This window comes from Schistocerca nitens, chromosome 1, assembly GCF_023898315.1.
Source record: "Schistocerca nitens isolate TAMUIC-IGC-003100 chromosome 1, iqSchNite1.1, whole genome shotgun sequence".
Lineage (NCBI taxonomy): Eukaryota > Metazoa > Arthropoda > Insecta > Orthoptera > Acrididae > Schistocerca > Schistocerca nitens.
The window spans coordinates 397,417,457-397,561,635 of NC_064614.1; the positions used below are offsets into that span (position 1 = coordinate 397,417,457).

At 42.3% G+C, this 144,179-nt stretch overlaps 1 protein-coding gene and 1 non-coding gene across 2 annotated transcripts; both read left to right on the forward strand.

The window, feature by feature from the left end:
• The first annotated feature begins 14,171 nt into the window (after positions 1-14,171).
• Positions 14,172-108,313, forward strand: LOC126235839 (prostaglandin reductase 1-like). Its single transcript, XM_049944700.1, has 3 exons — positions 14,172-14,397; positions 76,796-77,119; positions 107,742-108,313. The coding sequence occupies exons 1-3, from the start codon at positions 14,197-14,199 to the stop codon at positions 108,222-108,224; spliced, it is 1,008 nt and encodes a 335-aa protein (XP_049800657.1). The 5' UTR covers positions 14,172-14,196; the 3' UTR covers positions 108,225-108,313.
• A 25,370-nt stretch (positions 108,314-133,683) lies between these two features.
• On the forward strand, positions 133,684-133,758 carry Trnas-cga (transfer RNA serine (anticodon CGA)). The gene has a single exon. It is a non-coding gene; the product is annotated as a tRNA-Ser (tRNA).
• The last annotated feature ends 10,421 nt before the right edge of the window (positions 133,759-144,179 follow it).

A 144,179-nucleotide genomic window follows, 5' to 3' on the forward strand; every position in this document is an offset into this window, starting at 1 on the left:
TAACGTCTAGGAAACAGATCATGGAAATATTGCACCCCTCTTATATGTATATGTAGACTGGTGACCCGTCCCGACTTCACACGGGTAGCCCTAAGTATCTACAGCTGGACAACTTGTCTATCATAGTGGTGGTAAATTATATACAGAAACCTTCCTTGTGAATCAGCCTATGTACAATTGAAAACGATATCAAAAGCCATGCAGTAGTTCCTTCATACAGACAGAGAAACGCGATGGGGGACTTTAATTTATAATATGTATAGAGCGTCAGTGTGTGCGGGTTTTCTGTAAATACTCTGACCTTGACACACGTCCATTCTTTGACGAAAGACGGGTGACCCTCTTTACCAGATTACATTGTGAATATTGTTTGGGGATGAATAGAGTTCAAATTTTTCAGCAATTCTTCTAGTTTTTTGGTTTCATGTGCCCTCACCACTAACATGTCATCCACGTTTCAATAGAAATATGTTGTCTTGAACTTGAAACGTTTTAGCATGCTGGTCGTTGTACAGGTGATAACAGGCTATCCATAGCCATTTTCTGCAGCCAGAAAGTAAGATGACATGAGGACGTGCCCAAAGAGTTCAGTGAAAGAATCATCAAACATTTCTGTGATTATTTCCAAGGACTCGTAAAGAGAGAGGATACATTTATACTGAGTGGAATATCCATATGCTACAGCTGTGATTGACTGCGGCAGTGTAGAAAGTGAGCAGATTTGTGAAGTAGTGTTTGCACTTCCCTTAATATGCAGAGATCCAAGGGGGAAGAGGAGGGCTCATAACATCCCCACCCCCCCCACCCACCCACCACCAAAAAGCATGTTACTGAAAGCATGCACTTTTTTACAGTATCAATTTCCAATTTTTACATTATCAATTTCCAAGTTTATCAATTAATGTTTGGAAAAAATTACCACGAAAACCGGCTAAAAAGGCAAGGAATTTTAGTAAATTACAAACTACACTGCCTGAAAAAAGAAAGTGAAGCACCCAAAAGACATTGACAGATGTCAATGTAATTTTGTAAACGAAATGATTTGAGTTGCAATTCTCTGTCACAGGTTGAAGGGCCATCAGAAATCGTTGGCTTTGTTCTTGTTTAGTGCTGACCCAGACCTGGTAAGGTATATAAGTAACATGAACAGCGTCAGGTTTCAAGTGATCACTGTGGAGGACATGGAGATGCCACGTGCTCATGTGGAACAGTGTTATCAGCACCTGACAGAGTTTGAAAGGGGCCTGACCTTTGGTCAGCTGGTTGAATCGTGGGACATTTGGATGTTACAGTGATCCAATGTTGGGGGGCAGGCATACATGTCATTATGGTTCAGGTCGGCAACGTCTGACCACCAAAATCGAGGATCACTGTATTGTACACCAAGCATATCATAACCCGTTCACAACGGTGCTTCTCACCCTAGAACAAGTAACGGTCTTCCTGCTACATTGTGTCATCCTGCACCATTGGTTCGAAACTAGCAGCAGCCAGAGTGTGGAATTGCTGTCCCATGTGTAGGCTGGTGTGAATATAACAAGACAAGTGGCTCTGTTTGGAATGGTGTTGTGATTGAGAAGCATGTACTGCTGATGAATGGCATCACATTGTCTTCAGCAATGAATCACAGTTCTGCACTAACCTGAACGACCATTGTCGGTGTGTATGGTGGCGACCTGAGGAGAGATCCCATTCTTCCTATATTTTGGAGAGGCACAGTGGTATAACTCCTGGCGTCATGGTGTGGGGAGCCATCGAGCCTGACTTCAGATGACGACTGGTAGTAATTGGGGGAACTAAGAATATGGTACATCATGTACATCCTGACTCCTCGTGTGTTACCTCTTATGCGACATTGTTGTGCCAGTTTTCAATGAGTCAATGCTCATTCACACATGGCACGTGTGTCTATGATCTGTCTGTGTGATGTTGAGGTGCTCCAGCGACCAGGAAGATCTCCAGATCTGTCTCCAACAGACGAGCTCGGTGGGACGAGCTCGGTCGTCAACTCTTTCTCTGCTGCAGTGTCCAAGATCAGTTACAACAGTTGTAAGTAAGCTTGTCTCAGGATAGAACACAAAGACTTAATGTCACTCACTTCATGAAACCACATCACAGAGGGGTGCAACGTCATATTGATAAGTAGGTTCATATGTCAAGTTATTTGTGAATTTGATTCGACTTTGTGATCACGGAAATAACGTCACACATCCTCTCAACTGATGAAGTTTCATTTCATTTACTCCCCCCACCCCACCCCCCACCCCTTGTGGGTGCTTTACATTTTCTGTCAGGCAGTGTTTGTTTAATATGGGTAATTTTAGTTACTTGCCTGAGGGCCTGCCGATACGGATGCGCTTGCAGTGTGACCGCATGGAGAAAACACTCCGGTCAGTAAAAGGCGCCCATTCATTGTCTGGCCACACCTGCTGCAACAAAAAATCCGACACGGTTTGTGAGTCCACACGTAGAACAGGAATATCACAGGAAGTGGAGTAAATCAAGGTAGGAAGGAAAAGACACTGCCTTAAGAAATAGCACAGACTGTGGTTCTTGAAGAGAAGCGAAAAGACTGAAACAAAGAGCGTACCCCCTATTTACACGCTTACATGGCCGTAATATGCAGACATGTGACCACAACAATAGCGCTAAATTAAAATGCTGATGATGGCTAATGCAAATTCCGGTTTGATGTTGTGTACATTATGATGTTACTTACTAAAGTTACGCTAAAGCGATGTGCTAACCTATGTACGAGGGGTCTTAAATAGGTAATGAAACAAACCTTTTCCTCGACTAATTTCGGTTGGAAAAATAGGGAATTTTCTTGTGGGACATCGTGGAATATTCTCACTTCAGCCTCTATAGTTCCATGTAGTTCAGATTGGTGGCAGCACTATACGTAGGCTTCAGAATGGGTCTGTAATGGTGGTGCGTTTCAAACAGAGAGCTGTCAGAGAGTTTCTTTTGGGCGGAAAACCAGAGCATTGCAGATATTCATAGGTGCTTGAGCAATGTCTACGGAAATCCAAAGTGAAAAAAAGTACGGTGAGTCGTTGGACGAGGCATCTGTCATCATCGATTCAAGGTTGTGTAAACCTCCTACATGCCAGCCTGCCGCACACAGCTGTGACTCCTGCAATGTTGGGACGTGAGGACACTCTCATTCGAGGTGGTGGACGTATCACAATCACACATCACGCTGCATAACTGGACTTCTCTGTTGGTAGTGCTGACAGACTTGTCCACCAGTTGGAGTACTCAAAGGAGTGTACCTGCTGGGTTCCCCACCACCTAACGGATGGCAACAAAGAGCAACGAAAGGCCATCTGTGCGGAATTGTTTGCGTGTTACGAGGCTGATAGCGACAGTTTTTCGTCGAACATCGTCACAGGCGACGAAACATGGGTTCATAACTTTGAATGGGAAACGAAATGACAATCCATGGAGTGTTGGCGCACCACTTCGCCTCTGAAGAAGAAAAAGCCGCGCCCCCCGCCGGTAAAGTCATGGCAACTGTCTTCTCGGACTCTGGAGCGGTTGTTCTGTTTGATGTCCTCCTTCGTGGTGCAATCAACTTTGGAATATATAGTGCTACCCTCAGGAAATTCAGGAAATTACAGACAAGTCTGCACACCCGAGGGAAGGTCCGACTATTCTTGCTCACCTATCCTACAGCTGGGATCTCACACCTTCCGACTTCCATCTGGTTGGCCCAAAGAAGGTAGCAGTATATGGATGATGGGGAGGTTATTGATACAGCGAGGTGTCGGCTCCGACGTTGACAAGTAGAGCGGTATCATGCAGACATACAGGCCATCCCAGTAAGGTGGCGTAAGACCGTGGCAGTGAACAGAGATGTCTGCCCATTTAGCTGGATGGCAACATGCTTGTCTCCCATGCAGTGGGCCCAGGTTCGATTGCTGGCCGGGTTGGAGATTTTCTCCGCTCGTGGACTGGGCATTGTGTTATCCTCATCATCATTTCATCCTCATCACCGGCAAGCAAGTCGCCCAATGTGGCGTCGACTGAAGTAAGACTTGCACTTGGCGCCCGAACTTCCCCAGACGGGGCCTCCCGGCCAACAATGCCATACTCTCATTTCATTTCATTTTTTCATTGAACGGAGATTATGTTCAAAAACAGGGTTTTGTGCCAAAAGAGTGGCGAATAATACGATGTATTGGAAAGTTGAATAAAACCAACGTGCTTTCAGAAGGAAAAAAAAAGTATTGCATTACCTGTTAAACGCCCCTCATAAAGAAGTTATTATCATAATCTTAAATTTATTATATATATTATTGTTATTAATATTATTATTAAAATCTTAGGCAGTCATGGTATGTTAAAGGCAAAAATGACAGCAAATTAGATTACCTGATCGAAAGTATCTGGATACATATTAGCGGATATTGATATGGGGTGTGAGCACCCTTCGCTTGATGACGGCATGGACTCTGCCGGGGACACATTCAGTTAGATGTTTGAGGAATTCAGTCCCAAGAGCCGAAACCAGCGAGTGATTTGGATTTTGGGGTCTGGAGCGAAGTCGACTTTCTAACTCATCCCAAAGGAGCTACGGGGTTCAATTCGGAACTCTGGGCAGGCTAGTCCATTTTAAGAATTTTACTATCAGCAAACCATTGCCTCACAGATGTTGCTTTGTGACAGGGTGCATTGTCATGCACCGTCGTCGCCAAATTGTTCCTCTTTTTATGCAGTACACAATGTTCTAAAATGCGTTCATCTTCTTACCTACCTAACGATTTTTTTAAACGCAATAAGGGGACTACTCCATAACCACGAAATACCCCATATTGTAACACAACCCTCTTAGTAATTCACTGTTGTCGCAACACACAATGATGGGAAACGTTCTCCAAGAATCAGCCAAATCCAACTTCTTCCATCGGACATCGGATTGCCACAGGGTACAGACTGATTCCTCACTCCAAATGACTCGTTTACTGTCTTCCACTGTACAGTGGCGTCGCTGTTTGCACCACCTCAAGTGTCACGTAGCGTGACTACAGAAATGTGTGGCTTGTGAGGAGCTGCTCGAACACTGTACCCCATTGTTTTTAACTCCCTGTGCACACTGTGCTAGCTGGACAGCTGCTTGCACTTCTGAAGTCAAAGTGATTCCTTGTGCTGATTGCGTGGGATCTTTAGGGTTCCGTACCTCAATCGAAAAAAAGGAACCTTTACAGGATCACATGAAGGGCTTATTTCAATAGTGGTACAAGTCCATTTTTGTTCATTCTGAGATACAGAGTCCTAAAGTTAAATGAGCGCTGAAAAATCTGCAGTTGAGATACCAGAAATATTCAAATATAAATACTTGAGTAGTATAGTCAAGTATAAATACTTGAGTATTTCTGGTATCTCAACTGCAGATTTTTCAGCGCTTATTTAACTTTAGGACTCTGTATCTCAGAATGAACAAAAATGGACTTGTACCACTATTGAAATAAGCCCTTCACATGTTATCCATCCGTCTGTCCGACTTCTCAACAGGCTTTTGCTCAGGACTGGGTAGACGTATCAAACTGAAATTGGTGTCACAAACTAAGGTCTATGGTACCTTGGCGGTATAGTAAACGTTAGCTTCTAAGTAACTACAGTCGAAAGATACGGTGTTTATGTCACATGTTGTGATAATTGCTGACTCACTCATCAAAACCTACAGGCTGCTTCCCGTTGACCTAGAATCATGAAATTTGCCAAGAAGCAAGGTTTCACACTACAACCACAGAAAAAAATCCGAAAATTGTTTTTTTTTAATTATATCACATTTAAAAAAATTTTCTTGTCGTCTCCAATCAGACTATCTGTCTGTTCATCTGTTGAGAACCCTATTTCTCAGGAACCATTAGACATATCAAGCTGAAAGTTGTCCTAGACTATGGTCAACTGTACCTTGGCGATATAATAAACGTTAGCTTCTACGTCAGCACAATAAAAAATACGGCCAATTATGTCACACACTTTGATGCTCACAAACTCACTCATCAAAACCTTCCCATTAGTCTAGAATCATGAACTATGGCAAGAAACAAAGTTTCACTGTGCAAATAAAGGAATAAATCCTAAAACTGTTAATTTTTAATTATATCACGTGAAAAAAATATTTTGCAATTGTTATCTGTCTGTCCGTCCATCTGTTAAGCTGTCTTTTTTCTCAGGAACTGACAGACATTTCAAGTTGAAACTTATGTCACATGTTAAGGCCTTGGCGATGTACAAAAGCGAAGGTTCTAATTCTATGCAATTAAAAGATTCGACCGCTTATGTCACATATTCTAATCAAGTAAACTGACTCACGTAAACCCATAAAATTTGGGAAGAAGAAAGGTTTCACAGAACAAGTAAAGATGAAAAATCAGAAATTTTTTAATTTGTAATTATATCACACAAAAATATTTCTTTTGTTATTAGGTTCCCGGATTCAAACATTCTCGAAAGTCTTGGTATCCCAGGGATCTATATCTTGCCAGTACCAATGCCGATAACAGGCAAAAATCGTCGAGATTCTCGATTCACATACTGTATACATAATTAAATTTGTACGGAATCCTCGATATACTAGTCGTACTCGCGCCTGGGCCTTTTTTTATTTTTATTTTTTTTTTATTTTATACAACAATGCTCGACGGTTTCTGCCCATCGGTACGTGACATGTGCCTGATCTTTGTTTGGCTGTGGTTGTTCCTTCGCGTTTCCACTACACAGTGACGTCACAAAAAGTCGACTCATGCAGCTTTAGAAGGGTTGAAATGTGCGTGATGTATTTGCTGCTCAAGGGACATACAATGACTAGTCGACGTTCGAAGTCACCGAGCCGTGCTGCCCGACCCACTTTGTTGTTACTGTTTCTCTACCGACAACACTGTGCTGCCTCCTCTCATACTGGCGGGTCCGCCTCTGCTGACGTCTAGACAACGGTAGCTTGTACAAATGTACAATGTGGTGACCTATAGCTTGCTGAATTACACTCGTAACTAAATTGAATGCGTTATTGCAGTTTCCCATGTTGAGATATGAGAAGAAGCTATCTGTATGTAGCTTTGAACGCGATCTTGGCTATAAAAATTTCTTTAATGAATACATTAATTTTATACATATAAGTTGAACTGCTTAAATATATTCAGGTTTTGTAATTTATCGATTAACAATGCTAGAAATAAAAGAAATAAAAAATGGAACTAGTGGTAATTCGACGCCAGCCACCAATTTGCGAGCCTCTGGTCTTAACCATTTTTTTCGATCTCTCGGATTCTAGGCGCGCACTTTACCACTTTATCAGGCTAGATTAAAGACAGACTAAAATTTTACGTTCTCATGTCAGGATTGGACCCTGCGACTTCTGAGTTTCCAAGCACTCGTTTTACCGCTTTTTTCCTCTTTATTGTCTTTTTTTAATTTCATACAGAAAATGCTTGTGTCGGTAGGAAAATACGGACACAGACAGCTTCAAGCTGGATGGAGACATTTCGCTACTCGAAAAAGAATGAAACAAAATCGTAGGTAGTCCTGCATGATTTCAGACACATAACAAAGAACAAAACATTCATTTCCAGTCGTTGCCTGCAACAATTTTTATTTATTCTCCTTTTATTAATTAAAAATAGACAAGACAAAAAGGATCACAAAGAGGAAAGAAACTGCAACAATACGACTGATAAGGGAGCGTGACAAGACTGTTTGGCTGCCACAACTTTACGAAATTCAGTCCTCAACATGTCCTCATACTCTTCGCGTAAATCTTTGGAGAACGTTTTACCTTTTCCTCTGGACCACTCAGGCGAAATATTCTGGGAACTTGAAAGGGGCACCTACCTGCTTGTATTCACATAGTCTGAGGCAGGTCGGTGAAACTTGTCCCACGCCCTCCTGTTAGATTTACATTGGAAGAAGATCTACCTGATTCCTTATATCTTACTTTCTGCTTCAAACATCTACTGGGAAAAGGCCTCTTTAGCAGATCACCACTTTCGTATTAAAAGAAGGCGGCATTCTCCATTGAGGCAGCGCTACAAAACATGTTTTCCTCCGTTGTATTTGCATACCGACACGCATCTGAAGAGGAATGGCGTAATTTTGGTGCAATTTCCGGCTCACATTCGAAGAGAAATGGCGTAATTTTAGTGCTTCTTCCGATTCGCTTTCGGAGAGTCAGGGCTTAATTTTAGTGCGACGTTTCCAGTGTTCTGTAGGACATTGGTGAGTGATAACCGGCCACCACTGTATCAAGCGGTCAATTACGCGTTATGTAGGAGTGTCCGGATAGTTTTGATTAGGTATTTGGGGGGAAGGGGAGGGGTGGAGCAGAAAAGTAAGGAACTGTAACACTCCCAAGAACCCAATCATGTAGCCGCGCCGCCTCACATATTCGCTGAGAATGCGTTTCTCTTAGTTTACTTCTTACTTTTCGTGTCCGGAGCTGTCAATTTTTCGGTCCATTACTGGACTATGTTAAAAGCTTCAAAATGGTTCAAATGGCTCTGAGCACTATGGGACTTAACAGCTGAGGTCATAAGTCACCTATAACTCAGAAATACTTAAAACTAACTAACCTAAGGACATCACACACATCCATGCCCGAGCAGGATTGGAACCTGCGACCGTAGCGGTCGCGCGGTCCCAGACTGAGACGCCTAGAACCGCTCGGCCACTCCTGCCGGCTAAAAGCTTCAGGCTTGCTTATCCAGAGAGCCACAAGCAGGACACTTTCAGCATGTTAGAATGTTCCATGTTTTGTTCTTCTCCACGGTCGCACTTGTTCTAATAGCCCCATTTTATCAGGTTGATTTTTTTACGGGGGCTACACCAATTCTGATGCGATTTAGTATTTTCCAGGAGTTGTACATTAATTCAGAACCAATTGGTGGATTTTCTGAAATAAGTTAGGCGACAGGGAGTTCATTCATTGTGTAACTGAGGCACCAATTGATTTTAGTCTTTTTAATCGATAAAGGCTACAACGTTGTGGATGACTCTCATCAAATGTGTTTTGAACCGTGGCTTATGTTCATGAGCTACCCTGCGAGATGTAGGACTGCTGAAACCTGAAGCTTGGTAGAGCTTTCCCAGTGGAGTGAGCTTAATGCATCCTGTGGCTAGCCTACAGGTGTCATTAAGGCTTATGTCGATCTTCTTCTCGTGTGCCGATCTAGACCAGACAGGGCACGCTTACGCAGCTGCGGAAAAGCAAAGTGCTAAAGCGATGTTTCGAAGCACAGTGGATTTGGCGCCCCACTTACTGTTGTTTCTTGCAGCTATGCAGCTGCCTCATTTCGTTTTTTTAATTTTTTCACAGAGATGTTTGTATGTGATGGACCTGTCAAGCGTCACTCCGAGGTGTGTCGGCGGTCTGTGTGCTCAGAGACAGACCCAGTCCAGTTAACGAGGACCTTTCAATTTACTAGGCGTGAATGCAGGTGAAAGGCACAAACTTTCGTTTTAGTGGGATTTCGTTCGGGAGTTGTCACCGTAGTATGTTGACATAGCTTCTAGGGTATTCTCCTACTTCCTGAAATATTCTTCCTTGCGCTGTGATACGCAAATCGTCAGCTTAGAGAAAGTGACTCGTATCTTTGGGTATTGGCTGATCGTTCCTATATACACTGAAGAGTCAAACAAATTGGTACACCTGCCTAACATCGCGTAGGCCCCCGCGAGCAAAAACGTGGTATGGACTCGACTAATGTCTGAAGTAGTACTGGAAGGAACTGACACCATGAATCCTGCAGGGTTGTCCATAAATTCGTAAGAGTACGAGAAAGTGGAGATCTCTTCTGAACAGCACGTTGCAAGGCATCCCAGATGTGGTCAATAATGTTCATGTCTGGGGAGTTTGGTGGCCAGCGGAACTCCTTAAACTCAGCAGAGTGTTCCTGGAGCCACTCTGTAGCGATTCTGGGATTGTGGGATGTCGCATTGTCCTGCTGGAGTTGCCCAAGTCCGTCAGAATACAGTGGACATGAATGGAAGCAGGTGATCAGACAGGATGTTTACATATATGTTACCTGTCACATTCGTACAGGGTGTTTCAAAAATGACCGGTATATTTGAAACGGCAATAAAACCTAAACGAGCAGCGATAGAAATACACCGTTTGTTGCAATATGCTTGGGACAACAGTACATTTTCAGGCGGACAAACTTTCGAAATTACAGTAGTTACAATTTTCAACAACAGATGGCGCTGCAAGTGATGTGAAAGATATAGAAGACAACGCAGTCTGTGGGTGCGCCATTCTGTACGTCGTCTTTCTGCTGTAAGCGTGTGCTGTTCACAACGTGCACGTGTGCTGTAGACAACATGGTTTATTCCTTAGAACAGAGGATTTTTCTGGTGTTGGAATTCCACCGCCTAGAACACAGTGTTGTTGCAACAAGACGAAGTTTTCAACGGAGGTTTAATGTAACCAAAGGACCGAAAAGCGATACAATAAAGGATCTGTTTGAAAAATTTCAATGGACTGGGAACGTGACAGATGAACGTGCTGGAAAGGTAGGGCGACCGCGTACGGCAACCACAGAGGGCAACGCGCAGCTAGTGCAGCAGGTGATCCAACAGCGGCCTCGGGTTTCCGTTCGCCGTGTTGCAGCTGCGGTCCAAATGACGCCAACGTCCACGTATCGTCTCATGCGCCAGAGTTTACACATCTATCCATACAAAATTCAAACGCGGCAACCCCTCAGCGCCGCTACCATTGCTGCACGAGAGACATTCGCTAACGATATAGTGCACAGGATTGATGACGGCGATATGCATGTGGGCAGCATTTGGTTTACTGACGAAGCTTATTTTTACCTGGACGGCTTCGTCAATAAACAGAACTGGCGCATATGGGGAACCGAAAAGCCCCATGTTGCAGTCCCATCGTCCCTGCATCCTCAAAAAGTACTGGTCTGGGCCGCCATTTCTTCCAAAGGAATCATTGGCCCATTTTTCAGATCCGAAACGATTACTGCATCACGCTATCTGGACATTCTTCGTGAATTTGTGGCGGTACAAACTGCATTAGACGACACTGCGAACACCTCGTGGTTTATGCAAGATGGTGCCCGGCCACATCGCACGGCCGACGTCTTTAATTTCCTGAATGAATATTTCGATGATCGTGTGATTGCTTTGGGCTATCCGAAACATACAGGAGGCGGCGTGGATTGGCCTTCCTATTCGCCAGACATAAACCCCTGTGACTTCTTTCTGTGGGGACACTTGAAAGACCAGGTGTACCGCCAGAATCCAGAAACAATTGAACAGCTGAAGCAGTACATCTCATCTGCATGTGAAGCCATTCCGCCAGACACGTTGTCAAAGGTTTCGGGTAATTTCATTCAGAGACTACGCCATATTATTGCTACGCATGGTGGATATGTGGAAAATATCGTACTATAGAGTTTCCCAGACCGCAGCGCCATCTGTTGTTGAAAATTGTAACTACTGTAATTTCGAAAGTTTGTCTGCCTGAAAATGTACTGTTGTCGCAAGCATATTGCAACAAACGGTGTATTTCTATCGCTGCTCGTTTAGTTTTTATTGCCGTTTCAAATATACCGGTCATTTTTGAAACACCCTGTATATATACCGCTCCAACTGCACGCTCCCCACGCCGTTACAGAACCTCCACGAGCTTTAACAGTCCCCTGGTGACATGCAGGGTCCATGGGTTCATGGTGTTGTCGCCATACCCGTACATCTACATCTACATCTACATCTATACTCCGCGAGCCACCTTACGGTGTGTGGCGGAGGGTACTTATTGTACCACTATCTGATCCCCCCTTCCCTGTTCCATTCACGAATTGTGCGTGGGAAGAACGACTGCTTGTAAGTCTCCGTATTTGCTCTAATTTCTCGGATCTTTTCGTTGTGATCATTACGCGAGATATATGTGGGCGGTAGTAATATGTTGCCCATCTCTTCCCGGAATGTGCTCTCTCGTAATTTCGATAATAAACCTCTCCGTATTGCGTAACGCCTTTCTTGAAGTGTCCGCCACTGGAGCTTGTTCAGCATCTCCGTAACGCTCTCGCGCTGACTAAATGTCCCCATGACGAATCGCGCTGCTTTTCGCTGGATCATGTCTATCTCTTCTATTAATCCAACCTGGTAAGGGTCCCATACTGATGAGCAATACTCAAGAATCGGACGAACAAGCGTTTTGTAAGCTACTTCTTTCGTCGATGAGTCACATTTTCTTAGAATTCTTCCTATGAATCTCAACCTGGCGCCTGCTTTTCCCACTATTTGTTTTATGTGATCATTCCACTTCAGATCGCTCCGGATAGTAACTCCTAAGTATTTTACGGTCGTTACCGCTTCCAATGATTTACCACCTATGGCATAATCGTACTGGAATGGATTTCTGCCCCTATGTATGCGCATTATATTACATTTATCTACGTTTAGGGAAAGCTGCCAGCTGTCGCACCATTCATTAATCCTCTGCAGGTCTTCCTGGAGTACGTACGAGTCTTCTGATGTTGCTACTTTCTTGTAGACAACCGTGTCATCTGCAAATAGCCTCACGGAGCTACCGATGTTGTCAACTAAGTCATTTATGTATATTGTAAACAATAAAGGTCCTATCACGCTTCCTTGCGGTACTCCCGAAATTACCTCTACATCTGCAGATTTTGAACCGTTAAGAATGACATGTTGTGTTCTTTCTTCTAGGAAATCCTGAATCCAATCACAAACCTGGTCCGATATTCCGTAAGCACGTATTTTTTTCACTAAACGTAAGTGCGGAACCGTATCAAATGCCTTCCTGAAGTCCAGGAATACGGCATCAATCTGCTCGCCAGTGTCTACGGCACTGTGAATTTCTTGGGCAAATAGGGCGAGCTGGGTTTCACATGATCTCTGTTTGCGGAATCCATGTTGGTTATGATGAAGGAGATTTGTATTATCTAAGAACGTCATAATACGAGAACACAAAACATGTTCCATTATTCTACAACAGATTGACGTAAGTGAAATAGGCCTATAATTATTCGCTCGGTACAATTTGAAACGAGACTCGTCCGACTAGAGAACGTGTTTCCAGTCATCAACAGTCCAATGTCGGTGTTGGCGGGCCCAGTCGAGGCATAATGCTTTGTGTCGTGCGTCATCAAGGTTCACATGGTTCAAATGGCTCTGAGCACTATGGGACTTAACTGCTGAGGTCATCAGTCCCCTAGAACTTAGAACTACTTAAAGCTAACTAACCCAAGGACATCACACACATCCATGCCCGAGGCAGGATTCGAACCTGCGACCGTAGCGGTCGCACGATTTCAGACTGTAGCGCCTAGAACCGCTCGGCCACTTCGGCCGGCCGTCATCAAGGGTACACGATTATGCTTTCGGCTCCGATAGCCCATATCGACTACGTTTGGTTGAATGGTTCGTACGCTGACACTTGTTGATGGCCCAGCATTGACATTTGCAGCAATTTGCGGAAGGGTTGCACTTCTCTCACGTTGAACGAATCTCTTCAGTCGTCGTTGGTCCCGTTCTTGCAGGATCTTTTTCCGGCCACAGCGATGTCGGATATTTGATGTTTTATCGGATTCCTGATATTCACGGTACACTTGTGAAATGATCGTACGGGAAAATCCCCATTTTATCGCTACCTCGGAGATGCTGTGCTCCATCGCTCGTGCGCCGACTATAATACCACGTTCAAACTAAGTTAAATCTTGATAACCTGCCATTGTAGCAGCAGTAACCGATTCTAACAACTACCGCAGACACTTGCTGTCTTATATAGGCGTTGCCGACCGCAGCGCCGTATTCAGTCTGTTTACATATCGCTGTATTTGAATACTCATGCCTATACCAGTTTCTCTGGCGCTTCACTGTATGTCGAACAGGATGGGAACTAGAACACATCCTCGAACAAAGCCGTTTTTCTGTTTTCCCCCAGCGACGGTTCACCAAATTTACAGTCTGTGACGTAGGTGCGCCATTGTTACTAACAATGGGTCCTTGTGCGTATTAGGAAACTCATACGGTCGCACAGTTGACTACCAGATCGGCTGCGACGACTGGTCGTCCCGAGGCTAGCGAGGCGTTGTTTATCTGCGGCACGACGTACTTGAACGTTGAGCCGGGCGGGGTTGCGTAACCGGCGGTGGGGCGGCGCGCCGAGCCGTCAGTCGCAGCGCAGCGGGACCGCGGAGCAGACGCGCCGACATGGAGACCGCGCGCAAGATCGTGCTGGCGCGACACTTCCGCGGCGAGCCGCGAGAAGACGACTTCCGCCTGGAGGAGGAGGAGCTGCCCGCGGTGCGCGAGGGCGAGGTGCTCTGCCAGGCCGCCTACCTCAGCGTCGACCCCTACCAGCGGGCGCGCGCCGCCAGCCTGCAGCCCGGGGACACCATCATGGGCTACCAGGTGAGGCGCACTTCCTACCACACGCGGCTCGTCGTGCGTCCCCGGTTATTCCTAGCATGATTTTTCACTTCTTTCACGTCTGGAATGTTTTTTAATGTGAAAGAGGCCGAGCTGCACCGCGATTCGGAATCCACGTTAAACTGTAGGCCCACACATAACTGGGGCAAACAGTTTAAAGATCGGCGGAAGGCAACGGCATACCACCCCCAGTAGAGCCACGCCTAGTAAAGCACTTCAGGTTGATGATAGCTTTATTTTATTACTTAACGTATCGTTAAAAAGCACCGGAAGTAGAAGCAGTAGAAGTTGTTTTACTTAACGCACTTTATCAAGCAAACGCCGTTGGCATATGTTTCGCGCCCTTACTTCATGTGATAGTTTGACGAACTCTCGCTAGGTACTGACATGTTACTACACTCCAGAACACTCTAGTGATTATTATATTCGTGACATGGTCAGTCTGGGGACGATCTCCAATGTATGGTAGGTGAAAAACAATTCAGAAGCCAAGATCGCCAATATATACATACATATATGTGGCGGGGTCTAAATCACCTTGGGGTATGACCATGCGGTGCATCAGACCTGCGGTCGTCGCACGGTGGCGCTGGCAGCAGTCCACATACGCAGAGGTGTGTTGGTGCATGTCAGAGTACGGTGCAGCGAGTAAGTGTGCAGACGTTTTCAGACGTGCTGATGGTGTGTTGAAAATGGCTCAAAGAACACATATTGATGACGTTATGAGGGGTAGAATACTAGGGCGACTGGAGGATGGTCAAACACAGCAGGTCGTACCACGGGCCCTCCGTGTGCCACAAAGTGTGATCTCAAGATTATGGCAACGTCTCCAGCAGACAGGAAACGTGTCAAGGCGCTACAGTACGGAACGTCCACAGTGTACAACACCACAAGAAGACCGATAGCTCACCATCAGTGCCCGCAGACGGCCACGGAGTACTACAGGTAGCCTTGCTCGGGACCTTACCACAGCCACTGGAACAGTTGTCTCCAGACACACAGTCTACAGACGACTGAACAGACATAGTTTATTCGCCGATTCTCTAAATTTGCGTAATAGTACCTTGTGGGAGGAGCATCGTCTCTCCTCCAGGCGTTTACATTTGAGTTCACAAAGCTTCTCGCTATTACCTGTGTGATAATCCATCCTACCTGTAACAAATCTAGTAGGCTGCCTCTCAACTGCTTTGAGGGTCTTTCTTTTATTCGGCACAGTGGAGATCTCAAAACTCGAAAAATACTCAATTATGGGTCGCACTAGCGTTCCATACGCCGTCTCCTTTTGGCTGTCTCCCAATAAAACGACGTCAAACATTCGCCTGCCTTGCTCATTCCATTTCACATCGCTTTGCAACGTTTAATCCTAAATATTTCATCGAAGTTATTGTGTCAAACTAGACCCTTCAAATGCTATAATCGAACGTTACAGGGCTGTTTTTCCTACTCACCTGCAGTAGCTCACATTTTTCTAAATTTAGAGAAAGCTGCCATTCATCATACGAACTAGAAATGTATATTTCTACAGTCACGTAACGAGGACACCTAAACGCACACCACAGTGTCATCAGCAGACAGCCGTAACTTGCTGCTCACCCTGTCCGTCACGTTGTTTATGTATATAGAGAATAAAAGCCGTCCTATCACACTTCCCTGCAGTTTCATAATGACTCGGAAAATGCTGAGGAGAGAGAGACTGTTACTTTCTCGGTTCAAGAAAGAGCGCGCAGATGTTGACAGGCAAGAGTTAGTAGAAATTCGTGTATCCATAGGAAGAGCAATGCGCGAAGCATACTACAACAGCTTACACCATCATACATTATCGAAAGATCTTACCGAAAACCCGAGAAAATTCTGGTCATTCTTGAAATCACTTAGCTGATCGAAGGCGTCTATCCAGTCATTCGTCGACCAGTTTGGTATGGCAATAGAAGGCAGTAAAAGGAAAGCTGAAGTTTTAAACTTCACGTTTAAGACATCATTCATGCAAGAGGATCGTGCAAACATACCACTGTTTGACTGTCGTACAGACTCCCGCATGGAAGTCATGGAAATTGACATCCGTGTCATGGAGAAGCAACTGAAAGAGTTGACAACAAGTAACAGTTCTGTTTTACATCTCAGCACTCTTCCACATCGACCCTTTACGTAGTCCGCATTTATCGCGAATGTCTTGCCCAGCGAAAAGTCCCAAGCGAATGGAAAAAAGCGCAAGTGACCCGTTTAGCCGGCCAGAGTGGCCGAGCGGTTCTAGGCGCTACAGTCTGGAACCGCGCGACCGCTACGGTCGCAGGTTCGAATCCTGCCTCGGGCATGGATGTGTGTGATGTCCTTAGGTTAGTTAGGTTTAAGTAGTTCTAAGTTCTAGGGGACTGATGACCTCAGAAGTTATGTCCCATAGTGCTCAGAGCCATTTGAACCATTTTTTTTTACCCGTTTATAAGAGAGGCAGAAGAACTGACCTAAACAATTACATACCAGTATCCTTAACATTGGTTTGCTGCAGAATTCTTGAACGTATTCTGAGTTCGGATGTAATAAATTTCCTTGAGACAGAAAAGCTTTTGCCCAGAAATCAGGACGGATTTAGAAAGCATCGCATGTCTGAAACTCAGCTTGCGCTTTTCTCGCATGTTATCCTATAAACCATGGATGGAGAGCGACAAGCAGATTCCATATTTCTAGATTTCCCACACGATGCCCCACTACAGATTTTTGACGAAAGTTCGAGAACACGGTTTAGGTTCCCAGATATGTGAGTCCAAGACTTTTTAAGTATCAGAACCCAGTACGTGGTCCTTGACGGCGAGCGTTCGTCAGAGACAAAGGTATCCGCTGTCTTCTACTGCCACACAATACTGGTCGACGAGTGACTGGATAGAAGCCTTCGACCCTCTTAGTGATTTTACGAATGACCAGAATTTACTCGGGTTTTCGGTAAGATCTTTCGCTAGGGTATGACGGTGGAAGTTGTTGTCGTATGCTTCGCGCATTACTTTTTGTGTGGACGTACGAATTGCTATTAACTATTGTCTGTCAACATCTGCGTGCTCTTTTTCGTACCGAGAGAGCAACACTCTCTGTCTCCTCAGCATTTTCAGAGTTTCATTACGAAATCACGGAGGGTTCTTTCCATCTTTAAGCCACTTACTTGACACATGCTTCTCCAGAGCGCGATTTAGAATCGGTTTAAAATTTGTCCAAAATCCATCTGCGTCCGTCATACTGGAGCTAAATGGTGTCCACTCATTGTCTAAGTGTGATATTAACGACAGCTTGTCTGCTTATTCTGGTATCAACACTCTCCTAGTCTTCTTGGCGGATCGATTAGCTCTAGTAACCATCGTCGTTACGATGATTTCATGATCGGTAATCCCTGTTTCTATGCAGACACTGTCGATAAGGTTCGGGTCGCTTTGTAGCTATAAGGTCTAAAATATTTCCATTGCGTGTGGGTTGTGTAACTAGTTGCTCAAGACAGTTTTCGGAACATGTATCCAGATATACTACACAACACTGTCTGTTCATAAGACGTGCAGCAAATCCATAGACGTTCATTCCTAAACTCGGTAAGTTGAAGCCGCCTCCAATTAATAACCGCATCGTCTGGATAATTCCACAGTACTGCCAGTAGATTTTCCTTGAATGGCTCTAAAACTACCACAGCGGAATCAGGTGACCGGTAAAAAGAGTTAATTTGATTTCACCTAGACCTGTTGTACACATCCAAATAACTTCACTGTCACACTCAAATTCGACCTAAATACAGACAGTGTTTTTGTCATCTGCAACTAAACTTGTAGAGGGTTGAGTGAAGAAGACAAAGAGTGTATTATCAGCCAGTGATATACAGTGCTATTTTTAGGACCATCAGTTTGTTTACGAATCTGTTCATCATTTTCTTGATTTACTCCGAGACAATTTCTTCTAATTCCTTAACTTGAAAATATGGTGTGATGGCAATGACGATGAACTCACCTCCGTAAGAAACGGTTTACTTTTTCTTCTTTCACGTACATTTCCATTCTCCCTTCGCGTCACATGGCAGTTGCGTCTGACACTTATTTCTTCAGTGTAGTCAACTTTGATGCGTGCACGTGAAAGAGGAAGACTGCCACACAGTTCCTTAGCGTCGATCACTTTGATGAATGCGTGCAATGTTTTTATTTTTTATTTACACGTCAAGTTCCGTAGGACCAAATTGAGGAGCAAATCTCCAAGGTCTTGGAACGTGTCGGTACATGAAATTAAAACATAAAATTAATAACACATAAAAATTAATGTTTATGAACCTGAAAAAAGTCAGTCCATAAGTTTAAGTAAACGCTATCAGCAATACAATAAGAATCAGCTTAATTTTTCAAGGAACTCCTCGACAGAGTAGAATGTGTGGTGCTGTGTTGGTGGTGGCGGAAACAGTGGGTGATTTTCGTACCTAGTGTTAGCCCATAGACTACTAATATATTGCACGCCTGGGACAGCCTAACATAACTTTCTCATCTCAAGGACGGATCCCAAACAATAGCGTGAAGCTGTCCCATTCCGTGAGACGCTACGGTAGGGTATGGAATACATCACAGGATGCACGCACACAGGTGGTGTTCAGGTATGGGGCAGCAACACCTCCATTTGCCGTCCAAATCTCGGTGTGAAAACACATTCCACCATCAAAAATCGTTCTGCGACCTCCGAGTCGAGTGCCAACACAATGACATGCTTCAGCTTCTGTACAGACTTCTGATGTACCTTGCTCTACAGTAACAAAAATCATCAAATAAAACAATGTTGAATCTTCTGAGTATGTACAGAAGTATGAGTATTCAAAATGAAGTGATATCTATAGCTCGCGTCATTGCGTGTTGTAACTAGTCAACAATGATGTTTAGATTTCTCAAGCGCTGACACCTTATGTTCAAATGTGTGTTAAATCTTATGGGACTTAACTACTAAGGTCATCAATCCCTAAGCTTACACACTACTTAACCTACATTATCCTAAGGACAAACACACACACCCATGCCCGAGGGAGGACTCGAACCTCCGCCGGGATCAGCCGCACAGTCCATGACCGCAGCGCCTGAGACCGCTCGGCTAATCCCGCGCGGCGCTGACACCTTATGGCGAGATTTTTTGTGGCAACCTACAGGGGTTGGACAAAAATATGGAAACACCATGAGAGGCGCCATGCCTGAACATAAATGCATACGCTAGCGAAGCCTGCAGGTTGCGCTATTGCATTTGACGACGAACGGCACCTGTTCAAAGTCTTCACTTTGCAAGCGTCATTCGTGGTCATAGCGGTGTCTGTGTAGTTGTAGGCGCGTTGTGTCGGAGGTACGTGAATTTGAGCGCGGGCAAATTATTGGTGCTCATTGGTGAGTGCTTCCGCGACAAAGTTAGTGGAAGTGTTTGCTGTTTCACGAGACACCATTCTGAAGACTTACACCGCATACAGGGAAAGCGGAAAAACATCACCCGCTAAGTCACAGCGCGGACGAAAGTGTGTGCGTAGTGATCGTGACAGATGGTCATTGAAGATGATTGTTGACGAAAAAATAGAGGACTAAACCTTCAAAAATCACTGCAGAACTTGTAATGTTGATGCATTAAGTTGTTCTGAAAGCGGTGCTGATATTCAAGATAATAAAACCGGGTTAAAAGCTGTGAGCTACCTGGGGAAGCTAACCTTGCATTACTGAGCAACTGTTTCACCAGGTATCCAGTCTAGCTTACCAAATTCCAAACCAGACTAACATTAATTATAATCTTTTAATAGTCATCTTACGACAACCGGTGATATATATATATATATATATATATATATATATATATATATATATATATATATATATATATATGCACTCCTGGAAATTGAAATAAGAACACCGTGAATTCATTGTCCCAGGAAGGGGAAACTTTATTGACACATTCCTGGGGTCAGATACATCACATGATCACACTGACACAACCACAGGCACGTAGACACAGGCAACAGAGCATGCACAATGTCGGCACTAGTACAGTGTATATCCACCTTTCGCAGCAATGCAGGCTGCTATTCTCCCATGGAGACGATCGTAGAGATGCTGGATGTAGTCCTGTGGAACGGCTTGCCATGCCATTTCCACCTGGCGCCTCAGTTGGACCAGCGTTCGTGCTGGACGTGCAGACCGCGTGAGACGACGCTTCATCCAGTCCCAAACATGCTCAATGGGGGACAGATCCGGAGATCTTGCTGGCCAGGGTAGTTGACTTACACCTTCTAGAGCACGTTGGGTGGCACGGGATACATGCGGACGTGCATTGTCCTGTTGGAACAGCAAGTTCCCTTGCCGGTCTAGGAATGGTAGAACGATGGGTTCGATGACGGTTTGGATGTACCGTGCACTATTCAGTGACCCCTCGACGATCACCAGTGGTGTACGGCCAGTGTAGGAGATCGCTCCCCACACCATGATGCCGGGTGTTGGCCCTGTGTGCCTCGGTCGTACGCAGTCCTGATTGTGGCGCTCACCTGCACGGCGCCAAACACGCATACGACCATCATTGGCACCAAGGCAGAAGCGACTCTCATCGCTGAAGACGACACGTCTCCATTCGTCCCTCCATTCACGCCTGTCGCGACACCACTGGAGGCGGGCTGCACGATGTTGGGGCGTGAGCGGAAGACGGCCTAACGGTGTGCGGGACCGTAGCCCAGCTTCATGGAGACGGTTGCGAATGGTCCTCGCCGATACCCCAGGAGCAACAGTGTCCCTAATTTGCTGGGAAGTGGCGGTGCGGTCCCCTATGGCACTGCGTAGGATCCTACGGTCTTGGCGTGCATCCGTGCGTCGCTGCGGTCCGGTCCCAGGTCGACGGGCACGTGCACCTTCCGCCGACCACTGGCGACAACATCGATGTACTGTGGAGACCTCACGCCCCACGTGTTGAGCAATTCGGCGGTACGTCCACCCGGCCTCCCGCATGCCTACTATACGCCCTCGCTCAAAGTCCGTCAACTGCACATACGGTTCACGTCCACGCTGTCGCGGCATGCTACCAGTGTTAAAGACTGCGATGGAGCTCCGTATGCCACGGCAAACTGGCTGACACTGACGGCGGCGGTGCACAAATGCTGCGCAGCTAGCGCCATTCGACGGCCAACACCGCGGTTCCTGGTGTGTCCGCTGTGCCGTGCGTGTGATCATTGCTTGTACAGCCCTCTCGCAGTGTCCGGAGCAAGTATGGTGGGTCTGACACACCGGTGTCAATGTGTTCTTTTTTCCATTTCCAGGAGTATATATATATATATATATATATATATAATTTAGATAAAAAGAAGTAAATCAGTCTATATTTGGACATTTATTTTAACATTGATCATTGTACCGTTAAAATTTCAGCATATTAAACTTGATTCATAACTAAACTGGTACCTTATTTAGGATTGTGAAAATGTGAGTTTGTAATCTTACGGAACACATCAAATATGGAGCCAAGATTGGGAGACTGCATACAACACTGCATTCATAAAATAACACCCGAAGAACGTTGAAACATATGCAAGAGGAAATTAACCACAACCAACCGATTCAATTTTCACCCAAAGAAGTTACGTTCGTAGCGCAATCCTGTCTGTCATGAAATTAACACACACTGGTATACTAAATTCATACTAACTCTCTGTGAAATCTTCCCGAAAATAATAGCTGAGGGCTACTTTGATGATTACACCACATGCTTCACGTGGTCAACTTGGTTTACACAAAGAGTGTAACTCCACAATAATTTTGATAATTAAAATAAATTACATCGAAAAGCAATTTACAAAAGAAAAACCTCGAACTGGTTACTATCGTCTTACTATTAACCTGAATGGTCAAACAATTTAAGCACGTGGTACTGGTCTCACAAAGTACACCCCACGTGGGTTGAACATAAAGAAAAGTTGCTATATTGAAAAATATTGTCAAGACGAGACGTTATAATCTCACGCACATTCGCATTTAAGATTGATGATCTTAGTTAGAGTTACGGATCATCAACATGTGGTTCCACTTTACTCACAAAGTAGTGACAAAGTAACCACTGGAAGATATTCTGAACTTCACACTCGAATTACACTGTGTTGCAATTTAAGATAATATAAGATATTTTAGTTCTAAAACCTGAAATAAAGGTGATTAAATTTCCAGTTAGGCTGAACTTAAGAAATCCATTGTCCTACGGACTTAGCAGAGACGCGCTTAGCCGGAGATCTTACCACATCAGATGCTCGCCGTGGACAGACTACCGAGGGTGCTTCACAGATACAAACGGAAGTGACCAGAGAGGCAGCTTCCTATACCAACATGACAAGGGACGGACAGGACCATACTAAGAATAGAAAACTCTCTGCTTCTAGAAAGCGTAGCTACCTGTTCCGACGTTGGTCCTACTGTTCTCTAGCAGACAGGCTTGTCTGCTACCATCAAGCATGCAACTAGAAATAAATTTGCTCATTCATCCTTTCACACAGAAGGGAAGGGGGATGACAATATATTATCATATACACTATATAAAAAAAGCAGATGTAGGTTCCATATGAGACTGTGTGACATGAATTACATATAAACTGTGTTTTAAAGTGTATTAGTGTGACAGATCGTTCTTGTTTATGTGTAAAAGTAACATGTTCCACTGCTCAGAAATTAACATGAAAGGAATCCAATAGAGATCTTTCAAACTGAATGTCGTATTCGCGAAACCTTTCAGCACCAAAACAACACGAAGGGAGCTCTATAACCTGGGAATTGCAAGGGAGTTGGAATTCCAAAAACTACAGCTCATTATGCAAATACCCTTAATAGGAAATCGCCGAAGCCATAAAACCCGGACTGTGGAATAATGGAAGAAAGTAATTTGGCCGGATGAGTCTTGTTCCACACTGGTTCTAACTTCAAGCCGAGTTTACGTTCCGAGAGTGAAACATCGCGCGGTTTGGTGATGATTTGGGTAGCTATATCGTGGTATTCTATCGCACCATAGTTACTCTGCAAGGTCGAGTTACTGCTAAGGAATTTTGTCTGATCAGGTCCATCCCATGGTACAACGTTTGTTCCCCAAAGGTGATGCTGTGATCCAAGATGACGGCACCTGTTCACGCACTTCACATCGTCCAGTTCAAGTTTCGTAAGCACGACGATGAATTTTTGCATCTTCCCTGGCACCACAGTCACCAGGTATCAATATTATTTACCCTTTGTGGGCTACTTTGGAGAGAAAGTGCGCTGTTGCTGTCCTCCTCAATCATCTTTATCTGATCTTGTCAATATTTTGCAGGAAGAACGGTGTAAGATTCCCTTGAAATTCCGTGACGACTGTAAGCTGCTTTGAGTGCCAACGGTTTTCCTCCGCCGTATTTTATGTGTTTCAATATTATTGTCCACCCCCTGTAGTATCTCTTAGAAAAGTTTTACTGGACAAATGTTGTAGTAGTTTTTTTTTTATTTTTGATGAAATTTGGTAACACGATGCATTCATTATCCCACAAATTGTGTCATTAACAACTAATCTTACTTACGTAAACACTAACGTATTGAGTAATGAAGAATTTGAGCTCTAATCAGTACCATTTACAAACCAATTTATTCAGTCGCGAAAGCTCTAGACGTAATATACATTATGGTTTACGGCTAGTTATAGGCATCTTCTGATGCAGTTGTATTACACTGTAACTTCTTTGTATAAAAAAGATAAGGAGAAAAGAAAATGAGCTGAACTATTCCGAGCTGACTCGTCTGGACGTAGAGAAAAAGTAAATTTTGTGACTATAAGGATTTGAAATCTCTTACAGGATTCCAGCCGACAAAGATAATTTCGATGAAATATTGCGTCAAGGAGACATTATCATCCCACTGGACAAATTATTTGTTAAGCGTTTTTTTTTCGTGGCAGCTTCTGTGTCATATGTAAATTTTTGACAAAAACAAGTTGCAAAGAACTGCAAACGAATCTTGATGCTGTATTTGTGAATTAGCTGTTTCGTGGCTTCCGCAACAAATTGCAGGACGATTGCCTCAAGGACTTTACTGCTAACTCAGTGCTTTAATCTTACTGAAACTAAGATAGTGCTTAGCAGCTAACCGCATCGTAACGAATGCGGCGATGAGCATAAGAAAGATAAATAAATAAGTACAAAAAAGTAACGAGTGATGTCTTTCGAGCCAATGCGTATCTGTACATCCAATCTTATTTAGTGGCCCATTGAAAAACTAAACTCCACCCGGACAGGTCATGAAGGCCCAATGGTACCGATTGGCCGCCGTGTCATTCTCAGCTCAAATGTGTCACTGGATTCGGATATGGAGGGGTATGTGGTCAACACACTGCTCTCACAGCCGTTTGTCAGTTTACGAGACCGGAGCCGCTACCTCTCAATGAAGGAGCTCCTCAGTTTGCCTCACAAGGGCTGAGTGCACCCCGCTTGCCAACAGCGCTCGGCAGACCGGATGGCCACCCATCCAAGAGCTAACCCAGCCCGACAGCGTTTAACTTCAATGATTTGACGGGAACCGGTGTTACCACTGTGGCAAGGATTTAAAGGTCTATTGGTTTCTCTTAATGACTTAAACGTCTCGTCCAGATTGATGTGAGCAGCATTTAGCGTAGCTCAAAACCTCAATACTATTTGTATGCAAATTTCTTGTGACACAAACGCACTTTCCGCGGCTTGAGGTGAGTTACAGAACTGTCACATAAATTCTCCTTTCCTTAATTTTTGCATTATTTTAAAACTATTTAGTAGCTGTTATTCTCTTCTTGGGCGAAATCGAGCACTTTCAGTAATACGTAAACTGTACCTAGCCAATGATATGCAGATAAGGTATCTGTTTACCGAGCTCTGGAGTGCGAGAAAGCGACCCGTGACTTGCATATACTGTAGCTTATCAGCTATCTCCCCACATATATTGCGTCTTGATACGAAAGATAAACACACCACAGGAGAGAAGGTCTCCATATTTCGACTGATGAAGGGTCAAAGTGCAGCTAATGATAGAATTTCCACGAATGGACTTGAATCAGTTAGATAATAAAGGTTTTCAACATGAATATTATCCATGAAATATTATTAAACAAATTACTACGACGAACTGAGCCTGTTTGAGTACGTACCGAATATTATCTTTGTAAGTAAAAATTCGGAGTGTAACCATTGGGGTAACATTTTTCCGACTGAAAATAACCCGTAACGCATTTCATGCAGACAACAATGTGCGCTAATGTCTTTTTAGAATTAACACGCAGCAAATTGCAATGTAATATAGAGTCGCAATTGGAGCTCGTTACCGTATTGCCGAATATATGAATGGGTCAGCGGAAGAAAGTGTAACCCCCGAATTTCGCAAGGAGTAATTTGATCGTATTAGTATTTTCCAATATCTCACATGCTAGTTACATATAGTTTGATTTGTAACGCCAAAAGAACTGTTTACTGTATAAGTCGCATTGTATTATTGCGTTTATGTTCTTGTCTCTGAATTTAGCCAACACATAACATGCAATAACTCAAAATGATGCTCATGTGGGTTAGCACTTACTTTCGCCGAGCCGTTCATAAGTGCAATTTATCAGCAGTGGTGTTCTCATTCGCTTGTGGATGACAGGGTTACGTGTCTAACTACTAATCTACAGATTCAATATTCAGTCTAACTTTGCTCGTTGAATTAATTTCAGGCGTTTAACATGGTTTTAGTTTCTGTCAGTTCTTTCTGTGCGTGGACAACGTCAATCTGTACCATATTAGACTGAAGGCACCCATGAAAGCAGCTGGGGTAGTTCTTTCACAAGTCGGAGAAGAGCAGTGCATATCACTGTTAGTGAGCAGTATTGTGGTGTAAAAGCCGTTCTTGACAACTGGTTGAATTTTGAAAGTCATTCTGTTAGACTCCATTTCAGTCTCAGTTTGTGTTATTTAATTTAAACACGATAATCGTTTTGACGAAAGTCTTTTGCCTCATCATACCGAACAAATAAAATTGTGAGTGATTCTGGACGTACTAATGGAAGTGTTAATGAACGAAGAATTCACTCTTATGGAGGAAGCTTACGGTTACCTGATCAGGCAAAGTGCTCACTCTATGAATAGCGTGATACAAAAGTGAAATTTGTCTTAGAAACTGTTCTTCAAATGGCTCTGAGCACTATGCGACTTAACTTCTGAGGTCATCAGTCGCCTAGAACTTAGAACTAATTAAACCTAACTAACCTAAGGACATCACACACATCCATGCCCGAGGCAGGATTCGAACCTGCGACCGTAGCGGTCGCTCGGTTCCAGACTGTAGCGCCTAGAACCGCACGAAAACTGTTCTAAATGGCTGCGTGAAAGTGAAGTTACGCTCAAATATCGTTACAATTAAATGGAAAATATAGCGGTAAATCATAACGAGCATGTAAAACTCAGCACACATACTGAGACGTGGTGAGGTTTGATGTTTTGTGATGGAGTTTCGAATAGAATCCTTTAAATCTGACGAAACACTACAGTGCGGTTCCATAAAAGTTTGAAAACGGTACACAAACAATAACGGGTCGTCAAGCAATTAACTTAGTAGAGGGTTTTCTACCATTTGAAAACTGCATCAGCCCTTCTTTATCACCGCAGGCTGAACTGTTCAATATGTTAGCAGCTCCAAAGGCCTTCCACTGATGCTTGATTACATTATAGAAGTACACTGGTTACATGCACTAAGGTGACATCGTACAATCAAGAGGGAATTGTGTCTACTGACAGACAGTAATCGACAGACGTTGTGCCCACGGTTGCTGCCTGGCTAGCAGACAGTTAGGTTCGCTCTGGAGTTTATGATCGTACTATTGATGTAAAACAACATAATTAAAGTCCATGTAAGGTATCAACTAATCCTACTATGGCAAACAGTATTGTCTTTTATCTTTTTTTGTCAGATGATGGCCGGCCGCTGTGGCCGAGCGGTTCTAGGGACTTCAGTCCGGAACCGTGCTGCTGCTACGGTCGCAGGTTCGAATCCTGCCTCGGGCATGGATGTGTGTGATGTCCTTAGGTTAGTCAGGTTTAAGTAGTTCTAAGTCTAGGGGACTGATGGCCTCAGATGTTAAGTCCCATAGTGCTTAGAGCCATTTGAACCATTTTTTTTTATCAGATGATGTTTTTATTGAAGTTGGTCGTCTATGCAATCGACATGGCCATGATAAATTTGTGTTCGCCACTCAAGCAGCATTCTGTAATAAACATCCAGATTCTTAATCTACAATTAATATTGATTAGAATGGGCGTAGATATTTTATGATAATAATGGCACCAGGCGTGGTTATTAGGATACAAGAAAAATTAACAGAAACCTGGCAGGAGTATACAACCAGCTTAGCATCTGCACTGAAAATTTGACGCGTCTGATTCCGAATGGACCTATCAGCTGATTCACAAAGTCAGTCAGCGATCTGTATTCAACCTGCCTCCACCATAGCGGAGGAAATCGATCGACAAATGCCCCACAGATCCAAAATCCCGTTCTATTTGCCGACAGATACGGTCTGGTGGAACATTTTGTTGCGAGGAGAGTCACTGTGACGCCAATGTATCGACTCCTGCCCGACTTATTGGTTAAAGTGCGAAGCTCAACTTTAGTTTACTTGGCAACCCGTTTCAGCGTTTTACTACGCCATCTTCAGGCCCCTGACCGACGTGCAGGAAGAATCTACCACGGTTGTGATCAAAACAAGGGCCAGCAATGCTGGTATTAGTGGATATTTGACACAGTGATCACTTCAACCATCACCTGCAGGTGAGGTAGATTCTTCCTACACGTCGGTCAGGGGCCTGAAGATGGCGTAGTAAAACGATGAAACTGGTTGCCAAATGAAATAAGGCTGCAAATTTGAGGGCCGAAAGGTGTTCAGTTTGACACCCTCTACTAAACAGTCGAGTCCCGCAACCATCTCTAAAAAGATGGACATACAGAGAAAGGAACATTTATAGTGTAAAGTCTCATCGATGACGAAGTTACTTGTGAGGGAGCGCAAGTAGGAATTAAAGAAGGAAACTAGCCACGCCTCTTTGAAGGAATCCCGTCCTCTCCTGCCTTCTGGCATTCATCTTGAGCGATTTCGGGAAGTCACGCAAAACACAACTCTTTATGGCCGGATGGGATTTTGACATGACGTTCTCTCGAATACTATGCCACCTCGATCGATACTGTCAGTGTGGTAGCTGAACAAGTGCCAGCACTGATTCGTTTTTGTTTTGCGGTCGAGTGTCAGGTTCCACTATTTCCACTGTGGCAGCGGTGGGCAGTGAGGACCTGTACGTGAGAACTGCCGCACTTCCACAAAATTAACACTGTTGAGGGACTGATGCACATAGAGCCGTCCTCCATGAACAGTTTGATGATCTGAACCAGCAACTCACCATCTACTTGCTGACGTCGTATAGTCAATACTCTAGCCGGAGCTGAAAAATTTCGACCGGTATTGCGGTCATAAACGTTACTGCAAACCTAACTTGGCAATTAACGAGAGAAGAAATCGGAACCATCCTTTTCAGCTACAGCGGTTGTATTGCGAGTGACCATGAAATAGGAACTGTCGTATACGATAGCCATGACCCTAATCTCTCAAGTATGGGCACTCAACTTTCGCTATGCGTGACTGGCGAACAGCACGAGAAACTTAGTTTTGTGGATTAGTGCACACATTACGAGACTGTGGAAGTGAAAATAACCAAAATTAAGCCACAATGACGTCATCGCAACAATGAGTGCACTGGGAGACCTCTGTCCATCCTCCGTCCTCAGAAGACAAGAGACGTGCTATTCTACGTTTTCAAATGGTAAGCCACGGCATTACGTTTCGAAAAATGCCAGTTTTGGTGGGTTGCATTCACGTCATGTTCAAAGCCGTGTGACCGTCTTGGCGCATCGTATGACAACGAGGTAATTAACTTCTGTACCGGACTTGAATAAATTTACAGTATCTGTAATGAATATCGAAACTGGCGTATATAAAGGCCGAGCAGCTGGAAAATGAACATGCTTGGAATACTGTGGTGTCTTACAGAAATATTCGGTGACCAGAAAAGCATTATCGTTATTAAATACCACGACTAATATTGTGGTTCATATAAAAACAGTCATACAACAACTATACCTACAAATCATTCACTTCGGTAGACTTACCCTGCTGAACTACACGAGTCCGAAAGTGAAGGGCTTCGGTGTTATGTCATAGACTCGTTCTTCTCATGGAATTCATGATGGCGCAGCTCCATTTACACACAATCGTTCAGGTCACCGTCCTGGGCACTGAGACCTGCAAGAGGTATTATGCGCAGTTTTCAGTTTAGTTGTGAACACATATGGTAAGATGGAGCTAAATGAATCACTTAAGCTTTTTGGGCCCCAAAGGGATAGTAAGTACTTTATGACACTTGTTAAGTTGTAGTGGTGAGCAGATCATAGTTATGAGTTTTGTATGATAAAGGTACATGCTTCAAGATCTATTCTTCTTCATTGTAAATAGTAAAAGATAAAATGTAGAAATAAAGGAAAAATTAAAAACTGGTGGCGCTATTTGAATCGTAAATGGGACTACGCGAATCATTGTAAACGATCATACAATTATGCACAAAACGGAAGATTACACGTTTTAACTCTTCCAGTAGTTTTTACATGCATTTACGACAGCGAAACTGATTACAACCAGCAGCCGCCATCCAAATTTCGTGTAACCACACCGTGCACTTATCACGCCTGATCCATTCCCCTTTTCTTCACAGATCTATTTTCGTAATATTTGATGTTGCAGAATCCACAAGGTATGTTTTATTCCTTTCACCTTCGAGTGATGATGAAGATGAATCTTTTTCTCGACTTGAAGATTTCTTTTGAACAATCAGAGCATTTCTGCAACCCTTGACCTTGTTTCTTTGGGAGTTTTCAAAATGTAATTTTCTCTTCCGTCTTGTAAGACTGAGATGAATTGGTGAAGTCAGATGACAAGCCAAATTTTTAAGTCTCCTCGCACCTGTGGTTCCTGTGGTTTTTGTTGGGGTTGGCAAAACAAAAGAAATGGTGGTGATGTTGCTCGGTTTTGGGTTACCGAATTTCTTGGAGGATTAGAAGGTGTTGCAATGACTGGATTTACTTCTGATTGTATGGTACCAGAGAAGGAATCATCATTTAGGAATGTGGACGAAGGGAGCGTTTTGCGTGAGGGTATTTTGTTGAGACTGAAGGGGAAAATTCCTGTGAACTTATATCCCTTCACAGCATTTCCTACATTAGCTCCACTTCTCCAGGCGACACCGAAAATTTTACCAAACACAGATTTTATGATGGAGGTTGAATGGCTATTGTGTATAATTAGGCTACCCAGATACTTTAATAAACGCGGTTCTTATCTTTCTTAGCACATATCGTGGAAACAGTAGGAGATGTAACGAAAATGTTGAAACATAATTTCCATGGTTGCTAATGTACTTTACAACTGGCCAATCACATCTTTGAACATTATGATATACTTCGAAAACCTCCCCTCACCTCAGGATTTTTGAAATGGTAAAAATTTATGTATGGTAAATCTAGTAGTACATCTAACAACAAATTTAACAATATCTGATAAAGTTGTATCCCGAAGTTGCAGCAGTCAGATAAAAGTTGGAAGTACCCTAATATACCGCTATACGTGCGCTCTGTCCGCCGTATGACGCTTGTCACACATGGCGATAGTGTTGTTTGCAATTTCACTGTGCGATTATAAAAGGCGGGCTCCTGGAGGATTGAGCTGAAACAATAAGCCTCGCTCTCTGGCGAGTCCGCGAATAATCAACGTGGAGGTGGCGACTGGCTATTCCCGATCTGTCTTTTCATGGTCTTCGTTTTATTAGTTTGTTGTTTATTTGGTTTCGTTTCTTTGGTTTTAGATATTACGTTTGACACCTATTTTATTATTTTACGGTATTTAGGTTGTGTTGCATTATCTTTGATAGTCAGTGGGATAATGAGCGGATGTTGTATTATCCATTGCAAAGAAGTGTTGCATTCACATACTTGTTGTGCTCCACGTACATCCGATTACTGCAATATTATTGCACAGTTTACAGCGTGAATGATAATTTTTAAAGCAATAATTAACAGAAGGTTCACATTTATCAGTTTTTTATGTGATGTATTCTCTCTTGAACTTCGCGTACCAAAACATGTTCTTCGAGGAGAAGAAAACTGATTATGAATCAAAGATTGAATTTTCGAGATATTATTCCACAGTTTCAAATTTACATCATAGCTGTATTGTAGGGTATTATTCCACAGTTGCAAGTTTACATAATAGATGTATTGTAAGATTACATCAGAGAACTGTTTTAAAAGTTCTCCCACGGTCTGCATGTGTAAACATCAAGTGGCTGGGTTATATTGGCTGTTCCAACAGGAATCGTCATAATTTTTACGTCCTGATTACCTTTGGTATGTTGTTAAACATTCTTTTCCGTTTGTCCTGTCCATATTAATGCTTTCTACATGCTCATAGTTACAGCAGCCTTTGCAATAATCTATAGCGTAGATTGGTTTTTCCCATAATACTCTCTTCTGGCTATTTTTCGGCAATTTATGGAATAAGGAAATAAGGAAGTACAATGTAAATAATGTAAATTTGCACCTGAGGAATAATGTGCTAAAATTCAATCTTTGATTCATAATCAGTTTTCAGTCCCTCGATTTATGAACATGTTTAGGTATGCGTGGTTTAAGAGCGGATACATCACAGAAAAATCTGATAAATGTGTATCTCATGTTAATTATTGCTTTAAAATTATGATACACGATGTAAATTGTGCAATAGTATTGCAGTAATCAGATCTGCGTGGTGAACAATAAGTATGTGTATGCAACACTTCTTTGCAATGGATAATACAACGTCCGCTCATTATCCCACTGACTATCAAAGATAATGCAACACAACTTAAATAGCGTAAAATAATAAAATAGGTGTCAAACGTAATATCTAAAACCAAAGAAACGAAACCAAACAAACAACAAACTAATAAAACGAAGACCATGAAAAGACAGATTGGGAATAGCCAGTCGCCACCTCCACGTTGATTATTCGCGGACTCGCCAGAGAGCGAGACCTTATTGTTTCAATTAAATCTTTCAGCGGCCCGCCTTTTATAATGGCACAGTGAAATTGCAAAAAACACTATGGCCATGTGTGACAAGCGTCATACGGCGGACAGAGCGCACGTATAGCGATATATTGGGGTCCTTTCAACTTTCATCTGACTACTGCAACTTCGGGATATAACTTTATAAGATATGGTCAAATTTGTTGTTAGATTTACTACTAGATTTACTACACAAAAATTTTTTACGTTTCAAAAATCCTGAGGTGAGGGGAGGTTTTCGAAATACACTCCTGGAAATGGAAAAAAGAACACATTGACACCGGTGTGTCAGACCCACCATACTTGCTCCGGACACTGCGAGAGGGCTGTACAAGCAATGATCACACGCACGGCATAGCGGACACACCAGGAACCGCGGTGTTGGCCGTCGAATGGCGCTAGCTGTGCAGCATTTGTGCACCGCCGCCGTCAGTGTCAGCCAGTTTGCCGTGGCATACGGAGCTCCATCGCAGTCTTTAACACTGGTAGCATGCCGCGACAGCGTGGACGTGAACCGTATGTGCAGTTGACGGACTTTGAGCGAGGGCGTATAGTGGGCATGCGGGAGGCCGGGTGGACGTACCGCCGAATTGCTCAACACGTGGGGCGTGAGGTCTCCACAGTACATCGATGTTGTCGCCAGTGGTCGGCGGAAGGTGCACGTGCCCGTCGACCTGGGACCGGACCGCAGCGACGCACGGATGCACGCCAAGACCGTAGGATCCTACGCAGTGCCGTAGGGGACCGCACCGCCACTTCCCAGCAAATTAGGGACACTGTTGCTCCTGGGGTATCGGCGAGGACCATTCGCAACCGTCTCCATGAAGCTGGGCTACGGTCCCGCACACCGTTAGGCCGTCTTCCGCTCACGCCCCAACATCGTACAGCCCGCCTCCAGTGGTGTCGCGACAGGCGTGAATGGAGGGACGAATGGAGACGTGTCGTCTTCAGCGATGAGAGTCGCTTCTGCCTTGGTGCCAATGATGGTCGTATGCGTGTTTGGCGCCGTGCAGGTGAGCGCCACAATCAGGACTGCATACGACCGAGGCACACAGGGCCAACACCCGGCATCATGGTGTGGGGAGCGATCTCCTACACTGGCCGTACACCACTGGTGATCGTCGAGGGGACACTGAATAGTGCACGGTACATCCAAACCGTCATCGAACCCATCGTTCTACCATTCCTAGACCGGCAAGGGAACTTGCTGTTCCAACAGGACAATGCACGTCCGCATGTATCCCGTGCCACCCAACGTGCTCTAGAAGGTGTAAGTCAACTACCCTGGCCAGCAAGATCTCCGGATCTGTCCCCCATTGAGCATGTTTGGGACTGGATGAAGCGTCGTCTCACGCGGTCTGCACGTCCAGCACGAACGCTGGTCCAACTGAGGCGCCAGGTGGAAATGGCATGGCAAGCCGTTCCACAGGACTACATCCAGCATCTCTACGATCGTCTCCATGGGAGAATAGCAGCCTGCATTGCTGCGAAAGGTGGATATAGTGCCGACATTGTGCATGCTCTGTTGCCTGTGTCTATGTGCCTGTGGTTCTGTCAGTGTGATCATGTGATGTATCTGACCCCAGGAATATGTCAATAAAGTTTCCCCTTCCTGGGACAATGAATCCACGGTGTTCTTATTTCAATTTCCAGGAGTGTATATCATATTGTTCAAAGATGTGATTGGCCAGTTGTAAAGTACATTAGCAAAAATGGAAATTATGTTTCAACATTTTTGTTATATCTCCTACTGTTTCGACGATATGTTCTCAGAAAGATAACAACCGAGTTTTCTTCGGTAGGTATTCACCGGCCGTGTGGGCACATATATAAAAAAATACGTTTCTCATATTTTTACCTAGACTACAACATATTCGAAGTGTATCGGAATCGGCGAACGGCACTTGGGTAGTGTTACTGTCAGTCTTGCACAGAGATGCTGTTAAATGTCAGCCTTTTGCCTCAAAAAAGACGCCATATAAAAGCTAGTGCAGCATTAACATATATGCATTTGACACTTTTTATATGCTATAAAATAGAGGAGACACCATAGGTTTTTTGCATATCATTCCGCTCATTGAAATGCTGAAGTTCAAGCGAGTGTAGAGGTGTCGTCGTAGAACTTGGCCGCTGTACTTGTTCATTCTGCACGTATGCAGTCGCTAAAGCAGGAAGGTGACCTTACCACTTCTTAGTCGCATCAGTTAGTACACCAGTGTGATAATGAATTGAAGGAAGCTTCCTGTGTTTGCTCTGATCTTAACGCTCTGTCTGCCGCCGCCTCGTAGAATCATTATTATCTGAGTGTGAAAGGTTGCCGGACTGTTGCAATTTACTGTGAGCCTCATTCATTCGAACTTGAGAACAGTTGACGCCAGTTTTAGCGTACACATTGATTTCTTTTTTCTCAGTGGGTACAGTAGATGAAAAGCTGAGCAGAAATGATTCTATCAATTTTATGTTTTATTTCGTTGCACTGCAGTCTCCACCCCTGATGAGGTTTCCCTTATCTTGGAGCTGGCCCTTGTTTCTGCGACTGGATGCCATCCGTCACGTCAGAGCCTTGATTACTTTTAGATGGTATAAGTTTTTCACCTGAAGCAGCCACAAAATTTAGGGTTAAGTGATTATACCAAGTTTATGGAGCCTCAATGAAATTACAGGTATATCGGTCAAATTTACCTTCTCATCCATGGAACGTGGTGGATGTTTTCTCATTACGCGATGTCGCATGTTTGCTGTGCCACAGCGCGTTTATAATCTTTTGTAGCAAATGGGGCACAATACTTCATTGCCTCCACACTTCATAAAATACTTCCAGAAACTAGGGATGGTACCAGTCTGCAATATATCTGCTCTCCGATGACGACAGCGAGTAACTGTCATATAAACCATGTGGGGCAAAAGTCTTGCACACTGCTCATATACACGTACTGTCCAATAGGCCGCACCACACGGCAACAGGTGCATTACTGTCTCTGTAGCGCCGTACCGCTTCTTGTGTCATGTGTTTCTAGTTTCTAACTATGGACCATCTTATTAAAGTAGTGGTGATCGATATTCCCAAATCAAATCAAAAAAGGTTTGCATCAGCTCGGTTCCGAGAGTTCCGGAACCTGTACAGAAAATTGGAGTAGAGATCAACATAAACATCATTTCCCGCCTTTTTATTGCTCATGAAAACCACATATTTCATGTTGTACCACCGTACCGCGAGACCTTCAGGGTGGTCCAGATTGCTGTACACACCGGTGCCTCTAATACCCAGTAGCACGTTCTCTTGCAATGATGCATGCCTGTATTCGTCGTGGCATACTATGCACAAGTTCATCAAGGCACTGTTGGTCCAGATTGTCCCACTCCTCAACGGCGACTCGGCGTAGATCCTTCAGAGTGGTTGGCGGATCATGTCGTCCATAAACAGCCCCTTCAATCTATCCCAGGCATGTTCGATAGGGTTAATGTCTGGAGAATATACTAGCCACACTAGTCGAGCGATATCGTTATCCTGAAGGAAGTCATTCACAAGATTTCACGATGGCGGCGTGAATTGTCCATTAAGACGAATTCCTCGCCAATATGCTACCGATATCGTTGCACTATCGGTCGGAGGATGGCATTCAGGTAGCGTACAGCCGTTACGACGCCTTCCATGACCACCAACGGCGTACGTCGATCCCACATAATGCCACCCCAAAACAGCGGAAAACCTCCACCTTGCTGCACTCGCTGGACAGTGTGTCTACGGCGTTCAGCCTGACCGGGTTACCTCCAAACACGTCTCCGACGATTGTCTGGTTGAAGGCATATGCGACATTCATTGGTGAAGAGAATGTGATGCCAATCTTGAGCGGTCCATTCGACATCTGTACCGCGCTGCATGGTGTCGTGGTTGCAAAGATGGACCTCACCATGGACGTCGGGAGTGAAGTTGCGCATCATGCAGCCTATTGCGCACAGTTTGAATCGTAACACGACGTCCTGTGGCTGCACGAATAGCGTTGTTCAACATGGTCGCTTTGCTGTCAGGGTTCCTCCAAGCCATAGCGAGTAGGTAGCGAGTAGTAGCCCTTGGGCGGTCTGAGCGAGGCATGTCATCCACAGTTCCTGTCTCTCCGTATCTCCTCCATGTCCGAACAACATCGCTTTGGTTCACTCCGAGACGTTTGGTCACTTTCCTTGTTGAGAGCTCTACCTGGCACAAAGTAACAGTGCGGACGCCATCGAACCGCGGTATTGACCGTCTAGGCATGATTGAACTACAGACAACACGAGGCGTGTACCTCCTTCCCGGTGGAATGACTGGAACTGATAGGCTGTCGGACCCCCTCCGTCTAATAGGTGCTGCTCATGCATGGTTGTTTACATCTTTGGGCGGGTTTAATGACATCTCTGAACAGTCAAAGGGACTGTGTCTGTGATACAATATCCACAGTCAACCTGTATCTTCAGGAGTTCTGGGAACCGGGGTGATGCAATACTTCTCTTGTTGTGTGTATAATAATCCAATATTTCAAAGCAGTGGAAATTTTACCAACAAATATTACTCGTTTTTTAAAAACTTTTTTTAAAATAAAATAAAATAATCACTGCTGCTATGGAAAATTGATATGTCGGTTTTTATCCGATTATTCTTAAATAGTTAAAAAATCCGTTATAAGCTAGACCAAACAAATACCGAAAAATGCCGGTTGTTCAGAACTAAACTGGTGCAGATTTTAATGGGTCAGTTTCTCCCATCTCTACCCTTGATGTGTGCCATTCTGGTATCGATTGTGTAAACACCGCTGTCTGTGTTTTGGCGTCACAGCTTAAGCGTTGTCTGTTTGAGATGAGTATGGTGGGAGGGCTTGTCGGCTTAAATCTACATCTACATGGATACTCTGCAAATCACATTCAAGTGCCTGGCAGAGGGTTCACCGAAAAATCTTCACACTTCTCTATCATTCCAATCTCGTAGAGCGCGCGGAAAGAACGAACACATGTATCTTTCCGTACAAGCCTTGATTTCCCTTATTTTATCATGGTGATCGTTTCTCCCTATATAGGTCGCCGTCAACAAAATATTTTCGCATTTGGGGGAAATTTGGTGACTGGAATTTCGTGAGAAGATTCCGCCGCAACGAAAAACGCCTTTGTTTTAATGATGTCCACCCCAAATCCTGTATCATTTCTGTGACACTCTCTCCCATACTTCTCGATAATACAGAACGTGCTGCCGTTCTTTGAACTTTTTCGATGTACTCGGTCAATACAATCTGGTAAGGATCCCACACCGTCCAGCAGTATTCTAAAAGAGGGCGGACAAGCGTAGTGTAGGCAGTCTCCTTAGTAGTTCTGTTACATTTTATAAGTGTCCTGCCAATAAAACGCCTTTCCCACAACATTTTCTATGTGTTCCTTACAAATTAAGCTATTCGTAATTGTAATTCCTAGGTATTTAGTTGAATTTACGACCTTTAGATTTGACTAATTTATCGTGCAATCGAAGTTTAATGGATTCCTTTTAGCTCTCATGTGGATGATCTCACATTTTACGTTATTTAGGGTCAAATGTCAATTTTCGCACCATACAGATATCTTTTGTAAATCCTTTTGTAATTTATTAGTCGATAAACGATAGCGTCATCTGAAAACAATCTAAGACGGTTGCTCAGATTGTCTCCCAAATCGTTTATATAGATAAGGAACAGCAAAGGGCCTGTAACACTCCTTGTGGAACGCCAGAAATCACTTCTGTTGTACTAGATGACTTTCCATCAATTACAACGAATTGTACGGATCTTTCGTCGAGCGAACGGTTGTATATGATTGTTAAGTATGGAGCTGTTGCATCAGCATACTCTGAAAGGAACCTAATTGGTATACAGTGTGGACCAGAAGACTCGCTTTTATTAAGTGATTTAAGCTGCATCACTAGTCCGATGATATTTACTTCTACATTACTCATGTTGGTAGCTGTTCTTGATTCGAATTCTGGAATATTTACTTCGTCTTCTTTTGTGACGGCATTTCAGAAGGCTGTGTTTAGTAGCTCTGCTTTGGCAGCACTGATTCGATAGTATCTCCTTTACTATCGCGCAGAGAAGGCATTGATTGTGTCTTGCCACTAGCATACTTCAAATACGACCAGAATCTCTTTGGAGTTTCTGTCAGGTTTAGAGAAGAAGTTTCGTTGTGGAAACTATCATAGGCATCTCGCATTGAAGTCCACGCTAAATTTCGAGCTTCTGTAATAGGTCGCCAATCTTGGGGATTTTGGGTCTGTTTAAATTTGGCCTTTTTTTTTCGTTGTTTCTGCAAGAGTGTTCGTACCAGTTTTGTGTTCCAAGGACACGCTCCGTCGTTAGTTATTTTATTTGGTATAAATCCCTTGCTGCCGATACTATTTCTTTGAATTCAAGCCACATCTGGTCTACACTTACATTATTAATTTGGAAGAAGTGGAGATTGTCTCTCAGGAAGGCATCAAGTGAATTTTTATCTGCTTTTCTGAATAGGTATATTTTTCGTTTATTTTTGGAGGATTCGGGAGTTACAATAGTCAGTTTCGCTACGACTAGGCTGTGTCTGTGTTCATTAATCCCTGTATCCGTTTTGATGCTCGTTATTACCTCAGGATTTCTTTGTTGCTAAGAGGTCAAGTGTGTTTTCACAACCGTTTACTATTAGCGTGGGCTCACGAGCTAACTGCTCCAAATAATTTTCAGAGAATGCGTTTAGAACAATTTCGGATGATGTTTAATGCGCACCTCCGAAATTATATATGTATTTTCACCAACATTTCGAGAGTAAATTAAAGTAATCACCAACTATAACCGTATGAGTCGGGTACGCTGAAACGTCCCCAGGACTGTGCTTCAACTGACACACAATATTTTTAGCGCAACGCAATCTGACTTTCAAAAATCTCTACAAAAGAATGGCCCTGACTAACATTAACCTATACCTTTCACAAATCACTTACCTCACAAAAATCTTCGTTACTGGAACTACTGCAATACAGCGAGCGCCACTACTGCCAGCTAAATAAAAGATTCAAACTACGGAAGGCACTAACTACTGATAGGCATAGTTAGCAAATGAAAGATTTTAATAGAGAACAAACAATGTATTTACCTTAATAATGTTGAAAACTCATAATATGCATAGCAGTTCATGACATACAGTTTTAAAAATTTCACAACTCCGCCATCTCTCTCCCCACATCCACCACTGCTGGCGGCTCACCTCCAACTGTGCAACGCTACGCGCTGTTCACAGCCAGCTGCCTAACACTACAATGGCGAGTATTACAACAGTGCAAAGCAGCCACAGACTGCACACAGGACAGCCAGTGATTTTCATACAGAGGTGGCGTTACCAATAAAAAAACCTAAACAGCCTATTTACATAGCCCCCATGCTCCCCACAAAAAATTTTACAAATTGTTTTGGACAGTGGCCAATAATGATTTGATAAAATTTTTTTATTGTTACAATAACAAAGATATCAATTGCACACACTTATTGATACAATGTTGGTCAAAAGCTAAACTTTCTCACAGTCCATAAAGACAGTCCTAATCGTTCATCACAGTAAAATAGCAGTGTTTTTCTCAAAGTCTGAGCAGTAAAAGAAAATGCACACGGAAGTAGTGGATTTCCATGCAGTCTTGAAGAAGTAGCGTTGTCCTTCCAACGGAAAGACAGTGCTAACTCTCGACATGCAGACAGGTCATGGGCCACAACAGAGCAAACCCACAGCGGAGTCAGTCGAAGTTTTGAAGAGTATTGGTGGGTAGGTGATCACAGAGCAGACCCACTGTAGTCCTGGTAGAGATTACGGTATTGGTGGGCCACCAGAGGTGCAGACCCACTGCAGTCCTTGTTGAAATAATGGTATTGGTGGGCCATCAAAGATGCAGACCCACTGTAGTCCTTGTAGAGACGGCCAGCAGCCATCTGTTGCGACTGTGCAGGTGCACAATCACCATCGAAGAGTCTTGCGGATAATATAGCAAGTCCATAACCACCACTTGTGCACTCACAAAGTTTTTTTGTAATGTCCTTAGAACCAGCAATGCTGTTATCCAGTCCCTTGCTGAATTATTAACACACGTGCAAACACTAACAGTTCCTGCTTCTCACATATTGTCCATATACTATGACCAACAGAAACGTGTGCAGTGAAATGTAACTTACAAGTTACTTAATTTGATGAACTGGTGTCAATTACAATTTTATAACAAGTGAATACAATTACAAAGGTACAAAATACATCATGAAAGAACATAACAATACAGATAACATTTGTAATAAAACAGGCTTTACAAAAGAATAGAAATAGACATATACATCAGTGTTACAGGAATTATGACATAAGTAAATAAATAAAATAATGAGAATAGTTTTCGAAACATTAATTTCACACATGAGCATTGAAACAAAACAGAATTAATAATGTCTATAAACATCTTTACAAAGAAAATAACATATTATTAATGCAAATTATATTTGAGGATAACTGTATTCCTCATCATAGTGAATGTAGCTTAGTACTAGAAAAATTCTACAACATAAGTCTTATCAGATAAACACATAAAGACAGGAAGTACACAAATACACAAGGGTACACTAACACATAGCATAATAATACAAAAGGAAAGGACAGGGTTTGTTTTACTGCAGTATTTTGCAAACAAAACTTTCTTTACTTTTCGGAGATCTCCCTTCGTTCTTCATTATTTCCAAAAGTCCTATCTATACCTGCTTTCTGTACTTTTCTCGTATAGCCTCTCAGTGCATTTCTTCAAATTCATCGCAACTCATTCTCTTATAGGCTACCCCCTCTTAAGCTAACGTAAATCTACTGAGCTCAGATGCTAAACTAAGGGACGAGGCAATGCAGCAGCACAAAACAATTAACACAAACATCAATGACAAAAAATTTAAATAGGCAAAGCAATTGCAATATTACAACTAATATAAGGCACTGTGCAGCAAACAAGAAAAATAAATCAGTAGTAAAACTAGCTTAACAGAGTAATACAAAGTGAAATTTAGTAGCACTATGCATGGCAAACAGCAGCAGCAAATGCTATAACTAATACCTAAGCATGGCAAAGATTAAGCAGAAAAAATATTACACTAAAGACAACAATGCAGACAAGGGAAATGTCTATTCACATCTTAATGTCTATGTAATTAAAGTGGTGCACCACAAAAACTAATTCTACAAAAAATTACCAATTACTTGAAAAGAAAATTATATATGCGGGTACTGTTATTAGTCCCTTCTTATTGTTCTTTCCATTCCAAGAGCTCCTTTTTAGAAGAATGTGGATCATAAAGTAATTATTTAATAGATCTGTTGACAGAAAGTGTTCACATTAGCAAATGCATTTAATTTTATTTTATAAAACCAATGCTGCAACACAGCTGGAAAACGTATATCAAATGAAATAAGCAATTACGCAAACCAAAGCATAAAAATATCATTCGATAGTCATGTGGCATTTCATAAGGTAGTAGAAATTCTCTCAATTCTCGAAAGACAGTAGTCATATACAGGTGTATAGACATAAAAATATTCTCGTCATTTCATTAGGCATTTCAGTAAATATCATAAATTAAGAGCTCCACAGTATAATCATATGTTTTCAAGTTTGAGTGTGTCGTATTTGCGATGCTTTCTACAAAGGAATGTCAATGGCGAGGATAATGGCCCCTTTTTTTCTCCACCTAATGCCTTTCTGTTGTCAGACGCCTACCTCTCAGCTGGGCGCCCAAAACGCATTACGTCAAGGTCACTTACCTTTCTTACTGAAATATTTACGACAGCAGTTTCCGCTACAGTGGCAGTATCGTATAAAAATATTTCACAGGTCAAGAATTTGCGTTACAAATCTGTAGAAAATAAAATCCTTTAAATATAATAGTGTCCAAAAAATTTTCGCCGGCATTGTGATACATTCACGCATTTACACACATTTCATAACTCTTAAAGTACGATTCTTGGTTTCCAACATCCTTTTCATTCATCAGAGTCCCTAACCACTACTCATTACTCCTTACCTTATTACACATATACATATTCGTCGACACTTCTTCAGTATTTCATCATAACAGATACGTAGCATAATCAAATTCCTCATATAGCATCAGCTTATTTATCATAAACATACCTCAACAGCATAACACACATCGTCGTCGTAATAATGTCATAACACCTCAGTCAAATCTCAGAAACGTCGTAGCTTTAGGAAATAATTACAAAACTTAAAAAAAATTCTCTGCTCATTTAAATAGTGTCATCTACCTCAAACGTACTTGAAAATCATGCTCCCTTACCAAATACATCATTCAAAGCTCTCATAGTATCACAATGGTTCCGAAAAAATATGAACAGTTCACAAAGTACAGACAAAATACAATTTCATAAGTGTGAAGTTACCCAACTGTGTAACTCCATAAACATGTGTCACTGACGTAGTAAAAAAAAAGTTTGTTTCTCTGATAAAAATTCAGATAGCTGTGTAATTCGTGTGTTAGAGAAATATGGTACCGATGTGTAAAGTTGTATAAGCAAATACCATATTAGCTAGGGCTCCTTGTGCTTGCCAAACACATGGTACACAAAGTAAGCGTGTACCCCCCTGAGGATTAATGTAATTATACCCTCAGGTGTTACAGATTAAAGCAATGGAATGAAATGTATCACGGAAAACCTTTGTATCATTGTACTCCAAATATCTTTAAAAATAAATATTTTAAGTACAAAATTAATCACTCAAATACGTGTCCTGTAGCGCTAAATGTGCGTCTTGTTGCAACATAATCTCTGTGGAAGTGTCGTAGTTGTCGTCCTCCGAAAGCTAAGTTCTGCAGAAGTCAATGTACTTCCCTCATGATAAACAAAAGTGAAATGCTTTGCGTATAGATATCTTAGTTATTACGCTTATTGCCGTGATGAAGAAAGTACTGTGCTGTAACGTATTGTTGTGCTACAGAAAAGGCTGTCTCATTGTAGCTATACCACAAAAGTTACTACTAAAACATGTTTTACTTTCCAGAATAATACAGAAAAACTGTGCACATATACAACAGAAACACTGAAAAAGCAACATTGTAAATTGTCACTCATTAGTAGCGACGTGATAAAATCGTGTAGTTGTCACATAAACTAACTACTGTGTCATCTGGTATCTCAATGAAGGTACTTTAAATCCAGAATATATTTTCAACTAAACCAAAATGTTGCATTAAAATCTCATTAGCAGTACCAGTATGTGTCCTAAGTATGTAACCCTTATAGTCGTTACGTAATAGTGCAACTAACAAGCAAGAATGTACAAATAACAACACTGTGTCGTCTGTTCACTATAACAATGCATTCACAATTTCTGTTGAAATAAGTTCTCTTGGTTCTTGACTGGATATTTAACTTCAAACAGTGTTGCATGTTAACAGCTTCTTAAGTCTGACAAAGCATACTAGAAATGTGAAGCGAAAAATTTTATGGCAAAGACAAAGCTAAAAAGCAGATTATCTTTCAATAAACGGTTTTACATGTGAAGTGTGGTGCAATCCTTTACTCTTCATAGTACTCAGACTTTCAACTGAAAAGCAATTGTCATGTTTTATACGTCGGTAAGGAAGGCTAAATCTTTTCTCACGGTTAGCGACTGTGTTATTTTTCTCTGAGCCAGCCGGCGCATGCGGCTGCCTGCGGTGTGAGTCATTGTCTGTCCCTTTGTTGGCGCGCGTCGTTATTGGGATTAGGAGACCTAACTTCTACAAATTCACCTTGCCGAGAAGGCCCTGCCCTGTTTAAATCCCGCCAGTTCTGATGCAATTCAGGTCTGTCGTTACGAATATATCGTCTGTCGTCTTGTCGGTAGATTCCGTAGTTTCTTTCTTGTCGGTCACGTGGTGGAGAATTTCTCCCTGAATCGTAACTGCGCTCTGGACCGTTGCGTCTAAAGTTATTCTGTCTCCCTTGATAATAATTATTTTGGTTCCCATATTGTCTGTTTCTATGATTGTCTCTATCATATTCATTACTACGGAAATGCGAACTTTCTCTGTAACTATTACTCTGCCAGTGGTTGCCATACGGGTGGTGTCTGTTTTGGTCACGATTTGTATTGTGGGAATAGCCTCGTCGTGTCCAGTTATTATTTCTTTCATCGCGGAATTGTGACAGATGTGACCTGTAATTGTTGTGCCCCTGTTTTCGCGTTCCGCGATTGTCAGTGTCAATTTCCAGTTCTTGTAACAGTCCCTGAAAAGCTTCAATGTCGTCTTTGCAACGTCCTGCTAAAATAATATGTCGTAAATGTTCAGGCAATTTGAGTAAGCAAATGCGGATGAGTTCTGAGGGGCTGTATGGGTTTGAAAGATACTGATTCTTATGCAACATGTCTTCAAAATATTTGACAAGACTGGAAAATTCAGATTGTTCAAAGTGTTTCATCATCATGATGCTATGTTTTACTCGGTCTTGTGTAGCTTGAGACCAATATGCTGAGAGGAAGGTATGGGAAAATTCTCCTTCACTGTGACAATCGTGAATGACCGATCGCATTCTTACAGCTGGTTCATTCTCTAAGTAGCCACACATAAATTCTAATCTGTGTTCTAACGACCAGTTGGGAGGAAAACAATGAGAGAATTGATGGAGCCATGCTTGTGGATGAATGTCGTTGCCAGAATTCTTAAATGTTTTGAATTTACGTGTAGTAATGAACAGCTTATAGTCAAAATCATCATGTCGGCGAGTCGCATATCGGTCATTGTTAGGTCGTGTCGGCCGTTCCATCTCAAAATTCGGTGCACATTGCCAATTTCTTTCATAACTTCCGAAATGCCCTGTGTTATTATTTTGCGGCTTTTCCGTATTTCTAAGTCCCTCTTCCCGTGATGGAGCGCGAGTGTCCTCTGAAATTTGTAATTTTTATATTACTTGTGCCAACTGATCTTGTACTTCCCGGATTTCTCTTTTGTACTGTATATTGATTTGATTTTGATTAAATTTCCTAATTTGTTCGCACTCTTCTGTGTCATTAAAGACTACCGGTATTGTGTCATTCAGATTATCATCTACCTTCGTAGATAAATTAGTGAACTGATCCGAAAGTTCGGCTACTTTCTCCGATAGTGTACTTATTTCCTCAGTGTGTTTTTCTGAACCAAGTTTCAGAGTATCTACTGTGTCCTTTAAGTTTTCCTGAGTTTTTGCAAGTTGCGTAACCGAATCGGTAGATGCAACTGAGTCAAATTTAGCTTGCAAGGTCTCATGATTTTCATGAACAATAGTTTGCAGTTCTTTTATGGCTGCTTCGTGATTCTGTAATGCATTTTCATGCCGCGAAAAAATAGGTTGAAAATGCTCACAAATTTGTGTTTTTACGTCATTACAGACTTTTTGACATTTCGATTCAATGTTATGTAACTCAGTAGTTAAATCTTCACGTGTTTGTTCAAGAGTTTGTTCCAATGAGTCTAACTTTTGAAGCTGTTGCTGTGTTTGTCTCTGATTTTGTTCCATCGTGTCTAACTTTTGAAGATTTTGTTCCATTATGTCTAACTTTTGAAGCTCCCATTTGTTGCATTAATTGTAATAACAATGCACTGGTGTCTGAAACATGTTCCACTGTGCTATTCGGCAATGCATTTGAACCGGCAATATTCGCAGTTTGAAAAGCAGAAAATGTGTCTTGACTTATTTGAGAAAACGGTGAGGACGCAAAACCTGAATCTACAGTATTTGCGAAATTGTGTCCTGTCATTTCGGATTCCTGAGGCGAGCTGTTGCCGACCGATCGATCGATAATGCTTCCCTGTTCACTAATTGTTTCACTGTCTACACCATTGTTTGCAGCCCGCTCCATTTCCCTATGCATAATTACCAAATTACTACTTTGAACATCAGTTAATTCATTACTCGGTGGCGCTAACACACTGCTTTCGTTTTCACTGTCATTTCTCAGTTTACTTTGGAGCCTAGTATTAAGTTTTTCACACGCCATTATTATCACAATATTTCACACGATAACACAGAAAAGCACAATTTGAAGAGCAAAATAAGAGAACACATTAACATAACACTGAAAATAATATGTAGTTAATTGCAGCTGCGAAATACTTGGTGCAAATCTACATGCATGCCACAACTGTTTTACTGTACAACAGTGAAAGACTGCAACTACAAAGGAGATTTTCTCTACAATTACGCGCTAGCAATAAACAAAAGGTATACTAATTACACAAACTACAAGAAAAAATCAGAAGATTCCAGTGAGGTATCCGCGGCTAAGGGTCGACATATGAAACGTCCCCTTTGAACAATTATACAGGACTGTGCTTAAACTGACACACAATATTTTTAGCGCAACGCAATCTGACTTTCAAAAATCTCTACAAAAGAATGGCCCTGACTAACATTAACCTATACCTTTCACAAATCACTTACCTCACAAAAATCTTCGTTACTGGAACTACTGCAATACAGCGAGCGCCACTACTGCCAGCTAAATAAAAGATTCAAACTACGGAAGGCACTAACTACTGATAGGCATAGTTAGCAAATGAAAGATTTTAATAGAGAACAAACAATGTATTTACCTTAATAATGTTGAAAACTCATAATATGCATAGCAGTTCATGACATACAGTTTTAAAAATTTCACAACTCCGCCATCTCTCTCCCCACATCCATCACTGCTGGCGGCTCACCTCCAACTGTGCAACGCTACGCGCTGTTCACAGCCAGCTGCCTAACACTACAATGGCGAGTATTACAACAATGCAAAGCAGCCACAGACTGCACACAGCACAGCCAGTGATTTTCATACAGAGGTGACGTTACCAATAAAAAAACCTAAACAGCGTACTTACAACGTGTTTGGAATCAGACTCTAATTTTGTTTGAATCTTTCAGCAGTTGTATCATTAAATTGGGAGGTTGGTAAAAGGATCCAATTATAATTTTATTCCGGTTGCCTACAATGACCTCTGCCCAAATTAACTCACAGGAACTATCTACTTCAATTTCGTGACAAGATAAACTACTTCTAACAGCAACAAAAACGCCACCGCCAACCGTGTTTACCCGATCCTTTCGGAACACCGTTAGGTTCTTTGCAAAAATTTGGGCTGAGCTTCCAGTGCATATAACGATTTGAGCATCAGTGCTTTTTTGAGCTCTGGTACGTTCCCAACACAGCTACGAGAATTTACAATCGTTATACCGATGGTTCCTATATCTACGCTCGTGATGGCTGGGTGTTGTGTGCTGTCCTTAGGTTAGGTTTAAGTAGTTCTAAGTTCTAGGGGACTGATGACCATAGATGTTAAGTCCCATAGTGCTCAGAGCCATTTGAACCATTTGAACCTATATCTACGTTTTTCCTGTGTTCAGCCTGCACCCTTTGTGACTGAAGCCCTTTTTGTGTTTCCTCGAGACCCTCTAACCTAAAAAACCGCCCTGTCCACGCCACACAGCCCCTGCTACCCGTTAGCCGCCTCATGCGTGTAGTGGACTCCTGATATATTCAGCGGAACCTCCCCAAACATTTTCCTGAGGGTCCGGAACATTAGAACATTGGTTCTAAATTCTGTGCGAATTTTGGTGAATCTACCTGTTGTTCCCGTATCGCAAACTAGCCTTATGCATGTTAGGTTACATGGGGAGGTCTGTCATATGACATACCAATATAATTCGTTCGTCTCCTGTGACTACTTCAGTTTCTGTGATAAAGAATTTGACTAGGATCTATGGATTTAGCAAATTTTTGAAACAATTATCTTTAATTTAGACCTTTTCTATAAGTACGGTACGTCGAAATAATACGTTCATCATACAAGTACCACGGATTTTTCAAACACAGCTCTGATCTTGCAGTATGTGTTACAGCATTTCTGTCTCAGCGTGTTGTCATGAAAGTATTTGTTATGGCATCGTTGAGAAAGAGTTAGAGGACGAGAATTCGGAATAGTGTAACACTCGACGTAACGATTCTATATGTTCTGTTCACCTTTTTATTAGTAGACGAAGAATATTTGGATGTATATAGCGACTGGTTGCCAGCGTTTGTTCACTGTGTGTGTGTGTGTGTGTGTGTGTGTGTGTGTGTGTGAGCGCGCGCGTTTGAAGAACCAGTTATTAGCGCTCTTGCTAAAATACAGATAAGTCTGATTATAACCCTAAAACTTAAAAACACGCAAACAGAAAACCCCATTAAAATCACACGCTCTCCCCTCGTTCATTTACCCACAAATCCGCAGTGGAAATTTTGTTTAATATGGTCACCGCTTCGGAACCACATTATGCCATTATCTGTTCTGTAAAAAAGGACAACACATATAATTATTTCTCATTACTATACAAACTGACATACACTAAAATTAACATGTCATCAGGCACAGTCAAAAATAAGTAGCAAGGAACAAACAAGCGTTGTCAAACATATAAGACTTTTGAACTGTTGAATAACTTTATCACGGAGATCCTACTGCGTTGGATTTGTCAGTCGAAAGCTCGGGATTGACGAATCTAACGTGACAGGAACTTCGCAAAGAATTTGTTGAAGAACATCGCCGTGAGAAACTCAATGTATTACTTCAGGGCTTCAGAAATATGGAATTACGTGGGAAATTGGGCCTACGTGGAGGGTGTTAAGGGATTCCCAGCAAAGCTCCTTTAGTGTAATCAAAACAACCTTGGCAATACGTAGGTAGGCACTAGACTGCAATCAGTCAAAAATCATGACTAACGCTGGATTCACATTCCAAAATGTGCTCACTATGTACATTCTAAATTACAAACTGGAAGCACTGAAACTTAATGACCACAGTATATCTATGGAGGCACAACCTCATTTGTTTACAACTATGGCATCGCATGAGCATGTTAGTGCCCTACCCACGACACTAAAAGCCATATCCCTTGTCTATGACATCATCATGATGTCATAGACTGCGTCCCTTGTTCGATGATGTCACATTGTGCGGGGAACTTAAAAATCCAAGATGCCAATGCGGGAAATTTAAGAAATTCAAGATGGCGCTACAGTGAACTTTTTTGCATCCAATGGAACAACCAATCGCAGCACTTAAAAATGCAAGATTGTGGTGGAGGAAAAAATTAAAAACAATGCTTTTTGCATTCTTTAAAGTGAAACAGGCATTCTTAGCACAGTGTATTTTACCTCAAACGAAATATGAATGTGAAGATGGTTAGTGTGTGTGTGTGTGTGTGCGTGTGTGAACGCGAGCGCGTTTGAAGGTCCAATTATTGGCGCTCTTGCTAAAATAGAGATAAGTCTGATTATAGCCCTAAAACTTAAAAAATACGCAAACAGAAAACCCCATTAAAGACCACATGCCCGAAAGAACAGATGCCATCTTCATATCGTTAAGGCTAACCGTCTTACGACCTTCTTCAGTGCGGATGCACACGAATTGCCTGAACTCTTACGGGACTTGGTGGATTGTCTGCCGCGAGTAATGGGTATAAGGGCAGGGGCACTACGAATGTAGTGTGTGGACTATAAGTTGAGAATGTGGGTCTCACGGGGAGCGTGCCGGAGATGAATCCCTGCAGTCGCACTGTCCTCAGTGCCCTCGGTGGCTCAGATGGACGCCGGCACGGTAACTCAGCGTGTTCGGTCAGAGGGCTAGCTGCCCTCTGGAATAAAAAAAACTGAGTTAATGGATCAAACAACGAACTGAAACGGATGTCATGTAATGCCCACTACGATCAAATACAACGCACACAAAAAAAGGAAGAAAAAGTAAAGAAAAAAAAAGAGATATGGATAGAGAGTCTGCCATTTAAACAGAAGATTCCGGTCGGGGCACACTTTTCAGCCGTCCCCGTTGATGTATATCAACGTCCATCAGCAGCTAATGGTATGATTTGATTGTAATTTCTAACGAACAATGTTTAAAGAATCTGAATTTTTTCCACCACGCTGAGAAGTCTGCAGATGAACTACAGTATTTCTACGTAAGAAACATTATGTAAACCTTAAACTTCTTCACATGAAGTGCGTAAATTGGTGCCATTCAAATCTCTCTCTCTCTCTCTCTCTCACACACACACACACACACACACACACACACACACATACACATACATACTCAGAGAGAGAAAGAGAGAGAGAGAGAGAGAGAGAGAGAGAGAGAGAGAGAGAGCGCTCAGTATTTTATGTTCTCTGGTTTCATACTCCGCTAATGTTTATGCCAAGTACTGTACCACCTCATCAGTAAATTTCATCTCTATGTCAAATACCTTACTACCTCACCAGTAAATTTCACTCTTGCCTTTTTAGTATACCAAAGGGGGAATGAGAAGGAAAAAGTTCGAAAATAATACAATTTATTATCAAAATGATTACATTTAAAAATTGTTCTTTTCTTCGTCCAGGCCGTCCGAAGTGGCCGAGCTGTTCTAGGCGCTTTAGTCTGAAACCGCGCTACCGCTATGGTCGTAGGTTCGAATCGTGCCTTAGGCATGGATGTGTGTGATGTCCTTAGGTTAGTTAGGTTTAAGTAGTTCTAAGTTCTAGGGGACTGATGACCTCAGATGTCCCATAGTGCTCAGAGCCATTTGAACCATTTTTCTTTTTCGTGCAGCCTCGTCGCCAATCTTGTAGTGTCTAGGAATCCTGAGTACTCGGTTCGCTAGACAAACAATCAAACAACTCGTATTAATGAGTTCTATTGTAAGTAATCAAGTACAATACATAACTTTGAAAATTATACAGATGCGTCGCAAGAAAAGGGCGACATACGAAATAATCAGTCTTTGTAGTGACTGCTGATTTCTAACTGGAAAAAGTCTTTCATGGACTGCTATTGAAGTCGCTGTTGTTGGCGCTGCTATCCAAGTCGGTAATCTTGAAGCTGCCATTGAACTGACCATCACCAGTTGTTCGCCGCGCTTACGTCCTCTTCACGTAGGGGCCGCTGCTATCACGTTGTCGTCCTAGAGTGGAGGTCGGTCAGCCTGCGATTGGCTGACTTCTCACAGTATTCTCTTCCCTGTCGTTCCCGACTGGCGCTTGACTTTACGTCTTAACTGGGTGACTGCGTGCATTTACATTCATAGTTCAGTGTAGCATTTTACACAAATATATAGTTGAAAATTAATGTACTGCTGCTTGCTGATGTATTCGAAAGCTTTCGCAGTCTGTGCCTTAAAACATATGAACTGGATTCTGCCTGGTTTGGCATGGTATGGGATGCTCTGCTGAAAAATATTAAAATGGAATTGCTGTTTATCTATACTGAACAACCACAGTTTGTTGAAAGAGGCATTAGAGACTGCATTATTCATTGTTCTTGCAGACACACCATTGCAAATAACAGATTCATAACCAGTTACGATGACGAAATTTATAAATCTTACATTATACAGGGTGGTCCAGTGCTAGTGACCGGGACAAATATCCCACGAAATAAGCATTAAACGAAAAAACTACAAAGATCAAAACTCGTCTAGCTTGAAGGGGGAAACCAGGTGACGCTATGGTCGGCCCGCTAGATGGCAGTGCAATACGTTAAACGGATATCAACTGCGTTTTTTTAAAATAGGAACCCCCATTTTTATTACATATTCGTGTAGTACGTAAGGAAATATGAATGTTTTAGTAGGACCACTTTTTTTGTTTTGTGATAGATGGTGCTGTAATAGTCACAAATGTATAAGTACGTGGTATCACGTAACATTCCGCCAGTGCAGACGGTATTTGTTTCGTGATACATTACCCGTGTTAAAATGGACCGTTTACAAATTGCGGAAAAGGTCGATATCGTGCTGATGTGTGGCTATTGTGATCAAAATGCCCAACGGGCGTGTGCTATGTATGCTGCTCGGTATCCTGGACGACATCACCCAAGTGTCCGGACCGTTCGCCGGAGAGTTACTTTGAGGAAACAGGTAGTGTTCAGCCACATGTGAAACGTCAACCACGACCTGCAACAAATGATGATGCCCAAGTAAGTGTTTTAGCTGCTGTCGCGGCTAATCCGCACATCTTTAGCAGACAAATTGCGTGAGAATCGGGAATCTCAAAAACGTCGGTGTTGAGAATGCTACATCAACATCGATTGCACCTGTACCATATTTCTATGCACCAGGAATTGCATGGCGACGACTTTGAACGTCGTGTACAGTTCTGCCACTGGGCACAAGAGAAATTACGGGACGATGACAGATTTTTTGCCCTCGTTCTATTTAACGACGAAGCGTCATTCACCAACAGCGGTAACGTAAACCGGCATAATATGCAGTATTGGGCAACGGAAAATCCACGATGGCTGCGACAAGTGGAACATCAGCGACCTTGGCGGGTTAATATATGGTGCGGCATTATGGGAAAAAGGATAATTGGCCACCATTTTATCGATGGCAATCTAAATGGTGCAATGTATGCTGATTTCCTGCATAATGTTCTACCGATGTTACTACAAGATGTTTCACTGCATGACAGAATGGCGATGTACTTCCAACATGATGGCTGTCCGGCACATACCTCGCGTGCGGTTGAAGCGGTATCGAATAGCATATTTCATGACAGGTGGATTGGTCGTCGAAGCACCATGCCATGGCTCCCACGTTTACCGGATCTGACGTCCCCGGATTTGTTTCTGTGGGGAAAGTTGAAGGATATTTGCTATCGTGATCCACCGACAACGCCTGACAACACGCGTCAGCGCATTGTCAATGCATGTGCGAACATTACGGAAGGCGAACTACTCGCTGTTGAGAGGAATGTCGTTACACGTATTGCCAAATGCATTGCGGTTGACGGACATCATTTTGAGCATTAATTGCACTAATGTGGTATTTACGGGTAATCACGCTGTGACAGCATGCGTTCTCAGAAATGATAAGTTCACAAAGGTACATGTATCACATTGGAACAACAACAAATGTTCAAACGTAGCTACGTTCTGTATTTGAATTTAAAAAACCTACCTGTTACCAACTATTCGTTTAAAATTGTGAGCCTTATGTTTGACTATTACAGCGCCATCTATCAAAAAGCGAAAAAAGTGGTGCAACTAAAACATTCATATTTCTTTACGTACTATACGAATATGTAATAAAAAATGGTGATTCCTGTTTTAAAAAAAACGCAGTTGATATCCGTTTGACCTACGGCAGCGCCATCTAGCGGCCCAACCATAGCGCCATCTGGTTTCCCCCTTCAAGCTAGACAAGTTTCCGGCTTTGTAGTTTCTTCATTTGACGCTTACTTCGTGAGATATTTGGCCCGGTCACGATCAATGGACCACCCTGTATATCTTGGTGTGAATAGCCTTTACAGCTGGGCAATTAAAGAGACCTTTGGAGAAAAGAGAACGACTTGTATGAATATCAAGAGCTCAGATGGAAACCCAGTTCTAAGCAAAGAAGGGAAAGCAGAAAGGTGGAAAGAGTATATAGGGGGTCTATACAAGGGCAATGTACTTGAGGACAATATTATGGAAATGGAAGAGGATGTAGATGAAGATGAAATGGGAGATATGATACTGCGTGAAGAGTTTGACAGAGCACTGAAAGACCTGAGTCGGAACAAGGCCTCGGGAGTAGACAACATTCCATTAGAACTTCTGACAGCCTTGGGAGAGCCAGTCCTGACAAAACTCTACCATCTGGTGAGCAAAATTTATGAGACAGGCGAAATATCCCCAGACTTCAAGAATAATATAATAATTCCAATCCCAAAGAAAGCAGGCATTGACAGATGTGAAAATTACCGAACTATCAGTTTAGTAAGTCACGGCTGCAAAATACTAACGCGAATTCTTTACAGACGAATGGAAAAACTGGTAGAAGCCGACCTTGGGGAAGATCAGTTTGGATTCCGTAGAAATATGGGAACACGTGAGGCAATACTGACTCTACGACTTATTTTAGAAGCTAGATTAAGAAAAGGCAAACCTACGTTTCTAGCATTTGTAGACTTAGAGAAAGCTTTTGACAATGTTGACTGGAATACTCTCTTTCAAATTCTGAAGGTGGCAGGAGTAAAATATAGGGAGCGAAAGGCTATTTACAATTTGTACAGAAACCAGATGGCAGTTATAAGAGTCGAGGGACATGAAAGGGAAGCAGTGGTTGGGAAGGGAGTGAGACAGGGTTGTAACCTCTCCCCGATGTCATACAATCTGTATATTGAGCAAGTAGTATAGGAAACAAAAGAAAAATTCGGAGTAGGTATTAGAATCCATGGAGAAGAAATAAAAACTTTAAGGTTCGCCGATGACATTGTAATTCTGTTAGAGACAGCAAAGGACTTGGAAGAGCAGTTGAACGGAATGAACAGTGTCTTGAAAGGAGGATATAAGATGAACATCAACAAAAGCAAAACGAGGATAATGGAATGTAGTCGAATTAAGTCGGGTGATGCTGAGGGAATTAGATTAGGAAATAAGACACTTAAAGCAGTAAAGGAGTTTTGCTATTTGGGGAGCAAAATAACTGATGATGGTCGAAGTAGAGAGGATATAAAATGTAGACTGGCAATGGCAAGGAAAGCGTTTCTGAAGAAGAGAAATTTGTTAACATCGGGTATAGATTTAAATGTCAGGCAGTCGTTTCTGAAAGTATATGTATGGAGTGGAAGTGAAACATGGACGATAACTAGTTTGGACAAGAAGAGAATAGAAGCTTTCAAAATGTGGTGCTACAGAAGAATGCTGAAGATTAGATGGGTGGATCACATAACTAATGAGGAGGTACTGAATAGGATTTGGGAGACGAGGAGTTTGTGGCACAACTTGACTAGAAGAAGGGATCGGTTGGTAGGACATGTTCTGAGGCATAAAGGGATCACAAATTTAGTATTGGAGGGCAGCGTGGAGGGTAAAAATCGTAGAGGGAGACCAAGAGATGAATACACTAAGCAGATTCCGAAGGATGTAGGTTGCAGTAGGTACTGGGAGGTGAAGAAGCTTGCACAGGATAGAGTAGCATGGAGAGCTGCATCAAACCAGTCTCAGGACTGAAGACCACAACAACAACAATGTTGCATACAGTATCTTCCAGTGTCTAGTTTTGTTCTACCTTCTCTAGAGTGTATGAAAACTTTTGATGTCGCAACGTACCAGTCGATTCCGACACAGGTGACATTTTAGAAGTGGATCACTAATATCCCAAGAGTACTCATAATTTTCATTCAGATTTGCCCCTATGTCCAGAAAAAAGTCTTCAGCTTCTGACAGTAAGAAACCTAAGAAATGATTTTTATGATAAGAAAAAGTACGGTATTCATTACAAAAATCTGAAATAATATCTGCAACATAAATTGATTTAAGAAAAAGATTCATGAAATTTTATCATTTAAACACGCTGCCTGGAGGAATTCGAATCAAGAGCAACTGCGAACATGAGTAATTTAGAAGTAGAAATCCTTGTTGTAGCGAAGGAGCTTAAAACACTTAAGGCCTAGTTTACACGACGACACAAGTTTGCATGCAACTGTGCTACCTGACCACTGCGCATGCTCGGCGTGCGTTTGCGCAGCTCGTTGGTGAAAGTGAGTAGTTTCGGCTCGTTCCAACTTCTGCGACACAACTTGCACGGCTTTTGAGGTTAGGTGTATCAGTATAGTATAAACAGACGGAATTACGAAGTGGAGAACTGAAGAAATTCCTCGCTTTTTGGACATTTATGCTGTGCGTAGCCGGCCGGAGTGGCCGTGCGGTTCTAGGCGCTACAGTCTGGAGCCGAGTGACCGCTACGGTCGCAGGTTCGAATCCTGCCTCGGGCATGGATGTGTGCGATGTCCTTAGGTTAGTTAGGTTTAAAAAGTTCCAAGTTCTAGGCGCTGCAGTCTGGAGCCACGAGACCGCTACGGTCGCAGGTTCGCATCCTGCCTCGGGCATGGATGTGCGTGATGTCCTTAGGTTAGTTGGGTTTTACTAGTTCTAAGTTCTAGGGGACTAATGACCTCAGAAGTTGAGTCCCATAGTGCTCAGAGCCATTTGAGCCATTTAGTGATCAGAGCCATTATAAGGTCACCTATATTGCACGTTTTCTGTGGTAAGGAGAACCATATCTGAAAATCGAGATCCTTTGCGCATAAGAACCTGAACAAGACTTGTTTACTGCAAAACCAACCAAAGAGTGATTTGAAATTCTAGTTTCTGTAACTTTCGCATGTTTAAGCCAAATGTGATCCAGTTATACCAATTTTAAACGCTTTTCCAGGATGTGTACTGCGGGTTCAGTGAATTAGTTCTAAGAGGCCAAAATAGTTCAGTCTCAATTCCCCATATGCGTTTTAGCAAACACTAAGTTCGTTTTTCGTATTATGTTTGTACCTGTTACCAACTATTCGTTTAAAATTGTGAGCCTTATGTTTGACTATTACAGCGCCATCTATCAAAAAGCGAAAAAAGTGGTCCAACTAAAACATTCATATTTCTTTACGTGCTACACGAAAATGTAATAAAAATGGTGATTCCTGAATTTAAAAAAACGCAGTTGACATCCGTTTGACCTATGGCAGCGCCATCTAGCGGCCCAAACATAGCGCTATCTGGTTTCCCCCTTCAAGCTAGACAATTTTCGTTCTCTGTAGTTTTTTCGTTTGACGCTTATTTCGTGAGATATTTGTCCCGGTCACGATCAATGGACCACCCTGTATAGCGTCATAGATCAGCATTAAATTTTTCAATTTTGTTAAAAAATTTTCCGTTTCGGCTAATAAGTACTGTGACCGATGCCAATGTGGACCACCCGACGTCGTACTTTGAGCCAGGTGTCTCTCATGTGATGAGACTAGTCAAGGAATGTAAAGCGGACATGCTGGAACGGACAGCTGTATAACTTAAGTGGTCTTAGACCAACCAGCACCAATGGCTGAGTACATTTAAAAATATCAAACAATATTCAGCCTGAACAAGTATACTGAAAAATCATTTAATCAAGACCTTGAAATCTCAGGACCCATAAAATGTAAAGTGCGAAAGGCACTACGATTACAAGAACACATTCACCACAAGTCACATACACAGACATCTGACGTACCTTCTTGGTGCTACAGTTGGTAAAACTCAAGCTACTTGACTAGAGCGCTCAGTAATAACTTCGCGTCACTTACAGTATACCAGTAGGCATCTATTATGAAGTACTGTAGGATGGTAAACACTTGTACTACTCGGCACTAACCGTCGCTTAATCTGAATTTGCAGGTTGTAGCGGGGAGTAAACCTCTGTCACTGCACAGGCAGTAGCCTGACCACTATTATACAACAAGCACACGGCTGTTAGCGCCCTAAGGTAATTCAACAGTAAAAGTAAACGGTTCACGCTATGATTTTGCTGTGAGTGCAGGATAGCCGGTGACGACAGCACACAACTTGAGAACGTACGCACACAACGGGAACCAAGTTTGCAAAAAGTTCACGTAACGCAGGCAACGACAGATCATTGCTTATAACAAAGCAACACGTAACATGAGAAAGACAAACTAATCAACAACGCGGTGGAAATTTAAATTAACAGCGCAGCCGTATATTCAGCCCCTAGTGATACCAAACGCCATATAATCGTGAAGGCAAGACAGAGCAGCACCAAATGACAATAACTAGGCGCATTCGTCGAACAAATCGACAGGCAACAAGGCAGACACTTTAATACTGTACAACCAGCGAAATTAAACTCTCTCTCTCACGTCCCATGTCAAGCACTAATACGTAAATTAGCAAGTCATATGAAAGCCGAGAGAACAATTGAAAACAAACGCGCTTTCCCTTCCAGGAGGATACAGCATAACAGCTAACTCGGTTCAGCTTTATTACACATCACTAAGCTGAATACAGCAATGCGCAGTCACTGTTACAGAAGACAATACTTCATTACACTAAGACTGCGCAACCAAAACGTCTTTAAGTACAGCCGACCGTACGAAGCATCGGCAAACAAGGAAGGAGACCCAAATCTCCAGATGTTTCACAGGCCCAGCGAACGTCATACTAACTGACCCTGTAACACTGCACACGGTTCGCATACGAAACAAATGTTTCTGCCATAATCTACAACTACGCGACATTATAAAAAACAGAGGAGCCAAACCAAATTTCCGAATGCCACTGACTAGCAACACGGACACTAAACCTACTGCGAAACAGCACAGGCGTCCAGCATGCCGGGGACAGCAACATGAAGCGATGTTAAGTGGAATAAGCAGTGTGGTGGAGGGTACCTTGAGTACCTCTATCTGTTCTCCCTTCTATACCAGTCTCGTATTGTTCGTGGAAAGAAGGATTGTCGGTATGCCTCTATGTGGGCTCTAATCTCTATGATTTTATCCTCATGGTCTCTTCGCGAGATATACGTAGGAGGGAGCAATATACTGCTTGACTCCTCGGTCAAGGTATGTTCTCCAAACTTCAACAAAAGCCCGTACCGAGCTCCTGAACGTCTCTCCTGCAGAGTCTTCCACTGGAGTTTATCTATCATCTCCGTAACCCTTTCGCGATTACTAAATGATCCTGTAACGAAGCGCGCTGCTCTCCGTTGGATCTTCTCTATCTCTTCTATCAACCCTATCTGGTACGGATCCCACACTGCTGAGCAGTATTCAAGCAGTGGGCGAACAAGCGTACTGTAACCTACTTCCTTTGTTTTCGGATTGCATTTCCTTACGATTCTTCCAAGGAATCTCAGTCTGGCATCTGCTTTACCGACGATCAACTTTATATGATCATACCATTTTAATTCACTCCTAATGCGTACTCCCAGATAATTTATGGAATTCTTCCAGTTGCTGACCTGCTATATTGTAGCTAAATGATAAGGGATCTTTCTTTCTATGTATTCGCAGCACATTACACTTGTCTACATTGAGATTCAATTGCCATTCCGTGCACCATGCGTCAATTCGCTGCAGATCCTCCTGCATTTCAGTACAATTTTCCAATGTTACAACCTCTCGATATACCACAGCATCATCTGCAAAAAGCTTCAGTGAACTTCCGATGTTATCCACAAGGTCATTTATGTATATTGTGAACAGCAACGGTCCTACGACACTCCCCTGCGGCACACCTGAAATCACTCTTACTTCGGAAGACTTCTCTCCATTGAGAATGACATGCTGCTTTTTGTTATCTAGGAACTCTTCAATCCAATCAGACAATTGGTCTGATAGTCGATATGCTCTTACTTTGTTCATTAAACGACTGTGGGGTACTATCGAACACCTTGCCTGGGAGGAGGGGACCAAACAGCGAGGTCATCGATACCATACGATTAGGGACAGATGGGGAAGGAAGTCGGCGGTGCCTTTTCAAAGGAACCATCCCAGCATTTGCCTGAAGCGATGTAGGGAAATCACGGATAACCTAAACCAGGATGGCCGGACGCGGGTTTGAACCGTCGTCATCCCGAATGCAAGTCCAGTGCGCTAACTACTGTGCCACCTCCTTCGGTTCTGATTAAAGAAAGACATCGAAGCAATTTAGAGGCGGTCTGCGAGACTGGTTACCGGTAGATTCGGACAACACTCAAATATTAGGAGATGCTTCGGGAAATCAAATGGGAAGGGCTGGAGGGAAAGAGCACTATTGCGCAAACTTAGAGAACCGGCATTTGAGGCTGACTGCAAAACGATTTTACTGCCGCCAATGTACATCTCGAAGATAAGGTTAGAGAGATTAATGCTCCTACGGAAGCAAACAGTCGTTTTCCGCTACGCACCAAGAGGTGGCTTGCGCAGCACCTATGTAGAAATAGATCACTTACTACAGCTGGCAGAATGTAAGGAACTCTAACCGTTGCTCAATCAGATCGCCACTTAGTAACCACAGAAGCAAAACACTGAGGAAGATACGAGGGTAAATGTCGTGTGACTAGGGCCTACCGTCGGGTAGACCGTTCGCCGGGTGCAAGTCTTTCGATTTGACGCCACTTCGGCTACTTGAGCATCTATAGGGATGAAATGATGATGATTAGGACAACACAACACCCAGTCCCTGAGTGGGGAAAATCTCCGACCCAGCCGGGAGTCGAACCTGGGCCCTTAGAATTGACAGTCTGTCGCGCTGACCACTCACAAGGGGAGGCCGCCAATTGTGAAATTCAGATTCGATTCATACTGCGCATAATAATAGCTCATGGCCAGAGATGTAATGTGGCAAAGCACCAAGATGCACTTCTCAGCTGTTGTCGAGAAAATCGACAGTTAAAAGAAACCGTAGTGGTGAAGTGCTCTCTACGATTAATAATGTTCTACAGCGTCGTGGCGCAGCGGTAAGCGCTCGGGTTCGTAATCCGAATGTCGCCGGATCGAATCTCGCGCCCTGCAACCTTTTTTTTTAATTTGTTTTTTGTAATTCATATATATATATATATATATATATATATATATATATATATATATATATATATAATTCCCGGCAATCAGTTGCAACAATTATGCATATAATAAGTTCTTGAAAGTCGTTTCTCGTGGAAAAACTGGCGACTTCGAACATCATTACGTTTTCCGCAAACAAAGTTGTATTTCACAAATGTTATTAATTGTCTTCATAATGTTAACCACGTATAGTTAACGGAAGACGTAGAAACGATATTCCGAAACGAATACGTATAGCGTAAGTCAAACGTTCGAATTAGAACAGAGACCCCACGAACACAAATTTGCTGTGGCAGGTATGAAATATAAACTCCGTTACTCGCTCGTTACACTTGAAGGACAGATGTTGAATGGGCCGAAACGAGCAGCCGCATAACAGCGTAGTTGCCTGCTAACTTCGAAAGAAGGTAGATTCGGTCCCTAGCGCAACTTATAACATCGTCGAAAATCAGTGCGGACGGGAGAGCTTTGGTACACCCTGTTAAACAAACGGAAAAATGGAGGCGGTACAATTGGAGAGCAATCCGCCTTCACCAACATGCATAAGCAATTCATTAATAGTTTATATATATATATATATATATATATATATATATATATATATATATATATATGAATTACAAAAAACTAATAAAAAATTGCATGGCGCGAGATTTGATACGGCGACCTCCGGATTACGAACCCGAGCGCTTACCGCTGCGCCACGACGCTGTAGAACATTATTAATCGTAGAGAGTATTTCACGGCAACGGTTTCTTTTAACTGTCGATTTTCTCGACAACGGCTGAGAAGTGCATCTTGGTGCTTTGCCACATTACACCTCTGGCCATGAGATGTTATTATGCGCAGTATGAATCGAATCTGAATTTCACAATTGGCGGCCTCCCCTTGTCAGCTACCAGGGGCGGACAATAAGAGGGTTGGAACTTAAATAGTGCCAACTATTTATTCACAACTGATACAAAAAGGTTACATGTTTTGACCTGTTACTTTGCTTCAACGTAGTCACCAGATTTGTGTAGAACCCGTTGCCAGCGATGTGGAAGGGGTAGTATACCGTTAGCAGAGCCTGTTCTGTTGATGGTGCGAATGGAGCTGTCTACTGCCTGTCAAATCTCTGGAACAGTTCTGAAGCGAATGCCACGAAGTGGTTCCTTCATTTTCGGTCTCAAATCAAAGTTACCTTAAGTCCGGGAAGTATGGTGGATGGTACAGTACTGCCCAGTCCCATCGACCAAAGACAGCAGCCACAGCTTGCGCTGTATGCGGCCGCCCATTGTCGTGCAAATTGATGGGTGGGTTGAGCATAAAGTGTCGCCTCTTCTTTCGCAAAGCTGGTCGCAGGCGATGCTCCAAAAACCAACAGTAATACAATTTAAGTTCTAGTGACTTTGATTTGATTCCGAAGATGAAGGAACCACCTCGTGGCATTCGCTTCAGAACTGTTCCAGAGATTCGACAGGCAGCAGACCGCTGCCGGCCGGAGTGGGCCGAGCGGTTCTAAGCGCTACAGTCTGGAACCGCGCGACCGTACGGTTGCAGGTTCGATTCCTGCCTTGGGCATGGATGTGTGTGATGTCCTTAGGTTAGTTAGGTTTAAGTAGTTCTAAGTTCTAGGGGACTAATGACCTCAGAAGTTCAGTCCCATAGTGCTCAGAGCCACTTGAACCAAGTAGACCGCTCCATTCGCACCATCAACAGAACAGGCTCTGCTAACGGTATACTACGCCTTTCACATCGCTGGCAACGGTTTCTACACAACGCTGGTGACTACTTTGAAGGACAGTAACAGGTGAAAACATGTAACTCTTTTATATCGGTTGTGAATAAATAGTTGCTTCTATTTAAGTTCCAACCCTCGTACTTCCGCTCCTGTAAGAACACTAAACCTTGTGCAATTGGAGTCTGCCGCGTCACACAACTTCTTCATCCGTGACTGAGCGCCTCAGCAACACAACGAGGAAAACTTATCACACAGCCAGATGCAGCCCATTGCCTCGTTCCGCCCTGCTCGCTGTCACGAGAGAGAAGACTTCGTCTCTACACGCTGCACTCCACAGGCGGTGTAAATATCTGTTTGGGAGCGTGACTTTGCCATAGAGTGCCGTCACGGTAGGTAGCGGGACTTCAAAATTGTCAGAGGGCAGGACCACTAGGAACATTGTAACAAACCGTACCTAGAGTAATTTTTGTGTGCCCTTGTTTTGAAGCGACATACTCTCATAATACGCAACTTATAATACGATAACTAATAACACTATCACAACGAAGTCCATTATGGCGTCTCCAACGTTCTTCATCTGCTATCGAGTTTTGTGCGCGCATCGAATTTTATAAATACATCACTTTGACGTCACTTACAAAAAGAATCGGGTGAAGGTAGGGTCTCCCGCGGAGAATACATATAGAATAAACAACGAATTTTTTAGCGCCGTTATAGAGACTTTAAGTCGACAGTAATAGGTTCCAAAGCCTGCTGTATGTAGAAAGATGACATCTTGATTAATGTTCTACCTTTTTGATTACAATTGTGGTACAGAACTACTATATTATTGCTAGTAAATATAACTTTTTTGTTACTCTGCAAGATATGTCTGTCCAGCGTTTTTTGGTTAGCAGTCAATGGTTCACTTAGCGAACTGAATGTTTTTGATCGCGAGAATTGTGATCCATTTTTATCCCACGAGTAACCAGGGAAATAAAGCTCGATCGAGGCAGAGCTCAGTGTAATCTGAGCAAGTCTAATTCACTTGGTATGCGGCAGTTGCCCCGTACGTAACCAGATAGTGACTTTTCCTGCCGGCCGTAGTGGCCGTGCGGTTCTAGGCGCTGCAGTCTGGAACCGCGAGACCGCTACGGTCGCAGGTTCGAATCCTGCCTCGGGCATGGATGTGCGTGATGTCCTTAGGTTAGTTAGGTTTAACTAGTTCGAAGTTCTAGGGGACTAATGACCTCAGAAGTTGAATCCCATAGTGCTCAGAGCCATTTGAACCATTTTGACTGTTCCTCCTCAACTAGCCACATCATCCTCACGTGGCACATCTCGAGGTCAATTGTTTAACTTTCTTTCTTCTTTGTTTATAGAGATCTGTACTAACCACGCTATCCAAGTGGTCAAGCCAATACTTCTGCTCTCTGCGACATACAACACTCCACCATCACACCTCACGATTGTCGCTGAAGCATGCATGGCGCTTACGGTTGACTGGCAGCAGTGCCTGGTTCTATCTGCTCAGGATCCCGTGGATCGTCACCCCCAAACCCATACCACCGAATACTCAACTTCCTGTGGTTTCCTTCGTTTAGTCTCCTCCAGAAGGCACGTGTAGCTCATGGAATGATACGGACGCGGTGAACATTACCCTCTTAGTAAGGGGTGTAACTCAGTTTTTCCCTCACGACAAGCACTAGTCTCTCATTCATGCTTCCGATCAAGCGAGTAAGATTCTACAACAAAGAATGATAGCTCAGTCTTCGTGCACAGAAGCAATCAGGGGAGATGTGGTCGTTTCTCTTGCTAATGCTGCATTTCAGAATATTTAGTTACCAGTTATCTCAGTCTGTATCAATATACTACAGAACAGCTCTTTTGGGAACATATGTATATTCGTATATTGGCAGCACTAAATGTTACTTTACAACTATGGCATACGCACAGTATGTGTAACAAAGAAAGCAACACTAAAACGATAACTCGGAACAGAACTGGAGTAAGTCTACAGGGAGCCGTCGTCACAACTTACGCGTTAAAATAACACATTTCTGCAGGGTAGTGACACACATTTTTAATCCTATCGCTCAAAAGGCCTACGGTCTCTATTGGCAGTCGAACTGATAGGGTATAGCATTAACGAAAAAAATATAAATGTAGTCCTTCAGCCCCCTCCCTCCCTCCCCCCTGCTGAAATAATACTAAATCACCAAGACTATCACGAATAAAACGTTTACAGACGAGGATACACAACATACGTAATTTAAATGTCAATGATAGTCACAACGCCGTATATCTAAGCAAGCGCTTTCGAAGTAACTGCGATCTGGGCACCAGCTTCAAGAAATCTAATTGCCAACAATAATGAAAATTACATTCACTCACACATTCGTTTACTTGTCGCTCATAGACACACTCATTTAGCAATTAAAAATAACAATTTTAATACATATATTTGGGTAATGAGCATTTCTGGAGTTGCTTGTTGCAGTTGTTTCTCAGTGCAGTCCACCACATAATGTTTTCAGCAATTTTTTAAGTTTTACCCATGAATTTAACAATCAGTTATATTTATCTAGCATCTTTATCGGTTGTTGTAATAGGTAAATCACGGTACTTGAACAAAAGTTTTAGTAATTACGACTCCATGAACGCTGCTAAGTCAGATCGTTTTATTCGTCACAGTAGGCGATTTCGGCAAATAGACATCCTGAGGTTATGTCATGTGGGTCTGTCATCCGTAAGTTATGGTGGCTCTGTCGCTGTCTCTTTGTTTTAATTGCACTCCATTAGTGTTTTAGATATGACTGGTTATTCGATATGATTTTCAGGTTGTCTTCCTTCACTTTAAAGCAATAGTTATGTGACAACTTATTTGACAGATAGACCAACGATGTTGTATGGCTACAATCAATTGTATTTATGATAACAAATAAAACGATCTGACTTAACAGGATTTTTGGAACCATAATGCGGGCCGAAAAGACTACAGAAAATTCTAGTTTCTCAATTAGCCTTTAAGATGCTATTTTAGTCTATATTAATGAAATGAGTGGCCACGTTTACAGTTCTCATCTAATCCCTGTCGTGAAAGAGGTACGGAGGCGGCTCATTAGCAGAAACACTGCAGTGAAGAAGTTTACTGTCTGCTCGGTATGTGAACACATCAGGCTGGACACTCCCCTCAGGCCAATGAGCAGTTCGATGCGCCCATCACAGCTTGTGTCTCCGCCAAGTTACGAAACAAAAACGACAATAAGAATTACTACTGCTGACATACATTCATAAAGCTCTCTCCAGTTCAGATTATTAACATTTATAAGAGAAATATCAATAGTTTACAATCTACAATTAGTTATTTAATTGTTCCATTAAGTTTCGGGTGTGCAGCCGCAAGAATACTTCTCCTTCTTCTAATATTTCGGCTGTATAACGTTCAGCCATCTTCAAAGTGAGCTGCAAGACTGCCGCTCCAGTGCTCGGTTCGTCCCTTTATACTCGTGTACCGCGAAACTGCGCATGCGGCCCCAGATGCAAATGCGCCAGAGACGTTGGTCGGCGGCAGAGACGTGCACAGTGTGCAAGTTACATCTATGACTCCGCAGTCGATCTGTGTTGGCATGTCGATATATCATTGTGAGCGGCACTGTGACGACTTCTTTGTGAGTTTATTACACCAAGTGCCGGATTCCATGATTTATCAAGGTTGAAACCACTATCTCTATTAATTAAATTGGTCGTCAAGCGAATCTCAATTGCCTCCTTCACTATCGAGTCCCAAAAAGGCGATGTAGTTGCCAAAATTTCGACGTTGTCGTAAAACATACAGTGACCAGTGTCAATACAGCGCTCTGCCACTGCCGACTTGTTAGATTGTAAAAGTCGTGTGTACCTCCGGTGTTCTGTACATCTTTCTTGGACAGTACGAGTTGTTTGTCCAATGTAAGAAAGGACGCATTCTCATGGAATTTTGTAAACTCCAGATTTTCGGTGCAGCAAAACATCTTTGACGGAGCCCACGAGTGCAGCTGTCCTGGGTGGAGGACGAAAAATCACTTTTACTTTGTGTCTGCTGAGAATCCGTCCTATTATTGAATTACAAACCGAATTATCATGCGTTAAAGAGAAGTTGAAAATATGAGAAATATTATACTCATGTCGTGTATGAGAAATTTAGGACAAAATGCTAATTACGAGACCATCGAGAAAAAATAATTCATGTCTGTTGATGTTTGTTACATACATTCTGGGTCTGTATTCTTGTTGATAGTATTGGTAAAACTGCTTTTCTGCATACCACAAACTAAGAAAGACTGCTCCATTTTGCTGACCACCCACAACAGCCTTTTCAAATTCTTCTTAACAGGATGCAGTCCATTGAGACTAATAAGAGTAATTTCTTATCGTATTTTCTGATTTTTAAACCGTCCTGTTTTCAAAATGATCACTGTATTTATTGCACTGTATACAAAACAACTTTTGGACGCGGATAGATATACTCACTGCTCCAAAGTGTTTGCTTTAGAAGCGCTTTATCTGTGCTTTGTGAACGTTACCTTCCGCGGAAACGATGAACTTTTACTTGAGGGAACCAGGTTTCGGCATTTGCACTGGAGTGTTTGGCAAACAGTGGGGCAACAGACGCATCTCTCACGTAGTGGACTCACTCCGGCTGTACGCCACGGCCGCTCCGGAAAAGTCACAGGAAAGCCCTCTTCACGAAGGGAAGCAGCAGTCTGCTTTAGCGTCGGATTCTCTTATACAATAATAAATGCACGTCCAAATGTCGGTTAGAGATTTGGTGGAAGAGTATTTAACATTTTTCGTACTAAATTAATGCCACACACATCGACAATTTGCCGGCCGGGGTGGCCGAGTGGTTCTAGGCGCTACTGTCGAACCGCGCGACCACAACGGACGCAGGTTCGAATCCTGCCTCGGGCATGGATGTGTGTGATGTCCTTAGGTTGTTTAGGTTTAAGTAGTTCTAAGTTCTAGGTGACTGATGACCTCAGAAGTTAACTCCCATAGTGCTCAGAGCCATTTGAACCATTTTGAGCATCGACAGTTATCTCAGGCCGTAATAGAAAAGAATATTTGTGAAATCATCGTTTCCCATTTTTGACTTGTTTCTACTGTATGGACCACGCAACAGTACAATATTTTATTGATTTATTTTTTAAGTGCCCACATTGGTTACATTATGTAATTCATTTCCTTTAGCCTTTACCCTCAGCACTATGTTACAAACTTGTTGTGGAATGTGAGAGTCTTAGGTAACTTTTTCTCTTATACTATTTTATTGTGGTTTTTTCTCCTACGTTATTTTATTGTGAGCTGATACATGACACAATACCAATCAGTTTCCCTTATTTTCCTTTTCTTTTCTACTTCTGAGATTATTCACTTCGCAGCAATGAACTTAGAAGACTCCAAGTACGACAGAGAAATCAGCACACACTGTCTTTTATTTCTGTACGGGAATTTAATTTCTCAGCATATTTCTTTCTGTGATCCGTTGCTCTCTGCGGAGATTTTATAATAACCTTAAGATTTTTTTGTGTTGTAAATGAAGTTTCACAAAAATTTAACCATACATAGTATTCAAATAAAACAACATTTGTTATGGGTTTTTATAAATATAGAAAGGAAAATTTCCGAAATATATCGGAATTTTTGTCCGTAAAGTGACTAATTACTTCGGCTGTAAATAGAATTTCTAACCCTCCGGCAATTATCAACGCACCTAATTCCTTCAACATTCTGTGCTAACGTTTTCAAGTCCATGAAACTCTTGAGATGTTGGGCAAACATGATCCGCGATCTCTTCGAAGGTCAGTTCCCTCTAACATGTTCGTTGCCACTTCCTGCTCTGTATATGACAGACACATGGCCCTTGCTGCATTTTTTAATCTGTTCATATACTCCTCAAAGGATTCCTTGTCACCTTGTTCCTGCGCGTCAGTTAAATGCCACATTTCCCTAGCTGGGATTACTTGGAAGCAGACCTGCCTGTGAGAACCATCAATGGTTTCCCGTGATGGTATGGCCTTACCCACTCGCTGCAGGAAACTACCATTCACACACGGTTGTTTGCAGACTGTCAACGTTGACCATCCTGCTCTATGTTTATGACTCCTCTATTACTCAGTACCGACACCGCTGACATCTCAGTTTATGTCAGTTCCACTTGCGCAGCCTTTCCCTGAAGACACTGCACCACATCACTATCTTCCCCTTCCTTAAACAGAATTTTAGAATTACTCAAAAGATTAACGTAAAGTGCTACCCTGGCTTGCAACCTCTTAAATTGAGACTGGGATGGAACTTTCCCTCCAGGAATTTGATAAAGGACTCAGTCCCTTCCAAAACTAGCTGAACTGTTGTGCTGCCTGAACTTCATCCTGCTGTCCATCAGAAGCAATCTGTTCTGACTCTCCTAATGTTTGAGGAAGTAGTTCGGTCATCTGAGGCACCGTAGTTGCAGGGGCCTGTCAATGAACGACAATGTTGTAGGAGAATATATCCTTCCACAGCGAATCAATCTTCAGAACATTTTTGACAGGCATACTGCAACAGCAAACAAGCAAATCAAATACTACATTAGCTACATACGTTCACAACATACAGCCACTCTCAGCTTGGTGCAAAGTAATTGGCATCAGTAGCAACATAGGCTGTGGAGTGGAAGTGGCTGGGGGATGTCAAGGTAATGGTAATTTAACAGCGCTGTCACTTATTAAATAACACTGAACTGTGAAGTCAAATTTTCTTTTAATGATTATTTTAAAAGAGCACAATAATGTAAGCAAAATATTACTGTTTCAGAATCGATAACAATAATAATAATTACCAAAACATGTTACAAGTATCACAATTCATAAAGAGTTCTAAATCAATAATACTCGAAAGCGTCTAATCAGCGAATAATCAACGAGTTAACACTAAAGTCGTGGTCTAGGAGGCATAGAATTACAATTAAAACTTAAATTGCATAGAATAAATACAAAGTAATTAGCCTGGTACACCGCAGTGCTGGCTTACGTCAAAATATTACACTAATTGGAAACCTTCCTTGCATTAACACATCATCCGACAAGATGAATAACATCACATCGTAAGAGCATGGCAAGCCGTTAACGTAGGTATGTCTCAGTCGCGAAAGGTATCTTGATACCACACTCAAAATGTGACAATTTAAGAACAATGTTTCATCAGTACAAACACCAATATGGCAACAAATATTAACCTTGTTACTGAACAATGTGAGTAAAGTCGCTGTGCAGGATGTGCGTGAGTTTTCCTGTCGTTTTAAGGAGACAGCACATTCTAGTTGCTGCAAGTATAGTGAACGGCTGGACCAATGACTACATCGAGAAACTTATACAATTGTATCGTGAAATATCTTGTAAGTGAAAACTGACACATGAACATTACACGAACAAGAATATAAGAAAACAGGTCACGCAAAGAGACGGTTTAGATATTTATAGACGGTATTCCAATTTTGGACCAATGTGTAATAAAACATGAGCTACAAAATTAGAAATAAAGTTTTAGAAAAAAAATCATCAAAAGTTTGACCATGTTGCCCTTAGTTGCTTTATAATAAAGGTATTTTAAAAACGTCTTCAGAACTACAGTACAAGAAACAACAGTCCCATATGAGGGAATACCTGAAAAACGTGCAAGCAGACGGCGTTTCGTTTTGTGAGCAAGAATCGGACATAAAATATCGTCAGTAAAATCAATAACTTCTGTAACAAACTCGTTCTATCCCTTGAAAGCATGCCAAATTGTAAATATGTTTAATTACGGTCCATTGGTGACGTTTTTTTTCACTAAAACAGAGTATCAGATCCATACGTCTGAAATGTTCCATTTCGGCAATTAATTTTTGACCCCAGAATGAGATTTTCACTCTGCAGCGGAGTATGCGCTGATGTTAAACTTTCTGGGAGATTAAAACTGTGTGACGGACCGAGACACGAACTCCGGACCTTTGCCTTTCGCGGGCAAGTGCTCTACCAAACTTTTTTTTTTTAAATCTTATTTTGTTCTATATTGTTCGTTGGATTTGTTCGTGGCGGACGTCCGATGACAGCCGTTCAGGTTCTTTGTTGATCCGTTCACTCAGTTTTTTATTACAGAGGGTGGCTAACCCTCTGACCGAGCACGCTGAGCTACCGTGCCAGCAACTGAGCTACCCAAGCACGACTCACGCCACCTTCTCGCAGTTTTACTTCTGCCAGTACCTCGTCTCCTACCTTAGAACTTTACAGAAGCACTCCTGCGAACCTCGCAGAACTAGCACTCCTGAAAGAAAGGATATTGCGGAGACATGGCTTAGCCACAGCCTGGGGGATGTTTCCAGAATGAGATTTTCACTCTGCAGCGGAGTTTGTGCTGATATGAAACTTTCACGAGTTCGAGTCTCGGTCCGGCACACAGTTTTAATCTGCCAGAAAGTTTCATATCAGCGCACACTCCGCTGCAGAGTGAAAATCTCATTCTGGACTCATGTCACTGTTTCCGGTTCTGATCGCACAGTGAACACGTAAAGATGCCGAGATAAATAGTGCCTCCCGCCAAGTGAGGGCGTGGTGAGAGTTTTCGTCTGATTTCATGCAGTCCACACAACATGACTGTCATATGTTTCCTTCTTCGTGACATTTCTCGGCTGCACTCTGCATGGACAATGAAGACGCTCCTGCAGCGTTTTCGGTGGGAAATGTTTGATCACCCATCATACTGTTCCCCCTCAGTTTCAGCTATGCCCACATAAACCGCTGGCTACGAAGACAACATTTTGTCACAGACCACGAGCTGCACACCAGTGTAGAGAATTGTCGGAAAGCATAGATGGCTGCCTTCTAAAGGCATGTTCAAAAATTGTTTTAGAATTTTTTTTCTTTTTACAAAATGAGGTGGAAACAACAGTCTTGATTGCAGATTTGATTTTTGCTTTATTTATTCATGATGCGCATTTCGCTTTAACAAGGCATCTTCAGACTGACCAAGTGCTAGAAAGTTGGTCTTGGGTGTCACGATTAGGGCATCTACAAAACAGACTTCCCGCGTCATATACAGAAAAATAAATCCAAGCAACTATGTGTCTCACGTCATACGTAAAAGCTTAACAACCGATAACCTTCTAGGTCCATGTACTAAGACCATTAGATACAAGGCAGGATCAGGTCTGTATATAGTCCGTCACATATTAAATACGCTGGAGCCACCGTTCTTCGTTCCCTGGTCTGACACACGCTACTGTAGTACAAATACCGTACATTGCATGTGATGAGCTGTGGCCTAAGCTTCTTTATGGTCTTCTTGAAGAACTCCCTCGCCAGCTCCTTCCCTCACTTCAGAACCTCCTCCTTCCCGTGCTCGTCGTTTGAAAATCTAATTCTACTCATGTGTGCCTTCAGAGAGGTGAAAAGACGATAATCTGGAGGCACCAGGTCAGGGGAATACAGAGTGTGATTAAAAAGTCCCAACCAAATAAGCCCAAGAGCGCCTAGGTGGCTAAGACTGTGTGAGGAAGGGCGGTGTCGTACAACAGGCACTTTCCTCTCGTCAGCATTCCCCTCCTTATGTTTTCGCTGCTTTTGAGAGTACCGGGTGATCAGAAAGTCAGTATAAATTTGAAAACTTAATAGACCACGGAATATTGTCATCCATACTTGGAATGACATGGGGTTTTATTAGAACCAACAAAAAAAAATTGCTAGACGCGTGAAAGATCTCTTTCTAGCGTCGTTTGGTGATGATCGTGTGCTCAGCCGCCACTTTCGTCATGCTTGGCCTCCCAGGTCCCCAGACCTCAGTCCGTGCGATTATTGGCTTTGGGGTTACCTGAAGCCGCAAGTGTATCGTGATCGACCGACATCTCTAGGGATGCTGAAAGACAACATCCGACGCCAATGCCTCACCATAACTCCGGACATGCTTGACAGTGCTGTTCACAACATTATTCCTCGACTACAGTTATTGTTGAGGAATGATGGTGGACATATTGAGCACTTACTGTAAAGAAAATCATCTTTGCTTTGTCTTACTTTGTTATGCTAATTATTGCTATTCTGATCAGATGAAGCGCCATCTGTTGGACATTTTGTGAACCTTTGTATTTTTTTGGTTCTAATAAAACCCAATGTCAATCCAAGCATGTGTGTCAATTTGTACCTCTCTATCTACATTATTCCGTGATTTATTCAGTTTTCAAATTTATACTGACTTTTTTATCACCCGGTACTTTAGGTCCTCACAATATCGTTATGCGTTGGTGATCCCCCCCTTCCCCCCTCCTCCCCCAGGTACAATTCGTCTAAAATAGTGCCTTTTCAGTCCCAAAACACAGAGGCCATGTTTTTTTGCCCGAAATTGTGGGTTTGATTTTTTTGACAGATGGGGGAATTGATGTGACGACACTATGACGACCGTCCTTTTGTCTAAGGCGTGCAATGAGTACAGTTTAGAAAATTCTGATCTTCCATTTCAAGTCGCTCAAGACACTCGTGGGCGCTATTGAGAAGAATGTTTACCTTCCAATTCACTTGCGGGAGCTAGTGACACGATTTTTCTTGTGGTGCTGTCAGCAATTTTGGGAGCCATCTTGCACAGTTTCCGGTATTCCAGCGTTTCTGTGAGTTTCTTGTGTAAGGCAGTTCTGGAGGGCTGTGGGAAACATCGGAGAAATTTCACTCACCGTCAATTGGCAACTTCACGAACAGTTTCCTCTATTCTTTACACCAATTCATTAGCCAAAATGGAAGGTCTTCCACTCCTCTGTTCGTCATGAATACTTGTTCTGTCTCCACTAAACTCCTTACACCACGTAAACAGACTTGTTCTCTTCATAACACCTTCGCTATAAATCGTTTTGATTTGCGGAAAAAAATTGATAAGTATCATTACTTTCGCGATTAGGAAGCACATCAACACATGGCTCGCACTTGACGGGATTTCTTAATGAAATCTTACAAGCAACTGGACACTACAACGTGAGTTTACGTACATCCATGTTCCTGAATTGCTTGCTCTTGCCTGCCCCCCCCCCTCCCCCCCGGTCCCCTCTACCTCTCGCCAACACTCACAGCACTCTTACTTTCTGATCATGTCTTGTATGACGAGGGTATTTGGGGAGTTGGTTCAATGCTACAACAAATGTCTTAAGTCGGAGTAGCGAGTACGTAGAGAACTAGCTGGAATGTAAAGCTAACTGTTGCAAATGAAATATTTTTGATTTTCTCTGTGGTTTCCATTCCTCGACCGATTAGACCTTAGCAGACTAAAAGACCTCGCACTTCACGCGAAACGTAGTCGGAACTCCCGAAATCTCTCGCTCGTGGCTTCTGACCTGTCGATCATGAGTCGGAGTCCTGGGTTCGCTTGCAAGCCACGAAAATGAGCAATTCACGTCACGTCAGACAGGAAGGTGCCGGCCTTTGAATCCTGACGGGCAGGGCCTGCACGTCAGTGGGAAACTACGGGCCTGATATCGGCTGGCCGAATCCGTTTAAGATATCCGCGGATCTCGCCCGCGATTCTGGCCCGTCGCGGAAATCCACTCGTGTGGGGCCAGCTATTCGCCTGACTGAGACATTATCGATAGATCGTGCTACTGGAAAAATTACACTGCGATGGCAAAAGACATGGGACAGTGATATGCACATATGCAGACGGTGGTAGTATCGCGTACACAATGTATAAAAGGAGACTGCACTGGCAGAGGCTGTCAGTTGTACTCAGGCGATTCACGTGAAAAGGTTTATGACGTGCTTATAGCCGCACGACGACAGAGTTTGAACGCGGAATAGTAGTTGGAACTAGACGGATGAGACATTCAGTTTCGGAAATTGTTAGCGAATTCAATATTCCGCGATCCACGGTGCCAAGGTGTGCTGAGAATACCGAATTGAGGCGTTACCTCTCACCACAGACTATCACGTCCGCCCCCGGTAGCTGAGTGGTCAGCGCGACAGAACGTCAGTCCTAAGGGCCCTGGTTCGATTGCCGGCTGGGTAGGAGATTTTCTCCGCTCAGGGACTGGGTGCTGTGTTGTCCTAATCATCATCATTTCATCCCCATCGACGCGCTAGTCGCCGAAGTGGCGTCAATTTGAAGACTTGCACCCGGCGAACGGTCTATCGACGGGAGGCCCTAGTCACACGACTGCATTGCGGCCGGCCGGTGTGGCCGTGCGGTTCTAGACGCTTCAGTCTGGAACCGCGTGACCGCTACGGTCGCAGGTTCGAATCCTGCCTCGGGCATGGATGTGTCTGATGTCTTTAGGTTAGTTAGGTTTAAGTAGTTCTAAGTTCTAGGGGACTGATGACCGCAGATGTTAAGTCCCATAGTGCTCAGAGCCATTTGACTGCATTGCACAGACTATGCCGTGGCTGGAGGCCTTCATTTAACGGCCGGGCACAGCGGTGTTTTCGTAGAGCTGTCAGTGCCAATAGACGGGCAACACTGCGTGAAATAATCGCGGAAATCAATATGGGTCGTACGACGAACGTTTCTGCGAGGACAGTGCGGTAGAATTTGGCGTTAATGGACTATGGCAGCAGACGACCGAAGCGAGTGCCTTTGCTAACAGCACGAGGCCTGCAGCGCCTCTTCTGGGCTCGTGACAATATCAATTGGACGTTGGACGATTGGGAAACCGTGACCTGGTCGCATGAATCGCTGATTCAGTTGGTAGGAGCTCATAGTAGGGTTCGAGAATGGCGCAGATCCCACGAACCCATGGAACCAATTGTCAACAAGGCACTGTCCAAGCTGGTGGTGGCTCCATAACGGTGTGGGCTGCGTTCACGCCGGCCACAGTGGCCGTGCGGTTCTAGGCGCTCGCAGTCTGGAACCGAGCGACCGCTACGGTCGCAGGTTCGAATCCTGCCTCGGGCATGTATGTGTGTGATGGCCTTAGGTTAGTTAGGTTTGATTAGTTCTAAGTTCTAGGCGACTGATGACCTCAGAAGTTAAGTCGCATAGTGCTCAGAGCTATTTTTTGCTGCGTTCACATGGAATAGACTGGGTTCTCTGGTACAACTGAACCGACTACTGACTGGAATGGTGATGTTCAAATACTTGGAGACTATTTGCAGCCTTTCATGTTCGTGTTCCCAAACAACGATGAAATTTTTGTGAGAGACAATGCACCATGCCACCGAGCCACAATTGTTCGTGATTGGTTTGAAGAACGTTCCGCACAAACTGTGCAAATCATTTGGCCTCCCACATCTTCCGACATGAATCCCACTGAACATTTATAATACACAAGTGTGTGTGTTGGGGCTTACGGGCGCTCAACGTCGACGTCATCGGCGCCTTGACACACGTTAAAAGGAACGAATGTGGACAGACTGATCAAAAACGAAGCACACACGCAAAGAAAGCAGGAAAAGAAGGAAAATGCTGCATAAGAAAGTAAAACGTAAGGAGAACGAAAATGTAGCAGGAAGAATGCCGCAGGAAAGTGTCGTTGGCTGGCCACTTACGTAAAATATGGGCGAGCGTGTCACACAGTGGACAAATTAAGACCTTCTCCCTAAAATCTTTGTAAAAACATTTGACAAGTCACAGAAATTTAAAACATTAACCACATTCGTTTTTCTAAAAGAGATGGCAGATCCGCTGGCAAGTCAGCCGCGGCCCGCCGGTCAGAAAATAAAACGCAATCCAACAAAACGTTGCGCACAGTGACCTGGACGCCACAAGCACCACACATTGGAGGGTCCTCACGCAGGAGCAGGAGGCCATGCGTCATAGGACTGTGGCCTATCCGAAGCCGAGTGAGGAGAACCTCGTCCCGTATAATACACAAGCGAGAAGTCAGTTCGAACACAAAATCCTGCACCGGCACTTTCTCAGTTATGGAAGACGGTAGAGGTAGGATGGCTCAATATTTCTGCAGGGGACTTCCAATAATTTGTCGAGTCCGTGCCACGTCGAGTTGCTGCACTACGCCGGGCAAAAGGAGGCCCGACACGATATTTGGAGGTATCCGATGACTTGTCAGCTCAATCTTATGACGGTTTGTTACACTTTTCTGTATGCCGACTCCTGGAAGAGGTGGGGTTTTCTTCGAATGCTGTAGCCTGCGGTGCTGCGTGTGTTGACGTGGCCGTGTGACGTGTGCCGGCAGGTGGCGCTGATCGTGCAGAGCCGGTGCGCCGAGTTCCCGGTGGGGCGCTACCTGGTGGGCGACCTGGGCTGGCGCTCGGCCACGGTGCTGGACCCTCGGCGGCCGCCCGCGCGGCCCGGCGCCACGCCCACGCGCCTGCTGCCCGCCGACTGGGCGGCGCCCTACTCGCTGGCGCTGGGCGCGCTCGGCCGCCCCGGCGTCTCCGCCTACTTCGGCCTGCTCGAGCTGGGCCGCCCCAAGCACGGCGACGTCGTCGTCGTCAGCGGCGCCGCCGGAGCCGTCGGCTCGCTCGTCGGCCAGATCGCACGTATCCACGGCTGCAAGGTAACCTCTCCACCACCGCGCCTCCAAATAAACTTGCACGCCTAAAAATATACTGTCCGTTTCTGTCCTAAAGCACTGAAATATACCATTCTTCGAGTTGTAAAACTACCGTAGGCTACCGTAGACTATCGTAAGGAAGCGTAGACAACGGTAGTTTACCTAGTACCTTTGTTTGGTTTAGGTCGTACCCACTTTACCTATATGTTAGGTGTGTTGTATACTTACCAGGCGTTACCTCGTAACGATCACTTTCTTTGCGTATGCGATCGGTGTCTTACTAGATGCCCCTGAAGCGGTGACCCGTCTAGGAGTGAGGATATATAAAGAACCGGATAACCTATGGACATTTTTATTCTACGTAGTTACTTAAAAGCAAACAGTACTTACAGCAAAGGCTTAGATGGAAATGGAATATTGCGTATTGGTAGGAAAAGAATAGAATGTATACCATTTGTTGATGATACGGTATTAGTGGCAGAAAGTAAATAAAATGCTAAGAGATCTAAATGATGCTTGTTTGTAACGGGAGATGAGAATCAGTACAGCAGAAACAAAGAGTATGGTGACTGGCAAAGGAAATAGACTGACACATGTTAAGACAAGACGAGTTGTTATTAGCCAAGTTAGAGCATTTAAATATCTTGGAAGTACGATTACTGAAGACTTGAGATGTCATCAGGAGGTGAAAACTCACATTGCTATAGTGAACGAGGCATCCAATAGAAAGAGGACATTATTATGTGACAAACTGGATCAAGGTCTGAAGAAAAAACTTGGCAAGTTTTTGGGTGGAGTGTGGTACTCCATTGAGTAGAAACATTGACACTGAGATGAGGGGAGTGCCTGATAACAGACAGTCTGGAAGGTCTAGTTCGTGGGAGGAGATACAAGATGATAGCCGACATAAAGGGAAGTAGAAATTGCATGGATCTGAAGAGAATGGCTGAAACAGGAGAGCATGGAGAGTTAACACGTTAAAACTTGCCTTTGTGCAGAACACAGATGATGACGTTTATAGCAAAACTGAAATTATCAAAGTTTAATTAAGATTTTATTCGAAAATTGTTGATTTGTAATGTTAAACAGAGGGCTGTGATAGTGAAAATGGAGAAAACAATACAGATTTGTCATACAGCGCTTTGAAACGACCCTGCCTACCAAAAGCTAAAATAAAAAGAACTGAAAAACGAAAATATAGCAAACATCGATTCAATACTTCGTCGAGCATATGTTATTCATAAACAACTTTCTCATTTATCAATAATGACAGGAAAAACAGCAAGCTCTTGTCTTCGATCGTGATCAAGGATATTCTATTGAGTCCAAAATAACAACAATTTTATATATATATAGTGAATGCATGTAAACATTACTTGCATCAACAGTAATTGCTTTGTTTGTGTACAAAAAAAATCGCGAAGTTACATGATCAACTGATTTTTTGTACTTATGAAATGCAATCTATATTTTGTACAGAAATAAAACACACAGTGGGCTAACACTGAATGATGTGTAGTTACAATTATGTGCAAAACAGCCAAACAAACAAAAAAAAAGAAGTCATTGGATCCCAGTTTTTTCCTTACACATTCATTTATATTTCTTTTTCTACTAATGCTACCAATCCTACCATTTAATATGTCACTTATGTGGTGTACCAAAACTATCAAACTGTAGTTTTGGTAGAGTGCAACTTTAACAGCTGTTAAACCCCTCCTTAAGAAATGTACTTAGAGAGAGATCAGTAAGTACCGACCTGTTTAACTATTGACATCATTTTCCAAAATTTTTGAGACGGTGTTGTATCCTAGAATAGTCTCGCCTGAGCAACAACAATATCACAGTCTGGTTTTCAGGAAAGTTGCTCTATTGAAAATGCCTTTTGCATATTCACTCACTCCTACAGTCAGCACTTAACAATAAAATAGCATCATTTGGTATTTCCTGCGACGTGTCTAAGACATTTGACAGCATGAATCGCAATATTCTCCTAGATAAATTGAAGTTTTATGGGACTGATGGTATAGAAAAACGTCATATCTAACCAAAATAATGCCAATAGGTGTACTACGTAATTACACCAGTATAGCCAGGGGACGTAATTTTGAGTGGGGAAAAGTCATGTACGGGGTTTCCCAAGGCTCATCTTAGATCCACTATTGTTCCTCGTATACGTAAATGATCTTCCCTCTAATATACAACAAGCAGAATTGGTTATTTTTGCAGATGACACTAGTAGCGTAATCAGTCCAAGGGTACATACAGGAACAGAAGAAATGTAAAACAATGTTCCTAAAAATTCCTTTCTGCGAATGGTCTCACCCTCAATTTTAGAATGGTGCAACATTTTCAGTTCAGTACATCTGGGGGTACTACAGTAATGATAAGTATAGCCCATGGTGAGGAAATAATAAATTGGGTGGAAACTTGAAATTCTTAGGTGTCGATATCGATGAGAATGTAAGCTGAAAATTGCATATTTTGGAACTGCTAAAATAACTTAGTTCAGCCACATTTGCACTTAGAATGATAGCAATTTTTGAGAAGAGGCAAATCATTAAGTTGACATATTTTGCATATTTTCATTTAGTTGCGTCATGTAGAATAATGTTCTGGGGTCGTTCATCTTTAAGAAAGAAAGTTTCCGTTGCTCAAAAACTTGCTGAAGAATAATATGTGGTGCTGAACATCGTTTCATTACTCCACACCTAAGGTTGTCTTCAGCACAAAAAAGTGGTGCAACACAAAATTTTGATCACTTGTCCAGTGATATAAAATGTCTGACAGACAGCAAAGTAAAATTTTAGAACATAATGGAAAAGTTTCTCCTCGACAACTCCTTCTATTCCGTGGAAGAATTCCTATCGTCGTAATGTGTAAAAGTTGGTGTATAGGATTTACTAACTCATTTCTGTATATTTACAAATATCTTATAAATGTTCAGTATGTAGCCATATTTACAAATTAATTTACAATGTGAATTTAAAATGATTCGTTATACATCTTTACGATTTATTGTGCTGAATGATCCATGCAATATGAAGGAAACGAATCAGCTAAGAAGCTAACTGATAAACAACGCTTCCTTGCTTTCCGATGGTGACCTACTGCTGTTTTCATTGTCATATCTTTTGATGATAGCCAACGTTCAGGGACAAATTTTAACTACTTTTGGTTGAACAATGGGGAACCACTCAGTACGTTTGGCACACGGAACTTTGATGACAGCAACTTCCCTGGACAAACTGTCGTATACATGGATCTAGGCGATAACTGATTTGAATTTGCAGCTGTAAATTTAGCAGTAGCAGAGGCAACTGTCTAATATAATTAGTTTTCTCTAAATGACGAGAGCAAAGTCTTCATTTTGAAATATTTACAGACTCTTTATTACAGCATTCCGACGCTCATATCTTTTTGCAAACGTGCAAAGCACGAAGCGTTATTTCAGTCCCTTTTTTTCACAACGACTGTGAGCATTACAGTCCACATCATCAAAATGTGGCATTCTTACACACACACAAAACATTTTTACTTGCTAATAACTCACTGAACAAAGGTAACTAAGCGAAAACAGTAACGCTCACGAGATGACAGCCTTCAACCATCCTACAATACAAATAGGGCTACACAACTATGTGTGGCATTCAACAAGTAATGCAACATATTTTTTTCTCGCCCAATTTCGGATGAAAAAAAAATGCGGAATTTGATGTCGGACAGTGTGGAATATTCCCGCCTGAGCCCCTATAGTTTCACGAAATTCCGATAGATGGCAGAGCCATACGTAGCCTTCAAAATGGCGTCTGTAACGGAGGTGCGTTCCAAGTAGGGAGCTGTCACTGAGTTTCTTTTGGCGTAAAACCAGAGCATCGCAGATATTCACAGGCGCTTGCAGAATGTCTTCGGAGACCTGGCAGTGAACAAAAGCACTATGATTCGTTGGGCGACACGCCTGTCATCATCGCGACAAGGTCGTGCAAACCTGTCCGATCTCCCACGTTCAGGCTGGTCGCACACAATTGAGTCACCTGCAATGTTGGAACGTGCGCACACTCTCATTCGAGGTGATCAACAGATCACAAACACTTCGCTGCACAATTGGGCGTCTCTGTTGTTAGTGTTGACACACTCGTCCACCAGTTGGGGTACTCAAAAGTGTGTGCCTGCTATGTTCCTCGTCGCCAAAGACAAGACTATAAACAACAGCGAAGGACCATCTGTGCGAAGTTGCTTGCGCAATACGAGGCTTATCATGACAATGTTTTGTAGAACATCGTGACAGGCTGTGAAATATGGCTTGATCTCTTCGACCCGGAAACAAAACGGCGATCCATGTAGTGGCGCCACACCACCACCATCAGCTGGTAAAGTCATGGCGATGGTCGTCTGGGACTAAGAAGGGGTTATTCTGTTTGATGTTGTGGTGTGCATGCTGTAAGACCTTCAGTACACACACCATCAGATTATTTGACTTGTCGCTCTAACGAAGTAGGCGAGTGTCAGCGATATGTCTCGTGGTCTTATTGTGGCGTGTTTATCTTCTGCTGTTACGTCAGACGATCGAAATGCCACTTGCATGCTTAGAGTAGCGGATTGATGGTGACCGACTTTAAATAGAACTTGATTAATTTTCACACACATTTATTAAAATAACAACAAGCATGAAAATTACTTAACTTGGTTCTGGATGCTATTTACAATTGACAATCTGAAGTTCCTTTGGTATTGGTACGTTAATCTTATTATCACATATATCTCTGATATACATTTATCTTCATGGCTATGTACAGGAATATGGTAATCTTATTAGGCGCAGACTGAAACTTGACTATAGACTGGTACAGACTGGTTCAGACTGCTCATTGGAGGTCTGTACACTCGTTATAATACCTCGCACGTTCATGTATCACTGCGCGAGTGTGATCCGTGAGGAGAAAAGGTTCTACGTTAGCAGCAATCTCGTTGACTGCGTTACATATTAATATGCGCAGAATTTGGTCCATCTCTATGGCAGCGCCATGTCGTAGTGCGGAGACGGACGAGCGCTGCGCCTGCGCTGTTGTGCTTAGCGGGGCGCGCTCTAGTGGGAAAGTTGTGTATGCGCTGACTATGCGGAACTATGTACACAACAGATGTCCTCCCTCATTCTGCAACGATTAACTCTGAAGTGTACGTTGCTACCTTCAGGAAATTGAAGAAACGATTTCTGCTTGTTCGTCGCCACAAGACTGCCAACGAACTTCTCCTTCTCCACGGCAACCTAAGGCCTCACAAAAACTGCTTACATTAGAGGAGCTCACAAAACTTCATTGGACTGTTGTTCCTCATCTACCCTAAAGCCGGGATCTCGCACGTTCTTACTTCCATCTGTTTGGCCCAATGAAGGATGCACTCTGGTGGAAGCAGTACATAATGATGGGGAGATTATTGATGCAGCAAGACATTGGCTCCGACGTCGACCAATAGAGTAGAACCATGCGGACACAAAAGGCGTCCCAGTAAGGTGGCTTAAGGTCATCGCATTGATCGGAGTTTACGTTGAAAAACAGGTTTGCAGCCAAAAAAGTGGGGAATAATATGATGTATTGGAATCCTGAATGAAACTAACCTGCTTACTTACTGACAACCCTCGTACTTCAACACATCACTTGATACAAAGTAATGTACGCTTCCGTCTGTTAAAAGATATGTCCACGTGTCGGCCTCACGTTTCGAGGCAATAATGCAGTCGCCTCTGCAGAGGGTTACGAAATCTTTCGAGCACTTCCGGATCATCTGGTAAATCTTGACACCACTGTACAATTCCCTGCTCCAGTTCTTCAGCCGTATCAGTGGGCGTCCTGTGCCATTCACTTCTGAGATTACCCGACACGGATAAATCCAAAGGATTGAGGCCAAGGTACAGTTTTCGTCTGACGCACCCGTCGTGGACGGTACGGCGCATTAGACGTCGTCTTATATCAATAACAGAAAGTGCCTGTGTCCCATCTAGCATATCAAAATACCCAAACTGCGCAATGTAATGTAGTCCGTGAGTGAAATTTGAACCCAATTACGCAGGCACTTCATCGGAAAGTTAACAATTCAAAAGCATTTGTACTGAGTAAGACAATATTTCTTACTGAAGTCAGTGGCGTCTCGTAACCATACATTTGCGGTTACCCTCAAGCGGCTTGGATGCGGACCGATGTTTACCTTAATGCTTCTGCTTCTGCTATCGTTTAGTTTCAGAGCGCCAGTTTTTAATATTAATTGTGATCCACCATGTACATAAATGGGGCAATCAAATAAAAACGAGACAGTTGGCATACAATGTCAGTAAACTGTTTATTATTTCAAAATACTCGTACACTGATGGGACAAAACTCATGGGACAGCCATATACACATGTGTAGATAGTGACAGTTACACGTGTGCAAGGTATGAAAGGGAGAGCGTTGTCGGAGCTGTAATTTGTACTTATATGAATACATGAAAAGGTTTCCGATGTGGTTAAGGCCGCACGACGGGAGTTAACAGACTCTGGATGCAGAATGGTGATTGGAGCTAGATGCATGGAACATTCCATTTCGGAAATCGTTAGGGAATTCAGTATTCCGAGATAAAGTGCCAAGAGTGTGCCGAGAATATAAAATTTCAAGCGTTACGTCACCACGGACAACGCAATGGCCGACGGTCTTCACTTAACGACCAAGAGCAGTGGTGATTGCGTAGATTTGTCAGTGCTAACAGACAAGCGACACTGCTTGAAATAACTGCAGAAATCAAAGCGGGACGTACTACGAACGTACCCGTTAGGACACGCGGTGAAATTTGGCGTTAATGGGCTATCGCAGCAGAGGGCGGACGAGATTGCCTTATCTAACAGTGCGACGCCTGCAGCACCTCTTGTGGGCCCGTGACCACATTGGTTGGACCCTAGGCGACAGGAAAATCGTGACCTGGCCAGATGAGTTCCGATAACAGTTGGTAAGAGCTGATGGTAGCGTTCGAGTGTGGCGCAGACCCCACTAAGCCGTGGACCCAATTAGCCAACAAGGCATTGTGCAAGCTGGTAGTGGCTCCATAACGGTGACGGCTCTGTTTACATGGGACTGACTGGGTCCTGGTCATGTTCGGCTATTTGGAGACAATTTGCAGCCACTTATGGACTTCATGTTCCCAAACAACGATGAAATTTTTAGGGAGACGATAGGCATGTCACGGGGGCGCAACTGTTCGCGATTAGTGTGAAGAACATTGTGGACAATTCGAGCGAAAGATTTGTCCAACCTAATGGCCCGATATGAATCCCATCTAACATTTATGGGGCGTAATTGAGAGCTCGGTTGGTGCACAAAATCCTGCACCGGCAGCACTTCCGGAATTGCCTCAATATTTCTGTAAGGAACTTTCAACTACTTGTTGAGTCTATGCCACATCGAATTTCTGTTCGACGCAGGGCAAAAGGAGGTCCAACACGATATTAGGAGGTATCCTTGACTTTTGTCACCTCAATGTAATCGCCATTAACTGTTAATTCATTTATCCCACTGTTAGGCAAAATGGTCAACGCCTTCATCGAGAAATGTTTGCGGTTGCCTATGCAACTGTTATTGTACTCAGATGTGCACCTCTTCGTCCGAAGCTAATCGCCGACCACGAATGTCTTTCTTAGGGGCTCCAGAAATATGAAATCGCATGGGGAAAGATCGGGACTGTATGGAGGATGTGTAGGGCTTCCAAGCTAATCTCCTGCAGCGCAGTCGAAACAGTTTTGCCAACATGTGGGCGAGCATTATCCTGCAACCGATTGATGCCGACCGTCAATAATCCTCGGCGTTCGGAAGCCCTGCGTTGCCAACAGCCAGGCTCAGGTCCCGTCGCTACTATGGTTTACCACCGCAGATTCAAAAGAAATTAAAACAAAAGTCTCTCCATTAAAATCCGATAGATAGTTGCTTCCCCAAACATTCGTCTTTACAGATTCGGATGTAGTGTCTATAATTGTGACACTTTCAGACCATGCGTCATTTCTGCTTTGGTCACTGTAACTCAATATTTCCATACCAGCTTTGCTGTAATTCAAAACTTTTAACTTTAACTCACTCGTCAACGTTGATTACAAATTTATGTTTTCATTAAGGCCAGAGAGAACGTGTCACGTAGCTAATTAACATTACTGGATGACCGAATGAAAGTGCTCTGTAAATCAAATGTGTGTACGGAAAACGATTACGCAACTGCTGATTCATGTGCTGTCGTTGCGATTTCCCTGATTACGATTTATTTTATTTTAATTTTTAGTTTTGACTGTTAGAATAGCACGGGTGTAATACTTGTGATACGCACGCTGGTGCGCCATGTTTGCTAAATTCCCGTTTTCAAATCGTTGTTTAGTCTGATTAAAAGCCGAAGTCGTAACTAATTATTTATCCCGTTCTAATTTATAATTTATCTGTTAAAATTAACGATATTTTAATAAGCGCATTTAATGGCACCTCCTATCTCTAGTTAGTATCTTTTTCTCTACGAATATCAAACGCTGGGGAAGTTCAAGAAATGACAGTTAATAAAACAAGGAAGATACTATGCTTACGAGTGTTTGCTACAGAAACAAATTTTGTTGACAACGGAAGTTTTTATGAAATTCTTTCTTTGCCTAAATCGTGCTTTATAAAAAGAAAGTGAATTCTTACAAAAACGTGATGACTAATAAATTTATTTATTCCAAAAAATGTTCAAATGGCTCTGAGCACTATGGGACTCAACATCTGTGGTCATAAGTCCCCTAGAACTTAGAACTACTTAAACCTAACTAACGTAAGGACATCACACACATCCATGCCCGAGGCAGGATTCGAACCTGCGACCGTAGCAGTCGCGCGGTTCCTGACTGAGCGCCTAGAACCGCTAGACCACCGCGGCCGGCTTTATTTATTCCATTCCTCTTCCACTGTATTCGGGAAAATTGTACTCCCAAACTGAGGTTTTGAGCTTCTAGGCTTAAATCTCTTTTGTACCTAGTGTTCGTAAACGTAAATACTGTCTCGTTCTAGATAGTGCTCAAAGTGACACTTCAAGCTGTTTCTGTAGAACTGGTCCATCGCACTGAAAATGTAGTTTCGTCTCCGTGGCACTTCCAAACAAAGAAATATATAGTTACTGAATATAGCTTGTTTCGACGATCTCCTCTGTGACAATCGCACTAACAAAGACAAAATGTCTACGAATAGTTTTTTTTATGAGAAATACATACGCTGAACATGAATAATACCATCTGTTCTCAAATTTTTACGTTTGATTAGTAAGTTTCTCAAAATGCAAAGATTCTCAGAATGCAAAGATTCTCCAGGAAAAAAAATTAATTGTTGAGAAAATAGGAAAACAGTGAGTCGTATAACAATTGTGACTCTCAAAAGAAATGGTTTATCCCAGAATGCTGTACAGAGTCAGACCTTAGAAAATGCTGAAAAAGTTCTTATATATTGTCTTTGTACTTTTAATCCGCTAACATACTGGACCATCAAATCATAGCATCGTTCACCTATCCATAATTTCAAACAGATATCCAACCGTTTGCGAAGAGTTGATTACCATCCTTCTCGATGCCCGGGCTGTATAGTGGATCAACAACGCAGAGGATGACTGTTAAGTTTTGGTATTAGGCGGTGGCTGCAGGCATAAATGTCCTCAAAAGATACAGCAGCTAATATCGAAACCGGAATACGTGTTTTGTTAAACCCAGCTGCAGATGCGTAGAAAATATGCCAGGATATTACTTCGGAGCAAGTCACCTTGACAAAAAATCTTCAGGAATAATCAGCGAAAGGATATGCTTATTCTTGCAACATAGAAGTGCAATCCTTCAGTGGGTTTCGTTACTTTAATTGCAACACGAAAAGACGTCAAAAAAAAAAAAAAGTTCAAATGGCTCTGAGCACTATGGGACTTAACTGCTGAGGTCATCAGTCCCCTAGAACTTAGAACTACTTAAACCTAACTAACCTAAGGACATCACACACATCCACGCCCGAGGCAGGATTCGAACCTGCGACCGTAGCGGTCGTGCGGTTCCACACTGTAGCGCCTAGAACCGCTCGGCCACTTCGACCGGCGAAAAGACGTCATACTAGAACCAAAAAGATAACTAAAGTTTATTCCGATACCCCCCAGCTTCCGGCTTCAAAGTAAGTAACAATCAAGTAAAGGCTTCTTCTGAAGAAAAGATTTGCAAACTTGCTGCCAAGAATGTATTGTTAGCCAAATGACACAAAACAGGCGAGTGTCCAGTGAGATTGCTATATATTTATCCAAGTTCCTGCCGCGTAATTGAAGAACTTACAATTATATTAAATAATCTGTTCACGTTTTTAAAACTTTCGCATTGAGTCCTAGTGACATGATTAGTTATCGTGCAGTTACACTCTTCACTATAGTGATGTGACAAGTTGATGGTATCTCCACAAACGTGTAAATCAGATTTGTTTGGACTCTGTCCCACTCTTAGCATCAATGCGATATTTCATTTCATGAATGTAAACAGTTATCCAATTTTCCAAGAAAGAAACCAAGCAGTACAAATAAGGTAGTAAAAAAAAATTCGTCTGCTGTTTTTGCGAGCAATGCTTTTTTAATTACATATGTTTATACAAACGAAAATTGTATAACGTCTGTTAGATAAATTCATGATTGAATTACAAATTAACGCGCGTCATTGAGCATGTAGTACAGTGATATACCAGTTAAATCATTTGGGACGTGAGCGGGAACGTTGAAGTATTACACCAACATTTTAAGGTCAGATGAAGATTACCACTAACAATAGTTTATTTGATCGTTAATCTCGTGTGAGAGACCTTGTAAAATTAAGAATTGTGTTGTTCACTTACTGACGATCTGAGAGCGGTTGTAACTTCTTCTTCTCCTCTCTCTCTCTCTCTCTCTCTCTCTCTCTCTCTCTCTCTCTTCTCCCCCCCCCCCCTTTTTTTTTTTTTTTTTTTTTTTTGAGCGTGAATGAACTCCTTGAAAATAGAATCGCAGCTCCGAAGCATGTTGGACTTAAGCAGAACGTAAAATAATGTGACTGAGGACATGTATTGCTACTTAAACAGTTTTTAACGTAGAAGATTTACCCGACAAAAAGTGTGGTAACATCTGGTAACTTTTTAACAAATTATCAGAATGCTACAAATACTAGCACATATCTCGTGAGACGGAAATGTGTAGTAGCCTTTGACTATAAGAGTGACGAATAACAGCCAGTCATTCACACCATGAAAATAAGTGGGAGTAACAATGAATACAAACACGATGAGAAAGGATGACTTAAAATTAGTAGTTGTAGACATTGCAAACACAAAATTATGGTTCATCAGTAGGAGACTGAAACAATGCTGTTTTTCTGGGAAATAGATCGTTAGTAAAACACCTGTACAGCCCTTATGATCATATTGTTCAAGTGTGTGGGACTCGTACAAGGACGGAATGGTAAGAAACATCGAATTTGTACGCAGAAGAGCAGCACAGATTTGTCTGACCAACGGGGAAGCATAACAGAAATGCTGGAAAAACGTAACTCGTAGAATAGATTTTCAGAGTAAAGACTCTGGATAGGTACCGTAGAGATAGTAAAGGTAAAGCTAGGCTAGTAAAATTTATCAACTAAAAGAAACATTTTTTTGCTTAGTTTCACAAAATTTTATTATTTTGTTGTGACATGGGTTCGACAGATTCCAAAACAAAACGAAAATTCTCTTTAAGTGTCTGTATTCAAATGGTTCAAATGGCTCTGAGCACTATGGGACTTAACTTCTAAGGTCACCAGTCCCCTAGAACTTAGAACTACTTAAACCTAACTAACTTAAGGACATCATCACATCCATGCCCGAGGCAGGATTCGAACCTGCAACCATAGCGGTCGCGCGGTTCAAGACTGTAGCGCCTAGAACCGCTCGGCCACCCCGGCTGGCAAAGTGTCTGTAGTCGCCCGGTCTCCCATACCTCGGAAAGTGCCATAGTTCACAGTGGCACAAAATTCTGCACATCTTTAATGGACCATACGGCAAGGAATCTGGAAGTTAATGGTAAGTTCCTATGGGACCAAACTGCTGAGGTCATCGGTCCCTAGGCTTGCGCATTACTTAATCTAACTTAAACTAACTTGCGCTAAGGACAACACCCACGCCCATGCCCGAGGGAGGACTCGAACCTCCTATGGGGAGAGCCGTGCGAACCGTGGCAAGGCGCCTGAGACCGCGCGGCTACCATATCGCGGCGAATCTGGACAGTAGGTGACTGCGGCATATAGTGTGGTTAGCTGAGTAGCGATTTCAGATGATGCAAGGTGTCGATTACAACGACGACCCAATAAGCCGTTCAACAATCAGTGTTTTTATTTTTATTTATTTATTTTTTTTTTGAGGGGGGCGAAGAGGGGATAGTTCACGCTGGAGGTGGTTCTGTTGTAATTTTGGGATGTTTTATGTACTGTGACTCTTGCGTACTCATTCAGGTTACCGAGAACATGGATCACCATTTATTTCACATTCCCAGTTACCATGAGTTGCCCTTCCTTCTTCATCTTCATGATGAACATGCTGCAAACTCTGCTGCCTTCCAACATGATAACAGCTCTGGTCACACGGCTGCACGCACACGGCCCCAGTTTGATAAACACTAGGCGCTGCACTGCACATCTACTGACCCGCTGAAGGCCAGGCACATGCTGGTACGCAGCCGACAGAGGGCAGGGCAGGTCACGTCAAGGCAGCGCAGCGCAGGCTTCTGTAGCTTGTAACGCCGGAAATGCATATCCTGCTATTTCCATCTATTGTACTATAATATTTTTTCCATATTTTGTTACCTGAAGATATAACATTTCTGTGTCTTTGTATATTGTAATTGTTTTACTATTTGTATATATATGCATTTATGTCGATGTATAATTGGTTTGTTTTGTGAATATTATTTGTATTTATACGCTGGGTCTGGCCTAGGGAAAACTATACTATCGAACGAATACATCGATAGGTCGTGTGGAGAACGAAAGTGTTTAGGATCTTTGGTAGTGTTAACTCTGTCGCGTGGAGCGCGGGCAGGGGAGTCTGGCCGGAGTAGTGCAGTGGAGCAGGTGTGTTGAGTGACGCTCCCGCGAGTTGCCGCGCGTTCGGGGTTGGGCAGCATGTAATTGCGCTCGACTGGCCATGATAGTTTCTGACACGGTGTCGCGGACGGGAAGCATTAGCTGGCGCACATCAAGAGCCCGTTTCGCCTGGTGACCGTGTCGAGAAGGAGGCGCGCCAACATCCAGCTTCTGCAACAGCGACGACCGACAATGAGTGACTGTCGCCACCTCCTCGATCGACGGCTTCAGACCTTCAATCAACCAACAAGGAAGATTGGAAGCACGTAAAGTTTTAGAACTGTATGGCAGACCTCAGTTTTTAAAACTGTTCAAATCACAGAATTACAGCAACGTAGCATGAACCTTTGTTGCTCATTGTCCCAATTGCATTGCCAAGCAGGGTCCCTTCCTTTTCCGGAATGAACCCGAGTGTCGTTGAAATTCAAACGCCAGCATTAAAGCAATATTATTCTATTTCACTGCTTCAATTTCAAAGTTCAGTTAAAGTATTCATAGCTGGCTACAATATTTAGATTACACAAGCACAAATTATGAGTGCGAGTTTTGTTACCATATTTTAACTTACCTGTGACTGCAGCTCAGCTTGGTACGTACTAAATTTTACTATTGTTAATTGTTCAGAATCATTTAATTCAAGTTCAAAGTTAAATCTCTTATTTCTAAATTGCGTAGATTCAAGTAGCTTTTGAAATGATTGTTGAGGTAGTCCAAGACTAACCGTATTTTACTGAATTTCGGTGTGCTTCAGAAAGAAAGCTCACTATTCAGTCACTAAATTAACTTTCGATTTTCCGGTTTTATTAATTCTTTTGCTAAATTAAGTCAGAGTGTAGCGAAATTTATTACTTCTGACAAACTTTCAGTTTTCACACTACACGTGTCAACCTTCAGTTGCCACGCTTCTAGTGCTAATTATATGTGTAATAACCTTTCTTTTTCAGTTGCTATAGTAATTGTCCTTAGGACTGGCGACCGTAATTTCCCCAAATCTCAAATATCTAATTACCGCTAGTTAATTGTTAACGTAACGGCCGCACATTTACTTTCTTTATTAACTTTACCCCTTTTCAAAATTAATTTCCACCAGTTTCATTTGCATTTTTCCTTTAATTTAGATGTAACCCTTTCCTCCCTCTTTACCGACAAATTAACTTCGGTGACGATTGATTTTCCCAAATTTCCATTAGGTACATGCGGTTTAATTTTTCACTGTCATTAAGGTCGGTAAGTGAGGGGGAGGTTACAAGCTTACAGGTGTTGAATGCAACAGCGCAAACTGAGGCGCAGGGCAGGGCAGGGCAGGGCAGGGCAGGGCAGGGCAGGTCAGAGCAGAGTGCCTGCTTCCGCCTTTGCCGTGGTGACCGGGACACAGTTTACTGCGGATGGGCTATAACGCTGAACGGGAGGCATACAGACCAAATGCTCTCGCGGGGTGGGCGCAACGATGGAAACTCCCTCCCTATACCGCACACTCTATGTGGTGAAGTATTTCCTTCGCTGCACGGCACAGTCCTGCCCTTCGCAGGCTGTGTTCTAACGTGCACCTGACACGATGCTACAGAAAATGTCTGGCTCTGTTGGAACAGCAGATGAAATCTAGCCGTCAACATCCTTTGAATTTCGTCACTCAGTGGCTTGTCAATGTTAATGCACGTTTTCAACTGGATATGGGACACTGGAAGAACTTTGTGGGCAATCTTTCACGCTCGAATTGAAATCATTATCAAGGACAGAGCCTGTCTTACACGATATTAGCGCAGAATAGAGAATATACAGAACGGAAACTCGGCTGCAATCCATGCTACAAAATTTATTGTGCACGTGTGAAACCTGCCATATTGAAACAGAACAAACAGCTCTGGCTGAAAGCCGAACGGAAACGTTTTGTTTGTTTTATTAATTGTGCATTTTAGTTGCTGGGCTTTCCCACAAATAAAAAGTTGTTTGATGTATTGTTAAAGTTAGAAATATATGATTAGCAGCAGTAAGAGAAACTACGGCACAGGAGAGTAATAAGGGGTTTTCGAAAGTGGCTGATATTAGTATATGAGAAAAGTGTGTTTCCCCACTTCCTTACTGTAAACAGTAAACACTTATTAAACTTCAAAAAAATACTGTATGTAAGTGAAGCAAAGTACATTAACTCCTGGAATTAGTTTTTCCGTAGAGTTACTCATTTTATTTAAAAAAATTAAAACCGACTTGTTTCGCATTTGCGCACTTCTTTGTCTACTATGTATAATATCTCTCATCAGATTCTGAGCAGACTCACTGGCACACAAAACTGATTTCTCTGTTATTTTATAGTTTCAAATCATTGGTGAATTGTCTATTTTATCGGTGTTGGTTATAGTGTCTGTGATACTAAATTTCCAGATACTCTGCATCGTAAAATTTGATGGTTTTGCAGTGGAGAATATGGTCGCTGGCTGCTTTACGTTTGGTTCATTTTAGGTGATTTTGCTGTGTACTAAATGTAGCTGACATATCGAAATTGTTTTTCAAGTTGGAAGGAAAGCTACATCTCAGAACGGTATGGAGAAAACAGAAGTTTAAAAATCTTATTTGAGTGCCTCATAGCACCACGTACAAGTAACTTGCAGCTCAGTTGTGAGCAGTTCACGCAACTAGATTCACGTTTCACAACTTAGTGATCAATAGTTGTTGTTGTACTTATTGCTGGAAGAAAATGATAAAGAAGAGAACATTTCATACGAATAGCTACACAATGAAAAAGCTGAAATACATCTCATGTTTAGGACAAAGGTTGACAAAATTTTCTTTGCAACACTTATTATCATTTATTAAACGAATGTGGTTCACATTACATGATTGTTAAAGTGAACGTATAGGTCTGGGCCTAATTCAAAACATTTGCATAAATTAAATTGTAATACAGCCCGTTGTCGTCAGTCAAAGTAATACCTGTGTCTTACGTTCGGGTTGAAAGCATGAATGAAAATTCCAACACTGACACAGCTCCTGAAGTGTGTCCCATAACAGCTGTTCCTGTTGGAAGTAAAGTTGATTTATCAACTCAGCCTTCTAGAAAAGAAAAATTAAGAACTAAAATAAGAGTGCTGCAAGAAAAAGCGTCATTGACATCTGAAGCTAAAAGCAGTGGCTGTTCACAGCTTGCACATTTTGACAGTAATGAATTTAAAAGCTTCTTTGATAAGTTTTTAACTAAGGATTTATCTCTGCTTGTTTCATTAGCATTGCCCCCCGTAAAACTTTTCATTTAGTCGGTTAGATTACTTCCCTTTCGTAAGTTTCGCGTTTACTCAGTTTCAGTACGGCGTTGAGCCCAACGCTTGACTTTATACAAAACAAAGGAGCCGCCCTCTGCTTCCCTTTCTGATATCGTCTCTGTTCTGTGGTATTAGTGTAATGTGTCCTATGGGTGGCTAATTTTTCATTCAGTATGTTTACTTACAGCAAGCTAATAAAAGTAACATATATGAAATAGTACATATTGATTACTGTGTATATTACTATTACTTACTGTTTATGATTATGTATATTACAGTAATTACTTTTTATGACTGTTATATATTGCTCGTTCAGGGTGGCGGTGAGCCGCCAAACACATTTCAAATTTTCATAGATTATGAAATGAGAACAGGGGAGATGAAGTGAAATAGTCTATAAATATTCAGCAATATGCATTTTTATTATCAAAATTGTCAGAAAGACGGTCTCCACTTGCAGCATTAGAAAATTGCAGCGAAATGCAGGAAGATCTGCAGCGAATAGGCACTTGGTGCAGGGAGTGGCAACTGACCCTTAACATAGACAAATCTAATGTATTGCGAATACATAGAAAGAAGCATCCTTTATTGTATGATTATATGATAGCGGAACAAACACTGGTAGCAGTTACTTCTGTAAAATATCTGGGAGTATGCGTGCGGAACGATTTGAAGTGGAATGATCATATAAAATTAATTGTTGGTAAGGCGGGTACCAGGTTGAGATTCATTGGGAGAGTGCTTAGAAAATGTAGTCCATCAACAAAGGAGGTGGCTTACAAAACACTCGTTCGACCTATACTTGAGTATTGCTCATCAGTGTGGGATCCGTACCAGATCGGGTTGACAGAGGAGATAGAGAAGATCCAAAGAAGAGCGGCGCGTTTCGTCACAGGGTTATTTGGTTACCGTGATAGCGTTACGGAGATGTTTAATAAACTCAAGTGGCAGACTCTGCAAGAGAGGCGCTCTGCATCGCGGTGTAGCTTGCTCGCCAGGTTTTGATAGGGTGCGTTTCTGGATGAGGTATCGAATACATTGCTTCCCCCTACTTATACCTCCCGAGGAGATCACGAATGTAAAATTAGAGAGATTAGAGCGCGCACGGAGGCTTTCAGACAGTCGTTCTTCCCGCGAACCATACGCGAGTGGAACAGGAAAGGGAGGTAATGACAGTGGCACGTAAAGTGCCCTCCGCCACACACCGTTGGGTGGCTTGCGGAGTATAAATGCAGATGTAGAAATGACTGCACTGTTGTAAGCGCGCCCGGAAATTGTCGAACACACTCCTCTGTAAGCAGGGTTGCCAACTATACCGTTTTTCCCGGGAAATCCCGTATGTTGGCTACTTTTTTGTCAGATCCAGTATTATTTAGACTTTATCCTACTTTTTTTCCAACTTTTGCAATGGTACTTGTTTAGTAAATAAAACTGCCTTTTCCTGCTGCTAGTTACTTTATTTATCCCTCACGCGTTTCGCATTCTCCTGTTCCAAGGCATCATCAGTGGGATCTATAACGATACAGTTTTCTTAGTTTTAGATTGTTAAACAGTCCACTTCGCGATTTTGTTTTGTAAAAAAGTAATTACTTACCATTTGCTGCTCTGAGTTTCCTCACATCTGATCTTGAGGTCGCACTACCACTTTTATCACTGCCATATAATCACATCTTTGTGTCCTCGCCTCCCACACACTGTTCACCATGTTTCTCAGTCTTTTTTGTGGTGGACTATTGTTCTTTTGTCACTTGATACTGTTCTTTGTAGAAAACACCATTTGAAGTATTTATTTTGTAGGCTGCCTTCTCGATACCTTATTCTCTCTTTAAAATGTTGGCAACCCTACGGATCGTCGTCAATAGTCGTAATCTGATCAGCAGTGGCTCATCCGGTTTTTCGAGAATTCCTGTAGGAATAAAATCGTGGACAGTAATATCTGGTAACCGAGCGGCCCAAATGATGTCTCCGTAACGAGAGATAACAGTCACGAACATTCCACGAACAACAGCCAAGGAGTTTCGCGCGGTGTGGCTAATGCAGCACCATCTTGCTGAAAGTAAAGAGCCTTCGGGTTAAGCAAAGCTGTCATAAACAAGGATGAACAAAGTCTTCGAACAACATAGTAACATAACAGTCTAAAGTAAAATTCAGTGTTCCTCCATCTTAATTCTCAAAAAAGTATCGGCCTACAATACCTAAAACAGCGAATCCACACTGTCACTTTGGGGAAGTACAACAGCTTTCCATGCAGCTCTTTAGGATTCACTCGAGACCTGTATCGCATGTTCTGTTTGTTGACGAAAGATGGAAATGGGCTTCGTTGAACATGAACAAATTATTCAAGCAATCAAGGTACCCGACTGTGTTGACCAACATTAGAGTGTTGGCTTAAAAAATGCTGCACTTTGTCACAGACTTAGTTTCGAAATAACTACGAACTGAGCTAACACGGTGTTGCATAGGCCAGCGTTTCATTGCTACTGGCGTATAAAATTACTTGATTCAGGAATTCTTCCAAAGTAGAGGTAGGCGATCATTCAAACTTAACACAAATTTCAATTCTGCGTAAGATCGATCACACCATTCTTTATTAAATGTTACGCGTTTCAAAAAATCATTGTTACACATAAGATGCAGATCTAGTTTTAGGCTCAACAAACGGGGCACATTGACTGTATATAGAAATACAATGCTCACTTCGTAAATACTGTGTATGGTAACATAGTTGTGAAGTCACTGAAACCAAGTGCCAAACTCAGAATTAGATCTACATCTTATGTCTGACGATATTTTTCGAAATTAACATTCAATAAAGGACCGTGAGATCAAGACTTTTACTACGTTGCAATTTGTGGCATACAAAATGACTTTCTTTCTTTTAGCTTTTGCCTCTCTGGCGCTCAGTATAGCCTACTACGAATGCGCAATATTCAAGTTCGAAATGTATCAGTCGGCTACACGCCAACCTGTATTGTGGATAGGGTAATGTTGAATCCCTACTACAGTTATGTTCTACCGAAACTACAGTTTTGGTAGTTTTGGCACAGTACATAAATGATTTAGTAATTGCTAGGATTGTCGGTAGCATTGGTAGGGAAAGTAATGAACATGAATGTGTGAGGGAGAATCTGGGAGCCGACGACTTATCTTTCTTTCTTTCTTCCTTTCTTTTTTTTCTTTCTTTCTTTTTTTTTACACAGTTAAAACCGTGCATCGTACACTGTTAGTCCATTGTGTATTTTATATCCTTACAAAACATAAATTGTATAAGTAACAAAATTGATCGCGCAACTTCTGGTCTTTTATATATGCAAAACAATTACTTTTGATGCAAGTATGGCTTACATCCACAAACATACAAAAAATCTACGTGATTACTCTTCTTATTTTGTAGTTACGTTTTTCATAATGGCCAAAGGCAAGAGTTTCCTGTTATTATTGATAAGTGTGACTGCTGTTGACCAATAGCAGAAATATGTTTTATATAAGCTTGAAGTATTGACGCGATGTTTGATATGTGTTAGTTTTGCGTTTTTTTCTAATTTTACCTTTTCTAAGGAAATTACTTTTTCTAGCGCTACATGATAAATCTGTATTGCTTTTTTTGTTTTTGCTGCAAATTCCTCTGTTTCACGTTACAGATCAACATTTTCAAATAAAACCTGAATTAAACTCACACTTTCAATTTTGCTATAAATACTATTTTTTTGAAGTAACAGGCAGGAGGATGACTATGTAGAACGAAAATGTTCCATAGTCTCGAGGCCTTTATGTATCCTCACTCAGTTTCTAGACGGGTGACCGCTTCCAGTTTCTAGCGAAGCCTAGTAAGATACATACGCAAAGAACACTATCAGAATGAGGTAAAGCCCGATAGGTAAGCAACACACCTAATGGAATGTGGTTAAGATCTTAATCGACTAAGGCTTCTAGGTAAACTACTGTAGTCTACATTTACTTCTGATATTCTACAATAGCGTACAGTAGTTTTACGACTCTACTCCCTAAGCATGTAAGATGTAAGAACGTTAGTGAAGGCGTTAATGCTACCACGTGATATAAATTCGTAAATATGGAGTGTTGAAAATTAATGCCTCCGAATTTTATTATGTAAAAATTCTTAACGCTCCTTAAATAAAACAAACGTTATTAACATTCTACATTTTTATTCTTCCATGTCTACGTATTTCTCTCGCATCATAGTCACCCTGTGACACACATTTCTCCCAATGTGAGACGAATCTGTTGTTACCGTCACTGCAGAATGTTTGACTTCGTTCAAGGAGGCACAGCCTCTGCTTGCACAGCTTCATCGCTATCAAAGTGAAGTCATCAAACGTGTTCTTTAAGTTTTGGAAACAGTTTAAAAGTCGGATGGAACAATTTCGGGACTGTATGGAGGCTGATCGATGACTGTGAACCCAAGGCGTCGGATTGTTCCAGATGTAGCAGCGCTCTCGTACGTGGTCTGGCGTCGTCATCCTGAAGGGGAGGGTGCTCCATGTGTGGACAGACGCTTTCTTTGGTTGTTGTTGTTGTTGTTGTTGTGGTCTTCAGTCCTGAGGCTGGTTTGATGCAGCTCTCCATGCTACTCTATCCTGTGCAAGCTTCTTCATCTCCCAGTACCCACTGCAACCTACATCCTTCTGAATCTGCTTAGTGTATTCATCTCTTGGTCTCCCTCTACGATTTTTATGCTCTACGCTTCCCTCCAGTACTAAATTGGTGATCCCTCGATGCCTCAGAACATGTCCTACTAATCGGTCCCTTCTTCTTGTGAAGTTGTGCCACAAACTTCTCTTCTCCCCAATCGTGTTCAATACCTCCTCATTAGTTATGTGATCTACCCATCTAATCTTCAGCGTTCTTCTGTAGCACCACATTTCGAAAGCTTCTATTCTCTTCTTGTCTAAACTATTTATAGTCCATGTTTCACTTCCGTACATGGCTACACTCCATACAAATATTCTCAGAAACGACTTCCTGACACTTAAATCTATACTCGATGTTAACAAATTTCTCTTCTTCAGAAACGCTTTCCTTGCCATTGCCAGTCTACATTTTATATCCCCTCTACTTCGACCATCACCAGTTATTTTGCTCCCCAAATAGCACAATTCCTTTACTACTTTAAGTGTCTCATTTGTAGTGTTGGCAGAAGAGCCAACACCGTGTTGCTAGAGGAGGCCGAAATGCACGCGTTTAATTACACGCAGACTCGCGTGAAGTCTGGAACAATTAAAGGAGTTGAGTATAATAAGAAAAGAACGTAGTTCTTGGAATACTTAACTTTAATCCATATTTGGAGTACATCGCTCCTGACTGTACATGCTTCAATATAAATATCAATTCAATACGGCGCCTTGCTCGGTCGTAGCAAATGACGTAGCTGAAGGCTATGCTAACTATCGTCTCGGCAAATGAGAGCGTAATTTGTCAGTGAACCACTGCTATGAACGTCGGCTGTACAACTGGGGCGAGTGCTAGTAAGTCTCTCTAGACCTGCCGTGTGGTGGCGCTCGGTCTGCAATCACTGACAGTGGCGACACGCGGGTCCGACGTATACTAATTGACCACGGCCGATTTAAAGGCTACCACCTAGCAAGTGTGGTGTCTGGCGGTGACACCACATCATTCCCTAATCTAATTCCCTCAGAATCACCCGAGTTAACTCGACTACATTCCATTATCCTCGTTTTGGCTCTGAGCACTATGGGACTAAACTTCTGAGGTCATCAGTCCCCAAGAACTTAGAACTACTTAAATCTAACTAACCTAAGGACATCACACACACCCATGCCCGAGGCAGGATTCGAACCTGCGACCGTAGCGGTCGCGCGGTTCCAGACTGTAGCGCCTAGAACCACTCGGCCACTTCGTCCGGCTATCCTCGTTTTGCTTTTATTGATTTTCATCTTATATCCTCCTTTCAAGACACTGTCCATTCCGTTCAACTGGTCTTCCAAGTCCTTTGCTGTCTCTGACAGAATTACAATGTCGTCGGCGAACCTCAAATTTTTTACTTCTTCTCCATGAATTTTAATGCCTACTCCGAATTTTTCTTTTGTTTCCTTTACTGCTTGCTCAATATACAGATTGAATAACATCGGGGAGAGGCTACAACCCTGTCTCACTCCCTTCCCAACCACTGCTTCCCTTTCATGCCCCTCGACTCTTGTAACTGCCATCTGGTTTCTGTACAAATTGTAAATAGCCTTTCTCCCTGTATTTTACCCCTGCCACCTTCAGAATTTGAAAGAGAGTATTCCAGTCAACATCGTCAAAAGCTTTCTCTAAGTCTACAAATGCTAGAAACGTAGTTTGCGTTTTCTTAATCTAGCTTCTAAGATAAGTCGTAGGGTCAGTATTGCCTCGCGTGTTCCAATATTTCTACGGAATCCAAACTGATCTTCCCCGAGGTCGGCTTCTACCAGTTTTTCCATTCGTCTGTTCTTTGGTTAGAGACTCGAAACACTGTTTCTCAAGCACTGACATTGTTATGTTAGACGACACCATGTTAAACGCTACATTTCTGGGCTCCGTAGAGGCAGAGAGCTGCAAAAATGTAGACATGAAGAATAAAGATGTAGAATGTTTCCAAGATGCTACTCCAGGTGGGTGTAAAATGAAAGTGCGCAACGGAAAATACTGAACGCGAAAATGAAGATTTGGCTCTGTTTGACTACCCCCTGAAGCAGATCTTAGGATCTCTTAATGGTGATATTATCTCCTCCTTCTTGCTCTTTAACATATAAATTACAACATAAACATAAATGTATAGCTAAAGGAAAAAGTAGCTAGAAATGATAACTGCTCTTTCTGATTATACATTTATTTAGGATTAAAACCCCTCTATATATTAGAAATGTTGATATATCAACTCCGATGGACATAAAGATATACAAATGGATTTCTTAACTAATGTGATTGATCGATTGCCCAAATCTACCCCTTTTTATGGCTACGCGATCTAATATAAGTAACACGAAATGAATGACTTCACCTACGTACCATGCACTAGAAGACACTACTTTCAAAAATGATCTATAGTGGTGTGCAACCTCAGTGGAAATAAAATTTGCGTGATCACAGCTGTTTAGCTTTATAGCCCTAATAAGCAGAAGCAGTTAGCTATATCACGATATGTACTGTGTCCGGTGCGTCGGAGTGATGGTTCTCGTACACGTCTGCGACGATGGAAGAACTCCAGCCACAAAATAAAAACTCTTTCAAACACTAGGACGGTAGAAGGCGGTCCTCTGACTAGTGCGATCTAATACTTTCTCCTCTCTGTGTTCTACAGACAAGAAACGCGAACTCCCAGCCACAAGAACGCTATTCAGATAACGGCTCCACATGAGTGTAGACAGAGGAAGTGCTCTCAGTCACTGAAGGCTGTGTATTCAACGACGTCTCCCTACCCGGAGGCGAAGTCCAAAATCGTATAGGTTCGCAACAGTACACTGTCTAACCGGTCTAACTATAAGACAACCGACTGAGAGCAAAGACAACAAGTCGGTCTGTACCAACAAAAGCTGCTGCTAACCGACCGTCAAACATGGGCGCTCAAAAATTGAAGACCTCTTTCCATCCACCGCTGGGTTCTCAGCAACGCTCGGCTCCCCTCCCTCGTAACTGCAGAAGGCGAATCATATTCTCGAAACCACGGAATATTCTCCCTCTCTACAGATTCTTCCGAACGCCGACCAACCATATTTTAGTCTTTTGTCGTCCAGTGCGGAAAGTTTGCGAGGAAATACCTATCCTCGTTAATTAGGAATACATACAATGGTACGCTTCTCAGAGTAAGAATCCTCGGAAATAACCCAGCCTGCGTGATTTCCGAGGTAACGCTTCCTCGTTCCTCTCTGCTGCGTCCAAGATTTTCAGAGTTTTCGAAGTATTATCCGGTTATCCTTCCGGCCTCACTACAAAACTGGCCGGCCGCCGCTGTATTGTGCTTCAGCGCTCAGGTGCCCCGACCGTCCGTCTCTGCTATGTCTTGTGTCAAGCAGGACCAACACACCTGTGCGGGCTTTTCCACCCAAGGCTTGCGTTACGTCTGCCGTTTCATTTCGACTGGCGTTTCAACCTCTACTAGTATAGGCAATCATTCATTACGCCGTTTTGATAATAAAGACACTCCGTCACCTTTCATGCAATAAGCGTTAACAACTATTTACAAGGTGTACGTGACAATGTCAGTCTTCTTTAAATATTCATATATAAGGTGTACAACCTATCAAATGATACGTAATTACGGTTGTAAATCGGGGCAAAGTTTGTAGATTAGTGCTTGTAAGGTGCGAAATTATAGCCACCTTACATGTTAAAAGCGTTGGTTTTATTTAGGACATCACCAAGTGGGCTGAAGTGTGAAGGGGAATTTGGATTGAAGAGAGCAGCATGTAGGGTAATAGTCCGTGCAGTTGTGCAAGGCCACTATGCCACAGTGGCGTAGTGGCCAGAGCATCTTTCTACTAAGTAAGAGGCCTGGATTTGAATCGTGGCCTTGGTAAAAATTTTCATTCGTCGTTTCAGTCCACACATACACTGAGCAGAGAGAACATTATAATGACCTAATAGCCGGTATGCCCACATTTGGCGCAGATAACAGCAGCAATGTGTCGTGGTATGGAAGCAGTGAGGCCTTGGCAGGTCGCTGGATGGAGCTAGGATCGCATCTGCAGACACTAATCACCCAAGTCCCATAAATTCCGCCACGTTCAATCACATCCCGGAAGTGTTTGATCGGTTTCAGGTCTGGCGAGTTGGGAGGCCAGCACATCAACTGGAACTCGCTACTGTGGCCTCGAACCAACGATTCACACGTTTGACCTTGTGACATAGCGTATTATCTCGTTGAAAAATGCAACTGCAGTCGGGAAACATGATCGTCATGAAGGGGTGTACGTGGTCTGTAACCTGTGTACGATACTTCTTGGCCATCTTGGTGCCTTGCGCGAGCTCCACTGGATCCGTGGACACCCACGCGAATGTCACTCAGAGCATAATGGAGCCGCTGCCATCTTGTCTCCATCCCGCAGTACAGGTGCCAAGGAGCTGTTCCTCTGGAAGAAGACGGATTCGCGCTCTTCCATAGGCACGATGAAGACGATATCGGGATTCATGAGACCATGCAACGCTCTGCCACTGCGGCAACGTCCAGTTCAGATGGTCACGTGGCCATTTCAGTCGTAGTTGGCAATGTCGTGGTGTTAACATTGGCACACACATGGCTCATTAGCTGCAGATGCCCATCTTTAGGAGCGTGTGGTGTACCCTGTGTTCAGATGCACTTGTACTCTGCCCAGCATTAAAGTATGATGTTATTTCCGCCACAGTTCGCCGCCTGTCGTGTTTTATGTCTGCTCAGCCTACGACGTCCGACATCAGTAGCGGGGAGTGGGCGGCAAGCTGCAGGACGTCTGGATGTGGTTTCACCTTGGTTTCGCCACGTGTTGAAGAGACGCACCAGCATTCCCCCAACACCGGACAAGCCGTGAAGATTCCGAAATGCTCGTGCCGAGCCTCTGAGCCATCACAATCTGCCCTCTGTCATACTCGGATAGATCGCTCGCCTTACCCATTCCACACACGGACAGCACGCTCACTGGCACTACACGCAACACGCGTGTGTCTGACTAGCTGTCATTCCTCGACAGGTGACGTTGCGATCGCCTGAAGGGGTTTATATCGATAGTAGCTCGGTGGTCATAATGTTCTGGCTGATCTGTATAAACATCATAGATGTTAGACACTGCAAAAGGTCTCTGCAACCGTACAGTTTCATTTGATTTATTTGAAAGCTTTAAGAGTTTTCACATCCGGGCTTTCAAATAACTACGCACCCACCGACTCAGAGGCGCAATATTAAAAGTTTTGGCTGTTTTCGTTGTCTAGGGGCTGGGATACGTAGTTGCCTCATTACAGGCCAAATACTGCTGAGTCTACAGTAAACGATAAGAATACACATATGAATCGAATGGTCGAAGGTTTCTGTCACTCGGCAATTGCGAATTATGAAAGTAACACACACATTTATGAATGAAAGATAGCAATGAAATAAAATCAGGAGATACTATCTTAACAACTTTAAATGATGAGTAAGATAGTAGACGTACTTTCGAGAATGCCGTATATTTCTGCAAAACACTTATTGATGTCGATGGCCCAGCAATTAAATAAAATATAAGCTGAATAACAGGGAAACAATAGATTCCTACTGCACGTAATTAGTTATGAACGACAACATAGCTCGCGAGATATTCACTTCTAAACGCACACTACGTCTTCACTGTAGAAGCCACGGAAGTATCAAAAGGGGACAAGTCGGCACTATCTCTCGGAACAACACACCGTCGCGTCCAGCACTTCTCGTGAGCTGTGCCGTCCTCCCCATGTCCTGTGCGACTCTCTCGCGCCGCACTGTCGCTAATTCCCTCCATTCACTTCGGTAGTCGTCTCCCTTAGTAAAGAGCACTGCGATTGGCTACAGCTCTCCCTCCATGTCTCCAAGCTAATGTATACTCACAAGCGTACTGAAACACATTCGAAATACCGGATTTACATTTAAATACACTACTGGCCATTAACATTGCTACACCAAGAACAAATGCAGATGATAAACGGGTATTCATTGGACAAATATATTATACTAGAACTGACATCTGATTACATTTTCACGCAATTTGGGTGCATAGATCCTGAGAAATCAGTACCCAGAACAACCACCTCTGGCCGTAATCACGGCCTTGATACGCCTGGGCATTGAGTCAAACAGAGCTTGGATGGCGTGTACACATACAGTTGCCCATGCAGCTTCAACACGATACCACAGTTCATCACGAGTAGTGACTGGCGTATTGTGGCGAGCCAGTTGCTCGGCCACCATTGACCAGACTTTTCAGTTGGCGAGACATCTGGAAAATGTGCTGGCCAGGGCAGCAGTCGAACATTTTCTGTACCCAGAAAGGCCCGTACAGGACCTGCAACATGCGGTCGTGCATTATCTTGCTGAAATGTAGGGTTTCGCAGGGATCAAATTAAGGGTAGCGCCACAAATCTGAAATGTAACGTCCACTGTTCAAAGTGCCGTCAATGCGAACAAGAGGTGACCTGGAAGTGTAAGCAATGGCACCCCATACCATCACGCCGGGTCATACGCCAGTATGGCGATGACGAATACACGCTTCCCATGTGCGTTCACCGCGATGTCGCCAAACACGGATGCGACCATCATTATGCTGTAAGCAGAACCTGGATTCATCCGAAAAAATGACGTTTTGCCATTCGTACAACCAGGTTCGTCGTTGAGTACACCGTCGCAGGCGCTCCTGTCTGTGATGCAGCGTCAAGGGTAACCGCAGCCATGGTGTACGAGCTGATGGCCCATGCTGCTGCAAGCGTCGTCGAACTGTTCGTGCAGATTGTTATTGTCTTGCAAACGTCCCCATATGTTGACTCACGGATCGAGACGTGGCTGCACGATCCGTTACAGCCATGCGGATAAGATGACTGTTCTCTCGACTGCTAGTGATATGAGGCCGTTGGGATCCAGCACGGCGTTCCGTATTAGCCTCCTAAACACACCGATTCCATATTCTGCTAACAGTCATTGGATCTTGACCAACGCGAGCAGCAATGTCGCGATACGATAAACCACAATCGCGATAGGCTACAATCCGACCTTTATCAAAGTCGTAAACGTGATGTTTCGCATTTCTCCTCCTTTCACGAGGCATCGCAACAACGTTTCACCAAGCAACGCCGGTCAACTGCTGTTTGTGTATGAGTAAATGTTTAACCAATTTCTTCATGAATGGAATATCTCCGATATAAACAAAGACATAGACGAATAAATATATTTATAAACATGCTGCTACCGTTTTTTCGTGTCACTGTGGAGTTCCTATGGCCTGACGCGATCGATAGTAATTGGCCACTTTGACCTCCAATAACTCATGTACTATTCAAGTTACATGCCTGTAATTCATACCAATTTAGGTTTACAGGAATAGCTTTCTAAGCACACGTCGATCGACAAAATCTGAAGAACCGTTTAGATTTTGCAAATTCGTTGCTGGGTGTAACTTGTATAATTTACTGTCCGATACTAAAATGTAAACTAATAAAGATATTGAAAATCTTATTACAGCATTATCAGAATCGTCGTGCAAATAATAGTAATGTACTGTACATGTTTCTTTTTGAGGTATCACGATTTATCTGGCTACTATTAATTTCTATACGAACTGTGAATTGTCTGCCATTAAGGTTTCACAAAGTCCGCCATCTTTGGCACTCCCGGCTGTGAGGGTACTGGTGTGTAGTATCTGTAAATGGTTGTTCTTTGGAGGGCGACAATGCCCAGTGGGGCAGAGAGTCGCAAGCAGAGGCAGCCAAAGGCGGTTGCGTAGCGAAGGATTTATCTCTATGTTTAATAGTAGTGGCACACAGTTTGAATAATAGTGTGCTTATGTTTGTGCAGTGTGATAAAGGAAATAAATTAAATCTTACCAGTTCTCAATGTGTCTCCATCAGTTAGTACCACACCATTGCATTTAACAATGAACGAAGTCTCGATATACACGGTCAACTAAAACAAGAGGAATGTAACATAATAATCATTAATTAACCAATATAAGCTCCCATCTCCTTGCAGATTATATGGGTTAATTAATGATTATTATGTTACATTCCTCTTGTTTTAGTTGACTGTGTATATCGAGACTTCGTTCATTGTTAAATGCAATGGTGTGGTACTAACTGATCGAGACGCATTAAGAACTGGTAAGATTTAATTTATTTCCTTATCACACTGCACAAACATAAACACATTATTATTCAAACTGTGTGCCACTACTGTTAAACAGAGAGACAAATCCTTCGCTACGCAACCGCCTTTGGCTCACGCAGCCTACACCTTCCACGGCCTCTCAACAACTGCCTCTGCTTGCGACTCTCTGCGCCACTGGGCATTGTCGCCCTCCAAAGAACAACCACTTACAGATACTACACACCAGTACCCTCACACGGCACAGAAATCTCTTTCATCGACACAAAGCAACGTCGTCGTCAGCAGGGAATTCCCAGCCACGCCACGCCTGGACCCCGGCTAACGTTCGGCACTACGTGGTCCAGCTATTGTGCGGCATCACGCCGTTGCTAAGGCCGGTATTACACTATCAAATTTCTTTGTCAAAGATTTGATCAAAGATGTGATCAAATATTCCGTGAAATATATTTGACAAAGATCTTTGATGTAGCGCTAGAAGGGGTATTACACTGTCATCCAATTTTTCGTCAAAGTTCAAGATGGCTGACAACAACAACTTGTTACTAACCGCAGTAGTTGCATGTACCACAATTGCACTGTGTGCACATGCGGAAGAGAAGCGGGAGAAAAAAAGGAAACAAACCTGGGTAAAGCCGTGGGTTTTACGACACGATAAAAGCATTCAGCAAAACTTGTTACGTCAGCTTATAGAGGAGGACGTCAAGTCGTACATCAATTACCTAAGAATGGGTGAGCATACGTTTCTGTATGTGCTCAGTGAAGTGTATCCTCATATCACAAAGCACAATATTCACTTAAGAACTGCTACATCTGCAGAGGACAGGCTCACTGTAACACTCCGATTCCCTGCTACAGGAGAGCGTTAGGTTAGGTGAGGTCAGGTCTCCAACCTTCGTAATCTATTTTTGTATTCAGCGTGCCTCACGTTGTAAAGCGCCTCATCAGCTTCATACATCTCTATTAATTTTGTAGTTGTCGGCACATACCAATTGTATTTACGGGCAATGTTTATAGAAACACTACAGACGACAGAGTGCAGCGAGGCTAACGCTCCATGTGGTAACATGTCACATTGCAGTGAACAGAAGACAAGCGACTTCTTTGATCAAATCTACAGCGAGGCCCTAGATTTGATCAAATATTGGACGACATTTGACAAAGTTCCCTATTACACCATCAAATATCTTTGACAAAGATATTTGACAAAGAAATTTGATAGTGTAATACCGGCCTAACGAGCCGCGGCTCTGACGAGCGTCCTGCGCTGTCGCCCCAACTCCGAACAGGGCGCCACAACTCGCCCATTACCTCACACACATAAAAAATTCGGCGATATCACTTTTCAGCACGCCCTTGTAAATGGACAGATATCTGTTATTTTATCTAGCCTACGGCCTGTAAGACAGAAAGGCGCCGCCTTCAGTTGTGTTTGCTACGTGTCAGGTTATAGGCTTCGCCGGCAGCGACGAGAAGGTGCGCTGGCTGAAGGAGGAGCTGCAGTTCGACGAGGCGTTCAACTACCGCACGACGGACGCCCGGCGCGCACTGAAGGAGGTGGCACCGGCGGGGGTGGACGTGTACTTCGACAACGTGGGCGGCGAGCTGAGCAGCGCCGTGCTGCCGTGCATGCGCCACGGCGGGCGCGTGCCCATCTGCGGCGCCGTCTGCGCCTACAACAGCGAGGCGCCGGTGCGGGCGACGACGGTGCAGCCGGCAGTGGTGGGCCGCGAGCTGGTGCTGCAGGGCTTCCTGGTGTCGCGCTGGCTGCCGCGCTGGGACGAGGCCGTGGAGCGCATGCGCCGCTGGGTGCTGGACGGCCGGCTCGTCTGCCGAGAGACCGTCAGCCACGGCTTCGACAGTCTGCCGCGCGCCTTCATCGGCATGCTGCGCGGCGACAACCTGGGCAAGGCCGTCGTCAAGGTCTGACGGCTGGCGGCTGGCGGCTCACCCAACATTGCTGTTCCTCATTCAGCTGCCTCCCTGTACCAAAGTAAAATAAAAAAAGTGTGTGTCAACTGCTAGTCTCCTTTATTTTTGACAAAGCAGCTCAGCTTTCATACAGGGTGTCCAGAAAAGGACTCCCTGATTTCAAAATTAAATATCTCGAGAACAAAGATCGATAGAGGAATGCAGTAAACGGTATGTTTATTGTGAAAGCTGTAAGAAGTTTATACAGCAGTTTGAAATAATTGTTACAAAAGCTGCTAACAGATGGCGCTGTAATCGCCATACGTAATGCCTAGTATAAATAGTGATCCGAAGCCCAGAGCGATCAGTTCCACTATTGAAACGTGAAAGGAGGTTAGCGTACCGAAGGAAGAGATTAAAACCATGTACTCCATTGAACAACGCGTTTTTCTGGTGCTAGAGTACCACAGGTTAGAAGAGAGTCCTACGGCAACAAGGCGAAGTTTTCAAGCACGATTGAATGTTACAAAAGGACCCGATGCGAAAACCATTCGTACGCTCTTCGCAAAATTTCAACGAACAGGCAGCGTAACTGATGATCTAGTAGGGCATGTTGGCCGCAAGCAAACCGCAGTTACGCCTGAAAATATCGCCACAGTTTCTGGAATTATTCATCGAAATCCAATGTCATCCGTCCGTAGAATTGCATCTGAGACTGGTTTGAAGCGTTCCAGCACGCGGAAAATACTGAGAAAGAGCCTACACATGTTTCCATTCAAAATTCAAACGCACCAGGCCATACCCGTACGAGCTGTGCAACAAAGGGTTGCCTTTGCTAATCAGATGCTTACAATGATTGATAGTGAAGAATTTGATGTTGGCTGCATCTGGTTTACAGATGAAGCACACTTGCACCTGAATGGATACGTTAATAAGCAGAACTGGCGATTTTGGGGTTCCGAAAAGCCATATTGGTGTGAAGCGAAACCCCTGTATTCTCCTAAAGTTACTGTGTGGGCTGCAGTATGCAGCAGAGGCATTATTGGCCCTTTTTTCATTCGAGAAACGGTCACTGGTGCACGTCACGTTGCAATTTTGGAACAATTTGTCGCCACACAGCAAGCGTTAGAGGATCGACCAGGTACTGAATGGTTTATGCAAGATGGAGCCCGACCACATCTTACCGAACAAGTGTTTCGCTTTCTTGAGGAATATTTCGGGAATCGAGTCATTGCTTTGGAATATCCCAAATTTACTGGTGCAGGCATGGATTGGCCTCCATGTTCGCCGGATTTGACTCCCTGTGACTTTTTTTTGTAGGGCACAGTGAAAGACATGGTGTAGCCGAAGCATCCCGCCACGCTGGACGAGCTTGAATCGGCGATCTCTGTGGCATGTGAATCCATTTCGGTTGAGACACTACGAAATGTGATGGCGAATTTCATTCTTCTTTTGCGCCGCCTCTGTAGTGCCAATGGTGAACATTTGAAAACATTGTGATGTGATTGTTTGCAAAGATTGTTTTCATACGATTATTTCACTTATGTATGCTGATATGAGCTGTACAGCGTACAGCGCCATCTGTTAGCAGCTTTTGCAACTATTATTTCAAACTGCTGTATAAACTTCTTACAGCTTTCACAATAAACATACCGTTTACTGCATTCCTCTATCGATCTTTGTTTTCTAGATATTTAATTTTGAAATCAGGGAGTCCTTTTCTGGACACCCTGTAACTGGTGCTATACTCTTCAGCCTACCGACCTACCCACTTTCCTCTCTCGTGTATTTTTATTTCTGACAACCATGTCCTCCTACAGCGTATAACACTACCACTCTTACTGCTATACCATCGGGAAGTGTGGTAGATCCGCTGTTGTTTTCTATCTACATAAATGATCTTTTGGATAGGGTGGATAGCAATGTGCGGCTGGTGCTGATGATGCTGTGGTGTATGGAAAGGTGTCGTCGTTGAGTGACTGTAGGAGGATACAAGATGACTTGGACAGGATTTGTGATTGGTGTAAAGATTGGCAGCTAACTCTAAATATAGAGAAATGTAAATTAATGCTGATGAATAGGAAAAAGAATCCCGGAATGTTTGAATACTCCATCAGTAGTGTAGCGCTTGACGCAGTCACGTCGATTAAATATTTGTGCGTAACATTGCAGAGCGATATGAAGTGGGACAAGCATGTAATGGCAGTTGTGGGGAAGGCGGATAGTCGTCTTCGGTTCATTGGTAGAATTTTGGGAAGATGTGGTTCATCTGTAAAGGAGTCCGCTTATAAAACACTAATACGACCTATTCTTGAGTACTGCTCAAGCGTTTGGGATCCCTGTCAGGTCGGATTGAGGGAGGACATAGAAGCAACTCAGAGGCGGGCTGCTAGATTTGTTACTGGTAGATTTGACCATCACGCGAGTGTTACGGAAATGCTTCAGGAACTCGGGTGGGAGTCTCTGGAGGAAAGGAGGCGTTCGTTTCGTGAATCGCTACTGAGGAAATTTAGAGAACCAGCATTTGAGGCTGACTGCAGTACAATTTTACTGCCGCCAACTTATATTTCGCGGAAGGACCACAAAGATAACATAAGAGAGATTAGGGCTCATACAGAGGCATATAGGTAGTCATTTTTCCCTCGTTCTGTTTGGGAGTGGAACAGGGAGAGAAGATGCTAGTTGTGGTACGAGGTACCCTCCGCCACGCACCGTATGGTGGATTGCGGAGTATGTATGTAGATGTAGATGTAGAACTTAAAGTTGGAGGCAGATCGTATAATGAAACTATCTTGTTAAAGCAATTATGGTATAAAGCAACAGTGCAGTGTTACCCTCTGAAATGAATATTTTTATGTTGACAGTGTTGTACCTAAAGGAGGTGGCTTATCGGACGTCAAGGTCAGAATTACGTAAGTGTTTAACGAGTAACAAACAATATTTTACCTATCCAAACTGTCCAAATACTGAAGTAAAAACGGTCGCCAGCCTAATTAGGCATAGAAATGTGTAACATCTCTTTTCACAGATTAAGATAATGCAACTTTAATGGACAGTCACAGCCTATACTCTATCACACGAGAGTGCAATGAACTCTGTCACTAGCAGATGTTGACGTTAAAGAAAGTGCTAACAGTTATAGAAGAAGAAAGCTATTTGCATAAGTACAACAGATAAGGCTTGTTCAAACTGAATGGTTTCAATAATATTACTATTAAAGTGCACTTTAGAATCATAAATTGGACATAGATTTAGTATAACTTTTCAAACACTTTTCTATCTGGGATGCGATGTGAATAAAGTTCACTGCAAAATTATAAATTGGGCATAGGTTTAGTCTTTCTTTTACCAATTACTTTTCTAACTGAGATGGGAATAAAGAAAGAGTTCACTAGCAAACAATTTCTCACAGTTCTCTGAAGAAAAGAAGTAACTGTTCTCATGGATAATGACATTCCTAGCAACTTTACCTTCAGTGAGGATAAAACAATAAGTGGGTACTCATAAACTGATATTACACTTATTAGAACACAATGCCACACAACTCAACATAAATATCAAGGGTAGTTTTAACTTTTTATAATCAAGTAACATTGTGCATTTCGGCAACTTTGAATGGGGCAGGTGGGGGGGGGTAGTAAAGCAAACTAAACACACTTTCATAAACAATTTAATGGTTCAAATGGCTCTGAGCACTATGGGACTTAACTTCTGAGGTCATCAGTCCCCTAGAACTTAGGTTAGTTAGGTTTAAGTAGTTCTAAGGACATCACACAACACCCAGTCATCACGAGGCAGAGAAAAATCCCTGACCCCGCCGGGAGTCGAACCCGGGAACCCGGGCGCGGGAAGCGAGAACGCTACCGCACGACCACGAGCAACAATTTAATGAATGCCAACTTAGGAAAACTGTTTCATAGTTCTTTACCTTTTTAAACCAGGAGTGATAAATTCTGGTAGAGCACAAAACAAAAATTATGAAAAAATTCAGACACCGGAAGCCTCTCACAAAAGCTACACTTACTTCCTCCTTCGACTTCACCAAAATCCACAATAGTACTAGATAATTTACGTCTTACTTCACTCAATTTTGAACAAATTTAATTACGTATTAGTCTTTCCTTTTGAATATCATTTGTTCAAACGGTTTGGATCCTGAAAGGTGTTGTGATAAGGAAAAAATCAAGGTACGTATGTAAATTTAGTTATAAGTTACCTTATATTTGAGCACACTAAAACATCCAATGATCTGATCCTTCACTTTATATATATCTACAATTTCACCATTCCGTTACAGTGATTGCGCAATGCGGTGGCTAGTACGTCCTGGCAGGTGGATCAGTTGTTGATAATGATAAAGCTCGCTCATTTCTTGGTGGCAATAATAGATACTATTTCCAAAACAGAGCTAGCTTACAAATACATCCATCCGAGGCTTTGGCACATTGTAAAACGGCACAAAAAGCCTCTCTCGGCACCAGCACAATCCACTGTTGTTACATGAACTGATGGCTGTTCAGTAGCTCGTCTCCGACTAACTCTTGGTTCCACGTTTCTATCCATGCCAACCACATTTTGCGCGCACTGCACGATTCCGCTCCCAAGGGGAACCACAAACCACAACACCTTTTCATCTTACAATTTACTAAAAACCCTAAGTGAGGATCAGCAATTACATAAGAGCAAATAGTCACTTTAAATAAAAAAGATCAGTTACACATATTGGTATTTCTACAAAAAATATTTACACAGAAATTACAATTATGTACAGTAAGTTTTGTACCCCTCCAAATGAGGCAAAGAATTTAAATAACAGACACTACATCATATAGGAATAAACCATGACATCAAAGCTTTTACAAAGGAAAAAGCGAACACGCTTGTGGCGCAATGTCTTAATGACAGAAGGTAGAACAGACAAAAAAAAAAAAAAAAGGAAAATGTATGTCAGTAGAGCTATGGAGCTCTGGTGTTACAAGCGGTTGGTTGTATGGGTGACTTTATGAAACAATCAGTTTCGGTCAGAAATATGCTGCAGTTTATGGTCGCTCAACGGCAAGGTTATCAGCGATCAGTCAGAAAAAAATTTAAAAAAAAATAAAGTGGCGCGTAGGTCTCACTTTCTAACGGTTTCGTAAAAAGATAATTATGATCAACATTATATTAGTATATTATGATTAATTTTGTAATTATAAAATGTCTTCATGCGGCGTTTGTCGCCGCATGACGTGCAAATTCCACAATATTTCCTCGGAGCAACTGGCCTGACACAACATTGGACTAGTATAGTTTTTTAGTGTGTGACGTCTGTCAGCACTGTTAATAAACATAGCGTACATGGCACGCGCAGCAGGGCCGCTCTGCGATTTTCGGCAGAGCGCGTTTTGGTATGGCACCATCTATCTGCAAATCATTACGCATGTGTGATTTCCGAGCCTGCGCAGTCTTCGCGCGCGTGTTCTATATACAGGGCATCAACATGCGGACACCGTCAGTCGTACCTAGCCACCAGCATGGTTGAACCGCCTGAAGATGTCGGTCAGTTGCTCCCTGAAAATATTATGGAATTTGCTCAACGTCATCCGGCGGCAAACTCGTGAACACTATTTACAACATATCCGTCGGGAAGGCTTGAAGAGTCACACTTCTGTAATTACAAACTATGGCTAATTTTTGTCGTTTTACATGATACACAGGACTGTCCGTTTCTGACCGAAACTGATTATTCAATAAAGTGACAGTACGGCTATGTGCAAACCATTTCGGCAGTTAGCTGTCACCAGGCCTTCATGCCATGGCCTATGAAGAGTTGCTCGACCACTGTAGCGCATTCTTTTCAACTCCTTACACACAGTAATTGTGCTAGCTCCAGTGCTGGTAGAACTTTGGAACTCACTAATGATTCTTTCCCCTTTTTACATTCGTCCTACGTAATTTTCAATGTTTAATGTCTGTCAGTACATAGAGGTCTGACTGGTCTTTGTTTAGCTGTGCTTCTTTCTCCCCCACCACCACTGAAGTCACGTAACCAGTAGTTCAAATGGTTCAAATGGCTCTGAGCACTATGGGACTCAACATCTTAGGTCATAAGTCCCCTAGAACTTAGAACTACTTAAACCTAACTAACCTAAGGACATCACACACACCCATGCCCGAGGCAGGATTCGAACCTGCGACCGTAGCAGTCCCGCGGTTCCGGACTGCAGCGCCAGAACCGCTAGACCTAACCAGTAGTCAAATGATTCAAATGGCTCTGAGCACTATGGGACTTAACATCTATGGTCATCAGTCCCCTAGAACTTAGAACTACTTAAACCTAACTAACCTAAGGACAGCACACAACACCCAGTCATCACGAGGCAGAGAAAATCCCTGACCCCGCCGGGAATCGAACCCGGGAACCCGGGCGCGGGAAGCGAGAACGCTACCGCACGACCACGAGCTGCGGACTAACCAGTAGTCGACTTCGGTAGCTTTAGAAGGATAGAAATGTCCCTGATGGATTTGTTACTCATGTGACAGTTAACGCCTAGTCCACATAGGAAGTCACTGAGATTTCCTGACTGACCCATCCTGGCGTTCCTCCTCCTCTACTGATGTTTTACTCTGGCGGGTCCACCTCTCGTGACACCTAGCGGTCAAATTCGCATTACACAGCGGTCTCCGGATACTTTTGATGATATTAGTGTCCATATTAGAGTTGAACTTTCAAAAAGCTGTAGAAAGGTAACCACTGCTGAGAATGAAGTCAAATTTGAACAGCATATTATTAACGCAGAGGGAAACGTCATGGAGCAAGAAAAACATTTAACAAAAATTTTACCAACTGATGGCGCTGTGAGTTTCTTAACGTAATTGGGATTGGCTACAAATGACGATAAATGGCAATACACCGGCTACGGTTTGAATTGCACGTTACACCATACATACTGTTCAATGTGCACTACAGTACTAGTTAGGCAGTCAGCAGTTGTGGAACTATTAGGTAAGCCCGTGTAGCACAGCAAGGGCGTACAACACCGGACGGGAAAACCCGATTTTTAATCATCCTGAGGCCAAAAAACACACAAAAAGGAAAATGTCATCTGTTTTTAACTGTCAAGGAGCCAAAAACCGCACAAAATAAAATGAGATCAGTTTCTAACTGTCGTCAGGCTGGAGCCGAGACTTGTTCAATATGGTGTCCATCGTTTTCTGCGACAAGTTGAAGTCGAGAGTCATGTTCAGAATGCGTCGCTCAATGCGTGCTTCAATTCAGGTGCGTTCATAATTGGAGCACTGACCGCAATACCTTTGAGATAGTCCCACAGTAAGAAGCGACACGGATAAAGATCAAGTGACCTGGAAGTCCAAGCTGCAAGTAAATGACGGCTGATAATACTAACATTTCCGAAATGCCTCTGCAGCAGCCGCTTCATTGGTCGTGTAATGTGCAGAGGAGCGCCATCTTGCATAAAAGTGATCCTACCCACAGATCCACGCTGTTGAAGAGCTGGAATGACGTTGATACCCAAAAGACTCTCCTAGCGTTTACCAGTGACGGTACAGATAGCAGTAGCCGCAGGACTCATCTCTTCGGAAAAATACGGCCCTATGGTAAACGACGCCGTCAACGAGTACGGTACCGCACAGTCACCTTTGCAGAATGGAGTGGCACCGTTTGATGTACTTGTGGATTTTTCCGCTGCCCGTATTCTCCAGTTATGCATGTTGGCATGTCCTTGGAGATAGACATTGCCTTAATCTGTCCAAGAATGTTCCATGGCCATTCACTGTCCACTTCCATGCGAGCAAGAAATTCCAGAGCGAACGTTCACCATGCTGGCAGGTCAGCAGGAAGCAACTCCTTAACATTAGTGATTTTGTATGGATAGAAATGCAGGATGTTTCGTAGGATTTTACGCACCGTGCTCGCAGACATGTCCAATTTTTCGGCAATTCCTCATGCACTGCGTATTTGTTGTACACCACCGCTGGATTTCTCCTGCAATGCTACGGCCATATCTTCAACAGACGTCGGATCAACTGCTTTTCTCTCTCTGCCACACTACACTTCAAAAGAACCTGTCTTTGCGAATTTTGTAATGATTTCCTCCAGACACTTATCAGATATTACTTTTTTTCATATCCTTGAATGTCCTGAATTTCTGCATGGCGTAAAAGAGCTTTACCAGCAGCATACGATTCTTCATGGATACAGTCTTACTAGACGTTACGCTGTTCAAATTTGACGTCATTCTGAGCAGCGGTTCTTTTCTTACAGCGTTTGGGAGCTGGAACTTTAAAATTATGGACACCCTGTACACACATTGCTTATAATAACAAAACAGTCAAGTTCATTGTCCTAAATAAACAGATGGGCACACCGTTGAGCAGGAAATCGTGCGAGTGAAAAGTTGCAGGAGGTTGTGTAGGCGCGAATCCTTCACAATATTTAAATATATTTATTAAACAATTTGAACAAGTCCAAGTGCATACACGTGATGACACAAGTGTGGTATTGAGCGCTCAGTTTACCAAAATGCGAAATTTATTACTTAACACAATAGAATACACGAGGTAATAATCTACCCCTTTGAATTTCACCAACTTTACAATACAGAGGGCAAGACATATTATAACAAAATAATAACGCAACAGTAAAAGGAGAACAAGAAATCCTAAAATATAATCAAACAATGTCGACACCTAAATTAATCTCAAAAAAGTACTTAACAAGAGAACGAAAATCGGCAGCAGAATACACCAACCCGAGTTTTTTCTGCTGGGCACAATAAACGAGAACAACAAAAAGATGAATTCCATCAACAAGGAGAGATTAAAGTTTCACTGAACACAGGAAAAATAAAATAAATTTTTCCAGTTTTAATGTACTACACTCTATAATGGCCTCACAGTAGAAAAAGAAATTATGATCGCATAGCAGCTTAATTTAGCCAGCACAGGCGTCTGCGTCTGCACTTCAAGGCTGATCACAAGTGACACAATTTCCATAACTGTTATATGTGCAAACAACTTCACAGCCAACAACACTGAATTCCCTGGATCTACGAAGCGAAGCATCGTACGCTGCTCCAGACGAGAATGATGCCCGGAGATGACAGCAAGCCACTATCAGCCGCGACTGGAACTCCACTGGGCTGCCTCACTGCTCTGCTTCACGACTTCCTGCTTTGCTGCGTCCGGCTGGCTGTTCTTCTCGGATGTTGCCAGCTGTCTTGCCTTCTAAGTGGCTGTCTTACAACTCCCCTGTACTAGGATTCTCCTATGATGATGATGATGATGGCCGTCCCATGCTGTATACATGGGTCCGCTATCACGGACAACTCCCTGGGACACCAAGCTCTGACATAAACGAAGCTCGGCTGACTTGCCCGTGCTAGACGCAAAGACTCATCAGCTGCTGTCCACGCCACCGTCCCCCCCCCCCTCCCCCCTGACCATTCCAAGTTGTTGTTGCCAGTCCACTCCCATACCCCAGACTGATCCCCGCTCTGACCGCTCGTGGCTCCACGCCACCCTGTGGTGTTGTTGCAAGTGGCTATTTTGCTGTAGCAGATGGTGTCTTGAAGGGAGGACATAAGATGAACATCAACAAAAGCAAAACGAGGATAATGGAATGTAGTCGAATTAAGTCGGGTGATGTTGAGGGTATTAGATTAGGAAATGAGACACTTAAATTAGTGAAGGAGTTTTGCTATTTGGGGAGCAAAATAACTGATGATGGTCGAAGTAGAGAGGATATAAAATGTAGACTGGCAATGGCAAGGAAAGCGTTTCTGAAGAAGAGAAATTTGTTAACATCGAGTACAGATTTAAGTGTCAGGAAGTCATTTCTGAAAGTATTTGTATGGAGTGTAGCCATGTATGGAAGTGAAACATGGACGATAAATAGTTTGGACAAGAAGAGAATAGAATCTTTCGAAATGTGGTGCTACAGAAGAATGCTGAAGATTAGATGGGTAGATCACATAACTAATGAGGAGGTACTGAATAGGATTGGGGAGAAGAGGAGTTTGTGGCACAACTTGACCAGAAGAAGGGATCGGTTGGTAGGACATGTTCTGAGGCATCAAGGGATCACCAATTTAGTATTGGAGGGCAGCGTGGAGGGTAAAAATCGTAGGGGGAGACCAAGAGATGCATACACTAAGCAGATTCAGAAGGATGTAGGTTGCAGTAGGTACTGGGAGATGAAGAAGCTTGCACAGGATAGAGTAGCATGGAGAGCTGCATCAAACCAGTCTCAGGACTGAAGACCGCAACAACAACAACAACAACAACAACAACAACAACAGATACACTGTGCCATGACAGAAGGCAATACCAGTGCTGGCCCCAACACCCATGTGAGACTGGATGAAGACTGTGCCGTGAATCGCTAATTAAGAGCGCTACACACAGGATACAAAAAGTACTGTGATTTTGATTGCAGTAATTGGCCCATACACCCAGATAGTGTGTGATAAGGAAGATAAAAGATTTTCTCAGAGTTTCTATGTGTTTGTGTGTTATAATTGTAAACTAGCCCTATGATGACTTAATGAAGGTATCAAATTGTCATACTGATCAAGAGGCCAAACATGTTAACAAACTAACAGTGACAGAATGGGGGACCAGTTCGGTTACGTTCGAGGTGTCGCTATAAAATAACGGGACTGATATTATCACTGAGTAAGTACGAGTGCGCCAAAGATAAACGACCTATAGGTGTGAGGAGTGAAACCTTCTCAATCGAATGCGGCACCCCTGGTGTCTGCAGGCAAATCATTGTGGCCGTGGCCTTCGTTTGTGTAAGAGCTGTTGTTTAGCTTTGAGGGAAAATGATAAAGTGTAATAATACTGCAACGAATTGTCGTGTATTTTCAGACTAAACTTGGAGAAACTGCTACTGAAACTTATGTTGTTATAGCGAAGATTGTTTGTCACATATGCTAGTTTGTGAGTGGTTCAAGCGTTTCTAATAAGGCCGAGAAGACGTTGAATATGACTTGTGCCCTGAACGCTCTTCAGCATAAAAACTCATGAAAATATCAAAAAGATATGTAATGTGATTCGATCTGACCGTCAGTTGAGTGGTAGAGCGATTGGTGAAACTGCAGGAATTGACGGCGAATGCGCAAGGCAAATTTTACATAACCAATTTAAAGCTAGAGAAGGGTGTGCGAAACTGGTGCCGAAAATTCTCATTTTGGTACTGGGTGTTTGAATATAACTGAAAATAATCCTAATTTCTCGGAAAGAGAGATAACATGCGACAAATACAGGTTTCACATTTATGATCCAGGAACTAAGCCCATGTACTGGAAGGCATAACTTTATCGGGAGCGACAAAAAAGCCCGAATAAGCAAATCAAAATTCAAAGCTAGTTTTTTTCGATATTCGTGGAACTGTGTATCTTCACTGGGTTCCTGAAGGTCAAGTTATTAATCAACATCGCTACCTTGAGGTTCTTGCTCAACTCAGTGAGAAAATAAGAAAAAAACGACGCGAATTGTGGAGGAACAAATCACGGGTTCTGCCTCAAGACAACGCACCAGCTCATACCGCATTGTCTCTAGCAAAGTATAGCATCATAGTGTTAGACCACCCGCCTTATTTGCCTACCCAGCACCATTTGACTTTTACCCACTCCCCATGGTCAGTCTGCATTAGAAGGAACAGGACTGCAATCCGTTGAAACAGTGACAGAAATAGCGGTACGTGTCATCAAGAAGCTCAGACGTCCAGCACTGATTCCATCAATGGAAAATTTGCATGAAGCATTGCAAGGATAGAGGAGTGGAGTATACTGAGGGGCGACAATAGCTAAGTATGTACGTATTTGAAATAAATGGTTTTAGCGCAACAGTCAAAATGGTTCAAATGGCTCTGAGCACTATGGGACTCAACTGCTGAGGTCATTAGTCGCCTAGAACTTAGAACTAGTTAAACCTAACTAACCTAAGGACATCACAAACATCCATGCCCGAGGCAGGATTCGAACCTGCGACCGTAGCGGTCTTGCGGTTCCAGACTGCAGCGCCTTTAACCGCACGGCCACTACGGCCGGCTTAGCGCAACAGTCCTGTTATTTTGTAGCCACATCTCACATCTACATCTACGTCTACATGGATATTCTGCAATTCATATTTAAGTGCCTGGCAGAGGATTCATCGAACCACCTTCACAATTCTCTATTATTCCAATCTCGTATAGTGCGCGGAAAGAACGAACGCACATATCTTTTCGTACGAGTACTGATTTCCCTTATTTTGTCTTGGTGATCGTTTCCCCCTATGCAGGTCGGTGTCAACAAAATATCTTCACATTCGAAGGAGAAAGTTGGTGATAGGAATTTCGTGAGAAGATTCCGTCGCAACGAAAAACACCTTCCTTTTAATGAGGTCCATCCCACATCCTGTATCATATCTGTGACAGTCTCTCCCATATTTCGCGATAATACAAAACGTGCTGCCCTTCTTTGAACTTGTTCAATGTACTCCGTCAGTCCTATCTGTTAAGGATCCCACACCGCGCAGCAGTATTCTAAAAGAGGACGGACAAGCGTAAGTGTCCTGCCAATAAAACACAGTCTTTGGTTAGCCTTCCCCACAATATTTTCTATACGTTCCTTCCAATTTAAGTTGTTCATAATTGTAATACCTAGGTATTTAGTCGAATTTACAGACTTTAGATTAGACTGATTTATCGTGTAACCGAAGATTAGCGATTTCCTTTTAGCACTCATGTGGACGACCTCACACTTTTAGTTATTTAGGGTTAACTGCCAAATTTCGCACCATTGAGATATTTTTTCTAAATCGTTTTGCAATTTGTTTTGATCTTTTGATGACTTTATTAGTCGATAAACGACAGCGTCATCTGCAAACAGCTGAAGTCGGCTGCTCAGATTGTCTCCCAAATCGTTTATAAAGATAAGGAACAGCAAACAGTACCTTGGGGAATGCCAGAAATCACTTCTGTTTTACTCGATGACTTTCCGTCAATTACTACGAACTGTGACCTCTCTGACAGGAAATCACAAGTCCAGTCACATAACTGAGACGATGTTCCATAAGCACGCAATTTCACTACAGGTCGCTTGTGTGGTACAGTGTCAAAATCCTTCCGGGAATCCAGAAATACGGAATCGATATGAAATCCCTTGTCAATAGCACTCAGCACTTCATGTGAATAAAGAGCTAGTTGTGTTTCTCAGGAACGATGTTTTTTCTAAACTCATGTTGACTGTGTGTCAATAAACAGTTTTCTTTCAGGTAATTCATAATGTTTGAACACAATATATGTTCCAAAATCCTGCTGCATATTGACGTTAACGATATGGGCCTCTAATTTCGTGGATTATTCCTACTACCTTTCTAAAATATTGGTGTGAGCTGTGCAACTTTCTAGTCCTTGAATACGGATTTTTCGTCGAGCGAACGGTTGTGTATGATTGTTAAGTATGGAGCTAATGCATCAGCATACTCCGAAAGGAACCTAATTGGTATACAGTCTGGACCAGAAGACTTGCTTTTATTAAGTGATTTAAGTTGCTTCACTACTCCGAGGATATTTACTTCTACATTACACATGTTGGCAGCTGTTCTTTATTCGAATTCTGGAATATTTACTTCGCCTTCTTTTGTGGAGGAATTTCGGAAGGCTCTGCTTAGTAACTCTGCTTTGGCAGCAGTGTCACCGATAGTATCTCCTTTACTATCGCGCAGAGAAGCCATTGATTGTTTCTTGCCGCTAATATACTTCACATACGACCAGAATCTCTTTGTATTTTCTGCCAGGTTTCAAGACAAAGTTTCATTGTGGAAACTGTTATAAGTATCTCGCATTGAAGTCCGCGCTAAATTTCAAGCTTCTGTAAAAGATCGCCAATCTTGGGGATTTTGGGTCTGTTTACGTTTGGTATGTATGTTTCGTTGTTTTTGCAAGTGTTCTGACTCTTCTTGTGTACCAAGGACGATCAGATGCGTCGTTTGTTATTTTATTTGGTATAAATCTCTTGCTGCCGATACTATTTCTTTGAATTCAAGCCACATCTGGTCTACACTTATATTGTTAATTCGGAAGGAGTGGAGATTTTCTCTCAGGAAGGCGTCAAGTGAATTTTTATCCGCTTTTTTGAATAGGTGTATTTTTAGTTTAGTTTCGGAGGATTTGGGGGTTACAATATTCAGTCTCGCTACGACCACCCTGTGTTGTTTGTTGCTAAGCAAATGGTTCAAATGGCTCTGAGCACTATGGGACTTCTGAGGTCATCAGTCTCCTATTACTTAGAACTAATTAAACCTAACTAACCTAAGGACATCACACACATCCATGCCCGAGGCAGGATTCGAACCTCCGACCGTAGCGGTCGCGCGGTTCCAGACTGTAGCGCCTAGAACCGCTCTGGCCGGCTGTTGCTAAGATGTCGAGTTTGTTTTGACAACTGTTTACTAACTGCTCGCAATAATTTTCAGAGAATGCGTTTAGAACAATTTCGGATGATGTTTAATGCCTACCTCCTGAATTACACATGTATTTTCGCCAACATATCGAGGGTAAATTAAAGTCACCACCAACTACTATCGTATGAGTCGGGTACGTGTTTGAAATCAAACTCAAGTTTTCTTTGAACCTTTCAGCAACTGTATCATCTGAATTGGGAAGTCGGCAAAAGGATCCAATTATTATTTTATTCCGGTTGCCAACAATGATCTCTGCCCATACTAACCCAAAGGAAGTATCTACGTATATTTCGCGACAAGTTGAACTACTACTAACAGCAACAAACACGCCACCGACAACCGTGTTAGGCTATCCTTTCCGAACACCATTAGGCTCTTCGCAAAAATTTCGGCTGAGCTTATATCCGGCTTTAGCCAGCTTTCAGTGCCTATAACGATTTGAGCATCAGAGCTTTCTATTAGCACTTTCCCAACACAGCTACGACAATTTACAACTGTTATACTGATGGTTACTGTATCTACGTTCTTCCTGTGTTCGACCTGCCCTCTTTGTGACTGAAGTCCTTCTTGTGTTTTCCCAAGACCCTCTAACCTAAAAAACCGCCCAGTCCACGCCACACAGCCTCTGCTATCCTTGTGGCCGCCTCCTGCGTATAGTGGACACCTGACCTACACGGTCGCAGAACCGTCTGAGCCTCTGATTCAGACTCTTCACTCGGCTCTGTACCAGAGGTCCGCAGTCGGTTCTGTCGACCATGCTGCAAATGGTCAGCTCTGGTTTCATCTTGCAAGCATGACTGGCAGCCTTTACCACATCTGTTAGCCTCTCGAAACCAGAGAGAATCTCTTCTGATCCAAAGTGACACACATCTTTGGTACCGACGTGAGCAACCACCTGCAGTTGGCTGCACCCTGTGCTCTTCATGGCATCCGGGAGGACCCGTTGCACATCTGGAATGACTCCACCCGGTATGCACACGGAGTGCACATTGGTTTTGTTTCCCTTCTTGGCAGCCATGTCCTAAGGGGCCCAATAATTCGCCTAACGTTGAAGCTCCCAACTACCAATAATCCCACCCTCTGTGATTGTCCGGATGTTGCAGGGTGAGGTGTTTCCTCTGACACAGGACAGGCCACTGCATCTGGCTCAGCGACACTGTCAGCCACAGACAGCACCTGGAACCTGTTTGCCAGACAAATCGGAGAGGCCTCACGTGCGGCCGCCTGGGAAGTCTTTCGCCGCCCCAGGGTGACCTCCCACTCGACCACAGGTGAGGGATCAACCTCAGTGCGAGCAGTAACTGGGTTGACCATAGGTGAGAACCGATCGGAGGACTCGGCCCACAACAGTGGTGCCCATTCACTGCAGCCTCAAGCAAGCTCTGTAACCGAAGCCATCACAGCCTGAAGCTGAGAGCGAAGTGTCACCAACTCGGCTCACATCCGCGCACAACAATCACAGTCCGTGTCCATACTAAAATCGTGGAAAACTAAATTATGCAGATAAACAGACTATCGGCACGTGCCGCGCAAGTCTACTGTAGACCCTGACAAAAACGCAGGAACTGTGACTAATAATACGCAGATATCCAAAAACCTAACTACCGAATCACTCCGGTGAAACTAAATAATTCGCCCCTGATTAGGAACTTGTAATATATCACAAAATCGGTTTAGTTTCCGACGCAAACGGAGACGCGAGAACTGTGACTATTAGATATTAAATTTACTCGCAGAAACTCGAGAAAATAAACTATTAAAGCACACAGATGATATAATAGAATTCGATCCTGGTTAGGAACTCGTAAAAGTCACAAAAGCGGTTACTTCCCTGTTGCTGCTTGTGTCTCGGCCGACTACTGCTGCCTGACTAAATCCGTTGTAAGACTTGTGTGCAAGATGTATCAACAGTTTATGAAAATTTGGATAATTCTGGTTGTTGATTGAGAAAATCACCTGTGATTATACACTAAATTTCTTTCTATTCTAGCTGGGCCATCATGTATTTATTGACAGGGTGTAGTATCACCCGAAGAATGCTAAAACTTGAGTGGGTAGTTAAACCACGAAATGACGTATTAAGACTAAACTAGCAAGAAGAGGAAAAAGATGAATAGGATAACTGACGCAGCATGCACAATACAGTCCAAATATAGTAGAAGCAGACAAATACTAAAATACGCAGGTTGTAGAGGACTTGGGCGCAACAGTTATGTAGAGATGAAAAGAATAACGCAAGATAGGAATAGATAGAAGACAACAAACCACTTGAAAAACTGCTGATTTAATAAAGAAAAAAAGTAATTGTGCCTTTTGTTTTTTTATAACTGGAACTTAATGTATACTGTCAGAAAAAGGATTATGAAGAGTAAATTAATTTAAGTTATTGAAGTAGAGAACTTTCATGGGATTCAAGTTTGTACAATCCTATATAACAGCGTGTGTAACACGTGTTCAGTCATGGGAGAAAATGGAATAGAAATGCAGCATGAATCATGGGCAGCTAAGTAAGTTTTTCTTTCGCATAGGCCACTTATGGAATTTAAAAAGGCTGTAAAAGAACGGTTAAGATACTTTATTTGCTGGACTAAAGCTCGAGTCTCGTAAACGTATACTAAAAAGTGGCTGGTTCCACCGGTTATTTACGTGATAAAAGAAATTGTCGATTATGTGTAGTGACATCCGGGGCAGACTAATACACATTTGTAATAATGAAGAATACGTTATCAGTTTCCTGGCCATTTGAGTTAAAGCCGCGGTTGTAATTCTTCATTTTATTATATACACAATGTATTAAAAATACCTGAAGGACAAAAACACGAAGTCTGCAAACAACGTACCTTCCAGCGCTCACCAGAAGAGGATGATTTTGAGTTCGCAGCACATATTCAGTGACAGTCGAATGTAACTAATCAATCAAACGGCTGAGTCCTAACGACGGTTAAAGCTTGCACTGGGAAAACAAACTCGACAATTTTGTGACTGCTGCAAAATAATATTAATCGCTGTCAAAACATGCAACCAGGAAGTGGTTTGTTTCCTTAAGACCAAAAAACTTCATCCGAGCGAAAAACAAATCAATAGAGAATGTGAGAGTGGAATTGAATAGCTTAAATTCTGTGTGCTTAAGTACCGTTATGTTTGGAAATCGCTTCAGTGGAGAAATGAATACAATGCGCGTTAAAAACCAAATGTAGCGCAAAACTTACGTAGGACCCCAGGACCTAAAAAAGTCTGTGTTTGTATCGATATCGACACTGAAATTTTATTATCTGTATAAAGGGAGCACCAAAAGCGCAATGGGAAGATAAGTTACATAAATTCCCAGTACAATAAACGTTACATAAGGGATCAAATCTAAAGCAGAGTCAACTTGGATTTAAGAAATAAGGATTACCTCAAACCCACTTGACTTTTTCAGCGTAAGAAAGTATGAAAGGCTCCTCCGTGCGTGTGTGCGTGCGTGCGTGTACTGACACTTTTGGTGCCGTAACAAACAACGTCAACATCAACGAGACGCAAGGGAAGATGTTTAAAGGATCTTCACTTGAATTGTCCCCAAAAATAAATATTGACTTAATATTCTAAACATAATGTGCTTTGTTTGACATATGACAGGCCATGTTTGAAATACGTTATCACTATTTCTCCAGCTACTACATTTACATTGTTTGATTGTATCGTTATGCTTGAGAGAACAGTCATATTTATAAATGAACATCACAAACAATTTCGCTGTCCTACAGAACTGATTTATTTAGTTAACCAGTTTTCAGCTTGAAAAAGGCATGGAATATGGCTCATAAACAGATATTTTAATTCTGTTTCAACGTCGCCTTCCGTCTGTAATACCGTTTTAAGTGAGTCTTCAAATCCTCTTGTCTTGTATTTGTTATACAGGGTGATTCAAAAAGAATACCACAACTTTAGGAATTTAAAACTCTGCAACGACAAAAGGCAGAGCTAAGCACTATCTGTCGGCGAATTAAGGGAGCTATAAAGTTTCATTTAGTTGTACATTTGTTCGCTTGAGGCGCTGTTGACTAGGCGTCAGCGTCAGTTGATGCTAAGATGGCGACCGCTCAACAGAAAGCTTTTTGTGTTATTGAGTACGGCAGAAGTGAATCGACGACAGTTGTTCAGCGTGCATTTCGAACGAAGTATGGTGTTAAACCTCCTGATAGGTGGTGTATTAAACGTTGGTATAAATAGTTTACAGAGAATGGTTGTTTGTGCAAAGGGAAAAGTTCTGGACGGCCGAGAACGAGTGATGAAAAGCACGCATCCAGCAAGCATTTGTTCGCAGCCCAGGAAAATTGACTCGCAGAGCTAGCAGAGAGCTGCAAATTCCACAATCAACTGTATGGAGAGTCCTACGAAAAAGGTTAGTTATGAAACCTTATCGTCTGAAATTGGTTCAAGCACTGTCTGCAGCTGATAGGATTAAAAGAATCGATTTCTGTGATTTTATCCTTGCTCAAATGGAAACAGATGAATCTTTCGTTTCAAAGATTGTGTCTAGTGATGAAGCAACTTTCCACACTAACGAGAAAGTCAACCGTCACAATGTCTGTATATGGGGCACTGAAAATCCGCGGGAAACAACTCAGTATGAACGTGACTCGCCTAAGGTGAACGTTTTCTGTGCCATTTCAGCCAATAAAGTTTTTGGTCCCTTTTTCTTCGAAGGTGCTACTGTAACTGGACTACAGTATCTGGAGATGTTAGAGAATTGGCTGTTCCCTCAGCTCGAACAAGAAGCACAACAATTCTCATTTCAGCAGGATGGAGCGCCACCACATTGGCACTTATCTGTCCGTAACTACCTGAACGTCAACTACCCGAGGCGATGGATCGGCCGCCAGGCAGCCCGTGACAGAGCACTTCGTCACTGGCCTCCAAGAAGCCCTGATCTTACCCCCTGCGATTTTTTCTTATGGGGGTATGTTAAGGATATGGTGTTTCGGCCACCTCTCCCAGCCACCATTGATGATTTGAAACGAGAAATAACAGCAGCTATCCAAACTGTTACGCCTGATATGCTACAGAGAGTGTGGAACGAGTTGGAGTATCGGGTTGATATTGCTCGAGTGTCTGGAGGGGGCCATATTGAACATCTCTGAACTTGTTTTTGAGTGAAAAAAAACCTTTTTAAATACTCTTTGTAATGATGTATAACAGAAGGTTATATTATGTTTCTTTCATTAAATACACATTTTTAAAGTTGTGGTATTCTTTTTGAATCACCCTGTATTATAATTGTCAGATTAATTCCAATTTTTATGTATTTTATTATTTTACCATACGGACGCCTTCTTTCCTATTGAGTGTAATACTCAATACTCAGATATTCGTTGTAAGGTAAAAAAGACACACCACGAAGGAATTATCCGAATGGGAAGCAAATCTGTAGGTGTGATGTACATGTACAGAGAAAGAAATGATTACAGTTTTAGAAAAAGTAGATGATTTATTGAAGAGAAAGGGCTTCACAGATTGAGCAAGCCAATAACGCATAGCTCCACCTCTGGCCCTTCTGGAAGCAGTTATTCAGCTTGGCATGGAGTTACAGAGATGCTGGATGTCCTCCTGAGGGATATCGCGCCAAATTCTGTGCAGGTGGCGCATTAGGTCGTCAAAATTTCGACCTGGTTGGAGGACGCTACTCATAACGCTCCAAACGTTCTCAATTGGGGAGAGATCTGCCGACGTTGCTGGCCAAGGTAAGATGTGGCAAGCACGAAGACAAACTCTCGCCGTGTGCGGAAGGGAATTATGTTGCTGGAATTTAAGCTCAGAGTGGCTTGACATGAAGGGCAACAGAACGGGGTGCAGAATATCGTCGACATACCGCTGTGCTGTAACAGTGCAGCGGATGACAGCCAAAGAGGTTCTTCTATGAAATGAAATGTCACCCCAGATCATCACTCCAGGCTGTCAGGCCGTATGACGGGTAACAATCAGTTTGGTATTCCATCGCTGTCTGGAGCGTCTCCAGATACGTCTCTGTTGGTCATTGGCGCTTAATTCGAAGCGGGACTCATCACTGGAGGCAATTAGACTCCAGTAAATGAGATTACAGGTCTCGATGACCATCGAAAACGTGTCCGGAGACTCCCCAGCCAGCGGTGGGATGCCGACCTCGCTGATACCCATCATACGGCCCGCCAGCCTTGAGTGATGGTCTTGGGTGCCATTTGATTGCACAGAAGGACACTTTTGGTTGTCATCCGAAGCACGCTTACGGCACAGCGGAACGTCGGCGATATTCTACGCAACAAGATAATACCCGCCCGCACGCAGATAGCTTTCCTACTACTTGTCTTCACGCTTGCCAAACCCCACGTTGGCCAGCGCGAGCGCCAGATCTCTCCCCAGTCGAGATCATTTGCAACACTAAGGGCAAGGCCCTCCAAATAGCTCCAGATTTTGTCGCTCTAACGTGCCAATTGGACAGAATTTGGCACGATCTCTCTCAGGAGGACGTTCAACAACTTTATGAATCAAAGCTAAGTCGATTAGCTGCATGCATAACGGCCAGAGTACTACTACCACCGCGTTATTGACTTTACATTTTGTGCATATGTTTCTCTTGAATAAATGATCCATTTTTTTCTGAAATAGTTATCAATTTTTTGTCTTTACACGTACGTTACGTATACCGATTCCCATCGCTTTCGGATAGTTCCATCGTGTTGCGTCTTTTTCTTGTCTTGGAGTGTATAAACCAGACATTTATGTAGTACTTTCAGCAGATTACAAATTCAGATTCAGGTGAAGCAGGATTTCTTTTTGATCGTATTGTCCTCTCTCACCCTGCGCGCTCTCTCTCTCTCTCTCTCTCTCTCACACACACACACACACACACACACACACACACACACACTGTTTTTTAAGATTTATTCCTAGTGTTTTTCTGATGTATTTTCTTTATATTTATTTACTATTTTGCTTAAATATTTTGAATTATGTTTAAAGAAGGCATTTAATCTGTTTTGCGTCTCACTGTTTCAAAGGAATTACTTAGTACTGTATCCTCTTTGAAGACAATATACAGTTATTGTCTGATGAGTCCTTGTAAGTATAAAAAGCGGTTAACTAAATAAATCAGTGCTGTAGGACAGACAAATTTCTGTGCTTTTCACTTTTGAGCTACTATATTCAAGGGAATGTGAACATAAAACTTATACATAAATTGACCTAGTTCCAATTACAAAGGAGAGTGTTACGTGATAAAATACCAGTAGGAAATTGTAGCCATAACCCAGTGAATCATAAAGCTTTCAAAAAGCGTTAGCATCCTCCATGAAGTAAGGTGCATTGAGAGAGTAGTGTCTCCCACATTAACGGAGAGAACGGGGCACAGCTCAGCCAATACGGAACGACCATTTCCCTCCAGGCAGTATTCGCTAACGTAGAAAATATTGAACAAGTACGGGCTTTATGCCATGGAAAGTATGACTGTCAGATTGTAATTAATCTGATGGACGTCGTCGATGTTACTGATGATCTTATGAACACTGCTTACTATTAAAACTGCGACAGTATGTGTGATACACAACGGGCATCGAAATGGCACGAGGTGTACTACAGGCTGTGGGGCGACGGGTAGTTCCTCGTTGCAAGTAGATATTTATGATTTACCCTTTCTTTATCAGATTTATTTACGTTCTTTTTGTTCTGTGGCCGTAACAGCAGGAGAAGAGAAGCAGACCAGAAAATAAATGCAAACCTACTGAAAGATGACCACATTAGGGAAAGAGATGCACTTGAAATTGGAAACAGGTTTGCTCCCATAGAAGAAGACGAAGATGATATTGAAAAGTTTTGGTCTGAAATCAAAACAGGTTTGAAAGATGCTGCAAGTGAAGTGCTGAAACCAATGGAGGAAAGGAGGAAGAGCAGAGGATGGTTTAATGATAGGTGTAGAGATGCAGCCACCAAGAGAAAATTCCGCAGCTCGTGGTTGTGCGGTAGCGTTCTCGCTTCCCACGCCCGGGTTCGATTCCCGGCGGGGTCAGGGATTTTCTCTGCCTCGTGATGACTGGGTGTTGTGTGCTGTCCTTAGGTTAGTTAGGTTTAAGTAGTTCTAAGTTCTAGGGGACTGATGACCATAGATGTTAAGTCCCATAGTGCTCAGAGCCATTTTGAACCAAGAGAAAAGCAGCGAAACTGTTATGACTGACAAACGAACAGGATAAAACAACAAGGTTGAGATACATGGAAGCATCTAGAGAAGCAAGACAAGTCCTTCGAACAGAAAAGCGGAAAAGCGAGAGTTCATAAAGAGTAAATAAAACTAGCAGAAGAAGACCTGACAGCAGGAAATACAAGAGACTTTTACAGGACAGTCAGGTTCTTTAAGAAAGGCTACAATCCAAGGACTGACGTGATCAGAGGTCAAGGAGGACAGATAATCACAGATGAAATGAAAGATGTGGAGGAATGGAAATACCACTTTGAAACCTTCTGAATGTGGATGTAAACACCATGAGTCCAACAGAAAATGAAGAAGAAGAAGAATCGTATAATAAAACACTGTACTACTGGGGGGAGTATGAACTACCAAGCATGGAAGAGGTAAAAGCGAACATAAAACTGCTGAAGAGGATGAAAGCACCAGTAACAGATGGCATACCTGCAGAGATGCTGAAGGAGGGAAGTGCTACTCTACAAGCGAGACGATACCACGTAATCTGCTTAATTTGGAAGAAGGAAAGGATGCCAGAAGAATGGAAGGAGTCTGTCATCTGCCCTACACTAAAGAAAAGAGACCACATGAGATATAGCAACTGTAGAGGAATCACACTACTATGTGCAGCTTGTAAGATCTTGAGCATGTTTTTAATGAAGCGACTAACACCACATGTCGAGAAAGAACAGGGATTCCAACAAGCAGGTTTCACTAAGGGAAAGTAAACTGTAGACCATTTACATACAATACCGTGAGTGCTAGCAAAAAGCTGCGAATTCCGCAAAAATGTTCACTGCCTTTTTGTGGACATCCAAAAAGCATATAATAGTGTGAATAGACAAGCTATATGGTAAGAACTCGAAAGGGCTCAAGTTCCCAGAAAACTCACAAAACTGACACAGATATGCACCCAGGAAACAACATGTATGGTGAAAGTAAATGGAAACGTATCAAAGAAGATCAAGGTGAGGACTGGAGTGCGACAAGGAGACTGCCTCTCCCCTCTTCTTTTTACCTGGTACTGGAGCAAGCCCTGAGAAAGGTAGCAAGCAGGAATGCATCTGGGAAGAAGGATCAACACCCTCGCCTATGCGGATGATGTAGTCTTAATAGCAGAGAAATAACAAGACCTGGTTCAGATGACAAGAACATTAATGGAAAAGGCAATGAGAGCAGCCACGAAGTTGAGAATGGATAAGACAAAATACCTTGTAGTTAGCAGAGAAAATGATGACAGACCCTTAAAGGTAGAGGATAAAGTCATTGAAAGGGTAAAAGATTTTAAATATCTTGGGGCTATACTCAATGAATGGAACGAGACAGATCAGGAAATTATCGCACAGATACAAGCAGGAAACAAGACAGGGTTTTCTCTGGTGGTGGTGGTTAGTGTTTAACGTCCCGTCGACAACGAGGTCATTAGAGACGGAGCGCAAGCTCGGGTTAGGGAAGGATTGGGATGGAAATCGGCCGTGCCCTTTCAAAGGAACCATCCCGGCATTTGCCTGAAACGATTTAGGGAAATCACGGAAAACCTAAATCAGGATGCCCGGAGACGGGATTGAACCGTCGTCCTCCCGAATGCGAGTCCGGTGTGCTAAACTCTGCGCCACCTCGCTCGGTGGTTTCCTCTGGGAAAGTTGTTAAAGTATCAGCTTCTATAGAGATCCTCAAAGACCAAGATCTACGAGACAATAACACAAACTGTAATCTTATGTGGAGCAGAGACCTGGACCATCACTCAAAAGATGGAAAGAAAACTGTCATTTGAGAATGCCATCCTCAGACAGATTTTTGGGCCTGTGAAGGATGGAGATGAATGGAGGAAAAGAAGGAACGGTGAATTTCAGGAGCTATACAAGCCGATGGACATCGTGGCAGCGATAAAAGAAAGAAGTCGGAAGTGGTATGGACACATAATGCGTCGTGAAGGCCAGATCATCAGGCAGGCAGTGGAGGAAGATACTAGAGGCAAAAGACCACGGGGAAGGCTGCGACTCCGATGTATTGATCAGGTCAGAGAGGGCTGGGGCTGTCTGAAGAAGAATACATGGACCGAGGACGCTGGAGGAGGTTCATTGATGAGGCCAAAGACTGACTGCGGTTTGTGTGATCAGCGCAGTGAGTAAGTAGCGACTAACTCGAAATAGAAGGGGGATACAGCAAAATGCAAAGTTAGATACAAATTGGAAGAGATCACGTATATTACCAATAACCATGATCGTAAAAGTAATTATCGAGGATCGTTCTAAGATTGTTTTGTTTCATGGGAACCCCTATTTGTGACGCCGGATTTGGAAATAGCGAAAAAGAGATTTGAAATTTCAGTTTTACTTAACGTGTTAATTAGCAAAAATAAATTCATCATAACGTATGAATGTTATATTGACATTTTTAAGACGGAACAAACATACAATAAATAAAAAGTAGAGCATTGATCCACAAGTCACTGAGTGTGTTCTTTCGCCTCTCATTCCTCGGGATGCCCCTCCCAATTTGTATCCAACATTAAATTTTGTTGTATCCCTCCTCTACTATAACTTAATCCATACTACAACTAAAAACATATTTCCAGAATGAGATTTTCACTCTGCAGCGGAGTGTGCGCTGATATGAAACTTCTGGCAGGTTAAAACTGTGTGCCGGACCGAGACGAACGCGGAACCTTTGCCTTTCGCGGGCAAGTGCTTTACCAACTGAGCTACCCAAGCACGACTCACGGCCCGTCCTCACAGCTTTACTTCTGCGTTCGCAGAAGAACTTCTGTAAAGTTTGGAAGGTAGGAGGCGAGGTACTGGCAGAAGTAAAGCTGTGAGGACGGGACGTGAGTCGTGCTTGGGTAGCTCAGTTGGTAGAGCACTTGCCCGCGAAAGGCAAAGGCCCCGAGTTCGAGTCTCGGTCCGGCATACAGTTACTTGCCAGGAAGTTTCAAAAACATATTTGCTTATTTGAATTTCATTGCACCTTGCTATGACCGAGAATAACGTATCATTTTATACGTAAAATGTGCAGCTCTATTCAAACCTTTAATAAAATATTAGGGTTGCTATTTAAAGAAATTATTTTATCCTGCATATCATCTTGACAATCACATTAAAGGTCACGCCCATTAGTAGCAACGGGTGACCCTCTTTGCCACCTATAACTTTAATTAGAAACATTTTTCTGTATCTCATCTCTATCCAAAGTTATTCCCCAATAAAGATTAAAATGGTCCCCCTAGTATATAAGGAAAAATTTTGCAGCTTGTTTTCTTTCAGGAATCACATTTGAATGCCGATTTGTGAAAAGATGGTGTTCTCGCTAGTGTAAGATGGAGAAACATCTGCCAGCACGTCGGAATTCGACAGCGGTAGGAACGTAACCTGTTGGGACTGTGCTTTATCTTTCCGCAGCGCTCTTACTCGTGTTGGTGAGGATACTAGAGCTGCCATTCAGAAGGGCCATCATCACCACAATGTGCAAGGCACGACGGACGGGTTAATGATTATTCTGAAATATCGGAGCACAAGCTACAAATCAACAAGTGTACGTTGATGCAGCATCTGTCTACTTAATTTTATGAACTCTGGTAATAATTTTGTTTTTTGACCACTTCGATTCGAAATGTGTGGGCTCACTCCGAGAACCACCATATCACAGACTAAAACGTCGCAGTGATACTCATTTATCTACTGAAATATACTGTTTTGTACTAAACAAACTTCCTTTGCTAGTTACCGTAAATGACTACGGAAAGCAGTGAGCCGTTGCATCTAAGGCAGTTGCCCAGTTATTCCTGTTTTCAATCACGTTCACACTTTTACTTATAAAATACTTTATTAAAATATACACATGTTCACTTTACAAAGGACACACGAAGACTATCTATTGCGCCTCATCACTCACGCATATATACACAAACATAGCTGTCACCACAATCGATACTTCTCGAACATACTCGATATAACTTATTCTAGAACGATGTTCTGGAACTTTCTCATATCCGATATAAATGTATTACATAATTCCAACACACCTCCTTACATTTATATCGCGATGTTTAACATATTCCTAATTTTTATGAATTTTTCTATACATAACGACTTTGTGAATATATCTGCAACATTTTCATTTGAATCTACTTTAACAATATCAATGAGTCCCTGTAAATAATACTCATTCACAAAATGGTAATGCACTTCTATGTATTTTGAATTCTTTGTAAAATTACCAAACTTCGCTATATTTAATGCTCCTGAATTATCTTCATATGTGACAATAGGTTTTTCAAATTTAACATTAAAAATGTCTAAAATATCATGTACAAGTTTCACCTCGCTTACAGCTTCAGACAATGCTACATATTCTGCGAAAGTTGAAGCCTTTGTAACACTTGCTTGTTTTCTTGACTTCCAAAATACAACATTACCAAATAATCTAATTACATAACCAGAAGTTGACTTTCTATCCACACTATCACCTGCCAAATCTGAATCCACAAAACAATCTAATATCTCAGCACTTTCATTCCTACAATAGTTTAATTTCAAATCTTTAGTTAAATATAAATATTTCAAAATTCTCAAAGCATATTTAAAATGAGTACTACTGTAACAACTTTGGAATCTGCTCAAGTAATTCACACTATAGCTAATATCTGGTCTAGTACCCGAACTTACGTACAAGAGTGCACCTATCAAGTTTCTATATCTAACGTCATTACAATCTTCATACGCTGGTTCTAACTTTAAATTTACTTCCATTGGAGTTTTGTACAAGATCGAATCTTCAATTTTATATTTCGTAGCTAACGAATCAATATATTTTTCTTGACTCAAACTCATAACTCTTGTTTCACAATCATAATTAATATCGATGCCAAGATATCTTTTTACCTCACCTAAATCTTTCATATTAAATCGTTTTGACAATAAGTTCTTAATCTTAACAATTTTTTCTTTTCTCACACAGCAAATGAGCAAATCGTCGACAAAAATAATCAAATAAATCAAGACATCTCCATCTCGCAATACATAAAGACAATAATCATATTTACTCCTTTTAAAACCTAAACTTCTTAAAAACTCGTCAAGACAATTGTACCAAGCTCGTGAGCTTTCTCGCAAACCATACAATGCTTTATACAATTTACAGACTCTATCCGTACCATCATCATATCCTCTTGGCTGCTTTACATAAACTTCAGATAAAACTTTACAATTTAGAAACGCAGTCTACCTTCTTGACAACAGTATGACAACAAAATCTTTAATGTTTGCATATTGGTTACTGGAGAATAAATATCCTCAACGACTTCTTTTTGTTGAAACCCCCTGACAACTAATCTTGCTTTGTAAACACTTTCTGATTTCTTTGTGAAAACCCACTTTACATCAATGGCTTCTTTATCAACTGGTTTGTCTACTAATTCCCATGTTTTGTTTTTGTTCAAACAATCAATTTCCTTATTCATCGCTTTTTCCCCATAATTTGATTCGGCGCTGTTAATCGCCTCCTCAAAGCTTTCCGGACTATTTGCACTGCAAAAGTTTACATAAATAAAATTGCTGTAAACATAATCATTTAATATTTTTGGTTTTCTTTCTCTAGATGATCTCCTCAACTCAAGTACTTTCTCTGGTTCATGATTATCAGAAAGCTTTTCATTTTTCTCAATTTCCTTCTGTTTTTCTATTAGTTCAGTTTCATTTTCTATACTTTCGTGTTCAGAATCACTAGAATATTCACTTACTGAATCACAATCTTTAAACCCAATACATTTAACACCACTTTCAACAATGTCCACATGTCGAGCAACAACTATCTTATTATTTATTAGCACTCTGTATCCTACTTCACAATAACCCATTAAAACCCCCAAATCGGCTTTCCTATCCCATTTCGACTTCCTCAGTTGCTCAGGTACTCTTACAAAAACTCTACTCCCATACAACTTCAAATGATTAACATTAGGTCTTTTCCCCGGTAATATCTTATAAGGAGTTTTCTTTTCAATGGTGTTAGCTAAAGTTCTGTTTATGGGGTACGCTGCTGCACAAACCACTTCAGGCCAAAATCTCGTGTCTACTCGCGCTTCGGCTAGCAGACACCGAGACATGTCCATGATGGATCTGTTATACCTTTCAGCAGTACCATTAAGCTCATGCACATAAGGTGGACAAGCATTCAATACAATTCCTTTTTGTCTCACAAATTCATAGACATTTTCATTTAAATATTTCTTCCCATTGTCACATCTTATCTTTTTAACAGTTTTCCCAGTGAGATTCTCAACTTCATTAATATACTCTACAAAACAATTGTATACTTGATCTTTAGATTTTATGGTGTAAACACGAGCTGCCTTACTGTAATCATCAATGAAAGAAAGAAAATATCTTTCCCCATGCATTCCAGTAGTTGAGTGAGGCCCATTTAGATCTGTGTGAACAATTTCTAAGATTTCTTTTGCTTTGGTTCTATTATTTTTAAAAGGAACATTATGCATTTTGTTTTCGATACAGATTTTACATTTCATAAATTCTGATTCTAGTTCTGAAGGAACCCCATCTAACAATTGATGTTTACATAAAGTATTTAGATAATTGAAATTAACATGTCCCAAAATGCGGTGCCATTTTTCCTTTGTTGTCATCTTATTGTCTTTACTCATAAAATTAACATTAACTTCTCCTTTATTAATAGTACTACTCATTTTATACAACCGACTCTCTTTCCATGCAATCGCAATCAATCCATTAGCTTTATCAAAAATTTTAGCATTATTCCCTACCGATACAATTTTGTGATTATCTGTAATTTTGGCATAACTGATCAACTTTTTGTCTATGTCTTTTACAAAGAAAAGATCTCACATATTAATTGGAACCATTTGATCATAGACAGGAAAATTACTAATTACATTACCAACTTTAGTAGCTTGCAAAATTTTTCCATCAGCAATTTTTACATTTATAGGTTGTTTTAAAGTTATACTCTTAGAAAAATATTCCTCATTATTAATAACATGATCAGTACAGCCACTGTCTAATAACCAATTGATTTGAATTTGATTGTTGTTACTTGACTCTACTGTTCTATTTTGACCTATCATAGAATTAACCTCTGTTATAAAACTACTCATACCATGATCATTCTGATGGTAACCTTGCTTGCTGTGATGCCGACCGCTGCTAAAACCATGCTGCTCTCCTCGACCACGTTGCCTGCTGCCATAACCTCCACGCTGCATGTTGCCGTAATTTCCACGCTGTACATTGCTATAGCCTCCACGCTGCATATTTCCATTACCTCTGTCGCTACTTTGAAAATTTACTCCACGATGCCATGTGCCTCTGTTACTTGTTCTTCCCTGGTTACAATGACGTTTGAAGTGACCTGCTTTGCCGCATCGATAACATACTTGCTCCTGATTTCTTGAATTCAATTTTCTTTCTGTGTGAAATGCATTTGATTTTACCTCTTCATTTCCAGTTTTTGCATTCAATAATTGAATCTTACTTTTAACGTATTCAACTGTCTGGTCCTCTTCCTTCAAGACGTCCACTAAGTCCCCAATATAGCTCATTGACTCTGGTAACGTTCGTAGCATATAATTTAACTTCTCCTTTTCCGTTACTTTAGCACCTGCAGATTTCAGCTCATTTACAGTTTTTTCAAATGCACTGAAAAATGTCCCCGTATCACTGTAATCACTTAACCTCAATTTGTCCAACTTGTTTCTGCATAATATTTGAAGGGCTGTAGACTCAAATATAATTCATCAAATTTCTTCATGATCTCGAAAGCACTTTCTCTGTCACTCACGAATTCTAGTTGCTTATTTGTGATTGCACCATAAATATAGTTGATAGCCTTCAAGTCCTCTTCATCCCACGTTTCGTTGTCTGAGCTCACTTTTGCCCTCGTAGTCACTGTATGGCATTTCTTCATTTTTAGGTACATGATTATCCGCTGCTTCCAGTTCCCATAGTCTTCGCCATCAAATACAGGAATAGTTATATCAGCCATGTCGAACTTTCTGAATAACACGCGACGGCCACAATATAATATTTAACTTCTACTTTTCTTTTCAAGAACCACGCTCTGCTACCATGTTTTGAATCACGTTCACACTTTTACTTATAAAATACTTTATTAAAATATACATATGTTCACTTTACAAAAGACACACGAAGACTATCTATTGCGCCTCATCACTCACGCATATATACACAAACATAGCTGTCACCACAATCGATACTTCTCGAACATACTCGATATAACTTATTCTAGAACGATGTTCTGGAACTGTCTCATATCCGATATAAATGTATTACATAATTCCAACAATTCCAATCGAGGTAAAACACGATTCTGACTGAAATGATTCAACGTAGCATTGTAAGCTGTATTTTGTATTGCAGCGACGTGACATGAAAATTAAGATGGCTTCATGTCTAGGAACATAAACCCCTGATGAAGCAAAAAGTGGTAAAAATAATGGGGGAATCAAAAAGCGAAAATAGGGGTAAAAGCGAACCAAGTAAATGTACTACTATTAAGAAGAGGTTAAAAATCAGCCAACCAGCTGCAAATAAATGTTCATTAGCCCTTCACCATGGTTTCGATATTTGTAAAAATGTCTTCTCCAAAAGTAGTAGCCCTAAAAATGTATACACCAGTTACAAAATTATTTTTACAAAAATAATAAAATATTAATACAACAATATTTGTGAGATAAACGTACTCACTTACAATATCACATGATGGCACAATAGATTACATGAAGCCGGGCGGCTCTTGTCATAAACAAAATTGATAAACCAAGAATTATTGCAAGCCGTGCATTTAGTTAGCGCCAGATTACATATATTGTAGTTACGAATGAATACTAATTAGTAAATTCCCACAGGTCACAGGATAAAATACTTTAATTAGTTATATGTGCCTTACGCCAGAGACTGAGGCCAGCTGCTGCAAATTACACAGGCTCAAGCGACCAGGAAAAGTTGGGCTGCAGAGGTGAGTGAGGTTGCTTTAGCTTATATTTACACTTATTTCGCCATGAATTTGTAACAGTGAACTTTTGTAAACAGAACTCTACCTCCTGCATGCTGAATTTATGTACAATATTACTCTGTCAGCAAAGGTATTAATAATTTTATACATAACGTATGCCTGTAAATCATTTACATTTTTAATAGCCTTGTAGAGGAGATTTCATAGAATTATAAAAGGTTTTATTGTTATGTTGACAAGAGCCTCTACCTGTGGGCTTTTACTAATGAGTATTCATTCTGAAATACACGTAATCTGGCGCTATCGAAAGCCATGGCTTGCAATAATTCTTGGTTTATCAATTTTGTTTGTGACAAGAGGCGCTCGGCTTCATCTAATCTATTGTACCATCATGTGATGTAAGAAGTGAGTACGTTTACCTCACAAATATTTTTGCGTTAATATTTTATTATGTTTCTAAACATAATTTTGTAGCTGGTGTATACATTTTAGGGCTACTACTTATGAAGAAGATATTTTTACAAATATCGAAACCATGCTCAAGGGATACGAAACCTTTATTTGCAAGTGGTTGGCTGATTTTTTCTGTTTCGCAGCCATGTTTAAGATTTTGGTACTCATATTATGGTTTTCACTCGAAATTTTCGATGTCTGTGCAAATCGTGTGGAGTTTTTTTTGTGTTGTGAGCTCCGGGTTGCTATGAGGCCACACGACGTCATGAAATAAATATCGTGGCACACAACAAAAAGTTTTTTTAGGAATGAATTGTGTTTTATGACTATGAATCTAATTTGTCTACTTTTAGTGCTGTGTCAAGAAATAAATACATGTTTTAAAATCTCTTCTGCAATATTGTAAAGCAAAGCCAGTAAGTGTGACATTACTTGTTTGATGGGAAGAACCAAGGCAAACGAAACATAATTTCGCACTGTTTTACAAGCGAGAATTGTATAAGAGTTCTGTTTCGCCTTTACTGATTCTCAGTTAGTGAGCTGCATTGCAACTTATCGTCAATCAATCAGCGTCGTTCTTCGCTTTATGCTGAGTTTCCATTTCTCTGCGGAGGTTTGGTAGGATACTACACCGTGTGGGAGCTGCGTGCACGTCCGTGTTATCAATAGTTATAAATGTGTATGGCACTACAGCAGTGATTGAGACCGATGATTAAGATAGGCGTCCTTTGTGAGCCTCGGAAGTTTCATTTCCGCGTGCGTCCTGTCTCGTGATAGCGTTCGATATTCCACGAACGCGTCGCCGTTATTAAGGGCTTTTCTGCCGAGCCTCTGGATAGAACCATCAATGTTCGCTGGCGGCGGATGTACACGTGTCAGCTCTTCAGATTCTTGTGTGGTGAGCGGTGGGAGAACATACGTCTAAGCTCCAGCATATTCTCCAGCTCAAGTCACGGGCAGACCGCGGGAAGAAGTTTCGTTACAAGCTTACAGAGTTAATCTGATAACTTATATGAAATATGATAGTTTCTGGTTGCAGTAAAATATAGTTTTATATCGTATACACTAGTGCCAGACTTTATGCCTGGAATCAAATATCTTTCCTACAGTCTTTTGCAAGCTTTCTGGTTTTTTAACTAATCTCCTACATGCTCCATGGATTTTGGTTCTTTAACTTGGTCTTCACGTTCGTGAACAGACATAATTAGTATGGTTCTAAAATGCAAATTGGAAACGGTAAAACTATCCTCTCGCGGGGACTGAAAATGCCTATTGACGAAGAGTTGGTACAACACTGCGAGGCGTGGAATGAAGAAAATGGCCTGTCAGATTTTTGCCGCGTGGTGTGGAACGTGACAGGTGAGATGCGATATAGTTTTTACACCACAAGCAGAAGCTGAATATAGTACGGAGTTAAACTCCATATGTGGTGGTTTTCTTTATTATTATTATTTCTTTCCTTTCTCAGACCTTAGGTCTGGTTCGAAATGAAAGTGACGCGGACCTTGATCAAGCGTGACTGTACGGTATATGTTACATTGCGTTTAGGAACTTTCGGGTAATTGAACATGTATCAATAATTACGGATTTCTGTAGTTGTATATATATGTTTGGATGTAGCTGTATTGCGTTGATGTACTGTTGGATATTGCGTGGTATGACACCTTTAGTTGATAATATAAGTGGTATGATGTCAACTTTATCCTGATGCCACATGTCTTTGACTTCCTCAGCCAGTTGGATGTATTTTTCAATTTTTTCTCCTGTTTTCTTTTGTATATTTGTTGTATTGGGTATGGATATTTCGATTAGTTGTGTTAATTTCTTCTTTTTATTGGTGAGTATGATGTCAGGTTTGTTATGTGGCGTTGTTTTATCTGTTATAATGGTTCTGTTCCAGTATAATTTGTATTCATCATTCTCCTGTACATTTTGTGGTGCATACTTGTATGTAGGAACGTGCTGTTTTATAAGTTTATGTTGTAAGGCAAGCTGTTGATGAATTATTTTTGCAACATAGTCATGTCTTCTGGTGTATTCTGTATTTGCTAGTATTGTACATCCGCTTGTGATGTGATCTACTGTTTCTATTTGTTGTTTGCGAAGTCTGCATTTATCTGTTGTGGTATTGGGATCTTTAATAATATGCTTGCTGTAATACCTGGTGTTTATTGTTTGATCCTGTATTGCAATCATGAATCCTTCCGTCTCACTGTATATATTGCCTTTTCTTAGCCATGTGTTGGATGCGTCTTGATCGATGTGTGGCTGTGTTAGATGATACGGGTGCTTGCCATGTAGTGTTTTCTTTTTCCAATTTACTTTCTTCGTATCTGTTGATGTGTGATCTAAAGGGTTGTAGAAGTGGTTATGAAATTGCAGTGGTGTAGCCGATGTATTTATATGAGTGATTGCTTTGTGAATTTTGCTAGTTTCTGCGCGTTCTAGAAAGAATTTTCTTAAATTGTCTACCTGTCCATAATGTAGGTTTTTTATGTCGATAAATCCCCTTCCTCCTTCCTTTCTGCTTAATGTGAATCTTTCTGTTGCTGAATGTATGTGATGTATTCTATATTTGTGGCACTGTGATCGTGTAAGTGTATTGAGTGCTTCTAGGTCTGTGTTACTCCATTTCACTACTCCAAATGAGTAGGTCAATATTGGTATAGCGTAAGTATTTATAGCTTTTGTCTTGTTTCTAGCTGTCAATTCTGTTTTCAGTATTTATGTTAGTCTTTGTATATATTTTTCTTTTAGTTCTTCTTTAATATTCGTATTATCTATTCCTATTTTCTGTCTGTGTCCTAGATATTTGTAGGCATCTGTTTTTTCCATCGCTTCTATGCAGTCGCTGTGGTTATCCAATATGTAATCTTCTTGTTTAGTGTGTTTTCCCTTGACTATGCTATTTTTCTTACATTTGTCTGTTCCAAAAGCCATATTTATATCATTGCTGAATACTTCTGTTATCTTTAGTAATTGGTTGAGTTGTTGATTTGTTGCTGCCAGTAGTTTTAGATCATCCATGTATAGCAAATGTGTGATTTTGTGTTGGTATGTTCCAGTGATATTGTATCCATAATTTGTATTATTTAGCATGTTGGATAGTGGGTTCAGAGCAAGACAGAACCAGAAAGGACTTAATGAGTCTCCTTGGTATATTCCACGCTTAATCTGTATTGGCTGTGATGTGATATTATCTGAATTTGTTTGGATATTAAGTGTGGTTTTCCAGTTTTTCATTACTATGTTTAGGAACTGTATCAATTTAGGATCTACTTTGTATATTTCCAATATTTGTAGTAACCATAATAAGTGGGGTACACCATCAAAAGCTTTTTGGTAATCAATGTTTGCGTAGTGTAGCGACCTTTGTTTGGTTTTAGCTTGATATGTAACCTCTGTATCTATTATCAGTTGCTCTTTACATCCTCGTGCTCCTTTGCAGCAGCCTTTTTGTTCTTCATTTATAATTTTGTTCTGTGTTGTATGTGTCATTAATTTCTTTGTAATGACTGAAGTTAATATTTTGTATATTGTTGGTAGGCATGTTATGGGGCGATATTTAGCTGGGTTTGCTGTGTCTGCTTGATCTTTAGGTTTCAGATAAGTTATTCCTTGTGTAAGTGTATCAGGGAATGTGTATGGGTCTGCACTGTAACTGTTAAATAATTTAGTTAGATGTGAATGTGTTGAGGTGAACTTCTTTAGCCAGAAATTTGCTATTTTATCTTTTCCAGGGGCTTTCCAATTGTGAGTAGAATTAATAGCTTCGGTGACTTCATGGTGCAAAATTATCACTTCAGGCATTTGTGATATCATCTTGTATGTGTCTGTTTCTGCTTGTATCCACCGTGCATGCCTGTTATGTT

Excerpts from the sequence above, each read along its gene's own strand:
- LOC126235839 (XM_049944700.1), top strand. The coding sequence starts at position 14,197 with ATGGAGACCGCGCGCAAGATCGTGCTGGCGCGACACTTCCGCGGCGAG. Across the intron at positions 14,398-76,795 it reads ACACCATCATGGGCTACCAG|GTGGCGCTGATCGTGCAGAG; the intron begins GTGAGGCGCACT and ends GTGTGCCGGCAG. Across the intron at positions 77,120-107,741 it reads CACGTATCCACGGCTGCAAG|GTTATAGGCTTCGCCGGCAG; the intron begins GTAACCTCTCCA and ends GCTACGTGTCAG.